The 144,179-nt window shown below is 34.9% G+C and overlaps 1 protein-coding gene across 4 annotated transcripts; it reads left to right on the plus strand.

The window, feature by feature from the left end:
- The first annotated feature begins 11,770 nt into the window (after positions 1-11,770).
- LOC149799227 (uncharacterized) lies at positions 11,771-83,667 on the plus strand. 4 transcript variants are annotated; one of them, XM_089958498.1, is made up of 10 exons: positions 11,771-12,026; positions 18,865-18,958; positions 25,130-25,381; positions 29,036-29,182; positions 40,929-41,127; positions 45,987-46,076; positions 50,838-51,248; positions 55,208-55,264; positions 70,273-70,739; positions 75,512-83,667. In XM_089958498.1, exons 1-10 carry the CDS (start codon positions 11,863-11,865, stop codon positions 75,566-75,568), a joined length of 1,938 nt encoding a protein of 645 aa, XP_089814624.1. In that variant the 5' UTR covers positions 11,771-11,862; the 3' UTR covers positions 75,569-83,667. The 4 variants fall into 4 exon arrangements, with proteins under 4 accessions (XP_089814624.1, XP_089814627.1, XP_089814625.1 ...); XM_089958501.1 differs by lacking the exon at positions 55,208-55,264 and having other exon boundaries at positions 50,838-51,119; XM_089958499.1 differs by lacking the exon at positions 55,208-55,264 and having other exon boundaries at positions 11,774-12,026.
- Positions 83,668-144,179: the final 60,512 nt, after the last annotated feature.

The raw sequence follows: 144,179 nt of genomic DNA on the forward strand, positions 1-144,179 counted from the left end.
AAAATGTTTTCAGTGGTTCTTCCTCGCTGTTATTCTCTTGTCGATTACTAGCTACACACCCTATCAACATCCGGGTCCAACTCCAAAAGTCCACTGTCTGCTCCCTTTGAAATCTTCGTTACTACACCACAGTAGCAACAGAATTTCGATATATATTATCCACCAAAGGATTTATTTTAACCTGTCTTAAACATATACAAAAAAAAAAAAAAAACATTTTTAAGAGAACATAACACACGTGCATATCACCACTCAAGGGAGAACATTGGCAATCAACACTGGAGTTCTCACACGGAGATGGAATGCATGCTTTTTTTTTTTTCTTCAAAATTTAATTTTGTCGGTAAGGGTAACTTGCAGGCAAATCATTTCTTTCATAATTTGTTGATGTATGCACGCAACAAAAAAATATCAAAGGAATTTTCTACGTGCACAAACTTCTTTCAGGAACATATTCATAACCTAGGTCTCAATTTCTCCACTCGAGCCCAGGCAAACTTTTGCACACACCCTCAATTTGTATGATCTTTTATTTTGTACGTTTACTTTCGGTAAATTTTCTCTCCGATAAAAAATCCTGTACTGCTTGTATCGATTAACTCTAAAAATGAAGTAAGCTTTAAGAGGTCTATAGTTACTAAATACAAAAATCCTCAAGAATCCATAGCGATGTTTTCAAAGCAAAAGCCCCAAGAAGCACTCGAGATGCAAATAACATTAAATATATCTTTTAAAGACTGACCCAAAATTGAAAAATGCTATTCTAATTAATGAATTTGAAAACTTTTCGCGTACAACTAATTGCTACATTTGTCACATAAAGATCAATCAAAAGCAATTTAAATGAAACCAGCTGTGTAAGCTGTATTTTTTAAAACCCTTATACATCTCAGTGTTACTAAACTTGCGGTCAATTCCCATTCCCAACCACCTACCACAGAAAAATATAAACGCTATTTTGAAAATAATTATAACTGGAAATTAGCACAGTAGTCACGAACACTAAATATTTAAGAAAACTCAAAAGTAACGGAGAAGGGTAAAAATATTTTTCAGGAGGATACATGGTTTTCATTGGGTCAAATGTGCTCCATGACATAACCGTCTGAACGTGTCATTGTAAATGCCTTTAATTGTGACATCTATACTTTGCATATTGTTTTGATACATGAAAACTAAATTTGCATTCCTTGACTTCTCTCGAATATGTATAAAGATATCATGGTTGAATAATTTCTGTTTCATGTACACTTTAAGGTGTACTTATCACGATGCTGGAAGTTTCAACACATCTAGATAAATGTCAGGTTATATAGCTCAACGTAATGAAAATATTCAAAGTATAAGATCTGAGGGCGTTTGTCTGTTTTGCTTATTCTTTTAATTGTACGCAAACGCTGAAGTTATGACATGCCTTCATCGGGAAAACAGACGTGATTCTATACTTTAAGAAACCTGAAATTAAAATGCATTTGGACCGTATTAAACACTGAAAGGTATTCATTTTAATCCACTCAGAATGTATGTCTGTTGATGACAAATAATAACGTCCATCAAACAGACAAAATAATAAACCGATATATATGTGTGTCTCTTGTCAAACCCTTTCATTTCAGGAGCTGGACGTTACCCACAAACTCCTAATAAGGCGTTGAATTTATTTTCACTTGCAGAGGCAACCGGTATGTAGGATTTTCTTTAAATGTCCTTATGCATACGACTCTATCTTACGAGTCACGGACGACGTTTTTGAAGATAAACGTTTCTCCGTCCGACGAGTCATGGACTACTCTGCTCTGCAGAATATCAATCGTTTCAAAACAGCATTGTTTTAGAGTTTTTAGCACCTGCTTGCTCAACATTTGTGATGATAAGTATCTTCATGTATCGCACGTTTCTCCTGAGAACTCTTCAGTGTATGGTGATAAAGAGAAATAAATGGTTTTCTCATAGTAGATAATAGTATTGATATACACTAGAGGAACTATCAGATCTGCTTTCTTTCATGGAATTTCAATGAAAGAACGACTGGCCTTTCAGAATATATCTCGAACACTAATCTGGCATTTTTTCTTGGAAATATCGATTATGATGGTGATTGTATCAATCCAAATATATAAGTTACCAAAGCTCTGTAGTAGGGATGAACATGTTGAATTCACAAATTTGTATGCAGCTAAATTGAAGATCGCGTCAATTTTAACTTGTCAGTATAGAATTATTCGTTAAAAACAGATATAGTTGGTGGAAACAAAGTTCGAATAAAAACAACAGATGGTGTCTAAGATTGTGAAGCAGCTGTTTTTGAATCAACCGTCGGGATGGCATAAGTTCACTCTTATGACTCTAGGTCTAAAAATAGTAACAACAAGTGAAGCCAACGATTCAAGCAAAATCGACAAGCTGTTTATTTCTCCACAATAGAAAGTGAAAATTCAAACCACACCTCCCTTTTTGGTGAATTAATTCCAAATAATCATAACTGTCCTATCCCAAGTCAAAAGAGTTTCGAATGAATTCAAACAGACTTGAATATTCTGATGTAACACAATGATGTAATTCATACTCTCTTCGAATGAGTTCAACATTATTCCAAAGTAGTGTATTGTATATAAGTTTATAAGTGAATGAGCACTTTAGTAATTTCAATGAATAATATCTGTTGTCAGCAACACAAATACAAAATCTGATCATGGATTCCCACAAACTCACATAGAACAGGAATAAATCACTTGTTTATCAAATCCCTATTTATACGCACTTTCTTTTCCACTAGATGTGAATCATTCCAGTGGAAAACTCCAGTAGATGGTTTGATTGATCTTGCGACAAAACAATTTGTTAAGCGTAAAGTACTGATTGGCTATTGTTATATAGTCATCAATGGTCAGTGTCGTAGATTCGCCAAAGGTGAACTTTGAAGAGAAGGAGAAAGGTCATTATCTAAAGCATTACATATCTGAAAGTCCAGTTGTTTACACATATGTCAATTGATTTTTAGGAACAAATTAAACGAGATAAAATATAATATCCTGACTTAAACGAATGGTTATCGAAACGATATAACTAGGAGGAAGAAAGAAAAATAATTCCCTTCAGAAGAAGTTATGCTGGTCACTTGGATGATCAGTGGCAAGCACGCGTTGTTGACGTGCAAATTGATGAAACATACATCCACGGATGCAAATACATGAATGTCTTGACAGTGGTATGTTTTTTTAAACAACATACGCGTGATGCATAGAGTAAAAACGAAATAGGTAAAATTCATACACGACTCATTCACAAACACCTTTGAGGAGGGAAAGCCATTAAATATACTGTCATAGCTATTGTATAATGTCTACCAAGGTACAGAAACATTATGGCTGATACATGTCAGAGCTGCTATATGATATGTACCGAATACAAGTATTTTATGACTGATTAATGCAGTAATGTTGAAGATAGTAAAAAGCAAGCAGTTGAACTAGAAAAAGATAATTTTAATCGTAGACATCCTTAAGTATGTTTGGGTACATTTCATTGCAGTTGTCCGTGTCGTTAAATAAACAGGCTTGGTATATTTTTTAATTTAAATTCTTTTTGAGTTACGCAGTTGTGATTCCCCTAATAACTTATATACTTCTTTTTTAACTTTGTTCGTCTTAAACGAATATTGTTTGCACCTTAAACCACAGAACTGTCTAAATGGAACACCATTCAGGTTATCTTTCAAACATTGTGTCGCTCGTAGTAACACAAATATGTGTTAGATAGTCTGTTGTATCATGTAACTTGACTTTGTCTTCATAATACTTTATGTATAGCCTATCGTGTACTGAAAAATGGCGTTAAACCCTACAACAACAACAACAACAACATAACACTTTAAGCATGTCTACTTCAACATCCATGCAAAATGAATCTGTATACGCAGTGGATCTGTATACACTCTGAATCTCCATACGCAGTGGATCTGTATACGCAGTGGATCTGTATATGTAGTGGATCTGTATACACTCTGAATCTGTATATGCAGTGGATCTGTATACGCAGTGGATCTGTATACACTCTGAATCTGTATACGCAGTGGAGCTGTATACACAGTGGATCTGTATACACTCTTAATCTGTATACGCAGTGGATCTGTATACACTTCGAATCTGTATACGCAGTGGATCTGTATACGCAGTGGATCTGTATACACTCTGAATCTGTATATGCAGTGGATCTGTATACACTCTTAATCTGGATACGCAGTGGATCTGTATGCGCAGTGGATCTGTATACGCAGTGGATCTGTATACACTCTGAATCTGTATGCGCAGTGGATCTGTATACGCAGTGGATCTGTATACACTCTGAATCTGTATACGCAGTGGATCTGTATACGCAGTGGATCTGTATACACGCTGAATCTGTATACGCAGTGGATCTGTATACACTCTGAATCTGTATACGCAGTGGATCTGTATACGCAGTGGATCTGTATACACTCTGGATCTGTATGCGCAGTGGATCTGTATACGCAGTGGACCTGTATACACTCTGAATTTGTATACGCAGTGAATCTGTATACACTCTGAATCTGTATACGCCGTGGAGATGTATACACTCTGAATCTGTATGCGCAGTGGATCTGTACACACTCTGAATCTGTATGCGCAGTGGATCTGTTTACACTCTGAATCTGTATACGCAGTGGATCTTTATACGCAGTTGATCTGTATACACTATGAATCTGTATGCGCAGTGGATCTGTATACGCAGTAGATCTGTATGCACCTTGAATCTGTATTAGTCATAAGCAGTCTCGCTCTACTACCGTGTTTTATTTCTTGTAATGGAATCTACGTATCAAACATTGCTTACCTCTAGCACAGTAAATATATCGCACATTTGTTTTTGAATGTAATGTTCTTGCCTTTTAACCTGGCAAATACGTAATCAACGTCTTGTCTAACTGAGCCAACGCTTAGTCAACGTCAGTAATAGTTCTCCGTAATAGTTCTCCGGGCATATGATAAAACGTTGTCACAGTTGAAAAAAATATTTGTATATGTATATGTTTAATGTTGTTGTTCTGTTTATATTACTGTATGCAGTGTTGTTCTGTTTATTTTACTGTATGCAGTGTTGTTCTGTTTATTTTACTGTATGCAGTGTTGTTCTGTTTTTTTTTCTGTATGCAGTGTTGTTCTGTTTATTTTACTGTATGCAGTGTTATTCTGTTTATTTTACTGTATGCAGTGTTGTTCTTTTTTACTGTATGCAGTGTTGTTCTGTTTATTTTACTGTATGCAATGTTGTTCTGTTTATTTTACTGTATGCAGTGTTGTTCTGTTTATATTACTGTATGCAGTGTTGTTCTGTTTATTTTACTGTATGCAGTGTTGTTCTGTTCATTTTACTGTATGCAGAGTTGTTCTGTTTATTTTACTGTATGCAGTGTTGTTCTGTTTATTTTACTGTATGCAGTGTTGTTCTGTTTATTTTACTGTATGCAGTGTTGTTCTGTTTATTTTATTGTATGCAGTGTTGTTCTGTTTATTTTACTGTATGCAGTGTTGTTCTGTTTATTTTACTGTATGCATTGTTGTTCATCAGTTTAAAAGAGGTACATTTTAAAATCATTTGTTGCCTTTTCCTTCTGATTGTTAGACAGTGCAATGTTTGATTATTGTTGATCAAGCAGAAAAACGATAAATATTTTAGTTTGGTTTAAAACAATATACGTAATGCTTCCAGTTCCGATAATGAATGATATATATCTCTTTGATTTTCAATGTACAAATTATTTTTGATAGAGTTGGTGGTGTTATCCAATTGTCATCAATCAGTTTATTTTCAAATGAGATACATTATTTTCATTGGGAATTTATTCTCTCGAGATAATTGCTAGTATTTCAAATGGTCACGGATGTGTGATGGAATCTCCAACTCCATTTCTAAAATGCAACCAATATCATAGTCACACTGTGTTTCCAACTGCCATTTTTCTGCCCATTCAGTTTGTTCGTCAATTAATGACCATCACTTTAACGTTTCTTACTCAGCTTTGACTCCTTCCTCGACTTATATATCACTCTCTTATTAACTGTGCTCATATATATATATATATATATATATATATATATATATATATATATATATATATATATATATATATATATATAAGTTTAGAATGAATTAAAATCTAACAGTAAAATTGACACTCACGATCCGAATGTTTTGGCAATTAAAGACACTTGGTAGTAGTTGGAAAAACAACTCCAGTTCTCTCGAAGTGTATTAATTATTTAGCTTGAGAAAATCAACCTGGTATGTTCCAGTGAGAAGGTAAAATAAATGATATACGGCTTTCGAAATAAAATTCTCTCCACCAGAATTATCTCCTGTTTAAAAATTAGCTTTTTCTTGAATAACGTTTGGCAGATGGAAAAGAATATACTGCATATGTCTGATATGTCAGGTAATTACAGGTAATTAAAGAAGGTTGTGATATAGTTTTTCACCAAACAAAACTCATCTGTTTATAAAGTTGGGGTGGTGGTGGCTCCTTTTTTGGTTTTTGTTAATTTTTTTTTTTTTTTTTTTTTTTTACAACTTTCAAAACATTAACCTTTCCGATGGTTTTGGAACCATATTACAGCCAAGTCTTTGTCGGTTCTATAGGGTCATTATAAGGTTTTCTTGGAAGTACACTTTCATGATTATCCATTCAAACTGAAGGCGATTTGATTGGTTTGGTATATTTTCTATGTTTCCCATGCATAAGCTAACATTCTAAATGTGTATATTGCATGAAAATGTTTCTCACAAACATTTTACTGATATGTTTTCCTTCGTTGTTTATTTTGAATCAATATTGTTTGTGCTTCTCATTTTCTGGAATAAAACTAAATTGTGTGCATATTTCCGTATACCTCTAGGTCTCCTTAATTAATCTTGACGATTATAATTATTATCATTATTATTATTATTATTATTATTATTATTATTATTATTATTATTATTATTATTATTATTATTAATTTTATCAACGGGGGCCCCGAGTGGCCGAGTGGTCTAAAGCGCTCTCCGTTACGGATCACTGCCATCTCACCTCTGTCTGCGGCGGTTCGAGTCTAGGATTCAGCCAATGTGGGTATGTGAGAAAGCTTGCCAGTAGCTTCTCGTGGGTCGGTGGTTCTTTCCGTGGTTTTCCCGGGTTCTTCCTCCACCATTAATACTGGCCGCCATGTATAACCTATCGTGTGCTGAAAAATGGCGTTAAGCCCCAAAACAACAACAACAACAACAACAACAATTTTATCAACGACCAGAATATTGACATCTTTTTCCTGACAGAAACATGACTAAAAAAAGCAGGCGATGAGCCCAAGCGTGCGGATCTAATACCCACTGGTTACTCCATCAAGTCGTTCCCTCCTAACTCTCGCAGAGGTGGAATTGCTGTCATCACAAAGAACCACATGAACAAACGTCTTAACCACACCACAACATTCAATTTCGACCACACATTGTTTGAACTAGCCCAAACCACACTCACACACAGAAGCAAAGGTCAGTCCATTTTTTCTGCCTATACCGCCCTCCTCCTAGTAGAAAAAAACAAGCTGACTGAATCTCTCGTTTTGGAGCAGTTTCCGAATCTTCTGGAGTGTGGAAATTGTGGCAACCTGATTATTCTTGGAGATTTCAACTTTCACTTTGGCTGTCCCGGAAACCCAAACACATCAAAACTCATAGATTCTATTAAAGTTTTCGACCTCAAATAGTCAGTTAACCAACCCACCCATAAACATGGTCACATTTTAGACTGGAGTCTTCTTAGACCTGATGATAACATTCTACGGTCCTCCCTGGTATCCCATCACCTTGCATCAGATCACCTCTGCATTAATTACCATCTTGACGTATCAGTCCCTAACCCTCCACCTTTATCTGCTACTTAGAGAAACCTCCGTATGATAAATAGAACCAAACTAATGCACGATTTCCAAGCAAACCTAACAACTTGCTTACCTCATTCAGCAGAACAACTCGATAACTGTCTGCGTTCATTGCTCGACAAACATGCCCCAGCTACCAAGTGCAGAGTATCAATTCAAAAGTGTTCTCCATAGTATAGCAGTGTTAGGGACCAGCTTCTCACTGCTAAAAGAGACCGCCGTAAAGCTGAGAGGCTTTGGCTTTCCACCAGACTCACTATTCATAAGCAAATATATGAAGTCGCTAAGAAGAATGTCACAAATGTAGTCCATGCAGCGAAATCAGCCCACTACACTACGATGATCATAGACAGTTCCAGCTGCAAAGAACTCTTCGACATTACTAACAAGCTAATGTCAAGGAACAAATCTACACCACTTCCAACTACCTTCTCTCCAGTCGACCTTCCGGACATGTTTGCAGATTTCTTCCGTGACAAAGTACAAACCATTAAAGATAAGCTTGACATCACAATTTCAACTGACTCGTCGTCACCATACAGTTGGGACACAGAATTTGAGCAGCAACCATTAGCGGCATCTGAACCTATCTCTATGCATTTCGTACGTACAGTCCTGATGAAGAGTGCACCAAAGTCATGTGAACTTGACCCAATTCCATCATCACTGCTGCTTGAGTGCTTAGATCCAGTATTGCCTTCACTAACTGATATTATTAATACCTCTCTCTCATCTGGGGAATTCCCATCATTTTTCAAAACTGCCATTATTAAGCCTCTGTTGAAGAAACCAACACTAGACCATAACGATTTAAAGAACTACCGCCCAGTTTCTAATCTCCCATTCATATAAAAATCTTAGAAAAGGTTGTTCTATCCCAGTTTGTATCTCATCTGAATTCAAACAGTCTTTTTAGCAATGTACAATCTGCATATCGCCCTTGCCACAGTACTGAAACTACTCTTCTATAACCAGGTAATGACATTCTCTCTGCTTTGGATAGCGGAAAGATTACAGTCCTCACCCTCCGTGATTTGTCTGCAGCATTTGACACAATAGATCATGATATATTACTTCACGTCTCCAGCATGTATTTGGCATTCATGATACAGCCTTACTGTGGTTCAAGTCCTACTTGGTCAACAGGACACAAACTGTATCTGCAAATGGAATACACTCCAGCCCAGTTGATCTATGTTGTGGTGTTCCACAGGTGTCTTCTTGGACCTGTTCTCTTCATTCTATACGCTCAGTCGCTCTCAAGTGTCATAGATCATCATCCAGTGTCTCACCAATTGTATGCTGATGACACCCAAATATACAAATCTAGCCACCCAACTGAAGTTGATGCTACCATACAAGGTGTAGAGAGGTACGTTTCTGATGTGAAATCATGCATGACATGTAACAAGCTGCAGATGAATGATGATAAAACTGAGGCCATTCTGATCACAACACAAAGACTATCTAATTCACATCCTTTACCTCACACAATGAATATCAGCAACACCAACATTAAATTCACACAATCAGTACGAAATCTAGGTGTTACTCTGGACAGTTCTCTCACATTACACCAACATGTCATGAATATCTTTCAGTTGATGCCGCTAAAACACTTGTATGTTCATTAGTACTTTCAAGACTTGACTGTTGTAACTCACCACTGTCTGGGCCATCTTAATATCTGCTCCAGAAACTTCAAAAAGTTCAAAGCACAGCTGCTCGGATCATTCTTAGAGTATCATGATCAGAGCACACCTCCCCGCTGCTCTGTACCCTACACTGGCTATCCATTCGATCCAGAATCAAACACAAAATTTGTTCTCTGTGCTACGTTTCACTGTCAGACTCTAATCCAACATACCTATCTGACCTCACCCATGTGTACACACCAGCATGATATTTTCGCCCCTCTTCTGACAATCGAATATTCATTATTTCCACTATGAAAACAAAGTCATATATACAGCGTTCTTTCGCATACCAGGGCCCAGCAACGCGGAATGAATTGCCCACTGAACTTAGACACAAAGACACAGTAATCCCATTCAAGAGTGCTCTCAAAACTCACTTATTTCGACTGCAAGAACAAACTTAAAGACCTAATAATGTTTCCTACCTTAAATATTCTCAGCATGTTTTTTTTAATGTTTTCTAATTTCATTGTGTGTTTTTTTTTATCATATCATTCTATGCTTTTTTATCTGATAGGTGTTGTCTGATGTTGTAAAGCGCTTAGAGCTTCTAAAGATTAGGCGCTATACAAAGTCCTCATTATTAATTTTATTCATTATTAAAATATTTTCTTAAATATATATATTTTTTTGCCACTGAACTATATTTACATCAACACTAGGAGGGCGAGCGTGAGATTACAAAATCACGGCGTGTCCAAAAATGATATAGAGGTGCCTAGTACCAAAGCACTCGCCAACTTATTCTGACAGTGTGCATTTATGGGTTTCCATGACTAGATTTTCTGGAAAATGTTAGTATTGAATATGACCTTAATTAAGATGATTCTTAATTTATGGGCACATGTCAATGTACACGCTTTAAATCTGGAACTCTATTATATATATATATATATATATATATATATATATATATATATATATATATATATATATATATATATATATATATATATATATATATCTTTGATCGAAATAAAAATGGAATCATTTTTATGTATATTGCCACTCTTCCGCCACTACACATTCACTGCCTCCTAGATGGACAAATACACGTACACCATCGACCTTATACCATTAAAATGTGAAGGTATTGCTTTGGACAATGTTGAAGGAGTGAACGGATACATACACTCACACAGACCTTGATAAATTAAATCGTGCGTTGAGAATACCACGAGCTATTTGTTATTTCAAGCGCGGTGAAGAACTAACGAAGGATATAAAGAATTAATAAAACAAGTTCCAGATAAGTTTTAAAACAAGTGGCAAAGGTTTATAGCTTTCATAATAAAAACGACTCGAGTAAATGATGGGCGAAAGTCAATCACTTAACAACGTTATTAATCAATTGATGAATTAATTAACAAAATATAAATAGATAAATATGTATTCTTGGAATAAATATGAAAAGCACGATTAATTTAGTATTTATTGTGAATATTAAAATATATGTCAAACATGGTTATGAGTATCTTGTCATCAAACAGAAATGCAGCCAAATATTTACTATCACACATGGCAATCGTCATAATAATGTATCTTTCATTTCTTCCCGGTAGGGAAGGTTGCTTTGCTCTGGTGTCTGGTAAGTTTTCAGTTCTAGCATGATCGTTTTTAAACCAAAAAAATTTCCTGTGGGTGGGGTGGGGTTGGGTGGAAGAAATGAAATTCTGCTCCTTCTATGAATGCCACCGACCAGTCCATGACAAGATGTTGTACATTTAGTTCAGAGGACTGTTTGGAGGTAGGCATTACTGTCATATTTTGCATGATAATTATGCTTTCTCTTTTTTCGATGATACTTTTTTGGTTGTCAATTGCATTCAAGATTTAGATGACATTACAGAGAATGCATCCGATTCCATATTAATTTTGTAACTCGCGTGATAGTCGGCAACATGATCGTTCGTTGGATGACTATTGGGGTATTTCCCCAATTATCCGGTACGGTAGACTGTTCCTCTAATGTATTATTAAATATGGAATGTAAATGCAAATTTATTTGAAAACCAGGCTAATAGTATTGCACATTGGCAACTTCGACGTCAATCCTTAGTCTGGTTCCATGAACACTCTCCAATCCGTTACTCTTCGTCGTCATAACGAAGAATAATGAAGTGGGAATGAGGTTAGGGAGCCAGGCTAGTCAATCCTATGCATACTTTTGTTTAGCAGAAATAGCCGAGAGCGTTCCGGTTGCGGTAAGGAAGTCGGCGGATTACAAAATGGCAGCGAATAAAAAAAAACAGGACGAAAAGCATCTTAAAATGCTACGGGATATGGTGGCACTGCCCAACAATAAAGAATGTTTCGATTGTCACCAGCGAGGACCCACATATGTTAATATGACAACAGGATCCTACGTTTGTACCGCATGTAGCGGATTGTTGTAAGTTTTACTTTGGATGCTGGGTGGGCTTGATGCGATGATCAGATCTGACAGGTGGTTTCTTATTGATTGAAATCACATCGTCTGAATAGCAGTTTTTGTACATTCCTGTCACTGACGTTAACAAAACCAAACCCACGAAATGGAAGGAATTGAATTCCCATAGTATTCTATCTCGTAGTGTTCGGAATGATGGGTGAATGTTCAAGTGCAAGTCACACTGATTATTCGGCGTTCCATTTAAAATTTATGTTACTGAATGTTGGAAAAAATCTTACATAATTATCTTTTCTGAAATAAATATATGTGTGTGTGTGTGTGTGTGTGTGTGTGTGTGCATGATATTGGCTGCAATGTTGACCTTAAATCCCGGCCCATTACAGAATTGGTCCATAGACAATTAAGAAATCATGAATCTCATGATTTTTTTGTAGTCATACAATGTAAGACATAGCACAGGCTGGTTTCGTTTTAGTGCTAAATGTCTTACTATCCAAATAACGGCCTTGTAGAGTGTTTCGATGTCGTGGACATCAGGAAAATCTCACATTTGGCAGCATATATTGCCACTCTTCCAATAATTTATGTGCAGTTAATATACTTGTTGTGTTGACTTTATCCTGGCGGAATGAAAATATTACACTAGCAAATGGACCCATTTTCATGTTTCTATTGACAATGACATACATTTGAATTTGTTGCAGTGTGATGGTAGTTGAGGTATGCCAAAATATGTTTAAGTAGGTTCATGAGTCGGATATGTTTCTTGAACAAAACGAAACGTTGCTTTACAGTTCCAATAGGCATAATATATTTTTATGTTTTGTTAAAGAATAATATTTCAACTTAACCAGACTTTGGCATTCCCAGCTTTCATCACTTTCCAGTCAACTGAAATGTAGGCCAACGAAACTTGAAAACAGGTGCATTTCTTTTGTGAGAATTTGAATTTATTAGAGAAAAGACACAGTTGTGTGAGATATTCCTGAGAATTTGACTTTCTTTATGATGTTAGTCGACATAAAAACACACTACACAGCGCTGTTAGTTAGGCAGTAAGACCCTGACGCCCAGAACATAAATATCAGCTTCAAGGTCTTACATATAGGTCTAGGAATTTTGGTGACCCTTACCTTTGATCTTATAACACTTGTTGTTATTGCTCCAGTGCTAGAAATCACTATAAACTGCCACACTACAGACTTTATAGTGATATGACAGAAAAATTATTAAAGCTATGTTAAAATTCCAAATCACACACACACGCACACTCATTACCCACAGCAAATATTGAAATAAGAAAAAACTAACAGACAATACATATTAAATATACATAACATTGTGTACTTTAACATTGATTTTGCTTTATTTATTTCTCAGGGTATATATATAAATCTTTCAAGGAATATAGATGTTTGAGGCTTGAAATGTAGCGAATAATTGCCATTTAATAGTGTTTATAATGAAGTTATGAAAATTACACCCATTACTGAAATGATTGGTACTGAATGTCTACCTAACCTGTATGACTTGTATATTAACTGGATACTAAAAATCATACACAGATGTCTGAACAAAAAGATATTGTAAGATTTTTAAAAAATTTAAATATTTCTTCACAACAGACACATTTTATATCCATATTACTATTATATAAATTGAAGACCAATTGGAAGAGCACCCAAAGGGCTGATTTGAGGAGTACAATTTCTTTATGGGCTGAGAATGTTAGTGAGCTGATTCATCAGTTGGCCAAGTAATCCCTGAATCTACTGCAATATGTCTAGTGTTATGTTCAGCCATCGTTATAATTTGTAGTAAGAGATTTAATCCTACATACAGCCCTGATTGATTGAATCCACAGAGATCTCGGAAATGCTTAATTATGTATATTTCCATAGTATAGCAGTGTTAGGGACCAGCTTCTCACTGCTAAAAGAGACCGCCGTAAAGCTGAGAGGCTCTGGCTTTGCACCAGACTCACTATTCATAAGCAAATCTATGAAGTCGCTAAGAAGAATGTCACAGATATAGTCCTTGCAGTGAAATTAGCCCACTACACTACTAAGATCATGGACAGTTCCAGCTGCAAAGAGCTCTTCGACATTACTAACAAGCTGATGTCAAGGAACAAATCAACACCACTTCCAACTATCTTCTCTCCAGTCGACCTTCCGGACATGTTTGCAGATTTCTTCCGTGACAAAGTACAAACCATTAGAGATAAGCTTGACACCACAATTTCAATTGACTCGTCGTCACCATACAGTTGGGATACAGAATTTGAGCGGCAACCGTTAGCAGAATCTGAACCTGTCTCAATGGATTTCGTACAAACAATCGTGATGAAGAGTGCACCAAAGTCATGTGAACTTGACCCAATTCCAACATCACTGCTGCTTGAGTGCTCAGATCCAGTATTGCCTTCATTAACTGATGTTTTTAATAGCTCTCTCTCTCATCTGGGGAATTAAAAACTGCCATTTTAAAGCCTCTGCTGAAGAAACCAACACTAGACCATAACGATTTAAAGAACTACCGCCCAGTTTTTAATTTCCCATTCATTTCAAAAATCTTAGAAAAGGTTGTTCTATCCCAGCTTGTATCTCATCTGAATTCAAACAGTCTTTTTAGCAATGTACAGTCTGCATATCGCCCTTGCCACAGTACTGAAACTACTCTTCTATAACCAGGTAATGACATTCTCTCTGCTTTGGATAGCGGAAAGATTACAGTCCTCACCCTTCTTGATTTGTCTGCAGCATTCGACACAATAGATCATGATATATTACTACATCATCTCCAGCATGTATTTGGCATTCACGATACAGCCTTACTGTGGTTCAAGTCCCACTTGGTCAACAAGACACAAATTGTATCTGCAAATGGAATACACTCCAGCCCGGTTGATCGATGTTGTGTTCCACAAGGGTCTGTTCTTAGACCTATTCTCTTCATTCTATACACTCAATCGCTCTCAAGTGTCATAGATCATCATCCAGTGTCTCACCAATTGTATGCTGATTACACCCAAATATACAAATCTAGCCACCCAACTGAAGTTGATGCTACCATCCAAGGTGTAGAGAGGTGCATTTCTGATGTGAAATCATGGATGACATGTAACAAGCTGCAGATGAATGATGATAAAACTGAGGCCATTCTGATCACAACACAAAGACTCTAATTCACATCCTTTACCTCAAACAATAAATATCAGCAACACCAACATTAAATTCACACAATCAGTACAAAACCTAGGTGTTACTCTGGACAGTACTCTCACATTGCACCAACATGTCATGAACATATGTGAGGCTGCATATCTTGAGCTGAGACGCATCAGCTCAATTCGCAAATATCTTTCAGTTGAAGCCACTAAAACACTTGTTGTGTTCATTAGTACTTTCAAGACTGGACTATTGTAACTCAATTCTGTCTGGTTCATCTCAATATCTACTCTAGATACTGCAAAAAGTTAAAAACACAGCTGCTTGGATCATACTTAGAGTACCACGATCAGAGCACACCTCCCCGCTGCTCTGTGTATCCTACACTGGCTATCCATTTGATCCAGAATCAAATACAAAATTTGTTCTCTGTGCTACATTTCACTGTCGGACTCTAGTCCAACATACCTATCTGACCTCACCTATGTGTACACACCAGCAAGATACTTAATGCTTCTCTTCTGACAATCATATGCTCATTATTTCCACTATGAAAACAAAGTCATATGGACAGCATTCTTTTGCATACCAGGGCCCAGTAACATGGAATGAATTGCCCACTGAACTTGGACACAAAGACACAGTGATCCCATTCAAGAGTGCTCTTAAAACTCACTTATTTCGACTGCAAGGACCAACTTAAAGACCTAATAATGTTTCCTACCAATTTTTTAGTGTTTTTCTGATTTCATGTTGTTTGTTTTTGTAATAATATTATTATGTTTCTTATCTTATAGTTGTTGTCTAATGTTGTAAAACGCTTAGAGCTTCAAAAGATTAGGTGCTATACAAAGTCCTCATTATTATTATTATTATTTGGACACCTATTTTTGATCTGGGATGCAGACAATCACTGAGGCGGGAGTCCTTCGTACGCATGTAATAGGTGTGCGGCATAATTCAAAGACTTGCCAGTCCTGCTTCAGCCACCTGCTTTGTCGGAAAATGTGTTGATCAATTAGCTGTGCTGATATTTACAATAACAGAATTCAGTGACTGAAAGACCTCTTGATATACATACATGTTGCCATTATAAGAGTACATCAGAAAGAAGATGATGCAATAGCTGGGCGGCCAGTTTAAAGGCTTTGACTGGCGGCTGGGTGGGAAAATGTACTGATATTTACAGTGATTGTATTCAGAGTCAGAAAGACCCAGAGATGTACATGTGGTCATCTATAAAAGTACATCAAATAAACAACTTTAGCTTTTGTTATTGTGTTCATTTCCGAATGTATCGAAATAAGTAGTGCACGAAAATCAAGACATGTTGAGACTTAGACAAAATGCCATTCGTAAATTTCAATAAGTATTTTGGGGTTAAACAGCAAACTTACGTAGATTTTAACGAGATTCACAAGAGTGCTAAGCTGCTAGAATTGATAGCTTGGATAGGACAGTAGCTAAGTGTAAGAAAGTGTGTGATGCCTAGCTTAGTGTTTGGAATAAATCCTTACTTGGATTGACAAAATTCAATATCACTCTGATGTATGAACAAGAGCTATTTAAGAGGTACATTGACTGACCCTACTTTTTTTTAAATGCCCTCGCCTTAGCCTGGTTAGTTCTAGTGTTTGTAGTGAAATGTATTCATCAAGACATCAGTAGCTAGGCCTACTTTTGATATAAACTGCGTTGACAAACAAACTCTTGCCCATTCACAAACATTATGTTTTGATAGCTGATTGACCATTAACCCTTTTTCAAGTAAGGTAGCAACTATCAATTTCCTCAATGATACCCTTTGATGATAAAACATACAAACATGTTTTTTAAGATCAGAATCGGTGATCTGGATATATATTAACTGCCTCTTGTACACTATTTCGTCATAAAATTAGTTGAAACTGTAAGTGAACCAGTAGGCCTAACAGGAAATAATGGCGGACTTCGTTAAATCTGGGATGTAGCAGTTTATTAGATTGTCTGTTTTTGTGCGTCATCGGGCAGATATTTTCAGAAAAATATACAAATCATTGAAAGCAAAGCCAAGATATTATTTTATTAAAGATTTAACTTTAAACTTCAAATTATGTAATTCAGAAACTTAGAGGACAATGCTATGTTGTGGAATTCGCGAGATGCGCTTTAAAGTCTTAGCTGTTTTCCGACTTGACATGTATTTGCAAAAATACGGGGGAAAAACTGCAAGTCAGATACTGTTTAACCATTGCCTAAAATTACTACAAGGACGTAGACAATTAAATAAACAATAAATTTGCAATCCTGTCAGTGGACTGTTGTAATGAAGCTATATTAAAGTGAGTGATTACATTACGGAAACCTCTCCATCTAAAAATATATGCATTCATGACTGTGTTGATTCTGTAGGAAAGAAGAGACTGCAACTTTTGATGGTGGGACTCCTTTTTTTTACCAAACTGGGAGTCTTGTACTCCTTGTTTTAAAATCCTAGCGAGATTTCTGATCTAGTGGCAGTGTTGATCACATGAAGACTTAGGAATGAAAATAATTCGAGAGAAAAATTTAGCATTCTACAATAACACTAATTTCTGATTTATACTTTTGTAACAGTATGAAACATTTTGATTAAATGTCACCCGGGTCAAATACAATTCTCAGAAAACTTTCTGCACATTTCTGTAAAGGTTATTTGCACAAGAAATTGTTATGGAGTTGAAGAATAAAAGTCCAATTTAAAGAGATTTCATTTGTTATGATGTACTAAGGTCTGGCCTGTGTGACTTCACTTTATACTTTTAAAATCACATTATAAAGAAGTCACCTTAAAATTGATACTTGCTTAGTAGACACATGTCAAATAAAAATCGATTTGTGAATAGAAATTTGCTTACCAAGAACTTTGCTATTTTCATTCTTTTGCAGCGAAATTAAAAATATATTTTTTTAATGTGGATTTTGCTTTCCTAGAAAAACACTTCCATAATGTGTTAGATATTATCTGATATGGTAAAAATTATATGGATTATTTTTATTTACCATTACCTGTCATAGTCAAATGCTTATCTTTCAATACTTTTCCATAAGGAGAAGGTTACCATATTCCATCATCCATGGCAATAAAGTAAATAAACAATAGAAACTGAAATGAGTCTTTTGTCTGCTATGGAAATTTCAGCATAACGATACAAGTGAACACGCAAAGTTCCATGGCCCCACAAACAAACTGTAGACTTGAAAAACCAACAAAAATGCAGCACTTTATGTTGGATGGACAAAAAACATATAACTAGGATACCTTTATATCTTTGTATAGATGGATGTTTTATGTTTACTGATGATGAAATTACAGTGAACAACTGAAATTAACAAAAATGTTAAAAATTTTGTCTTACGTTGCTAAGAATATAATGTAGCAAACTGTTTTGAACAAATTCAAATCCTAAGATGAATACTTGGATGTGCATGGATGACACTTGAGAGTAAAGGGACATAATATACCCTGGCAGAAATTTGCAATAGGTAGCAAATGTCGCAGGCTTTCAGTAGCTAACAAGAAAACTTCTTCCCAGGGACCTGGTATCAAGTTCAAAGAATCTTGTAAAATATGGACAGATTTCATTTCATTGTTCTTAAATATTATTTACATCCTAGATTTTGACCCACCATTTAATTCTGTCTTTCAGGCGTGGATTAAATCCACCACATAGAGTGAAGTCAATATCGATGGCCAGTTTTACACCAGAGGAGATGGAGTTTCTTAAGTGTCATGGAAATGAGGTATGCATGGATGTTAATCTTTACATGATCTTTGATGCTTTCAATTTATTAAGGGAAAGAACTCATGTTGAGCACAATTGAGGCATAGATATCACTTATTGCTGAGTCATTGTCAAACATTTCTTGTTTATTTATGGTGATTGGATTAGGAACCATGAAGAAAAGTGGTGCATTCTGTCAGTTATTTTTTCTTCTAAACAGTTTACTTGAAATTGACTAAACAGTGTTTTATACTTTATACTTGTCCATTTGGTAACCATGGTAGTATGCTTTGTTTCTTGTCAGTGTGGTAATAATGGTATTATTCTCACCTACACCCACCTAGCTTCTTGGAAGGGAATCAGAATATGCAGTTTCAAATATTTAAGATAGAATTTATGTTATTGATTTGGGTTACATTTTTTTTGTTGGTGGGTCCAGTTGGGGGGAGTGGGTGGCAATGGTCTGGGTTTGGGGTAGCTGGTAAAACGACAGTTACTACAGAATTAAAAGAATTCAAAAGGCATGATTGACCACTAGACAACTATGCTAAAACATCTGCTCTACAAAGAAAGTTTAATTGTCTGGTGATGAATTCCTTCATGTAGTTCTAAAGAAGATGCATAGTCCAAAGAAACATATTTGTTGCTTTTTAGCTTTGCTGTTATCACCAAATCGGATCAAACCAATCTCTTGCTGAAAATTTCAGTAGTAATTTGTTAATTGTGTTGTCATTTTCATAACTTTCGTTCTTATAAATAATTTGTATAGCTGTGAAGTACATCACGTGATACAGTCAATTTTGTTACAGAATGCTGAAGTTTATTTTCACTAGTTACTTTTTTTTTTAGAGCTTATCAGTTTCAAAGTAATGAGACTGAGTTTTCAGTGACCATTCAGTTAAATTCTTTCATTAATTTCTTCTTTGAAACTGGCGGTTCATTTTCAATTGTTATTTCACAAAATATTTAAGGTGTTCTCCAGGTATTTTGTTAAATAAACATTCTTCCACTTAATAAATAATCTTTCTCCTAATTCCATGCCCAATCACTTGAATTAATCTTTTCTTACTTCATCTTGGTTACATAATTAAATATAATAATTACCCGCTTCCTTAGCTGTTATATTTCATACCTGGCTTTTAAAAAAAATACTGCTAGAAATTATATTGTTATCAGTTGTCCATGAATCTTAAAAACCACGTGAAAAATTAAAGTTGTGTGGACTCAGTGGATATGTTCAGATCAATCTAAGACAAAAACTGTATCTATTTTTTCATCTTATGAAAATGGAGTTGTATTATGCAAACTGTTGCCAATTTGTTTTATAGTGTAACCTGTTTTATGTTATGCTGCATCTGTGGTAAAGCATAGTAAAAAAAGTTTTAATTATGTTTTGTCACTTGACATGAAGATATGCACAAAAAGGTGATTAAAGTGACTCTTTGAACTCGTGACACTTGCTCATTCATTTTATGTATTTTTCCAACTTCTTGCTGAAAAAAGGTAATTTAGCACAAATATTACAAGTCCAGAATGGACCATAAATTATTAGTTTAGGTTGCTTGGACACTTACTATCTCTTGCTTCACTCATCATAGTAATTCCTGTTCAAATTCAGTTTAATAATGGAGTTTTTTTAAAAGTTCTGAGAAGGAATGGGGCCATATTTCAATTCCAAACACCCAAGAAGTTAACTGGGAATTTTTCTTAAGATCTTAGACTTTAGTGAAGAGATATGGTGTAGTGAAAGAAATACATCATTATCTAAATTGAAAGACGTGATGAATTTTGGCATGGGAACATTATATAAATTGGAAATAAAAAAAGTACTGTGTAAATATACAGTTCACACATTATGTTTTATGGAATGCCCACATACTCTGGTGGACATGGAGAGAGGGTCAGAATATTAAGTGCCCAATGTGAGTAATCGAAGTCCTCTTCCCCAACTCCATCTTGTGGAAGTCTGTCCAAGATTTTATTGCAGTCATAATGGATTTTATGGCACTCCTTGCTGATTCTGTTGTGTTCATTCTGTGAGTCAATGCAATAAATAAACAGATGGGGACACCTATGGCATGTGTCAATTTCATACATTTACATGTACGAACTATTCATTGGTAACATTGCTTGGTGGTATTTATCAATGGATCAAAGCCAAACACAAACAGAAAAAATAAGAGGTTTTCAAGGATGGTCCTGGCTTTTAAAAAGTTGTCACAAAAAAAATCACCAACCTCAATATTTTGTTGCCTAGTTTCATAAAATGTGGCCAGAGCAAGTAGTGAATATTTTTCCAAGTCTAATGATGTAATAGGCAGTGAAAATTGAAAAAGATGGGATAGTTATTACTTAATTGACAACAAGCAATACAGCCATAATATTACAAAGAAAATCATTACATGACTGTTTTGCACTAATTCCATGGTCTTTGCATCCCGCATCACTGTTAGTGCATAGGTATGACTGTTGTCACCTGAAATAAATGCATCATCAAATGTAAAATATCTACTTTCCTGACATATGCAGTCTCTGTCTCTCTTTTTTAAATAGAAGTATCAGGTATTAAGCAAATCTGTATTATGTATATTATTTTCCAAATAATCGTTTTGTAAGGAAGTTTTGTTAATGACATTTTAATACTAAGACAATAATGTTAATATCGACAGATATGAGCAAGAACACTGGAACAATATCACATGTACATTTTAGATCTTTCCAAAGTTTTGTCAAAAAGAATAATATGGCATTGTATATTTAAAAAAGATACATGAGCTATGGTACGAAATGTTTTTTTCACTCTTAAGCTTGGAAATAATATTTTTTTTTATGAGAGAGTATAAGTTTATTTTTTAAAGATTGTGTGTTCTGCATTGACAGTAGTGCTCTGGCTGTTACTGTTCATGGCCTGAACAAAGTTATTTCAATGAAAAAAAATCACTTTCTGTCCAGACTTTTTTAACGGATCATCATGCATCACCAGGCACTGGCTGAGGAGTGACATACTTTGAATGCGGCCACTGTGCTTGTTAAGTTGTTATTGTAGCCTCCTGACTCGACAGAGCAGTGGTCAGTCACAACAGTCTGTCATATATCAGCTACTGTACAATGTCGTGTTTTGATGTTTTGTTTCTAAAAAATTAATTAAAAGAAGTGTATATGTTTCAGAATATACCCCATCCCCTCCATCTCTCTTTCTATTCCAACCTACCCACCTCACCTACTCCATAGTGTAGGGGTGCATAACCTTTTTCAGCCAAGCGTCAGATTGCATTTCGAAGATCACTCGAGGTCTGCAAACACTAATTTCTTCAATATAGATTTCTGTGTTGTTTTAATTTGCTCTGAGGGCTGGACATCACACATTCATCGGCTGCATCCAGCAGTAGGTGAAAGGAATTGAAGTCTTAAATGACATGAATTAGGGCAGTTCCTAGTAGCTGCATATCAACGTCACGCTTCATTGTTTCAAAATAAACACTGCTGAATGAAAATGTTTCTTGTTGTCACAGAATCAAACACTTTGAAACTGAGAAGATATTACTTTGTGATAGGTTTTAAATGTGCCAAATTTGTTTGTACAGTATTAAAGACTAGTCTCTGTCAGTAACTATTGATGTGATAAACAAAGTGATTTTTATGAAAAATGTTACTTGTGCATCTATCATCAAGCACCAGGAGCGACATTATTTGCTTTGAAATTAGCTGTCATACTTGTTAACAATGGCCACTCAATTTGATTTGTAATATGGACTGATAAACATGCAATTGCAGTGCTAAAAAAATCAGAGAGCCCGATGCCAGAGGCCCCTCTAATTTTAGATTGGGCCCATCCTGTATTCGAAGTGAAGGGCTTGTAGGAAAATAAAATTAATTTCCCTGAGGAAACTTTGCGTTTATGAAATGTGTAAATGTATTTTCAAGGTATTGACATACCTGCCATAACAGAGCACTGTCTAAATGAGATCACCTACGTGAAATTGAGATTTGATTTGAATCCGATTGTAGCATGGCATGTCGTGCTAAAGTTATGATTTAATATTCCCACACCCCCTGACACTGTTGTGTTTCAAGAAAAACACAGTTTTAAGTAATCATCAAACAAAAAGAGAAGAAAAAAAACCCAAAGAATAAACATTACTTTTAATATATGCCTCTTATATGTAGCATATATAAACAGTAAACAGTCCTGATTGGAGCTGATATAAAATTATTACTTGGGTATTTTAAATAGTGGCAATTGAAGATAACACAAGTGTTGTTAGTTTTCATTGCTACGCTGGCATGCTTTACAGAGTAAAACTACATCAACCAGGAGTTCAAAAATTTATTTATGTTGGGCTTTTCTGATAGCTAACCTAAATCGGCTTAAAAAATTAATTACACCTGAACTTCCAACAACAGAAATGATCATGTTTTGTATTCTGTATATGCAGTATAATCTGTCTTCAAAGAAGCGTTGATGCTGTTCACAAACTTGTCAAAAATATACATATGGCTGAAACATTCTCATTCATTGCAATGTTATGTGATTACTCTTATTTTTGTACACACGTCCAGCATCTCTTTGATTTACCTTTAATCGGTTATTCCACTTCCTGATCCTGCCTATGCACATTAGCACAGTGGGCTCATCCACTGCAGCCTTGTAACACATCTCACTAGGTATTGCTAGCCAATTAAGTAATATGTGAAATGGTGGTTTTATACCTGACCACTTGCCTTTAATTGCCGCTATTTAAACTGCCGAAGGGATAGTTTTCCATCAGCTCCAATCATGACTGTTTACCATTTATACAGGCTACATATAACAGGCATAGTTGGGATTCAAGTACAAAATCGTATTTTTAGCATGACGTCATCTTTCAATTTCATTTCACTTACTAGGACAGTGGTGATCTGATTGAGATTGCGCCCAGTTATGGCAGGTATGGCAACTTCAAAATACATTTACACATTTCATCAGCGTAATCAAAGTTTCCTCAAGCAAATTAGCATTTTTTCAACAAGCTCAATGGGCACCTCACTTAGAGGATGGACCCAATCTAAAATTAGAGGGGCCCCTAGTGTTGGGCTATCAGATTTTTTTAGCACTGTTTATAATATATATAATTTTTACATAAAAGTAAACAAATGTATTTTTTAAAAATCCTGAAATTTATTTGTGGATCTAACTGAGCCGGTTTAGCTCAGTACTTGAAGTTCTTAGTACATTATATATACTAATCATTATCATATTTATAACATTTTTTAAAAAAAAGCTACCTTCACTAATTTTAAAAGTAGTGCAATAGGAAACATGCATGTATGTTTGTGTGAGGTACACCTTACATCTAAACTTGTCAGAGGACCAAACCAGCAGTCCTTTTTGTAGATTTTAAACTGTTGGTTATAGAATGCAGCATCCCATTCTTTAAAGAGTTTGAATAAAATCAAGAGGATTATGATAAACGTAAAAGCATGTCTAGTTATTGAGAAAACATGTCATATGGACATATCCTTAAGTCACAAGTACTAAACAGGCTGGATTAACAAAAGTGTATACTGAATAGCGCTTTGTATATTTCATTGTTTGGGAATGATGCTAGCAATTAAACAAATGTGGCCATGATGTGAACCATGAAGTGGAAATCAATGACAACAATATCCATTGACAAAAAGAGTGAAAGGATTAAGGTCTACCTTGGGAACGTGTATTTTCCGTAAAACACGATGCATATTCTTATGTACTGTTTTGTATTTACCCACCCACCCATCCCTTCTACAATGATAACATGTACTTTTAAAAACATTTGTGATGTTATTGCATACTTAAAACAGTGTTTTCAAAAGTTCATGTTGAGATTCCTGAGCATAGCCATTTAGTCAATTTTACCTGACAGTGTCAAACCATATCTATCAAGATTTAGTTGTGCCTTCAGTGTTTGTGATTTACACATGGTGGCCTGACACCAAAATTTAGTTGTCCTGAGCTGCTGGGCAACAGGCTTTTTTCATCCTGCAATACATTTATCTGAAAAGTTGGGGAATTAATTATTATTGTGTTGACCATTGCACTTGCGATACATTTTATTTTGGGCATTAAATTTAGTGTAGACCTCAGCATTTAATAAAGTATTTGAATGTTTTGACTGCAAATACAAGTACAAGTATGGTAAAATATTCATTATTTTACGTTGTTTTTGTTTAGTTCTGTCGGAAAGTATGGCTAGGACTGTATGATGCAAAGGCAGGATTGGAACCAGATTCAAGAGAGGAGCAAAAAGTCAAGGATTTTATGCTTCAGAAATATGAGAAAAAGCGATACTATGTTGCTGCAACAGAAGTGATGAAAGAGGAGGCTCGACAGATAAATGAGGGAGCCCTCAACAAGCAGCCTGCAACAAAACCTCTTAAAGCCCTACTTGGTGAAAATGCTCCACGATTAGTGGTAGATAATCAGGTCAGTAGTTTCATTATTTTTTTTACCATTCATTATAGTGTTGCAGTTTCTGATACAACAGACGGTCATTATAAAACTGGATGAAACAAAGATCAACTTTTGCATCCTTTAGGGAAGTCAGAATAGAGATATATTGCATAACATGTATAAATAAATTAAAGAAAGTGAAATTCAGGTATTGGATACAGCCTTGCTGTTCCATTTGAACATGTACTTTATTATTCATTTTGTGAAAATTTTGACGTGTTCTTTTTTTCATTAAATAAATATTTTCAGTTTTTAAACACACTTATTAATAAGATATATGATTCTTTTTTTGTTTTCCAGTAATATGAAATTGGTCTTGTTATGTGTTGTTTAAGGATATATTTCAGCCATGGCTAATAACTTTCACCTCATCTTGAGTGCTTTTAATGGAACAATTAATAAGCAATGGTCCTTTATCAGTCATCTGTCTGTTACCTGTTTTATATTGCCATTTGTCTGATATAGTTGCTCAAGGTAACATTTCTGGAGGAAAGTCATGAAATTTGGCAGACAGTTTCATCCTGAGGTTCATGTTCCTATATGAAAATATTGTCCCATGGACACCATGGTGTCTATCTTAGCTCATTAACCCCTGGAGATTTTTGTCATTTTAGCCTGCAAGGCAAGTAGGAAGCACACTTTGGGGGCTACTTCTGAATACATCCAAGTAAATCAACTTGCAAGAGATTTTAGTTTAGCCTGCAGCCTAGTTGTGTTAGAAACATGTTTTCATTGGCTATTTGGCTTGCACATGTGCAGAAGGGTAAAATTTAGTTGTTTATTTTTGTTGTTGTTTTTTTTTTTTTTGCCTATTTGAACCCATCATTTTTGTGTCCTGGCTCCTTTTTACTATAAATCCCCATCTTATCCCACGTTTTGCAAAGGTTCTCCTGACTGTGTGCAGGTAAGGCTGGTCTGCCTTATATCTGACGCCAAAAAGTCTAAAATCTGGACACAAAATCGGATTCTGAGCATGAGCAAATTTTGTGTGTAGAAACCAAAGTCAGGTCTTAAAGAATATGTTTTTCCCTCTCTATTTTGTAATGCGACTGGAAAGTGCAGATTATTTGGTACCATTGTAGAGCTGCATCTGTTTTTTTCTGTGATACCACCCATTTTAGTGTATCTTAAATGACCATGATGCTACAGAGCTCGGAAGTAGGGTATTACCTCCGGATGCTTAAATGGGGCACCAGGGGTTAATGAGTTAATAGCTTGTTCTCATTATTCCTTCACACAAATGCTTTGACTTCCAACATGGAAGCCATAGTGGCCATCATGACAATTTTGATGTCACAGCTCCTCTGGTATAGATAGTCATATCAAATTGCGCTTTTTTCCCCGAAATGTAGATGGTATTAATCTGGCATCACAAAAAGGCTGCCACATTTGCCATCTTTAAAGTTTTGTTCTTACATCTTCAGAACAGATAGTTGTATCAACTGAAACTTATATTATAAGTAGTTCATCCTTGTTGAAATTGATGCTTGAATGACTGCCCCACATGGTTGTCACACTTGCCGTTGTGCAAATCTTGTTATAGCTACTTCTTCTGAATGGATGGTCATAATGACATGGGATTTTCAATAAAATCCTTCCAGTAAAATGTACTTGTTGCTGTATTAAGATAATACTGAGCATACCTTTTCAATCTTGAACATTTTCTTATGTGTGCTTTACATGAACAGATGGTTCTATTAACATTGAGTTCTCACCTCCGCTCTTCAGCAGTATGTAGCTGAATGATAATATTGCTGGTCTGACCACCAACATGGATGTCATGGCAGTCATCATGAAATTCTTGTTATGGATACTTCCCCTCAATGGATTGTTATATTTACATGGGTTTCTCCATCAATTATATTATCTGATCACATTAACATTACTTTCTGCTTTCTCCAAAATCCAGTCCTCCCATACCACCTTCTGATGCACACATGTGACACCAGGGGTTAATGAGGTAAACACTGTAACAATAATAAGTTCTGAGCGGTTGTATTGACATGAATGCTGTAACAAAAGCAGATTCTGAATGAAAATTATGCTGATCTAAATTCCAACATGGCATCCATAGTGGCCATCTGAAAAATCTTGTAACTACTTCTCTTGAAGGAATGGTGGCACTGACATGGGTTTTAACTTAAACACTTTTCGCAATATCTCTATGGTCCCAAATGATAATGATGCATATTTGACCACCAGTATGTCTTTGCTATTGTGGACAAATCTGAAAAACTGGATCTATCTATTCACCTTTGGGTCAAGTCAGAGTCACTGTTTGTATTTCATGGAGCTTATGGCCGTCGTGAGTGCTTTATATTTAGCTATTTTTCAATAAACAATTTGACAGTTCTGATATTGATTTCAAGGTCAGGTGTCTTGGCTATGGTTATCTATGTTATCTGTGATATCTTCTGATCATGATAACAAACAAGTGTGAATGTAGTTTTATCAATGCCAATCTATGGATATATAAGAAGAATTCATGTAACTGAAATGATGCCATTTCAATAACTTGGTAATGAAAATATATTATGGATTCAACCAAACTTAATATGTGGGTATGTCTTCTTGATAGTGTCTAAGATGAGTTCAGTGATCTTCTATTCATAATATCAGGGTCAAGGCCATATTCCATGGTACAGAATGTGTGTACTGTACATATCTTGCAAACATGTTATGAAAATATTTTTGTTACCAATTGTATTATATTAGTGTTTTTCAAGAATATCTTAGATGACTTCAATACTTACAAGTGAAAAACAAGAATAGTGGGAAAGAAATGGATTCCTGCAAATTCTTTTGTTCATTGAAGCAATGGTGATTTTGTAGTACTCTTCTTGAAAGCTTGATGCTTTTCATAATTTTGCAGTATTAGTGTCAAAGTAATATATACCTTCTTAAAAATTCAGTGAAGAATTTATTTCTCCAGAGTAATTTCCTATGCATCTTGCCAAGGTTCTAATATATTACCCATATCTACACCTTGGTCGATCATCAGATATTTTGTTGCATTGTCCCTGCAACAGCTGTTGGATTTCATGAGTTGTCTCCCTCAGTATGTAACATTAGCTAATCAATAGCATGTAACAGCAGTGCATTGCACATCGGCTGAAAATGGTGAGGCAATCGACTTGAAAAGGATTGTTTGTAAGTTTAACATCAAAAGTTTGACTACATATCTGAGAGAAGTCATTACAGGTGTATTTGAGAGAAAGGATGTATTTGTACAAACACAGATCAAATGTAGGAAATTGCCTATTTATGAGTCCATTCAAGTTGTGTGCTTCCCTTGTCTAGATCAGATTTGAACAACTTCATTTTGATTGTATGCAGTGGCTTGCAGCTGCATCCACTGAAATTCATGGACCCATCATGCTCAAATAGCCTATCTATCTAACAAGGTTGTAATGTTAACACATCAGAACCTTGGCTAGTGAAAATGCTTGCAGGGAGAATGTTGATCACTGTAAATATCATGAGAGAATGTTGGGTATTATCTAACCTAATAGTGATACTCAGTGTAATCCAGTTTATCTGTAATTTACTAGCTAAGATCTGGTGTTCTGTACTCATCATTTCTAGTATAAATGCATGCACTTTATGACACTGTTTATTTCCCAATAGGAGGATGAAGTGGCTTTTGGCCTAAGTGATAATTTCCAATCAATGACTGTATCAGGTAACAATCTGACTGAACCAGGTAACTCAGTCATTGACATACTGTCTGACATACCAGCCCTGACTGTTACTACTACTGCTGAAGAGTATCAGGTACCGATACAGATATTGTCAACATTACAGTTGACCCCCTTTCCCATCCCATCATTGTCACCAAACCAAAGCTTCCACAGTATCATAAACTTTATTATTAGCTTGCCTATCTTCACTGGCCTACCCAGTTCTACATTTTAATTGATGTTATTCAGAGCAACATTCCTATCAAAATCCATGCCTTCAAGAGATTGTTAAATTGCAAATTCTTACTTACTCATTGAAACCTCTTTATAAAGGACACTCAGGGAATACAAAAGTTTGTTTTCTAATTCAGCTATTTTTAAAAATATGGCAAATGAATATAAAAGTAAAATTACAGAAAGAGATTTATAAATTAAATGTCTGTTGTGTATGATCATGCGTCCTTTATTAGAGGTTCCCCTGCACTGAGACAGGCCTCACTGTATTATATTGATCTGAACTACATGGCTCCCTGCTTGAATCCCCCTCACAATAGAGGCTGCATAACTTGCACCTGCATCATTACTGGGCTACCTCACTATAGTGTTATTTAAGTGGGCCACATAAGTGAGGGTGCCATATACAGTACTCCTTTATTATAATGTTGTCAATGGGATTGCTATAAAAACTGCCTTATAATAAAGTACATGATGCATATACATGTAATTTCACTATTGATTTATGAAATGGGATCCATGATCATCTCTGTCTTATGGCAGTAGCTGTGTAAAAATGAAGGATTTATAGTGAGGGAATGATGTACTAAGATAAGTTTGGTTAAAAGTAAACTAAAATTGCATGTAGCCACTTTTCAGCTGCTACTTATGGACAGGAAGTAGTTTTTATTAGGTTACTGTTTTTCTTCTTTCAAATATACTATGCTTGGTTGACAGCTGTAAATCTTTGACTAAAATAAACAAGAGGTGCTAAGTAAATATTCCATTGCCTTACATGGATCACTGAAAGGAAATTCATTGGAAATAGTTTCATTACTTTGCCTGTTTTGGTTTTTGTTGGTTTTAATACACTTTTTATTTAAAAAAAAACTAAACATATTTATTCAGTTCTGATATTGATTTCAAGGTCAAGTGTCTTGACTAAGGTTATCTATGTTATCTGTGATATCTTCTGACCATGATAACAAAGAAGTGTGAATGTAGTTACATTGTAAGAAATTGATACAATGTGGACAACAATCTTCAATCCATCGATCAGTGGGGATCTGAATCTTATCCCAGTTGAACACATAAAAAAAAGACAGTTCCTGCTTAGAAACCCATGCTGTGCATTATCATATTTATGCAAATGATGCGTGTTGATATGTGAATTTTTCTGCTTTTCTCATAAACGAGAGATGGATAAGTTGAATATGTGTAAATTGGGAGTGTACTGTTATTTGTTATAGATTACCAATTCTTGAAGATTTCATGCTTGTTGCTAACCATAAATTTAAAGGCCCAACAAATTTTAATTTTAGTGTGGACTCAATAGGGCTTCATCAGATCCACAAATTTGATGTGGAACAGTAGGACTCTTTCACAAAGCCAGATTTTATGTGGAAACAATAGGGCTGCTTCACAAATCACAAATTTGATGTGGAATCAATCCAGAAATGTATGTACATGTATTTATACCCCAAAAAATGTATAAAAAAAATTCAAACCATAAACTTTATACCCTGAAAATAAATGAATTCACAGAAAGAAGCAAATTCTTGAAGCAATATTTCATATAACAGTTACTTTTGCATTCACACTGATCTTCCAGGTTCTTTTCCAGATAGCCTTGTCGGCTGCCATCAAATTTTGGAACATTCCAGACCCAGATTATTTACATATTTCAAGATACTAATAAAACAATTTGTGCACACCAAACTGCACCTGTGGACCTTATTGATTATCATCATTTTTATCCCATCCTGATAACAGCCTTCCCAAGTCAGATACTCCTAACAGTATGTCCTTTCAAGATTATTCAGTTATGAATACATTATGTAACTTTGTTTATCACATGATAAATTCTATTGTTCTGATTTGCTGACTTTATGGATCTATTTTACAATGGAATGATTTTCCCCTTGACAGTGGAATGTTTTAAACACTGCATACATAATTATGGAAATACCTTTTCCAGCAGGCAGTATTTCTACCTGTTAAGATTGTGTGATGTCACATGGTGTTATGTGATGTACTAAATCTATTAATGACTTCTCCCTTGGGAACTGTTCACCTACAATGTTCTTTTTGGTAGAGTGTAGTGATTAGTCTTGGCCACTATACTCCATCAACGATCACTGTAGGAGAACAGTTCCTTCAAGAGAAGTCAATAATAAACCACAGCAGAACTATTTGCTTGAAATAATAACGAAAATCATTGTCATTGGTATGCCAGGACATTATATAATGGGAGGTAAAGCCAAAATAAACACTGGCCTTCATTTTCTTCATGTGGTTTTTTAATTTATTGTAAACAATATATCTGGCAGTTTATACAACTTGGGCTGTCGTCGGCAGATTTTTGTCTTAAAATATCTGATGTCTTCTAGTGTAAGGTAAATTCAGGGTTGTATATATGATGTAAGGGACTATATTGTCTTATAAAGGAACTCGTGACAATACACTATGTAGCAAATTTCTGTTAGTTTTGAAAAGGAGAATTTCAGAGAGAGACTGGAATTTTGAAGGAAAATGTTAGTTAAAAATGGTTAATTACTAATGTTAGAAATGACTTGCATCTAGAATGAAAATGTTTGTCGTGCAGCCCATTTTTTTATGTTGGTACATTCGATAGATTTATTTATGTAGTATTGTCATGGCAGAATGTTTCAAATTTGTCGACTTCCACCCTGTGAGACAGAATAAGTATTGTAAGGTGAACTGCATGAAGAAAATGTGATGATGTACCCACCTGAGAAAATATTTGAATTTTTGAGGGGAATGTGGTTTATATATCAAATTTTGACCAAATGTTTTAAGGAATCTATGCGTGTTGCAATTATATTTTTTTTGCAATTTACAGAATCTTAACATCTTTACATTTTAATTTTGTTTTAGATGTATTTCATATTAATATACATGTATTTTCAATTTAGGTGTATTTCATATTAATATGCATGTATTTTTAATGATGTATCTTCCTAAATTGTTGTGCAGTCCAGTTTTACATTTTGCAAACTTTATCTTTGGTTGGCACTAGATAGCAACTTTTGTGTTGAGGTGATGTAAAACACTATTACTTCACAGCAAAATAAGACTGCAAGTTGAGAAATATTTCGGTATCCTAGGGATCTGTTCTTTTTTATGTTATGCATTGTAAATAATATATTACACAGATAAACCAGTATCATTTGCTGCTGGTTCTACTGTACATGTTCTCTTATTTAGTTATACAATATAAATATATTACACAGATAAACCAGTCTCATTTGCTGCTGGTTCTATTGTACATGTTACATGTTCTCTTATTTAGTTATAAAATATAAATATATTACACAGATAAACCAGTCGCATTTGCTACTGGTTCTACTGTACATGTTCTCTTATTTAGTTATACAATATAAATATACATGTATTACACAGATAAACCAGTCTCATTTGCTACTGGTTCTGCTGTACATGTTCTCTTATTTAGTTATAAAATATAAATATATTACATAGATAAACCAGTCGCATTTGCTACTGGTTCTACTGTACATGTTTTCTTATTAAGGCAGTGCCATGTTAAGCACATGTATTCCTTTGTATGATGGTGAATCATCCTAAAATTTTCAGAAGAGCATTATTGTTTCTGTGTTGAAATTTACTTACTTGTTCAAGTGTACTAAATACTTGATTGTTAGTCGAGTCAGTTTGCTTTATGATTACTGACCTTTTGTGATAGATATCTTGCCTGGGTGTTGAGATCCCACTCTAAGTTTCCCCACTAATTTTATCAATATTATAGCTAGTAAATTGTTGTCTTTAATATAGACAGCTTCATATTTTTATCAACAAACTCTCTTAATGTCAGCAGAATGTCTTTATTAGGGTGTGGGCAATAGTGTAAGCATATCATCCCATTTTAGTTAGCTTTTAGAGTACAACTTATATCATTATTAACATTGACATAATTCACAAGTTGACTTTAATGTTCTGACCATTTAATTTTCGGTGGACCTGTGATTTTCTTTGGAGCTGACATGTATTATTTTCCTTTATCTCAAAAAATGAATTTAAAAAAAATAATATGGATACAATATGGCATTATGTTGCTTTGAATCAGAACAAGAAAAGGGAATTGTAAAAATGATAGTATAATGGATATATTATGGCATTATTTTGCTTTGAATCAGAACAAGAAAAATGAATTATAAAAATAATAATATAATGGATATAATATGGCATTATTTTGCTTTGAAACAGAACAAGATTTTTTTCTAGCTATTTGAAGGTAGAAACTTTTTAAAAAAATGTGTCATGCCCCTGCCTCAGATGATTACATTCCTGGTTCCCATTATAGTTGCATTATACTGTGGCACATATGATGTTATGTTCAGAAAGACTATGGTATGCTTATAGTACATTTTTCTTGGTACATGTTTCAATCTCTAGTATATGCAGTGTATTTTAGGACTAATCAGTAGAACAAACAGCATACATCCTGATCTGCTGGTGTATTATGTGACATCAGTTTGAATCTGTGTTGTTTGCTGTTAGACCTGGTTTAGTAAGCAAGCATATATGGTAGCTCAGATTTATCTGGTAGACTGAATTGATACTGTTATCATGACCTTTAACCGCAATATCCATCCCACCTATATTACTAAACAATGCATTATTCTTGGCCTGATTTACCTTCTGCACTGTTGTACATATTTAAGTTATCATTCTAATCATTAAGTACATTCTGTACCATATAGGTGTGCTTGTCTTTCCTTGTATATTGATTGAAGAATGGATGGATGTATTAATTGTCTAATGTCATTGAATTAAAATAAAGGAAAATTATGAAATTTAAAAAGAAACAAAAGAAATCCTGTAAAATTAATATTATTCCATGTAATTTGATATCTGTTAACTGTGTGTAAATAGTATTTTAAGCAAATCTTCATCTGTTCATGCCTGTTTCCTTTACTATCAAACATCACAGAGCTGATACTGTTGAACATTATTTCTGCTGAAAGTCATTATTTTGTGCTTGAAGTGGTTATTTTGGTGCTTGGAGTAGTCATTTTGGTGCTTGAAGTAGACATTTTGGTGCTTAGTCATTTTGGTGCTTGAAGTAGTTATTTTGTGCTTGAAGTAGTCATTAGGTGTTTGGTGCTTGAAGTAGTTATTTTGTGCTTGAAGTAGTCATTTGGTGCTTGAAGTAGTTATTTGGTGCTTGAAGTAGTAGATTTTTCCTCGTCTTTCTTAAATGTCCAGTATCAAAACTGCAGTCTTGCATGCCTGTTTAAATTTAAAGGCAACTATATATACATTTCTCCAGAGAATTTTCATTCCCAGAGGCTTCATTGTTTAGGCTTTATTTTACAGTTACAGGTGGACATACTGGTGTTAACTACATTATTAAATTATGTGTGCTATATATATTACTGAGCCAAAAGTTACGGATAAGTAGTGTTCAGGTATGTGTATTTTTTGCAGGAGGATTTTGTACAAACATCATTTAGTACCATATGTCTTGGTATTAAACACTGGTATTCACGAAATTCAGTAAAATTTTAAATTCTTCATGCTTTATTTGTATGAATTATGCCAAGTTTGTAGTAATTTATCATTATAGAAGTTCCTATTGAACTTAAGGGGCTTGGCTTGCATTTCATGTATGGCACTTTTGTGTGAGATTTGCCTAAGTTGATATGTTGTAACCTTTAGCCACCTTTAGAAGTTGAAACTTGAATCATGGACTAATGAACAATATTCTTTAATTAGGAGCTAATGAACAATATCCCCAAATGAGTCCTATTTAGGTAGGGACTAATGAACAATATCCCTAGATGAGTCCTATTTAAGTAGGGACTAATGAACAATATCCCCAAATGAGTCCTATTTCGGCAGGGACTAGTGAACAATATCCCCAAATGAGTCCTATTTAGGCAGGGACTAATGAACAATATCCCTAGATGAGTCCTGTTTAAGCAGTGGCTAATGAACAATATCCTAGATGAGTCCTATTTAAGCAGTGACTAATGAACAGTATCCCTAGATGAGTCCTATTTAAGCAGTGACTAATGAACAGTATCCCCAGATGAGTCCTGTTTGAGAAGTGACTGATGAGAAATAACTTCAGACAAGACCTCTTTAATCAGTTACTAATGAACAATAACTTCAGCTGGTTCCTATTTAAGCAGGGACTTTGAACAGTAGCTCAGATACATCTTCTCAGATCAGGGACTAATAAACAATAATGTCAGATCAGTCCTCTTTAATCAGGGACTAATGAACAGTATCTCCAGATGAGTCCTATTAAATAGCTTCAGATGATTCCTATTTAAGCAAGGACTAATGAATCAGAACTCCTCTTTACCAGAATTTGCCAGCTTGGCAATTAGTTATTTTTTAATTTTGTTGAATCCAGTTTCTGAAGATACTTTTTGTATGATGACCATATTTCATACCAATTTGATTTGGAAATGGGACTTTTGTTTGGACGAGCAGGCAGTTATGATGGCCTTCCATTAGATATGATGCTGTTGTCAGGCAGTTATGGTGGCCTTCCATTAGATATGATGCTGTTGTCAGGCTGTTATGGTGGCCTTCCATTAGATATGATGCTGTTGTCAGGCAGTTATGGTGGCCTTCCATTAGATATGATGCTGTTGTCAGGCAGTTATGGTGGCCTTCCATTAGATCTGATGCTGTTGTCAGGCAGTTATGTTGCCTTCCATTAGATAAGATGCTGTTGTCAGGCAGTTATGGTGGCTCCATTAGATATGATGCTGTTGTCAGGCAGTTATGGTGGCCTTCCATTAGATATGATGCTGTTGTCAGGCAGTTATGGTGGCCTTGTATTAGATATGATGCTGTTGTCAGGATGTACAATATCTGTTGCAGTTGTTGTGACCACAATCTTCATGAATCATTTTGTTACATGTAATGTTCAGAAGTTTCAAATCCTCAAATATTTTATTGCCAATATATAAACATTATAGTCATATTTAGCTTGCAGTCAAGTCTTTTAAAGCGATCCTTAGATTTGACACTAATTACAAATGTAGATGTAGGCTTGGGGATGTTTTCTGGTGCTGTTTTTAAATTGTATGTCCCAAAGCATTATTTTAAGAATATCATAAAAAGTCTCAAAGAAATTTTTATGGAACATTTTTTTATTTCTCACTGCTTGTTTATCCATATTTGTCCATCCATTTCATGAAGTTTTGCATCTGTATCAGTTTAGTGGATACTACATTGTCACCAGTGGACCCTGATATTATCAAATCAATGACTTTATCCATGTGGTGGGAAATATTTAGAGATTTTTTAAAAGTCCACTACTAAGATGACTTTGTTGTGAATTCAGCTGGTTTTGATACCAAGCCTAATGACCAAGTTTTAGTCTCTGTGACCTAGATCTGACCTTGCTATCAGTATTTGTGCCAGTCACTGCATATTATCCATTGCTCACTCCCAGCTGCCATGTTTTCCCATGATTCATCTGTTACTGTATGTACTTACCTATAAATCGGGTCCAATTGCAAACATCATAGACCCTGATCTGCTGTTGCAGAGTGCACCAGCAGATCATGGTATATATATATATATATATATATTTGTTTTATTGATTTGCTCTAACAAACTATGACCCAGATCTGCCATCACATTATGCAACCACAGATATTGGTTTGTGCAGTTTGCGGCTGAATCGGACTGACTTGTACATGGGTATGCATGGTAGCTAATCTGTAGTCTTCTCAAATTATGCACACGAAAGTATATATAAAGCTGGTACCCTGTACATTGTATAGTTCTCAATCAGTCAGTGTTATAAGGAAGACATAAATCAAAAGACTGTTCATAAAATAATCCAGGTTTGTATTGTACTCTTTTAATGGCAGAATCTTCTTTTTGCCTTTTATATTTGAAGAGAAAAAAGTAGATATAATGATTAATACTATATAATTTAAGTAGATATAATGATTAATAATATTATTTTATGAGGCATCACTATTGAAATGAATTATTTTGAAAGGATAAAACTTGTATGCAGTAAAACCTTTCTATAAAGGACATACAAAGGATCACAAAAGGTTTGTGTCCTTTGGATAGAGGCATAATACATAAATGTATGTGTAATTTGTGAGTTAAGGTTTGTGTAAGTTTTCACCTTGAAACAATGTCCAATACAGTTAGGTGTCAGCCAAGGCAGGTTTTACTGTATGAAGATGACAGTGTTGTTTGATCTGATTGACTGGAATATTTCTGTACTGTGTTGATTATTATGAAGTATGAGGTTTGTCAGGCACACTTTATCTTAGAAAGATTTGATTACAGAGTTTTCTGAATAGTTTCTCATTGTCATTTCTTTTGATAACATTTGCTATATGTGCATTGTTTACAGGATTTACTTTAATAGTTTCTGAAACATTGTGCTGAAAATATCAAATTTTTTTATTAAACGTGAGACATAATTCTCTAAATGATGCATCATTTTCGCAAGTCCTGTTTTGATTACTTCTTTAAATTTTACCAGTTATTAGAAACTTGCCCACATTTTTTGAGGCAAGGTGCAAATTTTATGCCCTGAAGTTTCATATGTATGTATAATTGTTTACATTCTTACTAAACAGTGGTTATGATGTGTTCTGTATATACTTGCTTATGATTTGAATCTGACTGAAAACTGCTTGGACCCAGACCATATGTACATTAAGTAGATTTGGGTCTATGTTGTTTGTAGTTGGATGTGACTTGTACACCAGAATATATGGTATTTGGATTACATGCATACAGTAAATTCCATTATTGTCTTACTTGTAATTGTCACGTATGGAGAAAATTCCAGATAACAAATGTTCTTATTGTATTTGTGGACTAAATATATAACTTAAAATACACAGCAATTTTGCAATTTACTGGCATCCAGAATCACAAAGTTTAGTACTAAAATTAGCAATCAGTTAGCTTGTCTAGATTACCAAATGGATTACCTCCCTTCACATAGACTTTTGGTGTTTGTGTGATATATTCTAGAAAATGGCAAATAACCATTACTATAGCAGTGTATTGATGAAGTATTCATTTCAAGAATAAAAATGACATTTTTGTGGTCACTTAATGTGTTTTCAATAAACTGACATGGAGCAAGTGTTATTTCATTGAAAATAAATGCTTTGTATAAGTACTCTTCATTCTGATTTTCATTCCAGACTCATTTAAAACAGCTAAATCATCATTAATCAATCTAAAATTTGCACAAGGATTTACACAGATTGTTGGTAACAAAATTTTAGTTTCAGTTTTGCTTCGAGATGATATCTGAGAAAATGGAGAGAAAAAATAGACATGTAAAGAGAAAGATACTATTGAGAAACAAATAGTCTCCATTCATCAGCTAAAGGAATTAAAATTGAAAGCACATTTCAGTGGTTTTTTTTTTTCTTCTTCTCTTTTCCAGTTAAAATGAGAAGAAAAAATGATGCTAATATCAGGCAAACCATGTTGGCACTATACACAAACCTATATAATATCATTTTTTATAATCATGACATATGAAAAGGATTGCAATAAATATATTAGTGATGAAGGAAAGCAGGTTAGAAACCAAAAGTCTCTATGTTAAACAATCCTCAAAATAGTCAGAAAGATTGTTGACTAGATTTTTGGATAAAACATTTTCTCTGTTAGAACATATGAGTTTCATTTCTCCTGCCAAAGTCCTAATTACTGTATATTCCAAAGGCTTTATTATAACATTCCTTGGTTTCAGCATTTAACTGGTTATAAATTTCAGTTTTGCTTGGTCCATCAGAGACAATTTGCTTTTTTATAATGTTTGTATCACCTGATGTGCTGAATCCAGGTAAACAATAGCAGTCTATTTTAAACATAACAGGTGTAACAAAGGTGTGATAATCATACCTCATTCATACTTGCTGTTTATCAAACATGTAACATAGGTGCCAGGTAACTGAATTGTGATAATCACCTTGTTCATTATCACTAATTTAGTATCATGGGTTGCTTGTACAATGCCATGAAAGTATAAAAGAAAAGCTTTTGTTGTGTTCTTTTTTAAGCTGATAATTTAGAAACAGCTTTATGATATCATTCTCAACCTGTATGTTGAATAATTAAATACATGAATCTCTCACATCCTTCAAGGAGTCATCTTCAGGTTGAGTATTCATGTGCTATAATCCAGAGATACCATTCCAGCCTTGACAAAAAAGTTTGAACATGAAATAAATGTAGTGTCCACAATCAGTGTAATTTATCATGTTGGGCATAATGCTTCCACAGGTTGTGTTGCAAACTGTTTTTTTAAGGCAGGGTTTAGTGAGTAAATGGAATTGAGAGCAGTGACAATGATAATGTTTCCCTTGTTATGGCATGTGATATTTTATGTCTCTTTCGGTGTGGATGTAGATTTCTTGAATTATAACTCTGATAGTGTCAGGGTCATGTCTGCAATACCGACAGTTGTTGAAGATGTTTGAGAAATTAGTGATTGCCAGGAAGAGACTGATTTTGCTGCCACAGGACATGACAAAAATGACAATGACATAGTACCAGCCACAGTACCCAGAGCCAGGGTGGTTCTGCATAGCATAAAAGAAATTAGATGTACCTACACCTCAGAGTGATGCACTCAGGATTCTTAATGAACATTTGCATGTCAATGACAAATAGATGAACAAAAATTAGATCAGATTAGTGAAAAAATAGGCTACTGTTGCATACCTGCCAACTGTCCTGTTTTATCCAGGAATGTTTCAGATTTGTATGACCTCCAAAAAATTATATACAGAGAAATATATTGTTTACATTCCATGTTCAGTGAGTAATTTTCAATATTTTTTGGTGAAATTCTGGTTTTTGGTCAAAACCAGTAGTTAATTTGACTTGAAATGTGTATGGTTTGTTCTGTTCAGTTTATTATAGTGGATACATTTTTTAAAAAACAACATAATTTGGATAATGAACAAAAAAAGTTTAACTTTAAAGTCCGCTACAGAATAAGGAATACACTGAGGAATATCCATTCATTTGGTGCAGTTCAAAAGACAATGCTTATGCTGTCATTCTCCACCTCAAAACTGAAACCCTGTCCTGGATTCATTTTCAAATTTTTTTGGCTGGTACATGTACATGAATGTTAACACTTTCAGTTAATTGTAAAACTTGTGCAGCATCATCAAAATGGACCTAAAGAAAATCAACATTTTGAAAAGAATAAATGATGAATTTGGATACTGTATTTCTCAGTTAATACATTATAAAAATCCCAGTCTGCTTTGAAAATAATAACTTGTTTTTACTGTACTCGTTTAATGAAGCAAAGTTTCAATTCTACTGATTGGGTCCCAAAAATTGTGTTGTTGGAATCTTCCCAGGATGGTGGTGGTGATGATGATGATGTTGTCGTACCATGTGATCCAACTTGAAATGTTGATTCATATGTATTTTTATGTTTGTGTTAGTAAATGAGGTTTGTATGACATTTTTTTGGATTGACAAAAAAGAAAACTAGTCTTTGGTTGTTCCAACATTCATGCGATAACAATGTCATGAGATTCATACAATTTTCAAATGACTTAATTATGATGAGTTACTCTTTTACAAATCATTTTCAATTATTTCAGAAAAAGAATCTGCCACCCGTGAAGGCTCCTGTAACTCCCCAGAATTCCCAGTCCAGTCAGGTGATCACACCACAGTCCCCAGGCAACGTGAGTCAGTCGTCCAAGTCATCAGGGTCTACCACCATGGACCTTTTAGGCGACCTGGGTGGTGACCCCTTCGCAAGTTCAGCCTCAGCACACTCACATCCAGCAGGAGGAGGTAATTTCACAGAAAAGAGCACTTAAAATTATTTATTAAAAAAAAGAATATGGAAATATTAATTACATATTGGCGGAACAAATCAGCTGGTGGACAGAATGATTTGAAAAATTGGTATTATTTTAGAGTGATATAGTTAGTGAAATACGTTTTGGGACATACTGTTAATTCACTGCTTTTTTTGTGCATTGACTTGTTTTGTTCCTCAAATGCTTAATGTCCCTGATAAGTGTAGTCCTGTTGTTTTCACAGATAGGAGAAGGGGCCCTGTTGCTTCCAGAGATAGGGAATGGGGATAGGATCTATTGATTCCATAGATAGTAGAAAAGGCCCTGTTGATGCCAGAGATAGGTAAAGGAATCCTATTGATTCCATATACACCTCTCACTCGATAACTCGCGTACAACAGGGTCTACAAACAGACCACACTATAAGCGAGGGACTCCCAAAATTGAAAAAAATATCGCTTTGACAGCGAGAAAACCAGGGATGGGGGCATTAAGGAACTGGCATGTTTACTGACTGATTCCTCATTTTTCAATCATGTCGATAATAATTTTTAATAGCATGCTTTTTCTAATGAAGTTGTTCGTTATTCTGTTTAAAAAATATTTATTTTCAAAATTTCCAACATATGAAAGATCGGTCCAACTTGTTTCAACAACCATCACATGTACACGTAAAAAAAGTTGTGTATTACGTCACTGCTTTTTGTTTTCTTGATGTGTCTGGTTACCATACTGGTGTTTAATATTAACCTGCAAAATTGGGAGTCCCCAGAGCAGGGAACTAGACTAACTGTTGATACACCACCAAACAAGATTCCTTTTTTTCAAAAACACGTGACATTTATTTCTTGAGACAATTGTCTATGTTGAAACTCAATTTTTGCTTTGCTCAGTTAGTACAGTATTGATTTCATGAATTAATGAATTGTTGTTAATAATGAAACTTCTTATCATCCTTGAGGATATCTCTAAGTGCCAGTTCAAGAATTCTCTGAAACTCACTTGCCTACAATGGTCTGTATTTGTGAAATCAGACTCTTTGTTTTACGAAGTATTTGTTTCGCCTGGTTGCCTTATCATTGATCAGTTATGAAAGAGTCTGTTAATTTAAGGTAGTTTATGTTACATACACAGTAATGTTTCTAAGTGTTCGATTGATCAAATGAAGTGAGTTCACCCAACATATGACCAGGGCCTCTAGATTTTAAGTTTGTAGGAATTTCATCCCTTTTGATCTTTTTTCATTCCACTTTATTTGATTCAAAAGACATAATTAGCATGATAATACAAAGGAGGCCAGCTTTTAATTCAATGCAACAATACGATAAATACTTCCGGAAGTCAGTTATGAAAACACTGTCAGCACCCAATTAGGTTCTCAGAGAAAGACTCACAAGACATAGCTGTTATGGTAGATTGGCGCATTTTACGTTTAATTACAAGAGGACACATTGTATTTATGATGATTACACTTAAAAGGAACTAACAGATAGAACTAGAACACAAATTTCAGTTTATAAAAAAATTATTTAATTTGTGTTTATTTATTAAAGTACTGCCTCCACTTGGCGTGAGTGACATTTTCATTGATCAAAATTTCCTTAGATATCATTAATTGCGGTGTACTAGGAATGTCATTTGGAAAGAAAATGTAAAAATATGTATGACCTATTTTTAAATTTGATATTTCACAGTGTTGATTAAAATTTCCAGATCCTATCTACCGTTTTTGACGATAAAGCGAGCAATACATCAAAGTTTCCTTTACCAATTTTGATCACAATTTTCATCAAGTTCAACAAATATAGATCAGTTTTTAGGGTATTTTCTGGTTTAAAAAATGGGATCCATGCCTGCCCCGCATTATAAGCAGGTTCGCGAGTTATCAGTGCGCGAGTTATCGAGGGAGCGGTGTATATTGGAAAGGGGCCCTGTTGATGCCAGAGATAGGGAAAGGAATCTTTTTGATTCCAGAGATAGGGAAAGGAATCCTGTTGATTCCATAGATTGGGGCAGGGGTCCTGTTGATGCCAGAGAAAGGGAAAGGAATCCTATTGAATCCATAGATAGGGGAAGGGGCCTGTTCATTTCAGAGATGGGGAAAGTAATCTTAGGGTTCAGTAATAGTGTAACGGGCCCAGTTGATTCCAAAGATAGGAAAAGGAATCCTATTGATTCCATATATAGGGGAAGGGGCCCTGTTGATGCCAGAGATGGGGAAATGAATCCTATTGATTCCTTAGATAGGGAAATGAATCCTGTTGATTCCATATATAATGGAATATGCCCTGTTGATTCCAGAGATAGGGAAAGGAATCCTATTGATTCCATATGATAGGGGAAGGGACCTGTTGATGCCAGAAATGGGGAGAGAATCATTAATTGCATAGATAGGGGAAAGGAGTCAGTTGATTCCGGAGATAGGAAAAGGAGTCCTATTGATTCCAGAGATATGGGAAGGAAAATACTGCTGATTCCAGAGATTTGAGGAATTGTATTATTCCAGAAATAGAGAAAATAAGTCCTGTTGATTCCAAAAATGTGGAGGGAAGTCCTATTGATTCAAAGCTAGGGGAAGGATTCCTGTTGGTTCCAGAGATAGGGGAAGGAGTCCTATAGGTACAAAAGGAGAATCATTGTGTATTTGGTATTAAAATTCTTGTAGAAAACAATGAATATTTGAAATTTAATACCCTACAAAAATTGGTGTTGTTCTCTCCCCACATATAGTGAATTGACTAGCAGCAGGACAAGCTATATCTACTGGCAACTCCTTTTTGAATTGATTTAGCAAGAAAGTACAATTAAAACTTTAATAATGTTACTGAAATATCATGAATAATACAGGTCCCCCTCTGCCCCCACCCCAGCTATGACCAGGCATGAACATAATCATAACCAGCAGATGGCACTAACTCTGTTGAGAAAACCTATTGTATGGAGATATAAAAAGTAATAGCAAATATAGAGGAAAAGAATAATAAAATAATTACAGTTATAAGGCAAGTCAAATTTAAACATCTTAAGTGTGTTCTTTGTTTAAGTTTCACACCATCTCAGCAACACTGAAGAGTTATTTTGTGGAATAGGACCTGTTGTGGTTAGCTTTCTGAAAAGTAAGACCAAAAGACTGTTACAATGCAAAACAAGAAAATGTCAGACAGTTTTAAATTTCAGTAGAATAACTGACAACCCAACATATAAAGAATAACATTCATAATGAGGCAGTAACTCTTTGAACAATGATCATTTTGAAAAACAAAACTTGTGTAATTGAGGCTCTTGATTTTAGTTTCTTGATGTGAGAGCCCAGTGTTGATGACCTTTCCCATCTACAAATTTGGCCACTAATCTATATTTTAATGCTTCATTACTTGTGTGCTTTTCTGTTGACTTTTGAGTCTTCAGATATGAAATTGCTTGTAGCCTTTGAAGTTCAGGAACCATTCAACAAGGGACATGCCCTGTCACAGTTCCATATTTTTTCCATTACATCTAAGTTTTTGCCTACTTTCCAGACACACCTCTGCAACCCTTAACCTGTTTTTAAGCTGTTATAAATATATATACCAGTAAGTAATATATAAAAATGGATTATGATATTTCTTTTCATAATTATGGCTGTCTTCCTTATTTTTCAAAATGACAGAACTTATTTTAAAAGTGTTCAGATTTTCCATGTTAAGATGAGGTGGGTTTTTTCTATCCCCATGCTTTCTACAAAAGGATTGGGAATATGATTCCCTCCCTCCATCTGTTCATCTATTTGTCAGTCAATCTGTCTACCACATCTCCTCTAAACTACTTAGTGGAATTTGAATGAGACATTGGGTTTTGGGGCTTTTTTTTGTGTGCTTCTGATGTAATCATCAGCAAAAGGGGTGTCATCTTTGGCTCAGATTCCAGAGGACCTAGGTAGAAAGTAAGATGTCCAGCAATTATAAGGACATGTTCAGTGGAACATCATAAGATGCATAATATAACTGACAGATTTTGCAGGGTCATTGTCTGAATATAGGGTTGAATAATGGGTGTGGGATTTGGGGTTTAGTGCATGACTCTGGAAAGTGCTGTAAATAATGTTTGTGGGAATTTGTGATGCCAGTCATTACAGTTGCTCAAGCATTTTAGTGTACCTGGCCTTAAGGCCTAGTAAGCTTATGAAATGGTCCTGTGTCCATCAACACCTGCTTTGTACCCCTTTTGGGTCCGTATTTCTGATTCATTGTTGATCAAACTTGGAATATGAGCTTATATCATAAAAAATCATGGACAATTCAGTAATGATTATCATCCATGCATATTAACAAGGTGGTCTTATCTCTGATAGGCTGAGCTTGTTACCACTGTAGATGTGACACTTTTGAGACAATTTTTTGAAACTTAAAATATAGGCATATGTAACTAAGATCTCTCATGAGTTTGTTAATGCGCATGATCTATGCTTCATAATGTGTTGTTGCATGTGACTGAGTGAGCTTGTTACCCCGCTGAGGATTGTATTTTTGATCTAATCTTGATCAAACATCGTAAATAAACCTACATCAGCAGGACTTGTTGAGCTTCTTAGCACTTGATGAACTATTTCACACCTGATTTTCCTCCTCGGTAAATAATACTATTATCAAGATGTTGACTGGGTCTTATTATGAGTTGATATTGCATTTTGATCACACTTGTCCGATTGTAAGAACATGACCTATGCAGACAATCTCCCAAATTTCATATCCCGCTAAAATAGTATTTTTAAAGATAACGGCATGTTTAATATGCATCGTAATTTGCTCATGGTGTGAGAGGACGAATGTTAGAAGTTGTAATAACTAATATCTTTACTTTATTATTTTCTAGGTGGTTTTGCTGACTTTGGCAGTTTTGGAACTCAGTTCAGCAAGCAGTCAGCTGCTCCTGTATCAGCTGTTCCAGGCTTCACTTCATCCAGTATATATTTTTATATCTTTATTACATTTTTTGTCCTCTCCTGAATCAATTTTGTTATTTTTGTCTTCGCACATAATGAGGCATATATATCGCCTATTGGCACTACTGGTCATGGACAAGAACACCTTATGGAATGCCCTGTTATTGGTCGTATGTTGTCCATCCGTAAAGTGTGGTGTTTCTACTCCTCCTAAACTACTTGGATGATTAACATCAAACTTCACACACATATTCATCCCAAAGTCTAGCTGCTCTGAAATGAAAAGTGTATCGATCCGATATCCAGTACAGTTGCTATGGCAGCCATCTTGAAAACCTTGTTACTGTCACTACACCCAAACAGAGAGTCTTATTGACATGGAATTTTCACTGGAAGACTTCTTATGATGTCTAGAAATATCTATATGAAAATGGTGTTGATCTGTTGTCCGAAATGACTTTCCTGGTGGCCTTTTTAAAAGTCTTGTAATAGTAGGTAGATGGTAATATTGAAATAGGGTTCTAACCAGGACTTCTTATGAAGTCTAGTTGATCCTAAATACAAATTTTTACAGAACCGACATCAGAGATGGCTTCAGTGGCAGCCATTATGAAAATCTTGTTATCACTCCTCCTCTAACATGGAAGGTCATATCAGGGTTGGATTTTACTTCAGAAGACTTCCTACTATATCTAATTGGTTCTAAAGAAAAACAGTGCCAAACTGACCAAAAATATAGCCACCATCTTGAAAATCTTGTTATCACTATGCCAATTACATGGAAGGCCATATCTGATGTGGCTTTTCACAAGAAAATTAATTTTGTATTATGTCTAGTTGGTCCTAAATGAAAATGGTTCTTACTGACATCCATTATGGCCAGCTTAGTAGCCATCTTTAAAATCTTGTTTTCTAAATGGAATGTCATAGCAATATGGATATTTGCTGAAGACTTCTTATGAAGTCTGGTTGCCCCATAATGAAAATGGTGCCAATCTTACAGGCAATATAACCACAAGTTGGCCAGCTTGAAAGTCATTTTACTGCTCAGTAATATTAGAGATAATTATAGCACTCTGCAGTTATTTCGGATGTGATTTTGGTAAAACTTAAAATTATGCTTTTATGAAAAGATCTAAAACAAATTCAATAATGAGCAAGATCCAGACATAATAATGAGGTGATCTAGAATAGCTTGGCTAACTTTCTGATAATTATTTTAGATAATTTTGATTAAACTTGGAATGTTTGCTTATATCTTCAAGCTGTTTAACAATATTAACATTTTTATCATGATAACGTATGTTTGTATTAATAAAAGCCATGTTTTCTGGTCCTATTTTTTTAATTATACTTAAAGTATAGACTTTGTATTATCAAGATCTTGGATGGGTTCGATAATGAGCAAGATCCACAATATATTAAAGATGTTATCTTGGATCTGATTGGCTGAACTTCCTACCACTCTGGAAACCATATTTGTGATTCAGTTTTAGACTTAGGCATTTTGCTTATATCACCAAAATCTTGGACTGTGTCAGTAATGAGTGAAATCCATCCATATTTATGAGGTGTTCATGCTTGTGATTAACTGTGCTCATTACCAGTGTGGAGCAATGATTTGGATCCATTTTTGACCAGAATTGGAACATGGGCTTATGTCACGAAGATCTTGGGTAATTTAAAATGAGTTAGATTGACATATATTAATAATGTGATCTTGTGTGATGGGCAAACCTTCTTACCGTGCGTGAGGCCAGGTACTTTTATTGTTAGTATCATCAACCTTTGGATGACTTTGATTATAAGACACTTGGCATATTAAATTACACCTTTTTTCTTTAGAAATAGATTTTATCAGAATGTAATAATATAGGTAAAAATGACATAGAAAGTGTTCTTACAATACCACATAAACCTGATTAGTGAAATAGTCAACTATTATGTAAGCCAGGTAGATGATATCAGGTCCACTTAGGTCTCTTGTTAATGAATGTATACAAAACATATTTATTGGTCACATGTAAACATGGTCCTTAACACTCCTCAATTGAATTAATTTTTCTGAATGTACCATTAATTGACTTTATTTTATTTTTCACTGCTGACAAATGTGGGATAGTAAATATGATAGAATTTTTTTGTAACTTGATAATTAAATGCATGATAAACATCCCATGGAGTATGATGTATCCTTGAATCAACTTTATTTTGTCGCCCTAATTTTTAAAAAAATGCTTTAATGGTATTTGTTTCCTACAGCGCATCAGTTTTCTTTAAAATCATTATCAGAACAGTTCACTGCTTTCTATGGACCTATGGAAGAAGTTATTTATATGGTCTTTAAAGATGGGTTAATACTTAAAAAAAGATGCCCTACTTGTATGTTCAAGCTGGCAATTTTGGGGAGAAATTCCCTCCTCCACCTGGAGAAAAGCAGATTATTTTCTGAATCGAGGGAGTATTTAACAAAGGAAAAAAGGTAGAGCTTGAAGATATGATATATGACTTTGATGATTTTTCTGTGTAAATTTTGACAAACTGGTTTGAATTCCACAATTATAATCCTAGAAAGGGTTTTTGTCTTGCCTACTGGTTATGGATGAGATATGGGTATCACTTTGTCAAGGACTTTGCGATTGTCTCTGCACTTCAACCTTGGTGGATATTATGACATTCTCTCATGCATCTTCTTACTTATTACCACCAGATCTCGTAAACCTCCTGATAGAAATTTACAATATCTTATAGTTATTATGTCTGTAATTATGGTAACCATGTGTAGAAAAATTTGTTATCCTTTGCTCCCACCCACTATAATTATGGTAACCATGTGTAGGAAAGGTGTTATCCTTTGCTCCCACCCAGTACATCCCTTTTATTGGGTCAGAGGTATGTTGCCAATTTCTGGAGGGATGACAATTTTACTTTTAGTTGGCAGATTTCAGCAGTTTTCTTTGTGGCCATCAGGACTAACTATGTGATCACTAGAAATATTAGGACAAAATTTTAGGGACACTTTGGTTGTTGGGGAGGGGAGTATAAGGTTAGTAAGGCAAGAATAGTATACTGGTCTGTCGGCTGGACCTGTTTCTGTTTCCTTACTGTGCATAACTGGGATGTTGTTTACAGAACTTGCCTAAATTGTTTTCTAAATGAAAACCATTTAGAGCACGCATAACATATGTTAGGCTTACTTATGTTTGGTATATAAAATGAATATCACCAACTGTAGGATTGGAATTTTCCAGGTAGTTTGGTTATCAAACAAGTTATCATGTATTTGCCTTTCTCTATTCAAACCAATCCCATCATCACTGATTAACCTTTTGTTGTTCAAACCAGTCAAACTGAAAATTATCAACCACTATGAACTTTTACAGCTGGGTACTTAACGTGAACAATAAAAGATTTTGTGACTAATCATTACCTTTACAGGGTAATACATATTTTGTGCAAAATGACATCCAGTCTGGTTTATACTGAATCAGATCTCTTGGTCTGCATCATCTAAAAATGTCCGTGTACTTTAACACTGATGTTGTCACATATATTTCCTAAGATGGATATATAATGACTCTGCATGGACAAGCAAGCCATTTAAACTGAATATTCATTATCATTTAAAGGTATGGGTTATCAGATTCTTAATAATGACTCTTATAGCTCCACAAATTTGGTACAACATACCTTTGTAAACTGTATGACTTGTAGTGTACCCATTTAAAGGTATGGATTATAAAATCAAATTATTACAAATGACACATATTGCCCCCAAAAGGCTATAAATGATGATTGGATTTAACAGAAAAAGGCTAATCAATGATGACTGGTTTGAATAGCAAATCGCTAATCAGTGATGACTGGTTTGGTTTGAATAGCAAAAGGCTAATTAATGACTGGTTTGAACAGCAAACGGATAATCAGTGATGACTTGTTTGTACAGCAAAAGGCTAATCAATGATGACTGGTTTGAATTGCAAAAGGCTAATCAATGATGACTGGTTTGAATAGCAAAAGGCTAATCAGTGATGACTGGTTTGAATAGCATAAGGTTAATCAATGATGACTGGTTTGAATAGCAAAAGGCTAATCAGTGATGACTGATTTGAATAGCAAACGGCTAATCAATGATTGGTTTGGTTTGAATAGCAAAAGCTAATTAATGACTGGTTTGAACAGCAAACGGATAATCAATGATGACTTGTTTGAACTGCAAAAGGCCTGTGAATGATGATTAGTTTGGTTTGAATAGCAAAAGGCTAATTATTGATGACTGGTTTGAATAGCAAAAGGCTAATCAATGATGACTGGTTTGAACAGTAAAAGGCTAATTAATGATGACTGATTTGAATAGCAAAAAACTAATCAGTGATGACTGGTTTGAACATATAATTATTCTGTCTGAAAGCATCATTAGTAATGGTGTTCAATTTTGCTGTTTCTCCAAAACTGATGTACATCTATTAGAAAATTTGATACATGATTCAGTCTTAAGGAATGCTATTTACCAGTTCCAAAAATTTGTCATATGTAACCTTTTTTAATAATATATTATCATGTTTTATGTCTACCTCCATTTAGTGCTTTTGCTTGCAGTCAAGAAACCTGCATTATTTTTTTAGGGCAAAAATTGATATCCATAGAAAAAGTAGGTTACTATGACCTTTTTTTGCCCAAGTGAAATCATGTGATCTAAACCTAGATTTCAGAACTGTTACACATAATAAAAATGATAAATAAGATTCTGTTTTTGGTGGTGAACATACTTATTGTTACAGATCCCCTTCAGCCAATGGCACCAGGTTCCACTACATCAGTTTCTGCAAATGGACCATTTAGCAGTGCCAGCTCAACTTTCCCTTCATCTCACAGTGGAGATAAGTATGCAGCTCTCTCGAGTCTTGAGGATGTTTTTAGCAGTACCAGCAGCACTTCCCATTCTACCACAGGCAATTTAGACTGGAAGGGAACTGGCAGCAGTACAACTCCAGGCACTGCAATCAACTGGGGAGGAAGCAGTGGCCCTTCAGGGGGTAGCAGTATTAGTTGGAGCAGCCAAGGTAAAACTGCTAGTGAGGGGATGACAAGTGTTAATTGGAGCGGCTCGAGTAGTAGTGGAAGTACTGTTGGTGGTGGGAGTAGTGGCATTAATTGGAACAGCTCATCTGCTTCTGCTAACCCTACAACTGGTAGGTTTTACAAATATGCTTATTTATACCTCTTGCTTGCAGTCATCTTTATTACTATTGTTAGCTCAACTGTTCATAGACTACAAGCACTGATGGGGTGGTCTGTTGTACTTCATTTCTTCATTAGCACAGTTTTTTAGCTTCACCTAAACTCTTGCAAGATTGCCAGGAAATATTGCACACACATTTTATCTCAAGGTCTAGTTTGTTCCAATAGAGAATCAGTCCTGTTGAGGGACTGCTCCATGTGCTTACAGTCTGGGTTCTGTTCATCCATCCATTCATACATCGAAGCTTTCTCATTAAATTTGCCTCTCAACCATTATGGTGATTTAAATAAGCTTCACTCATTTCTGATATACAAATATGTAAATATGCAGTTCAGAAAGATTTTAACAGTACATTTTATATGACTTAAGTGTATTTTATAAAGCAATGCATAGGGTATGACCAATGTCTTTGCCTTAGGTATATCAAAACATAAATTTTGTCTTTGCTAAAAATAAAATTGAAGATTTTAATGGAATGAAGCAGATTTGGTAGGAGAGTTAACATCATGAAAACCTGCGTTATTTGATTTTCACCATTTTTCTCTACTGGTCATAGACCATAGGGGCATTTTGTCTGGCTTGGTTGCTTGTTTTTCTATTGTCTATCTGCTTGTTGGCACAAGTTTGTTATCACTACTCCTCCTTAACTACTTGGAGGATTGCCATACTCATGGACATATAATGGATATTATTCATTCAAAAGAAGTGATAGTACAATGGTTTTAATTTTATTGGAGCTGTTGGCTGGGATAGAAGTTCTCCCCATCTTGCCTATCGTGAGACTTACTATTGGTTATGGGGTGTAGGATAGGCCCATGGCACTCTCGGCTTGTCATTAGGTGTGACTATTGGAGTCAGATGGCTCAAGAACTAGCTTGTAACTAAAAATGCCTGGGTCAGGTCAGCCTGGGTTGTCTACCATGATGTTTCCTTGGGCAAGGCACTTTGCTTGAGCTGCTTTGGCACTACCTGTGTTGGTGTTAACATCAATCTATTTATTATGAGACTGACTTATGCATTTTTTCAATTGAATTATACATTATGTGAATATTTCATGCTATTGCCAAAATGGAGTGGATAGGTTGCACTCTCTTCAGTCCTTTATTCAGCTTATCAGTGACAGTATTTGATGATCATACAGTCTCATTCAGATCAGATCTCAGTTGTCCTGCGTGAAGATCTGGCAATGACTGCTTACGGGTCATGTTCTGGTGACCTTTGAATTAGCCAATGGAAATGCAGCTTTCACAAATCTGAAAGTCAATCAAATTGTTCTGCACACATTGATGCTCTTCACCCATACTACTTAGTATCCCAAATGTGAAGCAATAATACTTTATCTGATTGGCTGATAAAATTGGGGATCATAACTTGTATCACCAGAACATGACCCCTAAGCAGTCGCTGTCAGATCCTCACAGGACAGTGGAGATCTGATTTTAATCAGACTGGATGAGCCATTGAATTTATTTGTTGTTAAGTTTATGTATGGGTACCAATAATTGGATGGATCCAGGAACAAAAGAAATATTTAATACAACAGCTTTAGTCCATGTTAAGCAAAACCTAATATTGCCATTGAACAGAATCAGAAATATTTGTAATGCAGTTTTATTTCAGGTATTCAAAATAACAATAGCAATTTTGGCAACGTCTTTATATGTTTTAGAGGATAATAAGTTTTGGCAGGGTATATTTTTGCAATCTCCATCTGAGACCCCTAAGTTGCTAAGATGTCACCATAGCTAAATAACCCTTACATGGAATGCTATTTTCAGTAGATGTATTCATGAGAAATGGTTTCAGGTTGAACATTGTTAACCATCTCTAAACAAATCATATATAATTTAGGATGTTGTTAATTGAATCACCTGAAACTTCTATTACTTAATATCCATCAATACTTTCTTGACTTGAAATAAGCATTTGGCCTTTCAGAATTGAATTTGTCCATATGTGTTTTAGACTTTTTCTTTTAAAACTCTTTTATAAATTTGAGACTGTACAAATTAATGTTGATGATAAAAAATATAAAATATTCCAGATAATTACTGCCAACATCTCATAGGGCCTCATTTTGATGGAAAACTCAGTAACATTCCACAAATATGGGGACAAATTGTTAGATATTTTGTAATGAACAATATTTATCATAAGCATTGTTCTGTCAATTAATCATTACAAATATTTTCAACAAAGATGGTTGAAAAACATACCTGAACAAAGCTTGAAAATAATTCGTAATAGTTAATGGACCTATTGCAACTGCTTTTTATAACCTGCCATAATAGACAGAGCATATTGTGTTAAGGTGTTGTCCATCTCCCAATTAACTGTTTGGCGTCCACTCAGTAACATGAGTTGACCACCATCTACTGATACCAGATTTTCTGGATGGCTTGCACTTGAGCTAAAGAAGAACTCTATATATTATGGGCTCCATGATTCAAGGTCACTATGACTGACAGTTATAAAATGGTTCTGTACATTAACTCGAATTCTCCACCATCTGTATCAAATGTTTTGGATTACTTCAGAGGCAGATTAGGTGGTGGCTTCAGTATATCTGCTCTAAAATTGAGTGTGAAAGGACCAGAATGTTTTCCTGAGTAAGTTTTCTTTCTAGTTAGTTGAATGTATAACCTGGAAATGCTTAATGCACAGAAGCTTCCAGTGATTTTGCCTGCTTAGACTTTACCAGAGGTTCCATCCCACAGATTATCATGACAGCTTGTGTATGCGCCACTTAAATTATATTTCTAAATTTGCAACTGTGCTTGCACTTGAGATAATGAATAACCTTTTTAATTTTGAGGTCAAAGTTCATGGTCATCACAACTCAGAGAAGAAAAATGGTTTCTGAACAATAGGTGATTGTCTACTGTGCACAGTTACCAAACCTTGTTTATGGCTTGTGCTTGGGGGTAAAGAAGAAACCTGTTGATTGGAGAGAAGTAAAATGGTTTCCACAACAACAAAACAATTCCCACCATCAGCAGTTATCAGACTTTGTGGAACGTTTGCATTGGGATAGGGAAGAACCTTTTGGGGTCAGTAGGTCAAAATTCAAGATCACTATAACTGATAGAAATAAAATGGTTTCTGTAGAATAACATTAATTCAGTATCACATACTTGGACCAAACTTTGTGGATTGCTGCACTTTGGATAAGGAAGAAGCCTATCAGTTTTGGGATGAAAGGTAAAAGGCCAAGGTCTTTGTGACTGATAGAAACGAAATTATTTCTCTACACTAACATTAGTTCTACATCTCAGACCTGTACCAAACTTTGCGGATGACTTAATGGCTTTCATTATGACTTGTTAGTGCATGTAATTTATTTTTATAAAAAAACACATTTGTGTGATAATATATGCACAGTTTTGCCAGTTTAGTATGCGAGGATTTAATATATGTAACTGTGTATCCTGTGTCTAAGTGAAACACATTAAAAGACCAGAAATGATAAATTTTATCCAGGACATACAGAAAGTTTGAAAAATGGTGTGTGTGGAGTGGATGTACATTTGTGCATTAATAAAAGGCAAGGAAATATTTATTTGGTTCTGACAAAGATTTGCAGTAGCCAGGTTTCTTGTTGTAGAGAATTTTACTGTAGTAACTGTGTGTAGAGATACTTATAGGAACCATAAGTGAAACAAAATCTTCAGGCATGCACTGAAAACATTAAAAGTTAAACCTCTTTAGAAAAGTTTTTCTTCTGCATCTTTGGATCTTGCAGATGTGCATGTTTACAGTATTTATTACAGAATTATGATCTAGAGAGTTTTTCCTATTTATACCCCTTTCAACAAAGTGAAACATCTCTTGTTTCAATAGATTTGCAGTTGAATAATTATTTTTCTTTCTTGTGCTCCTTATTTACAATGTTTTTGTTCCTTCTGACAGATGCATTTTTTTCCAATAGACTGGGACCCCCAGGAAACCCTTTTCTGTCACAGACTGGTATAGTAATTGATTAATGTTTCAGCCATAACTAAGCACACACAACTGATCCAGTTGAACCTTTTCTGTACATGATCACTATTTTGTGATCTGTTTATAAAGCAAAGAATTGTAAATCTATATTACAATATAACAGAAAAAGTTATCAATCTTGATATGTCTGTCCACTTGTATGTTGGTTTATCCACTCTCTCAGCAAGTTCTTCTTCCAAAACTTGATCTGAACCATTCATGGTGCAAGTTTGATGGTAGATATGGTGTCTACGAATGTTTACATTACTTGCAATTTTCTCAAAATATGACCAAATCCAGGTTTATTATTATCAGCTGCAAAAAAAGTAATGCATCGATCATAGTAGTGCCTGAAAGATTATATGATGAATACAGCAGGTCTGTATGCAGGAGTCAGTCATTTCATACACCTTCTCTTCTGTGTGTACTGAACATTTGCTTTTGTGAAATGTTTCAGTTTTTGAAGATTATTATTATAATTACAATATACCAAACTGCTTTGAGAACACACCCTGTGAGAAAATCCCTGCAAAAGTAGAGTCTAGAACTGCACTTGCAATTTTTTATACATAAAAAGTGAATGCATTATGTTTCTTTGTGAGCCTTGTGACACTTTCATGTTAAAAAAATATTTATCTCTGGTTTGACACAGACACCAACAGAGTTAACCCCACATTGACACAGACACCAACAGAGTTGTCTATACATTGACATGGACTCCAACAGAGTTGTCCCCACTTTGACACAGACACCAACAAACGCTCTACACCTTGCTTACTTACCTGTATAAGAGAATTGACTGCTGAAAACATTTATTTAAATATGAACTACTTTTGTTTTAAAGATTGTATATTCATATTAAAGCAGAGAAAACTAAAGATAAAATGGAACAGTTGTGAGTGTTAGATGGCATTTTATAGCATGATGTTTTGTTGCCAGCCTGAACTGAGATGTTTGATTGTATTCCTCTCATCAGATGCAATGGAGCAAGTCAGATTAGATGATAACATCTGGCTAGCAGTCAGTGTAGCTTCTTCATGAACAAATTGCAGGTTATTCTTTTATATTCATACTGTATTCAGTTCTCTACTTGCACATGCCTTGATAAACAAATATCCTTTTTTAGGGTGGTCAAAACTTGCATGAAAATGTCTATTACAAGTAGTAGTGTCTCAATTCTAGCATCTCGTACATGGGGAAAAAGCTGCTAAATCCAGCCAAGAATGTCATGATTTTCGTAGAACTACTTATTTGCATGTCTTGTGTCTTGTTACCACTTAACTTTGTTGGTCGAATAAGTATTTCTAACAGATTTTGCAGTGTTTTATTCAGAGCAAATGGAATATGGATAAAGAATGCACCACCAAATAGGAGCCCACTACCTAAAGGGGGCTAACTCTTCAGAGATAATTATTCACAACTAGTGTTTTAAGGGTCACCAAATAAGTTATGAAAACAACCTTTCACACTATCATTTTTAGGTCACTAACATCATCAGCTATATTATCAGTTGAATACATCCCCTGCCACCTTTTGACATAAACTCTGCTTCCTCCTGAATCCAATGGCATCTGATTGACAAGTGGTCTAAAGTGCTTGCCAGCTTGGGTTCAAGTTTCAGTTTGGCTAACTTGGGTTTGTGAGAAAGCTTGCCAGTAACTTCCTGTGGATTGGTGGTTCTTCCCATAGTTTTCCCAGATTCTTCCACAAAATATACTAATTGTCATGTATGGCCTATCATGTGCTGAACCCACAAAACAAAACAAACCAGCCTCTTGAATCCAGCCTTTGAAGGAAAACAAAATAACATCTATAAACCATATAGACAAAGGGAAGAAACTCTTAACCCAGGACATTGTCTTACCTCATTGCAGTACAGTCAGCAGCATCCCATATAGCCTGTTGGTATCCAGGAAAATCAACATTATTTCAACCCATCCGTCTTGAAAGTCAGTGTGGTATTATGAATAAATATATTTGCATAGTTATGGTCAATATTTGTGGAAATTTTTCACAGTTTGTAAAATTTGTTTTTTTTCGACATTGTGCTATAACATGGTATCATTGGTGCCTGTTGTTTATTGTTGAGTAATGCATACTGCCTGCATTGTTGCTTTGGTGATGAGTACTGTTATTGTTCTATTTGAACACTGATGTTATTTTCCATTGTTTTTGTCATTTGAGTTAAATAGTGACAACAATCTTGTGAAATGCAAGAGATTTAAAGTTAAGAAGGATATGTGTGATAATGCAGTGTATGTACAGAGTGGTCATAGGGTGTATGGTCCACATTTCTGCACAGGAATTTAGAAAGTAGAAAGTCAAAAAGGAACAGGTCAAGTCAAGATTAATGGAAAATTACATTCTGTGCCTTTGTCCAAAAAATGTGAATAGCCAGTGTAGTGGGGAATGCCACAATGCCCACCACCCCCAGTCTGGCATATAATGCACTCTGTGACTGTTACATCTGTGCATCTTGAATTGGAAGAATTGAGCATTTTGGAGATACTAGCTGTGCACCTTTCCTGGACACTGCTCAAGTATCGAATATGGTGACTTGTGCAGGAGGTGACACAGTGCAGTTGCTGGCCTGTGGAAAATTCCTATCCATCACATATCTTCAGTAGTGTCTTGGACTTAACAAAAGAGTGTCCTCCCATTCTATGGCAGCTCAGCGGGTGTGAGTCTTCCTGTATGTCCAAGTATGGCCATTGAGACTGTAGGTCTGGGCACATAGGTTATTTGTCCAATAACAGTGGTTTGTGTTTTCTTTCTTTGATGCTGTATGCTATTACTGTGGCTGTTGATCAGCCCGTCCAGCTGCCCAGTCAGCCCTGTCACATTCCTAGGCGCCGCTTCAGCTGCTTGGATCCTTATTCACATAAATCTCCTGTGGTTAGATACTGTTTTGTACACAATGACAGTGGCTCTGCCAAATCAGTGCCTCTAAATGTTTCCCACAAAACCTCCTAGTTAGTGTGGAATATAGTGGCAGTTTCTGTTTAATCTGGCATTGCTAGCAATTTTTCTTCTTGCTGAAAAATCATACATTGATTAGGCGTAAGAGTCCATATTAATTATCAAGGCTATGCAGGTCATTCCTTATCAGCCAGGTAATTTGCCCCACTACTTTTATTTTTTACACCTGGCTACTTAAAAAAAACTGTCCTTGTTGTGGGCATTTCCTAAAACCCCTCACCTGCTTTGACAGGTCACCCTCCAACTTTAAATCCGAAGGCCCTAACCATTATTTATACAGCTTCTTTCTCTATTTGTCGTCACATAAGTTATATCATTCCTTGGCCCTGTGATCTGTGTCCATGGTGTGCCATTGCTTTTTGGAGTTAGAACTGAGGATGCATGGAAGCAAACAACAATAACAACCTCTCTATCTTACTTTGCTTCATTTTCCAGTTGTTAGACAGCATCCCAGACTCAACAGAGAGACAGCTATCAGCAAAAAAAACCAAACAAAAAACCCCACCAAACACCAGCCAATATCAGCAGTTTTGGTCTAATTTCTGGTAACAACAGGTCCCTCAGTTTCAGAGGAAGTTTAATAAAAAGGATAGGAAGCAAGTTCTCTGCTTTCTCAAGCCTCACAAGAACCATCATTGACTAAACCATCCAGTGGACGCCAGGGTCTTTCAAGGCTTAGACCATTTTCTGGAAAACAATATGGTGATCAGATGTTTTTCATTGATTATTCTAACCTTTTGTTAGACCCTTCAATGACAGACATTCCAGGCAATCAAGAGAAGGTTGATATTTTGCAGGAGAAGATATGTTCTTTACTCCACAAGATTCATAGTGGAGAGTTCACATACTGAGCCCCTCTGAAAAGCTCGGGCCAGTAATTGCATAGCTGCGTCAAGGTTTAAAATGGAAATGTAACTGATACATAATTTCATGTCTCTATCCATCCATATTCATGCAGGTTCCTTTGGCTCGACTTCTAGGAATAATATACTAATTTCTTGTGTGCTTCCATTTGAACTCAACATTGGTTCACACGGACCAATTTTGTCATCACTTAGTTCATGCTAACTGTCAGCAGTGACAGCAGCATATCTGGACAGCACCTTTCCAAAACACATGGTGAGTTTAACTGTGGTGAAGGACAGGAACAATTTTTTCCTTTCCATTTTCCTTTGGCTGGTAGAAAGTCTACTGAATTGGGAGAAGTCAGATCTCAACCCATCCATGCATTTTCTTTTACTCATTGCGGTTGCAAATTGGCCAACTTTTCACCTGCTTTTTGCAAATGTCCATACTTACCCAGTACTGGCCCTTTTCTAGTTGGCTCTATCATCAAGTTATCATCTCAACTGAAATAAGACTATAACAGCTTCAGTTCCATAACAAACACTGGTTTATGACAGGAATTCCTCTGGAAAAACCCCAACCAGATGTTATTGTCCACAACAAGCAATGGCTTATGACAGGTTTTCCTCAGGAAAAGCCCAACCAGACGTCGTCATCATCATCATTGTAAACATAATCATCATCATCATCATCATCATCATCATCCAGGGGCCCCGAGTGGCCGAGTGGTCTAAAGCGCTCTTCGTTACGGATCACTGCCATCTCACCTCTGTCTGCGGCGGTTCGAGTCTAAGATTCAGCCAATGTGGGCATGTGAGAAAGCCTGCCAGTAGCTTCTCGTGGGTCGGTGGTTCTTTCCGGGGTTTTCCGGGTTCTTCCTCCACCATTAATACTGGCCGCCATGTATAGCCTATCGTGCTGAAAAATGGCGTTAAACCCCACAACAACAACAAAAAAATCATCATCATCCCTTAACCCAAGAGGCCGTTTGGGCACCATAGTTGATTTTACAACTAATTCTCTCTATCTTTCCCAGTTCTCTACTGCTCTTTGGGAATCTCCAGATCCCATGCCTGCCCATTCCTTAATGTTGTCTTCCCACTTATTTTTCTTTCTGCCTCTTCTTTTGCACCCTTGCACGGTGCCTTGCAAGATTGTTTTTGCCAGTCCAGATAATCTTGAGACATGACCATACTACTTCAGTTTGTGCTTTTTTACAGTGGTCAAGAGGTCTATGTGGGATCCAATGGCATGTTGAATCCTGTTGTGGACTTCTGCATTGGTTACGTGGTCAATGTATGAGATGGCCAAGATCTTGCAGTAGCATCTCATTTCGAAGGTTTGAATCCTTTGTCAATCTGATGTGAGCGTCCATGTTTCACAAGTATACAGAACCAATGGATATGACAATTGAGTACATCAGCCTTATTTTGTAACCAAAAGCAATGTTGGTATCTTTCCATATTGGTCTCAACCTTGTTATTGCTGCTGTTGTCTGGGTAATCCTGCAAAGTTGTTCTGGTTTGGAGCCCTAATCTTTGTTCCCAAGTACTTGAAGCTTGTGACTCTTTCCAGCTTCTGTCCACTGACCACTTGTCATAGTCTGCAACAAACAATATCTTATGACAGGAATTCCTCTGGAAACCCCAACCAGATGTTATGGTCCACAACAAACAATGACTTATGATAGGAATTCCTCTGGAAAACGACAACTAGATGTTATAGTCTACATGAATGCATTCATACAGTTGGGGAAATCACAGGTTGTCCTACTTCACCACATTCAGTGACAAACCAGTCTTCTGTAGTAAAGGCATTCAATTTCTGGAAGAGTCTACACAAAAAATGGTTACTGGGTATTTCTCATATCAGACAACTCAGTGATTTACTACTCTTCCAAAAAGTAATGTGATTGAGGAATATATTCAGTGGAGAATGTAAAGTTTGTGTAAATTATGTTTTTCCAAGAATTTTATTCAATCTCATTACTGTTGACAGCTCCCATGCATCTCTGCAAATGAAAGTAATCTTGTTGTATCAGCTTAAACTTGTAAACATCCAGTTATTGGGTAGTCAACTAGCAGTAGTAAGGAAAAGTAATGAGGGTCTTCGATTTGTCTATATTGCATATAGACAGGGAAACAAATTTCTTCTTTCTGAAAAGACTGATTCAAGAGGTAGCACAAAAAAATTATTTTCTGTAATTGAGAGTTGAGTTATTTTGTGAGATTAAAGTTTTTTATGCTTGCTTAATGGTACAGTGAATTTTAGAGTTTTTTCAACCTTGCTCCTTTATGTACATACACATAATGGGACATTGTTTAAGGCATTATTGGTACACTGGATGTTACATCAGATAAAGTAGTTTTATGCAAGTTTTTATTTCTTCAAAAATTACTGTCCCTTCTCAGGTATTCTATATTTTAATTGAAAGGTTTAACAGCAAGTGTGTTTGTGTATAGGGTTTTGCAGCACATCAACACAATCCATTTGATAGAGTGCGAAGTAGTTTAGGTTTCCTCCCCCACCCAAGTATATGAAACAAAGACAAAAAATGCTTAAAATATAGTTTCTGTTTATGTTCTGATGTATACTGCACTCATTGAACCAACCAATACCTCCTTTGGAACATCATTATAGGAAACATCCCAGGGTAAAAAGATTACTTCCATTTATTGTCTCTTAAGACATGCAGAATGTAACACCATATTTATTTTATGTCCCTATCCCACATGTGGAATTTGAAAATAAATATAACACCATATTTATTTTATGTCCCTATCCCACATGTGGAATTTGAAAATAAATATAACACCATATTTATTTTATGTTGCTAGCCCACATGAGGGAATTGAAAATAAATGTAACACCATATTTATTTTATGTCCCTAACCCACATGTGAGATTTGAAAATAAACATAGTGTATGATAAGGAGGAGCTGGTCCTGATCTCCTTGGCATGAAGGGATGAAGAGGCATGTATTCCTCATGGAGGGATGAAGAGGGCATGCATTCCTCATGAAGGGATGAAGAGGGCATGCATTCCTCATGAAGGGATGAAGAGGGCATGCATTCCTCATGAAGGGATGAAGAGGGCATGCATTCCTCATGACCATCAGCCAATCACAGGTTAATACCTCTCAGTTGAAGTAGGTGTCCAATTATATATAAGTCAGATGGAGCAATTTATGTAATTTGCTTATGGCTGGTACAGTATTGACCATAGTAGGATTCAAATCCATGGCCATTTGCTATTTGATTTAACTTTGCAGACCCAAGCACATTACCATAATTTATGCCTCTTCCATTTTCTTGGATATGGATGCTGTTTCTTTTTCTCACTTTATCCCCCCATTCCCCATTCCACACACTGACAAGCACACAAACACTCAGTTCATGTGCGGAATTGAGATTTAACTGTATTTTAGCATAATATATTTAGTATAATATTTGCCCTCGAAAGAAAATCATTTGAATTGGATGCTGAACATGAAAGCTTGACAATATTTTATAATGCCCTATATGCTGAATGAGGTACACTTTCAGATACACTATCATTTTCACATGCATCACTTGGTATCCAGCCAGATTTGGACTGCAGTCTGCAATGCCCAGGATTATAATTCTCTGTCAATCTCGTACTAAAGTTTGACATCTGATAGTGATTTGATATTAACATAATTAACAATATAAACATTCATTTTAGGTAAGGCTGATATTGAGTCTGTTTATGCTTTTGTATTCTTGTGGTATGGTATGCTAAGAACCAAGAGTAAAATGTGGAACATAAGCACCATGATGAAATATTAGCTTGTAGAGTGTTTTGTTACCATCGTAATGATAGTTGGCACAGTAAACTCTTTCTTACCACATAATATACAGTATATATATTTTCATTTACTAAAGGATGTCCTCTAGTCTCTACTTTCTGCATTCTCACTAACTGAAAATAAGAATGTAAGAATGTAAACTGTACACGTAACAGTTACAGTATGCATGTATTTAGGATAGTGTGCATGCGTTCATAGGAACTATCTCAGATTGACAGTTGTTTCATAAGCCTAACACTGCTTGTATTTGAATGACAATATATAATTTCAGTCAGCCATTATACAGTGCCTCATTTATGGTCTTTGTTTTGCAAGCTTTACCTTATTTCAGCTGCAATCATGGTTTCTAATTAAGTTGATGTGAGACGTAATGGACAGTTTCTATTGTGTTTAAAGAAATATACTGGAAGGTCTCTGAAAACCATTTTGCAATCTCATAAAACTTTTCAACTTTCTGTAAATATTCTATTGAGCAGATTTAAGGTCAGTATTTCAGTGCTAAGTATGTTTCAGATTTGTATTCACATCTCTTTATGTGACTCCACTTTGTAGGGAGCATATTTTACTGTTATTGTCTTTATGAATCCATTTTTGTGTCAGCAGATCTGTCAGTTAGCTGATCACTTTCTGCATAATTTAAGTTCTACAGCACCTTCCTTCGTCAGACGTTACAGTTAAGTTCTTGATGAAATAAAGAAGTCTGTCAATATTTGGATCCAAAAGTCCGCAGTAAAGGTCACAGTGACAGAAAAAAGAAATATGATTTCTGCACAATAACATTATTTATGCTTTACAGATCTGGACCACACTTTGTACATGTCTTGCAATGGGGCTAAAGAAATAGTATAGTGATTTTGGAGTCAAAAGACTTAGGGTCAAAGTCATGGTGACAGAAATAAATAAACTGCTTTCCATGCAGTAGCAGTATCACAGACTGCAGTCAAACATTACAGGTGTCTTGCATCTTAGGTAAAAAAAAAGAAGCATATTGATTTGGTGTCAAAAGGTAAAAAAGTCAAGGTACAAAGCACATACATTTCACCAAAGTTTATGAATGACTTCATGTTCAGTAAGAAAGAAGTCTATTGAGTTTGGGGCTATAGGACAAAGGTCAAGGTTACAGTGACTGAAAGAAGAAAAATATTAGTTCAAGTACTTATACTCTGACTAAAGATTGTGGAGGGTTTTTATTTAAGGCTTGGTAGGGCCATTTGGGGTTTTGCAGATTAACTATCATTCTAGAGTAACTGCTTGATCAAAGTTTAGGGTAATATAGATTCTTGGGTCTAAAGGTCATTGATCACGATTATGGTAAGTTGATAGCCACACATGATGTTTGTTAAAGATCACATACCTTGTCCAAAGGTCCAAGTCGTTGAGACTTCATTGGTGACTATTCTGCAGAGTAAACCATACACACTATTACATGTGTTCAAGATTGTTAAAATTGGGGCAAATATATAATGTGCCATTCACAGTACTCTTCCTCTTATACTGTTCTGGGAGCCATGTATGTGATCTTTGTTTAGAAGGAATGTTCCAGGACTATACTGCATTGTTAGAAGCAGCACTAGTAGCCATGCATGTCTTTAATATATAATCAAAGGGATTTATATATCCCTTTGATTTTGGCTTTGCCCCTGCCTCCAAAAATATTTCTGTTGGTGCCCATGCTATGACTGTTATAGCTAGAGCAATGTAATTTTAGGTGGGGCGGGACCATATACTTGGATATGTTCCATGAACATACTGCATTATGAGATGCAGCAATATACTTAGAGTTTTATAAGGAGACCAATGTAGTTATAATGAAAGTCACCTGTTTTTTATATTTTTATACCAATAATCTACATGCAAAATTTGAGCCAAGGTTTAACTTAAAGTTGAGATGTTTTATAAAAGTGGATCCAGTTTGTAGCAGATATTAATGTATTTAGTAAACAAATATGAGATAAATGCTTAACTTAATAATTTCTAGATGAAAAATTATTTATCTTTGTATTAATATATGAAGTAAGGAAATGAAAAATGACTCACACTTTATACAGTATGTTATACATTTTCGTGGTATCAATTCATAATGAGTTGATAACACCTATTCAGGTTGGATTACCTTGGTTTTGTTATGCCAACGTACTGGTTCAGATAAAGAATTATTTACTAAATGGCAGCTTGGCTGTTTGTTTGATGGCAGGCAGACACACAGCTTTGTGGGCAGGTGACAACATTCCTTATTTAGGCTGTAGATTGGTTTGATGGCAGGTGGACACAATGGCTGAGTGTGCAGGTGTCAACATTTCTTACTGAGGCTTTTGGTTGGTTTGATGGTAGGCAAACACACAGCTTTGTGGGCAGGTGTCATTGTTCCTTATTTAGGCTCTAGCACTGCATTATATGATTTTAGCTAAATTTTATATGAAGGTGTATATTAACAAAATAAATTATTCCATCAATATTCGATACAGTTGTTGCTTCTTTTCCTTGTTGTTTTTTAGTTCACATTTCATATTGGATTTCAAGCAGATTTGATATAATTTTATATTTCCGAGTCATTGTGACAATAAAAAACTGGTTTCATTGGTGTTGCGAGCAAATTTACATGAAGAATTTGTTAAATATATTTTTGCCCATATTTTCAGGAGTTTGTGAGGATATGTGTGGCTACAAATATTTCTGCATTCACCTTTAATTGTATAATTTGAGAAATAACTTGCTACAGTGTGCAGACCTGTCATGCACAATGTTGTCATGCACTGTCATTTTGGTTGTACAATTGTTTGTGTGGTATTTTTTACAGCTGTTAATTGCATTATAAGATTTCTTTGTGATACAGTATTGGAACATTGTTTTTTGAAATGTCATTATATTTTCTTGTTAAACTTTCAGTATTTTCACATTTAAATTTCATTACATGTTTAAATCATGAACTATCACCATGTAGTCACACATTTTGATGGAAGAAATATTGTTTTTAGGTATGCCATTCTCTCACCTGCATTCGCAAATGAGAAGATTAATCAAATCCATAATGTGCACTGGTGAGATTTTCCTATCTCATATCTGTGTATATGATGGATTATTTTCTCTCATTTCTTACTTGGAAATAGTATTTAAAACAGAAAGTTGGCATGTTATCAATATGTTTAAAGCTTTCAAAGTGCAAAAGTATTTTCTGCAAGTTTTTGCTTAATTAGAGCATAAACAACTTTGGTTTTTAGGAAAGAATTTGTTGTAAACAACGACTAACGTATAAAGCTATAAATTTGTCTTCCCAGTAGCATAAAGACTAGAATCATTGATGATAATCATAATGTCATAAAGATACTAATGTCATCTACATTGTCATTGAATGCACTGATATAAGAGGTGTATCCTGCATGGCTTTTTCAGATGGGCAAATTACACCACTCATATCTAGAATATGAGAGATACTGGTATCACTTTTTTGGCAGCTTTGGCAACAACAGCAACTGAATGAAAGTTTAGCACTGGGAGGCCTGTAGGGCATGACTTTTAAAAAAAAAAACCTGATTCACTAAGTAGGGATTTATTTCAAAATAATAATGTTTGTAAGTACCATAACAACCAGATAATACATGCATTTTCTTCTGTTACCTTTTGCTGCTATGAACACGTAGTCTGCATCAACGTTCTGGTTCAAAGAATCACTCAATGAATCTGGTCTTAACATTTTCATTCAATTCCAAGACATTTGGATGACTGTCAACCAGATTAGTGAAGTTGAATTATATCTGATAGGCTGGAATTTTGAAGGAAGGTTCTTTTGGACCAGTGGAACCTACACATGACAGTTCTTAGTCATCAGATGGTGTGAATGTACTGTTGAATTTCTTGACTTGTTAACTGCTTGCCTCAGAAGCCTTAGCCCATGAGAAATAGATCTGAAACAGGAACCTAAAGGTTGATAGTACACATATGCCCATTAGTAAGGGTCATGTGTGGGTGAATTCGATTGTTCATTTGTATCTTCAGCACATTATAATTTGAAGGCACTCTATATATACATCATTCTTTCATTCAAAGAAGTGTTTTAAAAATGAAATCCACAAGCAAGGTCCACTTTTGCAATGTAAACCATTGTAAGATGTTAATATTGCTTATATTTGATCCATTCAATATGAAAATGTTTTACTTATCTCTTTCTGTAATTTAACTCATTCATGTCCCAGATTCTAAATACCTTATTTTGTGGTTAGGAAAAAGACAATTGATTTTGGGGTCAAAAGGTCAAAGGTCATGACCATTGTGACTGGTTGCAAAGAAATAGTTTTCAGCAAAAGACCACCTGATTAGTTCTACATCATGTACCTGAACTGAACTTTGCTGATGGCTTGCACTTGCAGAAAGGAAGAAACCTATTGATATTTTGGGTCAGTAAGTGTCAGATGTCAGTTTCACTGAAAGATGAAAATGGTTTCTGCACATAAATTTCCATTCTCAGCCATGTACCTTCACCAGTCTTGGTGCATGACTTAATTATTTAGGCCAAATTATCAAGCCTTGTACATTCAGAAACCTCTCAAAGAACAAATGACATCATCTTTTCAGATTCCTTTTCCATGTTGAAAGGCTGCAGAATCTTAAATTTGAAAATCCCTTATAATCCCAGATATTAGGGAAATGTGATGTTTTCATACAGTTTGGGAAACGTATTCTGTACTGTTGGTTGCATAGTCCCTTTGGCATGAAGGGTAATGAAAGGACAGATAAAGCATCCAAAGGTGCCTGGTGGTCACCAGTTTCCAAATGAAACTTTCCATTATACTGACTTCAGATATTGTACATGTATAAATCAACATATTCATGATAATTGGCAATATATGTAGAATGAAAACTCCACAGACAAACATAAGAATGTTAAACTAATTATAGGTGAGTAGTATCCTTCATACAGAACAAATTGGAAAGATATATTGTTCTGGTCATGTGACAGACACATATACCTGACTCGTGCATACCTTCTGAAGGATGATGCTTGACCCACGTGCATACCCTTCCAGTGTCCACCGATAGTGGGCACATTCCCGTTGGGTGTGTTGATTTCCACCCTGTAAGACAAAACTATTTTGAAACGAACTGCTTGAAGAAAGTGTACAAGATGTACCACCCAAGAAAATCTTGGAATTTTTAAGGGAGTGTAATTTTACAAAAGATTGTAATCATGTTTTAAGGGTTATATGTGTGTTACCTTTATCTGTTGTTTGATGTGGATTTTACTGAATTATTTGCATCTTTACATTTTATATTTTATTTGTTGCACTTAGTTATGCATTTATCTGGAAGACATTATCTTCCTCATTTTTGTACAGTTTAATTTGACATTTTGGAATATAACCTGACACTGCATACCCACTTTTGTGCCAAGGTGTCAGAAATCACTATATATATATATATATATATATATATATATATATATATATATATATATATATTGGATCAGAAAGAAGCATATTGAATATGGAGCCAAATGGTCATTGTTTAATGTTACAGTAACTGAAAGAAAAATAAAGATGTTTGCATGATAACTTTAATTCTCTATCACATATCTTGATAAAAGTTTATGGATGGCTTGCAAAAAGTAATGGAAGTGGCCTAATTAATTTTGGGGGTCCAAAGGTCAAGCTCATATTGTAGCTCTAAGAAAATGAGCTTTGCTGAATACATTTTTTTGTCTTGGGTCAAATCCTTGAATAACATTGTGAATGACTTATATTTTGTATACTGGTAGTAATGAAACCTTTAGCTTCTGGAGTCAGAAGGTCAGCGGTCAGTGTCATATAAGTTCATTAAGAAAATGATGGTTTCTGCAGATTAAATTTAGTTTAAGACTGCATCTCTTGACTAGATATTCATGTCATTGAGACTGATTGGTCAATAATCTCTATTCCCAAGTCAATATTACCCTACAATGGCAACATAAAGAACTATTAAACACAGGGTGAGTGTAGAATGTGCCATACACAGTATTCATCTCAAACTTCACGGAGTTTATGTGCACAGTGACATTGTATATATACACATAGATTTTGACTAGACTTTGTATTTGGCTATATTTTTTCAAGATAGATTTTGATTGTCAGCACTCTGACATTGATTGCAAGGATTGACTGGGGGATGGGGAGTTGAGGTATCTATGTTGGATATATTTCTATAAAACTCAATCTGTAGATACATCAGAAAAATACAATGAATGATGTCAGTTCAGTGTTGTTTTAAAAACAATTGCTTACCTATTGGTATATCTCAACTAGTTAAAGCTAAATCCTCAATTAAGATTTTGTACAGCACTTAGATTGTAAAATGCTAACTCAAACCTGTAACAAAATATGTGATTTCAGTACACTGCAGTTAAAAACAATAAAGGGATGAAAGAAACAGATTTCATGAATTCCTACAAATAAATTATTGCCAACAGAGCATCAGTCCCCTCAGGGGAATCTTGTTATTATAGTGTACATCAGATACACTCTTCAAGTCTCCATCTTTTGCAATCAGTTATTTGGTTATCTAAAGGCAAGAAAACAAGAGAAGACATACAAAGTAAATAATATATAGTTGCTTTCATAATAAAGTTTTGTTGGTTTTAACAGTACCTTTAACACATTTGACTGTATCATGCCAAGGACATGGGAGCTAAGTGCCTTTCCCAAAGATACTTCAAGGCAGCTGACCCAGGCTGGACTAGGGGATCAAACCCATGACCCAATGATAATGAGTCTGATACTCTACCAAAATGATGCAGCTCCCTTTTTCCTTAACTAAAAGATTAGGCTCTTGGACCAAGCTATATGAGCTTAGATATTAATTGAAATCCCTGCTTGAGTTGCTTTCTCAGTTCTGTTCTCATTGAATTCATTGTAATTTCATGGCATCCAAGGATATCTTTTTTTCTGAAATGTTGCTTTTTTCTTGTAATCACTAAAACATACTAGAATGACATTACCACCTTCACGTTTTCACATTCATTTATAAATATAGTTGTTATTTTCAATAAATTAATGTTGTGTGTCATTTATATATATATAAACATTTCTCATATTTTTTTCAAATGTTTCTGCAAAGTCACTATGCTTTAATTTTATAAACATATTTGATTATACTTATTCTCATAAATGTAGTTCTGCCACCTTTTGTAAATTATTGTAATGTATGAAATAGAACACATTTATTGTAACTGTTGTCTGTTTCTTTTGTTAGAGGGATAATGTCATTAGGCACTTTGATGGTTTGGGATCCCAACAGAAATGAAAAGAGAAAGAAATAGAGCATGTACTTTTTGGTCTTAAGATTTTCAATGCTCTGATCTCTTCTTTCCTTCAGTTGCTAACCCATTTGGCGGTGCTGGACCAACACAGACCTCTATGACTGGGATGGGAGTTGCAAATCCATTTGGCTCCACAGGTAGTCAGAATCTGTTTAGTACGACACATTCAGCTCCACAACAGTCTAGCGGATATGGTCATTTTGGTACACCCGGTACTGCAGGAGGTTTTGGGCAGTTTGGTACAGCTGGAACGGTACCAAACACAGCTGGTGGTGGTTTTGGACAATTTGGTACTTCAGGAGTCGGTATGGTACCCAGTACAGTTAGTGGTTTTGGACAGTATAACTCTCCTGCAAGTACTAGTGCAGGTTTTGGTGGACAGTTTGGTATTCAGAATGGAGGATTTGGCACTGGGGGCTCTGCCAGTCAAGGATTCCATGGATTTGGGGGCCAACAGGTGCCAGCTTATAGTGGTGGTGGATGGGGACAAATGCCAGCTAGCTCATCGGCAAATCCATTTATGGTAAGATAACTTATAACTCAAAATATTTTGCCAGATGGCAGAGCAATTTTAGCTTGTGAATTAATAATGTCTGTCCATATGGCATCAACACTCATGTTAGGGTTTGCATTTGGGTCATTTTTTCAGACACTTTTACATGATTTTTGTCAGACACTGTTACATGATTTTTAGAGACACTGTTGCATGCAGAGTTACACTGAGTTGTTATTTAAATGTTTCATTGGAAGTATTATATCCTTCAAATAAATTATCTCCTGGAGGGGTATAACAAACTGATCATTTGATCAGCCATAACAGCCATTCCACCGAGTTTAGTGATCGTCGAAACAAACGATAACCATTTTCTTTACAGTAAGATTGTCTGCTATGGTCAATACAAAGAGGACAGCACTCATTTTCCAATGAAAACTGAATACATCACAACCTGTTGTCATGGAAATAGTTAGTACCTCATCCATATCACATGAAGAGGAGACTGAGAAAAAGAGAAGAAAAGGAACTAAAATACCAAGACATGTGGTTGATTACCTACAACTAGTTAAGGAAAGAACTAAACGGGAGGGATTCTATTTGGTACTTGGAAAGAGCGGAGAAAAAGATAATCCGTTCACTAATGAAAAAGGTTGCAGAGGTTAACTTATGTTCTTCAAAGTCTTCAACAAATGTGATCCTTCAACAGAGTTATCCTATGGGCAACTTGATAAAGTTGGGGGAAAATATGTTCAAATATCACGAAGACCAGCTCCAGAATTTGTTTAAATTGGGTAAAATTTCACTGATTCTCCCATTACAGACAGAAGATTGTGACAAAGTATTTAGTTCACAAAACAGAATCCTCACTGCTTTCACATCAGAAACACAAACAGTGAATAAATTGACTGTTCAGATACAAGTGGGTCATATAGACCATTTCCTGTTTTCACAGGCTTTGAAAAAGCAGAGTGATAAGAAGCAGAAAATATATACATATATATATATATATATATATATATATATATATATATATATATATATATATATATATATATATATATATATACCAGTACAGCGAACTAACTTTGGTATGCAGATATATTTATTAAAAGAAGTGATCTAAAATCATTAAATTTGGTATGCATATACCTTATAATAATCAGCTCCCATTCAGCATTGCCACACCCCTGATTCCCCCACTCTAGAGGTAGAGATTGTGAACCTTCCCTGTCTTTAGAAAATTACTGACAGTGTCTCTGTAACTTTTATTAGAATTGACTAGGACTTACGGGGAGAACTTGAGCCACTGGACCACCTGTAACTAGGGGAATAATTCCCCCATTGTATCCAGATTGTCTGCAGAGTTGGAAAGAGATATAAAATTTGGCATGAAGTCAGGAATTGCATCACTTTCTCCTGTACCAGTCAACACATATATGTTGCTGAAAGGTTGGCATGTCTGTGACTGCAACATTTCTGCATTCATCTCCCTCAAATCTACTGCTGTCATAGTGGTGGCAGACATCATCCTTCTGATTGGTGGGATCATAGCTCTCAACTGGTTTTGTCCGTACTTGCTTGACATACATTGTAACAGCTGACCAGGTTTCCTCAGACCACAAATTGCACATGCTAGAAGGGCAAGAAATACATTTTGTATATGCCAGATAGAATTCATGCATATCTTCCCAACTTGGTATTTCATGCATTTTCTACATTTACAAGGCATATTTCTGAAATGGTAAAGAAATGGAAACAGTAGATAAATGAGGAAATTAGTGTGTTGATAATTTTTTAATAATTAACTAAATAACACCAGTTTCCATCAGCTAGAGCAGGGCTGTCAAACACACGGCCCATGGGCTGCATGCAGCCCACCAAGCCGTATCCTGTGGCCCACAAAATTGTTCGGTGTCACAAGATGTGATGAGAGATAACAAAGGTGATGTGGCCCATGGGCCATCAAAAATTCCCTCATGTGGCCCACAGGGTGATTTGTGTTTGAGACCCCTGAGCTAGAGAGTTCTTGTAACTCCTCAATTTACTTGATGTGGCAGCAGATCTGGTCATGCTTGGCCATCTTAATATGCACTTGTTACAAATGACTTTAATGGATAAGTGGCATTTCCAGTATCACAAGGTAAGATCATTTCCTCTGTTGCTTTAACAGACACAGTTGGCTTGTGACAGGAATTCCTATGGAGAAACCATTACTGGAAATGATGGCACATACAGACCTCATTTCGTAGGTTTGGGGAGACCATTTGCTGCTAGGCTTCAGTACGCACAGCAGCAAAATGGGGATTATGGAAACAGCCTCCTCACATCAACGTTCTAGAAAATAGCAATCATAAATGCCTTTCAGATTTGGAATGATTGATACTGGAGAAAGTTGATCCAGATTATGTCAGATGTCTTTCTTCCTCAAACACAGGCTACTATCTTGCCCAATCTGTGCTTGCTTGTTTGGTAGTTTGATTGTTGATGTTACCAACTTCAGATCAGTGTGCAACTCAGACACATTCCAGGCATCTTTCTTATGTTCTGTCCAGACAGGTCAAGCTATTCATACATCCCTTCATCCATCAGTTTTTCTTGGGATTTGTGGCAACATCTGATGATTGACCTATTTGTGACAAGGCAGAACCACAAGCAGTCCTTCTTTGTCTCACTGTTCCCGGAACCAGAAGCTAGGGCTGTAGAAGCAATGTCAATCAGTTTGATGGGGTTATGGTCATTTGCTTCTCTACCCCACCCCCATGGTCTTAGTACTGAAATTAATACAGAAAATATGGGGTCAGGATTGTAAGATAATTTTGATAGCCCCTCGTTGGTAGAACAAATCCTGGGTCAGTGATAAACTCAAGCTAGCGCTAGACCTACCAAGGAAGAGTGTGGTCAAACTGAATCTTTTGAAACAACCAAGTCCACAGGTGTTTTCCCCATGCCTGTAATGACTACTACTTCACCTTTAGCCCTTGTCAGGACAGCCTTGGAAGAGAACGAATTCAGACCTTTGATTATGGTGACAATCTCAAAGAAGGTCCTCCATTTTGAAGTCATAAGAGGGAAAGTGACATGTTTTGGTGTGGAGTCAGTACCATTGTGCCCTTGAGTGCCTGATTCCCTCAGTAAGCTTACTTTTTTGTCTGACTCATTGAGGAGAAAATGTTGGTATTAATTAACATCAAAGGCTACTGCTCCATGATATTTGACATTTTTAGGCACCATGGCAGAAGATATATCAGTCATGATAAAGGTCAATCTTACCTACTTGTCAATTTTGATTTGAAAAGACCAAACTATCTTGCCTTTTAACAAAATGGAATCTGTTCTGGGTCTTGACATGGCTTAGCTTGGTGAAGTTTTAGGTATTAGCTAGGACCTTGCTTATCATTCAACCTGTTTCCTGACAGCTTTAGGTATTAGCTAGGACCTTGCTGGAACTGTTATCATCCAACCTGTTTCCTGACAGCTTTAGTTTCAGCATGCAGTGTGAGAAAGCTAGATGCCCATTTAGTCAACTATCTATCTTCAGTTCACCACCCTGATAGCCTAAGTGGTTAGAACATCTGCCTCAGATGAGGGAGGTTGCAGGTTCAAACCCCAGCTGAGTCATACCAAAGACATAAACATGGTACTAGTAGCAGCCTCATTTGGCACTCAACATTAAGAAGTTACTGCTAGGACTGGTTGGCCTGGTATCAGAATAATGTGACAGGCTGTAAGAAGGCATCAGTAGTTATCTTAACCTGATAGAACAGTCACATATCACATGACCATACACTGTGATGCTTTAAGCAGGAGAACACGTTACCATTCAGGTGGGGAAACCAGTCTTTCTTCCCTAGAATAATACCCAAGGTATAGGTAGATGCTCAGCTTTTCCCCCACCTATTGCCTATTTTCCTAATGTTAATGCTATCAAGGAATGTATCCAAATTAGAAAGCAAATTTTCTAGTAAATTATGCCTCCTAGAATATTTGCCTGATTATGTTACTTGAAGGCCCTACCAACCGTCCGCTATGTGAGCATCCACGTTGTTAGTTCGCTCAGCTTCAAACTGGCAATGCCTAGTATTGGAAGGGGAGGTAATGTTTAAGAGTTACTGCCTTTTTTCTATAGGATATGTACAGAAGAAATGTTTTGGTCTTTTTATTAGCTGGCTTCGGGAGTTACCAGGTTTATATTCCTAATGTTAATGTGATCTAGTAAATTTTCTCATGTAAAATTTGCTTTCTGATTGGAAAGTGGATCCTGTTTTCAAAAGTGAGTCTTTGTTCATTGAAGTTTTAATTTTGTGATCCTGCCTCAGATTGGAAATGGGATCTTGTTATTTTCCAAGATTGATCATTGTTCATTTGGGTTTTAAATTTTTGGATATGACTCTGGTTGGGGTAGAGGGGAATGTTATTGCCTTAATGGGTTGATTCTTGTTCTTGTTTTTTGTTTGTGGTTGTGGTAATCATAGATTTAGTAAATATTGATACCCATTGAACATTAGTGAACTGACAAGATACCAGGATGTACAATATTGACCCAACTTGTTGTACTAAAGAGCAATGAACTTTGAGGATAAGCAGCTTTTTTCAGGATAAATACAAGGAGAGTATAGTCTGTTTAAACACAAGAAGAATATGAACATTTTTTGTGGCCTTTATCATTCGGCATTATTAATTTTAATTGGAACATGAGCAGAGAAGAAAGGTATGAAATCATGATTTCAGGCATGTATTGAGGGCTAAAATACTTATTTTTCAGTTTTGTTTTATATGACTTATATGTTTTCTCATTTCAGACAGCTGCTACACAGCAGCAACCAGCTCGAGGAAGTTCGACCAATCCATTCTTGTGATAGCCTAACTAATAGACAAGTTGAAGACTTCAGTTTGCTTTAAGTGTTTTAAATTGAAAGATTATTCATATCACCGGGAAATTCCTTGCTGGGATATAGACATATTTTTTTGATGGTTGAAGAACAAAATAGTCTGCCACTTTACATGTGTTACAGCCTGTCTTGTATTACAGCCTGTCTTGTGTTACACCCTCTCGGCAACAAAGTTGTTTGGTAAAGAAATAGCTTTACAAACTGCACTATTGACTTGAATAGAAATGTGTTGTATTAGGTTTTTTTCAACTGTGATGCCAGATTGGAAGAAATACATCCAGCAGTATCATCACCGTTGTTAAATTTTAAGTCTGAGTTTCCAAAAAGTCATCTAATAAACATGTCAAAATGTGTAACCTTATAACCTCCTAAAGACTTGGGAAATATGGTTTTATATGTACCTGCATACATTTGAAGTTATTTCCAAAAATCAGACTTTTTTTAAAATGTGAACATATTATACATTTTGTCAGTTGAAAAACACACCAATATTATATCATAAATATTATGTAAGATGGTTTTAATATGCTGAATGCAGCTACACTGACACCAGAAAAGTATTGAAATTAATGAGAACAGGAGTACTGCACATTGTACTCATCATGAGAATTGTCTTAATACAAATATTTGCTATTTATTTTTTGAAAGTGCATCATTTACCTTCAGGGCATTTTATCATAAAACATACAGGCAGTTGTATGGTTTCCGGTCTTCATTATACCTTTACATCCTGCTAAAGTTGACAGTTTCTGTACCCATTTATGAGACGATTACAGACAAATTTAATTATTGGGAATGAAATTATAAGTTCCTAAATGCACAAGGCATGAAACAGACACCAGTTCTTTGTTTATTTAATATTTTCCTAACACTAAAACTATTGAAATGTGAATGTTAAAGTTGTTTCATTGAAATATTTTGGTATTCGATGGCATGACCTGTTTGATTCATTGTTCTGATTTAGTTTTAGCAGAAGCTATGGTACACTTGTTACCTTTCAGAAAAGTATCTGTGCATAAAATAAACATATTTGAGCAGTGTAGTGACAGAGTTGACACTGAAATAAAGAACACAAGGATCAGAATTGGTTTTCAATTAAAACCTGATAATTTGTTGCTTGATTTTTGTCTTGAAATAGGTTTGCTTGAGAATGTTACTGTAGTAAGCCAGATGATAAACCCCAAGTCTTTTACTTACTGCCCAAGCTATTGGGAACAATTATTTATTTATTTATTTATTTGGGAATTATGATGGGCAAATAAAAAAAAGCCACAGATTTATCATTTTTCTATGCTTGGAATTTTGGAGCATCTCGCTGCTGTCATTTCTGGTACAGATTTGGAAATTAAAAATATTTCTAAACAAGCAAATTGAAAAAATTATCAGTTAAAAATATTTCTCATTGTTGGTATTTTAACAGGTTCCAGCCATATGCATGATGTAACTTTGTAGCTGAAGCATCATGCTTTATGAAATATGTCATAGTTATGTTTGTGTATAATTGTTGAGCTAATTTGATCTCCTCTCACTGGACTTGGAAGGTTAACAAGACAAATTTATCAAATTCTCTATTTGTTGAGTAAAGTATCCTGATTTAGTATGACTGAACATCTTGTTTAAACTCGCTAGACACACTGTATCCTGATTTAGTAGGACTAAACGTTTTGATTAAACTCACTAGACACACTGTATCCTGATTTAGTAGGACTAAAATGTTTTGATTAAACTCACTAGACACACTGTATCCTGATTTAGTAGGACTAAATGTTTTGATTAAACTCACTAGACACACTGTATCCTGATTTAGTAGGACCGAATGTTTTGATTAAACTTGTTAGACATACTGTATCCTGATTTTGTAGGACTGAACATCTTGATTAAACTCACTAGACACACTGGTTCATTTTCTGTGTATCACTAAATTATCCAGATTTGAGAAATTATTAAAAATCAGTATTGCCCACATCAATATCAGAGCCTGTATTTGACTTATTGAAACTTTGATAGTTTTAATTCTAATCATCCAAACTCAAGAAAGTGCTGAACATATCTGCAACCTCCATTTTGAAGAATCGGACCCAGCTACTTTAAATAGTAGATAGCAACTCTAACTTAAATAGCAACCACGTGATTTGACATAATTTTCATTTACCTCACTTCCTATAGTTTATTAAAGGGTTTTCCCTGAAGGTGGCACGACTAAAACCAACTCAGAATGGCTGTTTACTATATGCATAGAAGCACACTTCTATGCAGATAGTACACAGGTATCCATTTGCTCTTCCTTCGGAATGGGGTAATGGCATCCAGTATAACTTACATAATGTAAAGGATTAAATCATGCGTGTCAAAAGAATTTCCATGATACATGATAACATAAATAATACATTTGCTGATTAAATGAAGTTCTTACTGTCAAGTCAATTAAAACCTTTTAAAAAATTAAAGTGTTGACAGGTCAGACATTTTCTTTGAAATTTTCATTGTTTCTAGTTTTAGAGGTTATGTGTTAAAAAAATGTTAAACCAGAATGACTTATTTAATTGAGTTTTTTGAGTCATTAATTTTCTTAGTTACCAAAGTCAAGGTATTAACTGTATTTTAGACTATATTATTACTTTTACATATTCACAAATGCACAAATTTAATTTATAAAAAACTTCCACCCTTGCAATTTGTCCGGGAGTGGGTTTTCACTTGAACTTTCCAAGATTCATTAACAATCTCCAGAATCGTAAACAGAGTGACTATCATATAGGGTTGTAATCATTAACATCAGCCATGTCTGTCATATAGGGTTGTAATCATTAATATCAGCCGTGTCTATCGTATAGGGTTGTAATCATTACTTGAGATGAAATTACACTTACTCCAACTACTGCCAGTTCAGACTTGCACAATTGGCTCCATATTTTCAAATATCAATAGATTGCTATTTTGTTCTCCGGTAAATGGATAAGTATTGAAACATTCTATCAGCCACAGTCCATCATTAATAGCAGGCAGTACAGCCAACAGTTTTCTCCATGTTTTAAAGAACAAATATTTGCCTGAATTTTCAAATCTTTTTCTGTGTTTTGATTTTAAAAAATAGCTATAGTTTAAAGTCATTAGTTCTGATTAATGACTAGCTCTTGATTGACTACTAGGAAGGTGATTGTTATGACATAGGTATACACATTGCTTTAATTAGTTAACTTTATTTTACTGTTTCCTTCTGGTGTAAGTGAAAAGTGAAATGTCAGCTTTTGTAGATATCTGACAGAGCTAATTAGTAAATATATTGTAATATCGTACTGAACAATCTGCAGGAAGAGATGAAATGCCATAAGAGTCAAATTACCTTTATTTTATGTTATCTATTTCTTCCAACTTATAATTTGTGTGTTACTGTGGTACTTTCTGCTTAGTAATTTGTAGTTACATATGCTGTACAGTCTATACCAAATGAAAACCAAGAAAAGTGGAAATCATTTGTTCGTACAGGTTTGTGGACTTCTTTATTATACTTTTTATTATGAAATTACATCCTTCAGTATACATAAATTACATGTAAATCTGTCCTATTTTCTTACTATTGTGGGGAAAAGATAACTTTGCCTTGATATTAACATTTGTACCTGATCCAGAATAAAATGTATCTGGCGCCATTCTTAAATTTATGGAATAGTACAGCACTATTTACATTGGATACAAATTAAAGCAGAACGTGGAGTCGCCCTGTAGCTGAATTTTACAGTTGTCTCAAACTTAGCCAATCCATAGTCACATGACACATGATATGCATTGCTATTCCAATAGTGGGGCTTACAATTCATTTACTTACTGTACTGTTTTCCTGGGTTTTAGCCCAAATTTTCTCTGATTTTTCCCACTGAGGTGTTAGATATTTGAACAAAAATTTTCTTGATGTCAAAGATAACTATCCAGTTATAAAAAACAGGTTTGGAAAGGTTAGAGGATAGTTGGATTAGTCAAGGTTTACTGAGATACTTGGACAAAGTAAACATTGATGGGAGATTTATAATAGAAGTAATGATAATGGCCATTCCATGTTATATTTGGGATCCCTAAGTGATGGAATAAATAGAATAAACCCAATGTACCCAACTGCATGCTTTGGAAGGTCGGTAAAAAGGGATATCATAATAATTTGTATAAAAATTCTGTATAGGGTCTTGCAGAAATGCTAGGAATGAAATCAGTTATTCAGCAAGGAGAGAGAGGGTGATGCTTAGATTTAAGACTTAATCTAAAATAATTATCCATTAACCACCCCCACCTGCCAAACACACATAGGAGGTTAGCAGCTATTTGAATCAGTGTGAAGCGTCCTATTGGAATTCAAGCCATGTTGATGATATGGAGAATTTTCATCCATTATTTTCATGTTTCAGAATTGTTTCTTTATTTTTATTTTCATTTATTTGCATAAAGCACAGATGCAACCAAATGTTTGATCTTTCACATTCACTGCTTTTATGTTATTACTTAGACTGTTACTTACATATTCCATGCTTGGTTAACTTGTTCACTTAAGAAATTGTATAATTTGATAGTAAGTTACAGCTTACCTGCTTGATATAAGTATTGTATTAAATAAATCAACTTGTATACTATTTATTTGCTGTCATGTATATTACTAAGCTTATCAAACATCATACTAGTTGCAGCATATAGTAATTCATTCTATTTGTTTTATTTTCTCTTCAAGCGGTAAACATTACCTGACATACACATTCGATATTGGTGAAGTAGAATGCAGATCATAGGTATTTTCTAAACGAGAGAACATTTTATTGAGTAAAGTAGCCAATATATATAGAGCATAAGGATTTACTGTATGGGGAGATGGAGGCAACGATTGGTTTTCTTCGGTTTGAACCATACAGCCAGGTCAGATAGTATCTAACAATCATGCTTTGTTCCTTTTAATCCAAAATTATTCATATTACATTTATTTTAGGAATTCCTACTATTTGTTCTCTGCATATCTTATACCTGATGTCTTATTTTTCATGTATTTGTGAAGAATTCGTATTAATTTTTGGCCAAAACACACTTGACAGTATCATAGCTGTGATAGGTATGCTGAGTTCACTTGAATTTTGTAGGTTTATGGGTGTTTAATACTGAATCAGTATCAAGCTAAGACAGTTGACTTGGTGACATGTTCTTGTACCTGTTTAATTTTGGGGTCAAGACCAATGTCACAGAAGATTTGGTTTTGATTCAAGTATTTTAATTTGTTTATATTTCCTGAACCACTTGTTCATTTTTCTTTTCATACATATCTATCATTTTACAGCTAAAGACAATTCATTTTGTGACATACATACTCTCCCCTTTTGAACTTGGAGTAAAGGTTTCATGTTTACATCAGTGATTTGGTTTAGTCATTGACATGCAGGAATTGGCCTGGCACCCCGAGTGGCCAAGTAGTCTAAAGCGCTCACCATTACGGATCACTGCCATCTCACCTCTGCGTGGGTTCAAGCCTCTGGTTCTGCGATTGTGGGTACATGAGAAATCTTGCTGTTATCTTCTTGTGGGGCCTATCATGTGCTGAAAAATGGCGTTAAACCCTACAGCAACAACAACAACAACAACAACAAAATCTTCTTGTGGGTCATTGGTTCTTTCTGGGGTTTTCTGGGTTCTTCCTCCACCATGTATACTGGCTACCAGTTATAACCTATCTTGTGCTGAAGAATGGCATTAAACCGTACAACAGCAATAACAGGAATTGGCCTCCTCCTTGTTATCATGGAGTCACAGTACACTGTTGGATTTCTTTGTTGTGTTATACATTTGGATATTATATAATAGATACCTAAAAAAGAGACTTCCTTTGATGTGTGATTGCTTTAGTCAGCATGTAAAGTAATGTAGATTTTGATAATCATTGTCATTGTTGTTATTATTTGTGATTCCTGTACTTGCAGCCTATTTAATATACATTTAATATTACTACATTTCAGCTGAAACAATCATATTGCAGTGAATTACTTAGCTCCCCTTTGGGGGCAAATTTATTGTATTTGACCATAATTTTCAGAGACTAAGACATTACAAAGAAAGCAAGAAATAGGATTATTTTTTCTCTTGCCTTCTTTAAGTGAAAAATGAGTTTGAAGCCATCTGTAAAGGGCATACTAACTTAAAACAATTTTTTCATTGCCTGTTTGGAAGCCTTAGGAATTTGCTGTCAAATTCAATCACACTCATATAATATGATCTCTTTTTTTGTGATGTAAAGAAGGGCAACAAGGAACTAGATGAAATTTTAAAAAATCTGCAGAGAACTTACAGGACATAGTTCCCATGTTTTTGGTTGCATGAATGTTTATTTACAACCCAATGCTCATATAGGTAACATTTTTAGAAGCCACCTGAGTTGTTGGGTAGAATTTTGCATATGGATTGCTCTTTGTACAAAATTATATTAACCTGTAAAACAAAATATGACAATATGTCCATTTTGGAGGGCCTCATTTTATGAGTAAGTAGGTTAGTGATTTTAATGCGAAGTTTAGACAGTGAAGTACCTAGTATCAAGATAGGTTGATATGTGTGGCTTAATCTCATCTTAGTTTTTCAGAGCAGGCTACCACAAATCTGATGGTGGCTACTGGGCTACCACTAATTGAATTCATTTGAAAAATGGATTATTTAAATTCAGATAGCCCAGTGGGCTATTACTAGTTGAATTCCGGTGATGTAATAGGCTACTGTTTGGTGAATTAGGATAGTCCAGTGGGCTATTACTAGATAAATTCAGGAAGCCCAGCAAACTACATTTAGCTGAATTCAGGTAGCCCAGTGGGCTACTGCATAATAATGAAATGTCCCACATTGTTCAAATTATAACTGTACAAATAATTTACAAGGAAGAAGTTTATTTATGACTCCAACAAGACGTCTTTCAGATAACAAAACTTAAACAGACATTCAGATTGTGAAGACTTCACTGAGCTATTAAAAGGGCTTCCAATTGTATGGTGGCCCATTCAGATACCAATTTAATGTTGGACTTGGCAGAGAGAAGGATTATTGATTTATGAATTGATGCATTTTTGTTTCACCCACCATTAGATAATCTTCAATATTTTTGTGGCATGAGGTTGTTTTGATGAAAAAATTGTGGAAAATGTTTTTAAAATGCTAAATATGTTTTTGGAAAATTCATAGTTGTCACTAAAAAAGACCATAAGTTTATTTGTCAGGAAAATAGGTAAAGGTATTTGTAAGTCTTGAGTCCTAGGATTGTAAAATAGTTGAATTCAGAATATAGCAGGAAGATAAGACAAGTATTTCTATACCAGTGATTTTATTTGGGCCATTATTTTTTATCTAGTGTGTAACTCACTGGCCAGTTGTGAGTTATCAGAAAACTTATAGTTGGCTTTTTTCAACTTCCACAGTATGTGGAATTAGGGTGCTTTACATGCTTGGTTATAAAGTTGTACACTTATGTTCCAGTGTTATTTGTTGTATTTATTGTAGCAGCTACTGAAATGTAAGCCAGGATTTCGCTTTTTTTAAATCAATGATTCCACTTCGGTCATTTTTCACATGGTTTCAAGTTCTGATTCGTATGCTCATACCACTAAGGAACATACCTGGAAAAGTACAAGCATGATTTTAGCTGACAATGTTAAAATGTGTACCATCTGTACTTGCACACAAGTTGTATCCATCTGCAAAACTGCATAAACCCAGATCTTTTGCATAATGTGCCAGCAGATCTGGATCTATGCAGTTTGTTAGCAGTAATCAGTAGAATCCACAACATAGATCCTGATCTGCCTGGTGAATTATGTGATCAAGGTTTATGTTGTTTGCAGTTGGACATGACTTATCTTTAAGTATATATGGTATAATTATTACTGTAACAAGAGACGAATACTCATTGTACTGTATCCTTTCCTTGGAAATGTATAGTGTAATCTCAGATATCTGTATTTGTGTACATCTATTACAACTAATTCAGCCTATACTAATTTATGATGTACATTTAAATTCAGTGTTAAGCTATATTTGAATGAAATAAATGATTATAAATATTCTTGAGTTATGGAAGTATTTTTTAAAATTTGAACCTTGCATGCTTCAAGTAAGTTATGGAGGATCTTATGGACATTTCACATTATTTTTTGGAAAAAAGCCAAATAATTTATATCTTGGCAAGTTAATGATTGAAACTCTTCTATAATTTTCATAAATTTTATTTTATTTGGAATAGGAAAAAACGTAAGGTCGTAGGATGAAAAACGGTGATTTTATTTGACAGAACTTCAGAATAAAACTTTGAAATCATTTAAAAATACATTGAGAATCCTCTGCCATTATGTATTTGCCCTAAATCACTTAAAACTAAATTGAGAACTTTCTCTCATTATGCCTTTACCATAAATCACTTAAAAATACATTGATAACCCTCTGCCATTATGCCTTAACCCTAAATCACTTAAAAATACGTTGAGAAACCTCTGCCATTATGCTTTTACCGTAAATCACTTAAAAGTACATTGAGAATCCTCTGCCATTATGCCTTTACCCTAAATCACTTAAAAATACATTGATAATCCTCTGCCATTATGTCTTTGCTCTAAATCACTTAAAAATGCGTTGAGAATCCTCTGCCATTGTCTTTGCCATACATCAATTAAAATACATTGAGAATCCTATGTAATGATACCTTTGCCCTAAATAAAAAAGAGAATCCTATGTAATTATACTTTTGTGCTAAATGACTCTTCAGAACATAATATGTGCTGTCATGAGGTGTTGCAAACAGGAAAATTATGATGGAGATTGTACGAGATTTGCTTGTATCAAATGAAGAACGGATATGTTTTGTCGAGTGTGTGAAAATACTTGTGTATTGGATGGAATATACCCCTTATTCACCTGTAATAAGCAATTCATTTTTGGTTCTTGGTCATATGTGTTGACCTGCCATGAGTATAGCTGATTAAAGTAACAGAGTTCTTATGTTAATCTCTTTACTTTTTATATGCCGGTGAGTTTGGTCACATTCACACAGAAATATTAGTAACATGGTTCTCTTTCCCAGTTCAAGGTAAGAAAGCGTATTTTGGGGAAAATTGAAACCAATTAAGTTCTCAGAGGGATTCGTAGTTTGCTGTAGTGGTAAATTGACGTTTCCACTTGATTCAGCTAATGAACAACATGGAGGACATTTTTGGTCAAAGATATAACTAAAAAGAATGGACATTACATGGACAAAGCAAAATTTGAAATTCTTTTTTTTTTTTAATTATAAATTTTGTATCAACAATAAATATTTTGCAGTATTGAAAATTGTAAATGTCTGCACTGTCTTTGCATGTCTTTTTGCATCTCTGCCTGTCTTTTAGGAGTTTAGCATGACCAATGAATGGATGGTCATATCAACATGCTGTTTTGGCTAAAAGACGTTTACATGTTGTACAGAGATGTTCGTACATTAAAATGATGAGAATCTGAAGAAACAAAATGGCTCAGTATGTAGAGTGCCGGACTCGAACCGAAAGGGCACGGTTTCGAATCCTATCAGCGGACCAGCCTGGGTCAGCTCCTTTGATGTGTCCTTAGGCAAGGCACTTTAATCCTATTGCCTTGGCACTAAATAACCTACTTGTGTACTTGTGTCGTAAAGCAGCAAACAATCCTACAGCCATGAAATTTTCAACAGAAATCAAGCATGGTTAATAGGGCAAGCATCATGAAAATCTAGTCAGTAGTACTTGTCCAGAACGGAATGTATATCAACAGCGAATTTTTACTGTCCATTTTATCCCAAATGAAAATTACTGATATGCCGTACATTATGGACATCATAGTAGCCAGCTTGAAAATCTCTACATTGCTAATCCTAGATCAATGGTCATACCAAAAGTCTTCTTTTGTGATTGGTTGGATCCATATGAAAATGGCGCTGACATTCATTATGGCTGCTAACTTGAAAACTTCTGTCTGTTCCTCATTGGAAAGCTTATTATAACATCTAGTTCTAAATTAAAATGGTGCTGATTTGATTTTTAGTATGGCCGCCAGGGTGGCCATTTTGAAAATCTCTATATTGCTAATCCTAGATCAATGATCAAACCAAACGTCTTCTGTTATATTTGTTTGGGTCCATATTAAAATGGTGCTGACATCCATTATGGCTGCTAACTTGAAAATTGTTATGTCTGCTCCTCAGGGGAAAGCTTCTTATAATATCTAGTTTGTTCTAAATTAAAATGGTGCCGATTTTATTTTTAGTATGGCCACCACAGTGGCCATTTTGAAAATCCTCTTATTGGAAATCTAGAAAGATGGATGGTCATAATAACTTGGGGTTTTTCATTAAAGACATGGAATGCAACTGTTTAGCTGGTCTTACATGAAAATAGTGTTCAAATGGGACAATATGGCCACGTGGTGGCCATCTTGAAAATCCTATCACAACCCAGCATGAATATATTGTATGACTATATTTCAATAATGTAATGTTGGCCCAAAACATGATGCCGATCTTACATTCAATATGGCTGCCACAGTGAGTAATTTAAAGCTGTTGTATCTCAGAAATGCCGTCGATGGTTTCGCCACTACGCAGTTAAAATATTACATGGTCTTATCTTGAATTCCTGGAAATTCATTTCTCCAGTATAGCTTCTTTCGAGGGACTAATTTACCAATTACGTCCTGTAATACTTGGCAGTAGGGGTTCCAGACTGATTAAGCATAGCAAGTATGTTGTAAAATAGGTCTAACTAAGCCTTATTTCGTATTTTACGAGCAAGACGAGGAGTTACATTGTAATTGGCCTAAAAGTACGATTTGCATGTTTTGTTTTTTTTTTGATGCAAAAGTTCAAATTCAGATCAACAGTATTTGTGAATCCTAAATATTACCTTTTCTAATGAAGTTCGTTCCAAGGAACATGATATACCAGTTTTTACTTTTTTCTTGTCACTTGCTTTATATAGCATGTTTCGATGTTGGAATTCCATACTCCATGTTCGTATTTATTATTCGAGCTTATCAATGCCATTTTGAATTGGTTTGAATTGATCTCTAACATGCATCGTCATCTACAAAAAAGGCGAATTTCTTACTTAGCTTCTAATCATGATGTCATTAATTAACAGCGAGAAAAGTACTGTGCCCTGGCGTGCTCAATGTTCTAGGCAGCATAGAAAAGGCTGTACAACGCCTAGTTTTGCCTGCAATAATTTACTCCCTTACAGTTCATACGGAACAGTCAAATTCTCTTTCAAAGTCTAGTATAAACATATCGTCTTCATTACACAAAATCGTATCTAAATATTTAATCTAATCATCAGCAACACGTCATAAATGTGTTTCACAACCGTTAAGTTTTCCGAATGGTTGTTGCTTGTCAGAGACAGTATAAAATTGTCTAAATAGTTCATAATGTTAGAACAATACGCTCAAAGTATTTTACAGGCCACCCTGACGGGTGAAGCTAATGGTAATTACAGAATCTAAGCTATTTTTGGAGATAGATAACTTTTATTTCTTGTTTTATAGCATTTATTTCATTTAGCGCATTGTACACAAATTGTGTTCCCATGTAGATCCAACCATGCCATCGTATATGAAATCTCATTCATTACGTTGTCAAGCTTGTGTGTGGGAGGCGAGGCATAGTCACTTTTCCTATTGGAATGCTGTCGTCGTCATACATACATATACATAGCATGTTTATAGAACTCTAGGGATAAATCCTGATTATTTGAAAGAACGAGTTAGTCCACAATATACATGCATATATGTGATTGTTTTTACACTTTGGGGGTTTCTGTCCCCATTACTTTTGTTGAGGAAAAAAAAGAAGCTTAGATAAAAGTGAAAGCTTCTTGTGAAAATACATAGAGCCATACAGTTCTTAATTGGACTAAAACAGTTCAAGTAGTCTTCTTTCTTTCATAGAAAAATATATATTGTTGGCAATATAGTATTGTTGGACATTATGCAGGGTGTTTTGTCGTAATTCCCTTTACTGCGTCTTTGCCTTGATCTTCCCTTTCTATGATGATTCGCTTTGCAAAAAATTCCTAAATCTATGTGTTTTGCCTTCTTTTGATTTTTGGCATAACCAGTGTTGTTATATGTAGCTCCTAAACGCCAAGAAACAAAATGAAAGTAATCTATTTGGAATTAAACCAGTCTGGTACACGTTTCTTTTTTTAGGCCCAACTTGCGGGCTCATTGAAGTAGAATAGATCTGAAGCGAGACATAAAATTATCATTTTTTGATAAAATTCCCTCAAAAATCACGACACAAAATTTCCCTTTTTTATATATGGTATATCAGGGTCAGAGAGGTATTCCATCCAATGCGATTTAAAACATATTGATATTAGTAAAGAAATAAATCGAGATGCAAGAAAGAATCTAATCCAATAATAATAAGCTATGTTCTTTTCCATACCTTAAATTCATTAAGTATAACATTTACTTTTCTTCATGTTTACATACAATGATGTCAACATTTCCACTCTTATGCCGAGTCATACCAAAGACTTACAAAAATGGTACTAACATTTGCCTCGCTTGGCGCTCAGCATTAAGAGGTTAGTGTTAGGACTGGTCGGCCTGGTGTCAGGATAATGTGACTGGGTGGGACATCATGCTACATGTCTGCGGCACGATTCCCCAGTGCTAGACATCACTATAAACTGTTACACTGCAGACATTGTTGCGATATGACTGAAACAATGTTAAAGCTACATTAAAAATCCACCCAAATCCACTCTTATGGTAATATCAGCTGTTCTTTAATGTTGTTGTTTTGGTTTAACAATATTTTCCAGCGCATGACAGACTATACATGATGGTCAGAATAACTAATGGTGGAAGAATCTGGATAAATCTCGTTAAGAACTACCGGCCCACAGGAAGCTATTGGCAAGGTTTCCCACATACCCACATGAGCTGAGCCCGAGACGAGAATCCACGCGGACAGAAGTTAGCTGGCAGTGATATGTACATGCATTTGATCTGAATATACATTTTTCTTCAAGTGCACTGGTTGACAAAAGTAATGTTCACAAAAAGCACTAGGAGAAGAAGAAAAATGCATCTTGTATGACATCCAAGTGAACACACTATTCCATCAAACGTGCATACTTTGGAGTGCTTAAATGCTGTTCAAAACAGAAAATTGAAATGATTTTCTTCTCAACGGAACTTCTGTGAATCGAGATTGATGAAGAGCAATTGTGATACGTTCCCTTATCTATTTATGAATTAGTCTATTATCTCGGCTTTTTTCAGATAAAATGTGAAAAGGTCAGACATTTACTTTGTTTTGTCGACGTCAAGTGGCTCTTGCTTAATAATTTAATGGCACGGTTTACATTCAAAAGTAGAAGTCCATACAGTTCAAACAACGTGTAAAAACTAAATAAACAAATAAACGAACAAATTCAAGGATTTTCAGTAAATACAATCATTTCATCTCAATACGAATATAAATATAACTATTAAATTTCATTTATCTACCTGGAGCGGTTTATGCTTACTCTTGTCAACAATGGTTTATTTATTTAAATGTCCAGTTCCAAACAGTCTTAAAATATATAAATATAACTAATTAAAATAAAAGATGGTTGTAATAAGCTTGACATTGTATTCAGGTTATCTACCTACGCATGCGTACACAGTGCTAGCAAAAATGCACTTGTATACGTTGAATAGTGTTTGCCCACTGTTGCTAAAATCTTCTCGAGACAGACAGATCTACAGATGCACGGGCGGCGTTTGGACTGGACCAAATCAAAATGCCTTACTGAATGAGTGAAGTTCGGTTGAATTGTTATACACACAAGCAAATGCTTCAGTCAAACTTCATTGCTATTTAGTTAGTTTGATATTTTTAATCGGTGAAGAATATACATATTTTGTAAATAAATATTGTTTTTCTAAGGTTTACAAAATATTGGAATCGTTTCAGAACTTGTAGACCATTGTGGATATAAAAGCTAGGAATTTTAAATTAATGATTGTTTGCATGGATCTCAATTTAAAAATTGCAGACGTAACCCAGTAGTTTATCGAAATTTATTTCTTTACATTAACACATCAATAAATAAATAATAAAACATTTTAAACTTTTTTATATAGGTAAAATTATTAATTAGGTATGGTCATTAATTTAATGTAATCGTATGTTGGGAGAATTTATGAAGTATGAGTGTATGTGTGTCTGAGAGAGAGAGAGAGAAAGAGAGAGACCATTTTGAGACAGTCTCCGACCTAACGAAATGAATCTACACCACGTCGCACTACATGTATACAAGGTAATTTTAGTAATTTTATTTCAACGATTGACGATCCTATAAATAGGGAGGCGCCGTAGCGGACAAAAGCTGTTCCAATCAGACCGTTGTCATTGAAATTTTAATGTCAGATGTCAATAATTCCAATTTGACGTGTTGTATCAAAATTGCTTGCCCTGAAAGTTGCATTTTCTACGTCGAGATTTTAGATTGTATCCATTAAATTAAACAGTAGTGATTGAAAGCTTTATTTTCATTGTCGAGGTTGTACATTATCGTTTGAAAAACACGGCATTAGCTGAAATTTCTGTCATATGTCGTGAATTTCTAATTCGCGTGTTGAATTAAACTGTTTGTGTTGAAAGTTCCATTTCATATCTCGAGTTTTTAGATTGTATCTGTTGAATTCTGTTGGTGGTTGGACCTTTTATTGTGCTAGTCAGAATTGCTATATTTATATAGTGAAATCTTATGTTTGTGTTAAAAGTTACACTACATAATGAAATACTCCCTTTAACAATTCAGAACAATATCGAGCATTAAGATGCGTCATTTGTGTATTTCGTTGTGAGGCGCCATCACCTTTTATCATTTACAGTTTGAAAGTTACCGTTCACTGGTCGAGAATTAAGATGAATTTTCTCGCTAGTGGTCGCTCTTGTAAAACGGCGCGTCTTATATTTAAACAAGGAGACTGTTCGTCGTGGCTCGTTTTCATATGATGCGCGCTAATACTAGTAGCCTACATCTCTGATTAAAGGATCATTTTGACAAGCAGTAGTAACGTGCTGCGGGACTTAATTCTATATATTTTTAATGACATTAAAATTGTTGCATAACATGGCAAGTGGGATAAGTTTGAACCCTAATTTGAGTGACATGCTAGCGAATCTAGCCGACAGGAATGGGCTGGATTAAGCTTAGACATAGATGGGGACAGAAGGGCGCCAAGCATCAACAACATATTTGATCGGTCGTTTTCAAGATCTAGAACGGCAGCACCCACCTCAGTTGTGGACAAACTGAGGAGTCTCTTTACGTAAAGGATACACGCACGTGTTGCAACGGAACTTTTGAAGTGTACGCAATTTTTGTTTGAAAATTTGTGTTCGGATAGAATCCAGATATTTGTCTATGATAATAGCGCGCTGAAATATTTTAAAAAAAAAAAAAAAAAAACTTGTTTTGTATTCTTTTAAGTGACACACTCCCCTGCCATATTTCTCCCTGCCAAGCCATATTGATTCTGTAAACTCAGTCATCTAAATGTAATTAGCTAAAATCAGATGCCTACCGGTTATTTTCCCTGTTTATAACCCAGTATAGCCAAAACAATTGCTATAGATGCTTCCCGATTACGACGAAAAACCTGGCGGTTTCTCCTATATGCAACCATCAAACTTGACAATACTGAGCAAGCCGAAACTGAAGCAAAATCAACTTGGAAATTGGTAATATAGATACTGAGAGCCTGATTTTTGTTCTGTTTATGTATGTCTGATTTGTAACAGTATCGTCATATTCAATAAATTTATTTCAAGTTTCAAACACCATATAAACTCAACGGTAAATCTGTCAGATACCATAAATGTAGCTGCTGATAACTTGATTCAGAAACTATTTATACAGACGATTGACTGCTCAACCCTAACGTTAAATCAAGGACAGTAACTCTAAATTAATTCAGTTAACGGTTGCGTTTATTTCATGAGTATTCGCAGAGAAAATACAATCACTAGGAGATTACAAATAAATGTGGAAAATTTATTTTAACTTGCATGCCTTGATGCACGCACTTTTTGTTGATTTTGATATGATAATCCCAGTTTTACCCCATGAAGAGAGTTGATAGTTCAGAAGTGACAATGTTACGTCTTACATAAATTATATTTCATCTAGTTTCCTTCAGTTCTAAATTCACAAAGTATACAAAAGAATATTCAGCTATTGATTTTCTGTCAGAATATTTGTAAAAGAGTATTAAAGTTTGAATGTTGAGTTATTTGTTTCAGTTCAGATGAGCATAGTCAAATTACAATGAAAAAATCCTGAACAGTTGCATATATTGTTTGTGTATAAACTTTAATGCAGCTGAAATTCTTCATCAATCTTGATAAAAAATTGTGATGAAAACATGCAAATCTGAGTTTTATACACACTGGCATGTGTCTTAGTTGTTTCCATATTTATAGTAGTTTTTCCATAAATTTGTTTTTGAATAAAGCATTTAGATTTACAGTGTCTTTTTCTACTTGCCATTGTGTTAAAGACTGCAATTTTGGGCCCATGGACATTGCAAAATGGTTAATTGAGGGTTAATAAAATTAACTCTTTTTCTGTACAAGCGGTAATTAGATGTTGTCTTTTCAGATACTTAATGTTGGGTTATTTTCAATGTCCACTTGCATATTTTGTATTTGGAATATAAAACCAATATATCAGTACATACGAAATCATTCAAGTAGATTCATGTATTTTAAGGAAACTAATATCGACAAATAGATTGAAGTGATTAGATAGACCTAACCATTTTGATCTAGATCACTAAAGAAGTATGGCGTAGCCATGTCCTTCGCCAAGTAAGTTAGATTAAGTTTATTCATGAACTTTTAGACACACACACACACACACACAGTTACTGTATTCCCATAAGGCAGGCAGTGGCAGAATTTAAAGTATGAAACTCTGGATTTGTAAAATAATAATGTAAAACATTTTAATATAAAAAATACACTTGTTTAAAGCTTTATATTATTTAAGTGTGTAAAGGTCTTTAATGGATCTGGTTTTAAGGCTTTATGTTTGGTTAGCGGAGGTGATACTGTAACTCTGACATTGCGTGGAGGCGGCAAAATCATAAATCCGTCATTGCACACACACACACACACACACACGCGCGCGCGCGCGCGCGCGCTATCTTCTTTAATCAGTAACGATACCTATATTTAATTCAATATAAGGTCCTACTTGGTCAACAGGACACAACTTGTGTCTGCAAATGGAATACACTCAGCCGCTCTCAAGTGTCATTGATCATCATCTAGTGTCTCACCAGTTGTACGCTGATGACACCCAAATATACAAATATAGCCACCCAACTGAAGTTGATGCTATCATCCAAGGTGTAGAGAGGTGCATTTCTGATGTGAAATCATGGACGACATGTAACAAGCTGCAGATGAATGATGATAAAACTAAGGTCATTCTGATTAGAACACAAAGACTTTCTCATTCACATCCTTTACATCAAACAATAAATATCAGCAACACCAACATTAAATTCACACAGTCAGTACGAAATCTAGGTGTTACTCTGGACAGCACACTCACATTGCACCAACATGTCATGAACATATGCAAGGCTGCATATCTTGAGCTGAGACGCTTCAGCTCAATTCACAAATATCTTTCAGTTGATGCCACTAAAACACTTGTGTGTTCATTAGTACATTCAAGACTGGGCTATTGTAACTCAATTTTGCCTGGTTCATCTTAATATCTACTCCAAAAGTTCAAAAAGTTCAAAGAACAGCTGCTCGGATCATACTTAGAGTATCATGATCAGAGCACACCTCCCCGCTGCTCTGTACCCTACACTGGCTATCCATTCGATCTAGAATCAAACACAAAATTTGTTCTCTGTGCTACATTTCACTGTCGGACTCTAGTCCAACATACCTATCTGACCTCACCCATGTGTACGCACCAGCAAGATACTTAACGCTCCTCTTCTGACAATCGTATACTCATTATTCACACTATGAAAACAAAGTCATATGGACAGCGTTCTTTTGCATACCAGGGCCCAGCAACGTGGAATGAATTGCCCACTGAACTTAGACACAAAGACACAGTGGTCACATTCAAGTGTGCTCTCAAAACTCACTTATTTCAACTGCAAGAACAAACTTAAAGACCTAATAATGTTTCCTACCTTAAATATTCTCAGCATGTTTTTTTTTTCTTCTTCTAACTTCATGGTGTTCTTGTTTGTAGTCATAGCATTATATATGTTTTTATCTTACAGGTATTGTCTAATGTTGTAAAGTGCTTAGAGCTTCTAAAGATCATGCGCTATACAAAGTCCTCATTATTATTATTATTATTATTATTATTATAGGTCAGTACATTATGTGCCCGATATTTTTTATCATTTTTTTGTTGTTGTTGGGGGGCATTATATTTTTACTGTTGTTCTTGTCGTTGTCATTTTCGTCATCGTCCTTTGTAAGTACCATGCAGGTGCCTTATTATATTATACTAATTTATTATCTACCAACAAAGCTGACGAGATATCTTATCAGTATTTCACCACCATGATAACTTTACAGGCAACGCAACGCAATAGCTTCTAATAAGTCACCTCTATTATATGATGTCATAACGAAGGAATCTTGAATGGGAACCAGTCATTAAACATTTACGATAGACAGTATTTAAAATTCTTTCGCGTTAAAGCGAACATTGATTTATTCGAATTAAACATTATGCTTCTCTTTTTATTCCAGTGAAATGGTAAAACATAATTGTTGTCCATGTCTTTATTTGGTGTAAAGAATATAATATATAGGTTACTGCCATTGTAATGAAAGCATTCCTGTGGACTCATTGATTTGGCGGGCTATTGCAAAAAACCACGTCCAGAAGAAATACTTTTCAGTCCAATATGAGTAACCTTTACATTGTATTGGCATTATGTAATACAATTGTGTATACTTCTGCGAATTCACTGCGAGATTGTCTATTTGCCTTTACTGAAGAATTATATTTGTTTTGGCGTAGTGCAAACGAATCAGTTCAGTTTAGTGGTTTACGTATGTCATTAGTAAGGATTTGTTTCTTCTTACATGGGAAGGAACGCGTTATAATCCGATACATCTATAGAGAGCAAATGCGAACATTTTTCACCCATCCTCCCACCCCTTTTATTTGTAGGACAGCTTGTCATCCTTAAAATTTGAAATGCAAACATTTGTTCTAAATTAACATGGCTGTTTGAGCTGGTTCGTGGCGCCAATAGTCTTCAACAGCACATGCTATATAACTTTAAATGTGGAATAACGAAATACGGGTAGCACGCTTCAGACATTGGGGCAATTCCAAATACAATCAAACTTCATACATTCGTTTTTTTCAGTGGAACCTTGAAAGCTTGCAATACTTCTCTTTTTCATTCTGACTCAAAGTTGCCGATTAAGAAAAAGGTTTAATAAAAATATTTATTTAAAAATTAAAAGCATCTTAAGAAGGTTTAGGTTATCAAAAGTTATTTGCATATTAAACTGCACTCATCTCTATGTGTCTCTTATTGACGATTTCAGGACAACCGGCTCCCCCCCCCCCGAAAAAAAACCCCAACAACAATGTCCACAACGTCAAAACTATAGCTGTCTGAAGAAAGAAAAAAAGACACCCTAATATCGGTTTTACACGTTAGTGCATCATGTTGAGTGTTTATTTACACATGGATAATTGTTGACTCTGTGATTGCTTAGGTTAACAAAGGATATATAGAGGTCCCGATACTAATTCAGTTCACATAGTAAACATAAGCAAACACCATCATATTAAAAATTCAAGAACTTTAAATTTCTGAGTGTTCATGATCCAACCCATATTTAATCGTATAGCTGAAACCTGGATGACAGCTTCTGTGTAGAGAAAAGAATATGAGCCACTGCATTTTCATGACCTACATGTGTTTGAAACGTGTGCTTTCAATTCCGCGCCAAAGAGTCAGGTGCTAATTTCGGTAATGAGTGTTCCAAACTCAAGACTGCTAAAGGACTGAAATTCCATCAATAAAACAATGTCTCTGTCTTTTTAGTCACAACTATGATAAGCTCTCATAAGAATTTTTAAAAAAAAATAAAAACATGACTTACAATATCAACCAATCCTTGCCAGACAAACCCGTATGTACTCTATTTTCATCCATTTCCAGAATGGTTACCAATTTTCCATACAATTAGTATCGTGTGCCTTATAAATTACATATCAGATAATCAAACGAAACAAAAGTCCGTTACCATAATAATTATTCGAGGTGATTATATTTTATTTAGAAGCAAATTCTGCTGTCTTTTGGTTGTCCGCATTTTTTAAATACGCAAGCCCCTGCAACACATGTGACAAATACAGAGACATATATACCGGGATCATTGATCTGTTAGTTTCTTGATATAAATACTCCTATTTTTTATAATTAATTTCAATATACTGGCGAAATAATATAACTGACTGATGGTCTCTGTACAGACAGTCAAGTCCGCTATTTCCAAAGACTGGCCTACAGACGTCCGTTAATATCACAATGGTTTAGCTCACCGTTACCCAAACTAACAAAGGCGATCATGATTCACCATCGCTGTCTGTGACTCACAAGACCCGATCTTCATTTTTATTCAATGATCCTTGAATAAGCATTTGATACTCCATATTTTGCGCCGTCTAGAAATTTGAAATTTAGAGCCCGTGATAACAGATTGTCTAGGAGATAAGAAATCGACTGTGTATTTTATTAAAAGCTAGCGCAGGCTTAAAAAAAAAAAAAAAAAAAAAAAGAAAAAATATGCTTAGATCGACTTTTTGAATCTCATTTTCTGTAATTATTACGATTTACAGGTACAGGACATCACATGATTAAAATAAAAATTAAACTGGTTTTCGTTGTTATCTTAATTATTAATTTTCAGAACATTCACCCACCCCGCACCTAAAGCTGGCTGATTCGGACTATGGATGATTTGGCCCAAGTTACGGACTGATTCGGCCTAAATGCAAAGCTGATTCGGACAATGTGAAATATAAAAAAAGATAGAAAATTAAAGGGAAGACAAATACATGATTTATTTAAGTAGTTATTACTGTTGTTGAAAACATAGTAAGAGAATGTATGAGATTGATTTTAGCTCTTAATTCGCATAATATAGTTTTTAGCAAGTTTCTGTCGCATTTAGATATTTTGTAATGTTATGTATTTTTTTATTTAATTTATACTTGATTTAATTTAATTGTTTGTCTGTTAATTTTCATTTCCTAATTCCCTAACATGTCATAGTAATGTAATTCTGTTTACTGGAATTTGACATTTTTCAGAAATTAGTTTGACCGCACTGTATTTTCGTAAATACCTAAAGATAGAACTTTGTATCTTTATGCTAACCTAGTTTCTGACCTTGATCCAATATAGTAACAGTCGGAGTAAACAACTTCTTTCCTGTAATTAATTCTGAATGGATGATTTAAAGAGTGAAATCGAGACTGTACTGGAGTACGTGATGTAAAGCGTCTAGAAAGTGATCACGTGACCCTAATCAGGGCATATGTTTTACGCAGTTGTCAAGTTTAATATTGATGTTTTTAGAAATAATCTTAGTAGAGCTTTTAAACAGTTAAACGTCAATGTCCATGTTTTTGTTGTGATCAGTTGGAGTTACATTTTAATTTTTCTTCAAAGTATTTGGATTCTAAGAAATTAATTCTTTTCCCTGGGGAATATTTAACTTTTCATACAGAATTCTTGGACAAAGACATTTATTGAAGTTTAAATCGGATTTCAATCACCGGAATATCCGTGGTACAGTAAAGAACAGTATATGCATCAGTACTAAATTGGCTATAGTACACGTCATCGCCATCCATTTTTGATTTCTCGTCGGGATTCGAACTCAAACTCATTAGACCATTATATTCCAAGGACTAATAATTTTTAATTCTTGGATTATTCTCGGATTATTTTTGGATTTGATTCTTAAAATTGTAAATTCTTTTGTTTCCATTTTTACCATGCTTTTGTAGGGAAAGTTAAATTTTTCAAAGCTTGTTGTCTTCACTCTTTTTCTGTTACTGTTAGTGAGAGCATAAACATGTAACAGCAGCCAGAGTAATTTTCCAATGTTTACAATAAAGAAAATATAAAGTTATTATTTGATTCAAAATCCGACAAAAGTTTGAAAATTTTCGTACATAGGCCATCATGGCAGACTTTCAACACTTTCAAACAGTACTGTGTATCCATTTACCAATAGCTTTTATTGATTTCTCGTGCAAATCGTGGTTTAGTCTGATTGTAATTACCCCAAATATGTTCTGTAGAGAGTTATTGATAAATAACAGAATAGTAGTTTGCTTTAATGTTTTCTTTGAATTTTTCTCTTTAGAGTTAAGTATCGAACCAATGTAGCAACTTATATTCATTTTAACAATTGAAACATGTGAAAATAGTTTATTGAAAACACATCCATTAGTTATTTACTTCTGCATATATGGTATATGGTAACATAGAGATTGGGGGCTCGTCTGGGATAAATGAAAATTGGCTAAAATATTTCAGAAAATATTCCCCCAGTTTTTGAAATCTTTAGTGAGATCGAGAAGCGTTTTCTAAAATGGCATCAAAAGTGGAAATCTTTCTTTCAAATCCTACCCAGGAACAATTAGATTGTTTTAAAACAGATGATTTGATTCAACGTGCCAGAAAATACGATCTTTCTGAAGTAATGGCTTCCTTAACGAAACAGGAACTAAGAAATATTTTGGTTCAGTATTTGGTAGAAAATAATGTTTGGATAAGAGTCCTTTGGTTTCAGTCAGTACGTCTGTATCAGACTCTGACGTAAGAATGAAGGGATTATAATTAAAATTCAAGATGGAATTGGAGTTGAGGAAGCTGGAGCTTCAGAAAGATAAAGAAGAAAAAAAAATGAAAATGCAGTTGCAATTTGAAAAAGAAAAAGAACAAATAAAATTGAAGAAAGAGAAAGAACAGATGAAATTAGAGAAATAAAAAAAACAAGAACAAATGTTTTTACAAAAGAAACACAGATGCAGCTACAATATGAAAAAGAGGAGAGAGAGAGAGAGAAGGGATAGAGACAGGAAAGAGAGAAATTCACAAAATGTATTTGCAAGGAAAGAAAGAGAGAAAGAAAGACAAATGGAATTACAAAAATAACATATGTAAATCCAGTTACAAGAAAAACAAATAGATAAGGAGAGAGAGAAGGAAGAAAGATAATATCGATGTAAAATGAACGAAATGGAACTGACAAGTGAAAAGCATATTCATACTTCAAATTCAAATTTGAGTTTTGATCTTGCAAAGAAATTATGTTAGTGTCCCATTTCAGAGAAAGAGAAGTAGACAAATATTTTATTTGTTTTGAAAAAGTTGGTGAAAATTTGAAATTGCTAAGGGAGAATTAGACTGATTTATTACAATGTGTACTCACTGGTATAGCTAGTGATATTTATAATTCACTGTCATTTCAAGAAAGTGGTGACTATGATATGGTTAAAGAATGCATCCTAAGGGGTTGTGAGTTATTCCGTGAAGCTTATCGGCAAAAATTCAGAAACTATAGAAAAGAAACTAGACAAACTCATGTCGAATTTGCTAGAGAAAAGAGCAATTATTTGATAGGTGGTGCTTAGCCAAGAAAGTTGAACGAGATTATGAAAGTCTCAAACAACCTGTATTACTTGAAGATTTCAAGAACTGTGTCCATAGTGACATTAAGTCTTATCTTGATGAGCATCAGATTGAAATCTTGGAAAATTCTGCTGCTGATGAGTATTCGTTAACTCATAAAGTTCCTTTTGTAAATAAGACTTCAAGACAACAGTCTTAATGTCAGAAAAGTATTTCAGCCTAATACAAGCCCATCTAACACTCAAACTGGCACAACTTCTAAAAATCAAACTTCGGAGAAGCTTGATTCAAGATGCTTGTCTTTTCCTACGTGTAGATATTGCAAAAAAGGACAGATTTTCTGATTGCTAAAATTGAAAAAATATGCATCATAATCAAGACAAACCTATTCCAAATGCTCTTATTTCTAAGAGGTCAAGGTCACGGTCAGGTATTGAAAGCAATGCATTTGTTGGATCTAACAAACCCCAGTCTGATTTGATTATGGAGAAATATGAACCATTCATATCGGAGGGTTCTATATCACTCTTGGGTGATTTGGCCAATCCTATTCCTATTAAAACTTTAAGGGACACACGAGTTTTTCAGAGTCCTTTATTGCCGGGTACTTTTCCATTTTCTGAGAAGTCTTCTTCTAATAAAAGTGTTCTTATTCAGGGAGTAGAGTGCGGCTTTTTTATGTTCATCTCCATTGTGTAAATTTGTCATCAGACTTAGTTTCAGGACTCGTGACAGTCGGAATGGTCTCTGTTTTACCCGTTGATGACACTCATTTATCACTAGCCAACGACCTAGCTGCAGACAAGGTTGTGATTAATCAAACTGTAACTATCAAGCCTTGCTTGGATCAGAATGTCGATCCAATTGAAAAATGATTCCCTGATTTCTTCCCAGTATGTGCAGTTACCAGAGCTATGGCAAAGAAAGCTCTTGAGAATGATGTTGATAAGGAAAATATTCCTTTAGCTGACACGTGTATTTGTCAGGCTTTTGATGAGGTCACTTTTAGTCCTTGTTTGGATCAATCAGAAGGTTTTGATCACAGTGATCCACTTTTAACGACTCATTCTCTTTATTCTAATCAGGGTGACAAACTACAATCACTTGTCGTCGAACAGGAAAAATATCCTATTTGTTTCAAAGGGCCATTAGTGAAACTGAAGCTACTGAAATTCCTGTCTGTTATTTCATGAAATGGAATTCTTATGAGATAGTAGAGACCTCCCGAGGTACATTCTGAGGACGAATGGTCAGTAAACCACCAAATTGTAGTACCAAAACCTTACAGACAGGAAATACTTAATCTAGCCCATGAAACTCCATTGGCAGGTCATTTAAGGATCAATGAAACTTATCAGAAGATCTTAACTCTATTATATTGGCCAAAACTCAAGAATGATGTTGGTAAATACTGTAGATGTTGTCATACCTGTCAAATGGTAGGAAAACCAAATAAGAAAATTCAGAAGGCCCATCCGCAACCTATTGCTGCCTTTGAAGAAACAAGTAGTAGAATTATGGTAGATTGTGTTGGTTCCTTACCTAAGACCGAGTCAGGTAAACAATACATGTTGACCATTTTATGTGCGTTAAAAGGTTTCCAGAGGCAATTCCTTTAAGGAATATAAAATCTAAAATAATAGTAAAAGCTGTGATAAAGTCTTTTACTCAATTTAGCCTTTCTAGCTCTATCCAATTGGGTCAAGGGTCAAATTTTAGGTCTGGAACTTTCCAGCGGATTGTGCTTGAATATTGCATTCAGCAGCTTAAGTCAGAAGTGCATTTATGGTTCGACAGAACTAAAATGGAGAGAACGTTCGAGTTTTGCAATAATGGAGTTCTGTCTTCTTGCGCATTCTTCAAATCTTTCTTCAGTTTAGATAATACGGCCCTTACAAAGTTAAGAAGAAAATGAATGAGTTAAATTATATTATTACTGCTCCTGGGATCTAAATAGATAATAGGAGTACCAGTATATTGAAAGAGATAGCCAAGTTTAACATGCAATTCATTTAGTTGTACCTGTTCCACTCAGTCAAGATTCAAGTGAAGTAATATCATCTTATTCTACTGACACTGGAGTGACATAGTTTCGGAATTCAGATATTATGATAGATCTGGACCAGAAACTTTCACATTTGCAAGAGCAAGAAAGAAATGAACTTAAACAGTTATTATTTGAATATTAGCTTTTATTTCCTGATGTTCCTACAAGGACAAACACAATTTCCCATGACGCTGAAATTGTAAATTCCAAACCTATCCAACACCACCTGTACAGGATGAACCTTCTGAAACAGGAATGCTTGAAAAAGGAAATTCAGTATAGGCTTTAGAATGATTTTATAGAGCCCAGTAAAAGTGATTGGAGTTCACCATACATACTTGTTCCAAAACCAGATAAAATATTCCATATGTGTACTGATTGTAGGAAGGCGAATATGATGACAAAAGCAGATTCATTCCCATTACCAAGAATCGATGACTGTACTGATAAGATTGGGAATGCCAAGTATGTCACAAAATTTGACCTTCTGAAAGGATTTTGTCAGATTCCACTACGGAAAGAGCAAACGAAATTTCGGCATTCGTGACTTAATATGGACTTTATCAATATAAAATAATACCGTTTGGGATGAAAGGGTCGCCAAGTACATTTCAACGTCTCAAGAATAGGATTACCTCTGGTCTAGACAAATATGATGCTTACATCGATGATGTCATCATCTGCAACGACATTTAGAGCGATTCGGAAATTCCTTGACAGACTCACAGATGCATGTTTGACAATTTATTTATTTAAAAGTGAGTTCTGCCGTGCTAGTGTTACATTTCTGAGACATCTCGGACAAGTTAAACCTATAGATGCTAAGGTCGAGGCTATCTCTGAATTTTCAGTGCCTGTTAATAAAAAGAAACTGATGCGACTTTTGGATATGGCCAGATACTATCGAAAATTTTGTTCTAATTTTTCTAGCATTGCTGAACCCATGACAAATTTATTGAGTACGAAAAACAAGTTCCTTAGGACTGAAAAATGTCAGGAGGCTTTTGACAAATTGAAAACCATACTTAAAAGCGCGCTAGTTTTTACAGCTCCAAATTACAGCCAATCTTATAAACTGTATGTTGATACAAGTGATGTTGGGGTTGGAGAAGTTTTGATTCAAAAAGATGAAAGAGGTATTGATCATCCAGTGTGCTATTTTTCCAAGAAACTAAATTAGCACCAAAGGAATTATTCAACTATCGAGAAGAAATGTTTGGCTTTGATATTGGCATTATAACATTTTGAGGTTTACCTTAGTTCAGCTCTTTCCTCGATTGTTGTATTTAGTACCCTCCCCCCATTATTGCCATTGGCAAGATGAAAATAAAAATCAAAGACTACTAAGGTACAGTTTGTTGTTACAGGAATATAATCTTGACATCAGGCACATCAAGGAAAAAGATAATTTAATAGCAGATGCACTTTTCCGTGTATAGAAATGTATTATTTCATATACACTATTTATAATTCATAAAAGTACTTATCTTTTCTAATTAATATACCATATTAATCTTTCTTTTTCGATGGAGAAGGTGTAACGCACATCTGATTTAATATATGTTCATTTTAATATAATTGTTTGTCAGTTTTAAATATTTTTAAATTTGTCTTATATGCTATTATAATGTAAATTTATTCACTGGAGATGATATCTTTTCAGAAAATTGGTTGACCTGAATCATTATTTTCATCAACACCAGGTGTTGGCCTGGAAGCTGACATTAATTCAAAATTAGTAAACAAAGTTCTATTTTATTTTTAAAATGATTGGTTGTCGTCAAGGTCATGATGGGACAACGTAGATTAAAAAGCAAGCACTTTTAAAAAAAAATTAGTCTGGGAATAAAATCATTAGTCTAATCAAGGCGATAGTCTGTGTACGAGATATAAACATGATCACGTGACCCCCTCTGATTTCACAACTTGGGGAAGTTCAAAATTGCGTCTTATGATGCAATATAACCATTGTTTGAGAAAGAGATCTATCAGTTTTGGGTTTTTCACACTGATGTCAAGTTAATTTGCTGTAGCCAGATTTTGAGTTTATTATGTTCTGATCATTTGGATTTCAAAAGGATTATTTCTTTATTCTCTAGAAATATTTTGAGGAGTGCTCACACAGAAATTTTGGAAAGATATTGTTTACAAATTTAATTTGGATTTCCAACACCGGAGTGCCATTAATTGTATTGCTACAAGGAACTGTAATAAGCACAGTATTGACAAAAGCATACGTGATCGTCATCAATCTTGGCTTTTCCATTAATATTCGAACTTGAAATTATTAGAACATTTATTAGTAGGACTTTTGCAATTTAATTCGTGGATTATTCTTAGATTATTTTTTGGATTAGATTCTTGAAACCGTAAGTTCTTCTCTTTTTTTCATTTGAACAGAATTTTTCAGGAAAATACATTATTTGTTAAATTTTAAAAAGCTTGTTGTCCCTCTCTGTCTGTGTTATTGTTTATTCGAGCCTAAACGCATTACAATTTAAGGAGCCTAAGAACATTTTATCAATGAGTCTAAAGTCCCTTTATGCTGGAGTCTAAGGTCCTTTAATAATATAGTCTAACGCCCTTTTATCGTGGAATCTAAGGCCCTTTATCTTGGAGTCTAAAGTCTTTTATTATGTTTTCAGGCCCTTTTATCACTGAGTCTAAGGTTGGATCATGTAATCAAAATTTGTTTTATCGTGGATTCTAAGGTCCTTTTATAATGTAGTCTGAGACCTTTTGTCATAGAGTCTAAGGTCCATTTATCATTGAGTCTAAGGCCATTTTGTCATGGAGACAAAGGTAATATTTTTAATGGAGTCAAAGCCCTTTTGTCACGGTATCAAATGTCCTTTTATCATGAAGTCAAAGGTTTTTTATAATGGAGTCGAAGCCCTTTTGTAATGGAGTCAAAGGTCCTTTTATCATGGAGTCAAGGTCCTTTTATCATGAAGTTTATGGCTCTCATCAAAGTTATTTCAATTATTATTGGCTAAGATTTTGAAGAATATTGATACATCTTTGGCAAGAAGTCAGTTGACACTATGATATTGTTTAGACATCCGTGCTTTATTCAGCTGTAAATCCCAAAATTCACCTGAATTTGTTGGTTTATCTATTTTAAAGTAAACTTTTGCAATTGAATGAGTTAAAATCCAAATCCCCCCCCCCCCCCACTATCATTCTGCCCCAAGAGTTTTCCAGTGCAAGATTTCACTTGCAGAGTCTACACAGGCCCTTCTGCATAGTTTTCACACATAGTGCTTGATTTGGATTTGGTCAGCAGCATCGACAGTTTTTTCAGATGTTGGCTACCTCCTTTCAGTGCATATATTTCCATAAGCCCTTGATATATTTTTATCATTATGAAAATCAGATAATTCATTCTACGACATATTTGCTTGTTTCTTTAAATAGGGTCAAAGTTACTGTCATGGACAATTTCAGTATGACTTTGGTTACAAAATTTAGTTGATTCAATTGCCGATACTTCTTGATGGATTTTTCTTTACATTTTTGATCAGTCTGAATCAAAGAAACTTGATTTGGGGATTATGATGGTTGCTGTTTTGATTTGGGGTGATAGTCATAGCAAATGTATGCTACTGTTTTGGTTCAATGTTTTTATTTCACTTATAGTTCTTCTTTCTGTCTCTCTCTGTCTCTCTCTCGTGGTTCACTGTCCTCGATGCACCATTTGTTGCAGCCCCATTAATGAAAAATTAAGACACTGGTTAATCACAACGCACAGTCAACACTGTTTCTATGCACCAGAAACAATAAAATGGTTGAAGCGTGATCCACGGAATAGGTACAGATCAATGCCTCTGCTTTATTCTGTACAGTCAGAATTGCTGATGCTGGTAATAGTGTTACGAATCTAAGGTCTTAACACTAAATAACAGAAACAAACCAAGAAATTTTTGTTTAAACTTAACAAATGAATTGATTCTATAAGTTATAAAATGAAAATTTTATTAGGAACGTGCATTATTAGGAATATAGTCTGAAATAATAATAAACGTTCTATCGCGAGTCTGAAAAAATATGTTGTCTTCCGAATAAATTTCAAGTCTTGAATGTGCGTATGTACCAATAGCATTTATGTGCTGAATTGCCATCAGTCTTGACGTAACATAACGGCATTGTCCAGAATGTCTTTCAATGAATTCAGAATAATCATTCACAATAATCTCAGAATATTGTTTAAGTCCGCACTGTTTCATTCCAATAAATAATTTAGTCATATGGTTCACCTAAAATAAATAAAAGCACAACATTCAATTCTTCTGCACATTATACCATAAACAATTTGGTGACGTTTCTCTTGTCATAAATTCATATTTAGATGTATGGACACAATGATAAATACATTTTTTTTTTCGTTCATGAATCACTTGTAATGGTTTGCTATATAATCTTTCTTGATGCTGGTTCTGATCACAGATAAAAAATAAAACCCATGCCATGTAATCCTCACGCAATCCTCGTTTATTAAAAACCTTTTGTCGTTAAATGTAGAAATAAATACGCTGAAACAAACATTAGAATTAGTGATGTTTTATAAAGCCTTGAAACGTATGTGTTTATTTGTGCTTCGAGGTTATAGCGGCGATTATCTGCTGTGCAGTAAATAACATCGCCTGAAATCTAAAGTTCACGTGCTACTTTCTCAGTAGCAAATTAGCTAAATGTAAATACTTTGTTGTCAACTATAATATTAATAATGCAAAAAAGTAAATCATTTTACTATGTTCTAGGTGCATCTCAAAATGTTTTGAACTCTGTTTTAATCCGCCATCGCCATTATTAAACTGAATCTCTGTCTGTACCTAACGAGCACAAAATCAATATCATTCGTAGGAAACAGATCAAATGTAATGCGAGATTCATCACCTTTATATGTATGACTTGCCTCAACAATAGAACATATTTATGAAAAGACAGACATGGTGTTACACTCGAGAAACCACATCACATCATTGTAACAATATATTTTGTAACATAAATATGCTCAGCATTAGAAATGTGCGTACTGCTGTCAAATACATAAAAATATGTCAGATGGCAGAAAAGAATTTTCGACCTTAAATATCTCCTTACCAACAACATTTTTTTTCATCTCCCGAATCTGGAAGAGAATGTAAACGTTCATGTTTTAGAAGAAATTCAATATCATGAATCTAATAACGTCGATAGTATGTCATTTATTACTTATTTGCAGACGATAACGCATTAGGATATCAGATTGATCGTCTTTGCTCGAACTTCTACACCTCGCGGTAATATTGCTGGTTATATTAAAAGCACAAAACGAAAGGATTTTTCCTCATATTGGCTACATATTTAGGATGAGTTGAGTTTTGTTGAGTTTTGTCAATGATGTAATTCCGATGGTGAATTTGTTCTACTAGTTTATCAAAATCTAACAGTATAATTTCGGTCGCAAAACAATCTTAACACATGGCTGGTATTTCTATATTGTAAATTACTGTATAACACAATAATTATAGTTGAACTGCTCTGCTGAATCATTCTTAATCAGGCTTGTTTCTTCTTTTGCTGACCGCATCTTATATTTCGTTCACTGTGTATGTAATGATGTAATGCAATTCTGATTCTAAATTAAAATTTTCTTTGTCTTAGTGTATGTGTATAGTAGTTATCTACGCATCATTTATCGCCATTAAACAACTTGTATGTACCATTTATTAGACAATTGCCAGATACAATTGGTCAAAATATATGGAGACTATTCAATAAAAATATGCTTTAAGTCCAACTAACAGTTCTTTCATGACACATTACATTTTGTATTTTACGAAATGTTATAAATACAACTTATTTTGTGTATTACATGTATTTTATATGATATTACAAAGAACTAATATTATGTGTAGCAGTAATGACAAAATTAATATCCTTGTCAAGGGAATTGAGCGATACAGTGACAGTAACGCTTAAACGTTTGTCACGTGTTTCTTTATAAATATTTTCACCACAATAAGATGGACGTAATTGAACAATGATAGGCAAAACTAAGATTACATGAAGAAAGCAACACGTTAAACAGTTTACAATGTCGGATCACCTTTAATAAACAGTCTTCTAAGTACCTTTTACAAACTGTCTTCTGTATTAAATTCCTTTGATTAACATTAGTGAGGTGCGATGAAAAACACAATAGTTCAACACAAATACAAAGTTTTCATTGTTCAAAGCATATTCTAAATTGTGTAATTCTTTTATATACATATAAAGGTCTTCATTGTTTTATGTCAAAAGAATTAACTGGTTGTAGATTTACAAAGGTGGATCAACTATCTCTTGTAACCGGCAGTATTATGTCTTGATTGCCTTTTTGTACCGTTTGAGGCTACTTCAACATATTAAATTTTAAACCAGATGCGAGCTTTGCCTGTTGATCACTTTTAATTTTGTTCACAGGGTGTTCACTTTTAATTTTGTTCACAATGTGTTAGCACAAATTTGACGATAGTGATACAGTCATGTGGGGTTAAATCTAGTCCTGTTGGAAGTGCTCCCAAACTTTTTAAGAAAGACAATTGCATACTACTTCTTGCAGAGGGACGTACTTATTTTAAGCAAGTCTAAACACTGGGAGATAGTTTGTTTTATATCAATGATCAGTACTCTGCATGAGGATTTGTTTTATTGTTTTAACTCAACTTGTTTCTTTTTTGTAACTCCGCTGCCGCAGCAAGACCGCAAATAGTATCTTAAACCAAACTTGCGCGTTTATATTTTACAAAGTGATTCGATTGGCGATCTCTTTTTGCGGCTATTATTTCGCTTCGGTTATTGTTCTCACGTCGTTAAGACTAAGAGTCTGTAATAGTTTTTCAAATAATAGTATAATCGCGTATTAAATTGCACCGCAGGCAGATCTTGCCAAGTCTCAACATCATGTTCAGACGCAATATGCATGCGAACTTCTAGACAAATATCTATTTTTGCTGGCACATATATCATACAGTTGTAAAATAAATCTCTGCATCGGAAACAATTAAAACCCTGATGATTATGAGTTCTAGTGGATTTGGTACCCTTATCGTACAAAAATACACAGATTACACTAGCACGTTTTGCATCTAACGATAGTCTCTGCCCAATATATGTAACCCAAAGAAGGGCATCCTAGTTGAATTAAAGTTGAGATCGTTCTTGTCTCAGCTGAATCAATGCTGGTGTAAACTATTTATTTCTGGGCGTCACCGGGGTGTATACATCGGAGAATGCCAACACACAATTGTAGACGCAAGTTTCACATCGGCTGCTGCAATAAACGTTTGGACGTTTGCCTCGGCAATGATTCCACGTTGACTTCGGGTTGGTTGTGATATGTCAATGTGGTTCCGGTGGTTGATTTATGTTTGGCCCTTACCAAGATTGTATTTTATTGTAACGCCCTTTTGACATAGATATGCATGAACAAGTAGAACAAACTCACCATCGATGTTCACATCCTTTTGTTAGGTCAGCGAACTCCCCGGCGGTAGATTCTGCAACATAATCACTGCAGTCAGATTCCGTTACTTATATACAACGGAAAAGCTATGATCTGTAACGCAAACGCAAAGATGTTTAAGTACCTCTCAGGAAAGATGACTACTTCGATATTGCGTATGTAATTGTTTTTTGAGCATTATTATATTTGTTAGCATATGCTACTAGTGACCTAGTGGTTGTTATTTATTAACATTGCTGTTATACTCCAGATGCTACTATAATAACCCGATACGATACAAAATACGATCAAGACTTGCGCACTTTTAAAAATATGTAAGTTATATGTGTATCAAAGCCTTCCCCGACAGGAGCGAACATAATAAAGCCATTTGTTTTAACTTCAGCATTTTACTCTCCTTCACTGGTCAGTAGGCTTCTTAGTGTGCTCTATGGAGTTACTACGCTAGGTGATGCTATTACGTTAGTAATGTGTAATTTTTGGTATACGAATTATTATCTTGTAGCATTAGCATCATCAACATACCCCTTGATGTAAGCCAGTTGTCTCTGACTAAACCGTGGCCAATGAGCTCAACCAGTGTCCGTACCACGAAGTAGCTTTTCAAGTTGATAATAAAATATTATATGTCTACCTTTGACAATGACAATATGACCATATATGGGGCTATCTAAGTCTGTACATGTAAATTTAAAGAAAATGGTTTTCCATAAGAGTCAAAATACAAACTATTCTGAGGTGTTGCATCATATACGACCCAGTGTATGCCAGGACCGAATGCGTAATCCAGATTGATGATGCCAGTTTCACGTGTTTGATCGATTTTTCAATCGTAAGTAAATCAAGACTCGTCAACAGGCGGATCAAAAGCGCGACTTTCTACGATCCGGTAATCGAAAGTATCAGCTCGCATATTTTTGACGACTCGTGTCCAGTAATAGAAGGCTTCTTACTTTTTTGACGACCTCCAACTGCCGTTGCAAAGTCATTCCGACAGCCACCAACGCTGCAGCGTTTTGGAAACTCACTATCGGCTGCAGCCGACATTGCTGTAATCGTTACAAGGAATGGAAACATTCCATCGGTCATCTGCATTTTCCCCCGTCTATTACTGAGGCGTAATTGGTTTTGGCCACATTAAGCCGATACATATATATTGGGGTCACAACACAGAGACATTTCCCCTCTATTTTGCTGATGAAAGTTTTAATGTCCCAACAAAATTGTTTTAGATTGCTTGTTTTTTTTTTTGCAAATTGATTTTCAGGGAGAACGAAACTTACTTCGTGTTAGTACATTAATACAATATGTAACACGTTCGTTTACGAATGTTCGACAGGTGCATCGATCACTCTTACTCGGCTCCGTCTAACATTAGAGTCTTGTGGAAAATATCACAAAATAACATCGAAAGCCATCAACCAGCGTCACCTACATGTGCATGTAAACACATATTGACAACAGTTTGGCTGAAGAGCGTCAGGTATTATATTGATATGTAATAAATCGTGTACAGTGTCATGAAGTCGATTTTGGAAATCTGCAATTCAGATCAACTTTGTGAAGCAGTCATTCAACAGCTCCTTACATCATCGCGCGACTGAGCGTCTCTGTTCTATGAGAAGATTGTTCAGCATCTTCATTAATGGCTATGGGTGCGATGTTGCCCACACGAACTGATCACACTAGTATTTCAAATTGATCCGCAAGGTCATTAGTGTCACACAGCAGTCCATAAAGGCCGGTTTCTTTCTTTTCCTGTTTATCCATCCATCTCTACTGTTCTTCTTTTTCCTTTGTGAGTCTATATTTGCATTTTTTCAACTTTTGAAGCTAACTCCACGATCAGTGGTGTAATGCGTTCACGCTTGGAGTGTTTCATTGGTACAGGTTTGTTTAGATGGTATCTTTTTGTGGAGTCGCAGTTTTGGTGCGTTGTTGTTTTTTCCTGGTAGAAACTTTTCGTTTATTAGCCTAGCCACTCTGTATGTTCCTCCGTTGTGCTAAATTCGGGTTCAAGTTGGTGTTGTTGTTTGCCAGCTCCTAAATTGATTTTTCTTTCCTGACATTGACGTTGTTGTCTTTTCTTCTTTTGCACTGAACGGTCTAGGTTTTTGTTGACTTTGTTCTGCCGCAGGGTCACTTTGTAATTCAAGCTGTGGCTGCATCAATGGCGGTCCAAACCTTCTCATTAAAGCTCTCAATAACGCTTCACTTTCTTTGCCCTATTCATGCCAATAAGCACTTAGCATTTGATCCAAAAACGCCCACTCAGTTCCGTTACCATGTTACTTTCCATTAAACTCCCTATATACCATTTTAGACCATATATTATTCATTTATTTATGAAATGCATTTGATAGTAGTTTATAATGTGGTTTCTCCATTCGGCAGGTCTGCAAGGGCAACTACTACATGATTTGTAAGGATATCATTACACATTGCTTGTTTAACGAATTGAGGAGGTATATTTAACTTCGACTTATGATCGGGTGGCATGTCTGCTATTCTGGCAAGTACCTCTTTTACATCCACATCATGTTCACCATGAGTTTCTTCAACGTTTCCTTTGGTAAACGCGTAATGGCATAGCAGATTTTATTGTGTCGCTTTTATATCCTTGGTAAGTTTCGCTATTTTACGAAGTGGACCAGGGCCTTCTCCTTTTCATGTGAATGATGCTACTTGTTCTAAAGTTGCTCTACTTGCCTTTTAATATCCTCTGTACGTTCAGCATTTCTTCTGTGGGTTTTATCAGCGGTGCAAATGTTTGCTCAAACCCAGTTGTGAGATCTTCTCGTGCCGTCTGTCGCTACTGTAACATATCGTTGACTTCCTTGATGTCTTCTATTATATGTTGAAGCAATTCTAGTCATTACTGAGTTGCATCGCTTTTCATGCTCTTCTATGGTACCACTGCCAGGCGCTGTTTATATGAAAGTGCTGTCTATTGTTAAATTGACGTATCCGCCGGAGACATGTATGTGTCAGACCAGCACGATCTTTGTGTGGTCCACCAGCCAAACCAGTGGTAAGAAGACTATAACGATCCCATAAAATCCGCATATTACCTGTCAAGAAAATCATCTCTAGTGTGGTCGAAGGCACACCAAGTCCCATGAATATTTCCAAAATCATGCAGGTCAGATGCCACGATTATCTTCAAGATGTCAAGGAAGTCACGGATAAGTTTTGACACACGGAGCTATCGTTGAGTTAAATAGTTGACGTCAGTGTTTTTGTGCTTGTTTCGTGAAAATATTTGATTTCAAAATCACATCATCGTACACCACAAGATTTTTGGAGACACTGCGTCATTGCATAAAGAATCACTCATTGTTTTCGTACCTTCGACAGGCTTCGAAGGATTACTACTACCAAGGATTCAAACTCCGAAAGATATAGTTACTTTCTCAGTGTGAAATTATGAATGAATATGGACGCAATTCAAACTCCTAAGGGTGGTTTACTGATGTGTCATGGTGAGTTTGGCTGGTAACGTTCATAGTAAAATATCACAGCTGAGGTTGACAAATCCAATGTATGTTAAATGGACTATGTTGGACTTGTCGAACTTTTCATGTATCACAGCCATCGAAACACGTTTTATGTATTTCATCACATACATTGTGTATCAATTTAAAAAAAAAAACAAACAAACAAAAAAACAAAAAAAAAAAACAAACACATCAGTAATTCTGTAATGCCAGTTAAAAAGGTTGTTGGGAAAATCACATACAACTGATCTGGTGAACCGGTCCAAGCATATGTAGGATTATACCCTCAAATGGTAGGATCCATCACTGGAATATGAAGTTTTAGTTCGAGAACATTAAAATGGCAATAGCCGTTCTGGTATATTAAATAAAATGGTTTCGTACATGATAAGTATGTTGGATGTCTTCGTGCGCATCTTGAATTTGCACACACAGCAAATCTGATATTGTCTAGGAAACATCACATGGATGTTTATCGATGAGTCACGGTGAGTTTGTCTCAGCTCGATACAAAGCGATGGTTACTCGCCGATGAAGTTACCACATATGCGTTTGTTCCTCATGCTTTTGGAAATCAACTTACGATTGATGTATATTGTTAATTGCAAAGTGAGTATAAACATGATAAAGCAGATTTTGTTGCCTGTTCTGTTTTGGATAAAGAGTTTGTAGTTCGCATCGCACAAATGCGCTGCAATGAGGCTTTATTCCACCCGATGATGGCCCCACATGGCAACGTGTTGCTTGTTTTTTGGGATCAATTGGTTTCGAGATTTGTATTAAAAAAGAACAATGGACCATACAGAGTCAGTAGCAGGACGTTGAGCACAATCTAACACTCCAAGTGTTACGTTACTTTTTATATGCTCGCAACATCGGTTGTGGCAAATTTGTAAGTGAGTAGTTCTTTTGTTGTTTACGATTAATAACACGTTCGTGTAGAATACATATAAGAGTTATATTGTTTGGCCAAGGTTGCTCGGGAATCTCTATGAGTGACCTTGCCGCAATTGTATGCTTCTCCACAGCTGATTCGACTTTCCAATATCCTCTACGACTGTAGTATGTTTTGAAAATATCTGGAAATTTTATCCATGTTAGTTTTTATCATTATGTTTTACTTCTATTGGCCATCCTGAACAATATTTCTTTCCATACCTCCTTCGATTACCCAGCTTCTAATATTGGTAACTATGCAGAGCTTCAGCAATGGCGTTTAAGTCTTGACTGAGATCCAAGTCGGCGCTTGGCGTGCACATTTATCTTTTGATGATTAGGAAAATGCAGCATCGAAACGATTTACTAGTACTTTGTAGGCAGGTTGTTAGAATGAAGTTCTAAACTAAGTGTCTTCCACATTGTCCTTCCTAGATCAGAATAATACAACAGTCCTGATTATAATTGTAAGGTGGCTAACATAGAATCGTTTTGATGTGATCAGCCGTGTTATGATATTCTCAAGGAATTTCAAAACGCGTAGAGCAACAAGGCTGACAAGTTGAAGAGCAGCGACTATACGATTGAATTCTTTCTACAATTCATCAAGCATCTTCTAATAAAGATTTGGCTGCATGTACAAAGAATATTGTAGAGTACGACAATGTGATCCTTGAAAAACAAGTCCATCCCACACAAACAGTATACGAGATCGAAATAAAAACAGTCCTGATTAGCTGGACTGAAGCACACGTGCCTAATGTAATTTGCGACGAATGTAGAATGTTAATAATATTTTGAGGCATTGACTCGCATCGAGTCTTAAATATTCAATGGACTTGGTGTACTCCTGGCTTTATATTTGATGTCTTTCTGATCCGTGTTTGAGAATCACTTGGGACCCATACAGTGTTCTCACTTAGGGCTTGACAAGTGGCCAAAAATAAAAATATCGTATGGCTTTGGAACAACCAGTTTATCAATTGCGCTAATTGCATCCAGTGTAAAAACAAGAGAAAACCGCAACCAATGTCTTCGCCGAGTATACTGAGTGATGAGACAAAGCTTCATCGAAATGACTAAAATTTATTTGCAGTTATAAAAATTTTCGCGAAGATATTAAAGACTTGTTTGTACTGCGACAGGCGCAGCGTGAAGTCCTCACAAGTGGTTTAGAGCCAATATTTGAAGCACTGGAGAGAAAAAAACACTCGCCATAGTATGCAAAGCAGAAAAAAGCTGCAAAACACACCACCGCAATAATTGGCACAGAAAAAAAAACAGAATCAAGTTACGTTGTTAAGTCTGTATGACCCATTAAACCATTGCAGAGTCTTGTATAATGAGCCGCTAACGTGGACATTCTAAAGGTTGTATTCAGATTAAAAGGTGTTGCAAATGATATTGCCATGATTAGTGAAGTTGGAGTAATCAAATAAGCTGGTTTGTTTACGATTATCAATAGTTATATTGATGCAGCTGAGTAAAACGTAAAGCAACATATGGATGCAAAGATCGCATCACGGATAATAACTTAATGATGTGTATTTACAAGTATATTAAAGAGCGGAAATAATGAAGAAAAGTGTTTTAACGGTGATTGTCAAAGTTATGTTCAGTTCTTTCTGAGATGGCTTTGATTCATCTAAACCTGACATCGTAATGGTGTTTGAATCTGGATCGTATTTATTCATTGTTGCCTGTTTTAGTGGCTAACTCGGTGCTATGACAATAGTAATTATAATACTCAAGAACTGTCAATATTGATAGTATCAGTATGTAAGTCTCCAGAGATGGAATTTAGTTTCAATTTATCGGGACCGGTACTTATCTGTCTTTAGAATTTGTCTCAAAAATTAGATTTTGTTACTGTGTACACGTTATGGATTCCGACCCTGGGGGTTGAGTTAGACCAATTGACAGCGGATGCTAATATTGATGGTGGTTGTGTTCCACTGGTTGACGATATATTAGTTTCAATTGGTTTTACGATACCCTAGAATGCATTCAAAAACATCTTGTTAAGAGCCAAATACGATTCAACAGTTGGAGCCACCCTGATGTACCACTGCCAATTCAAGATCAATTCAGAATCATCGAAGGTGCGAAAACACTGAGTGATTCTTTCTGCAATGATGCAGTGACGACGCAAATCGAATTCACTGGTAAACACACTCAGGATATATTTTTCAAAAATATGTTATTAGTCCATGCGAGACAACAATTATCTCGACTCTGTGTGCATGGACACACTTGTTAGGGTAATAGATTTTGGGTGACTACGAGAACGATCGTTTCGGAATCCAATATATGGCGTAACCATTATTGTTCTACATGAGCGCAGTTTGTTGGAAATTACAATAATCCCCTTGCATATATGTTCTACGATTGCATGAGAGTTGTACCAGTAGAAAGGAAAGTTGTTAGACGTGCTTCCACGTATTGCACCGGGACGTCATGAGAAGGATAAGGTCTACCTATCGTATAATATTCTATCCAATTGCATTAATAATACAATAATTACAGTGCGCATTCAGTTTTACGGAAGGAAAACCAAATTCGAAGCCAGGCAACAATTGCAAGATGAAATCGCCAATTGAAACGTGTTTACTATGAAATTCGAACGCGCTTTTTGCTGATATATGCTATTTGCAGGCTTGGCTTGGCAGGTACTGATGATCTTAATGTGACAGAAATCAAGGCAACAAAACCAAATGATAACCTGTCGGAATGATAAATAAGCGCTGTATCGATAGATAGCAAATAAATCTCGATACGATGGTGTTAATGACTACGTATCTATTAAAAACTGTGTGCAGAAGAACAAATTGATAAACTTTACTCAGTGGCTATAGAGGATACAATAATTAGCATGGCCGATTTTGATACCACTTTCTGTATCTATATTGTATGACTCTAGCCACTTCTTTTGATTAATTCATTTTCGGAGATGAATAATCCTCGGGCTAGCTAGGGTATCTGTGTTTACTGCGGTTAATATTATGACTAGTCTGCCCGCTGTCATTATAATGTGAATGGGTGATGCTACATGTCTGCAGCATGATTTCCTAGTGTCAAACATCATTATAAACTACCACACTATAGACATCGTCGCGATATGACTAAAATTGTTAAAGCTATCTTATTAGTATTGCTATTTTTACGCTATTTGAACTCTTGAAAAAAAAGGAATCGGTGAATACAGAACAAGACTGACAAGGTTTGATAATGGTTTTTTGTTGTCTAGTTTATTTATTCATATGTATTTGTTAGTGAAAGAACACTTGTCTTTTATTAATTACTTTAGGAAGGATTGTGACTTGATGAATTTACATATGTACAATTTTTTATGATTTTAGGATAAGTAATTAACAGTAAAAAGCAAAAACAAAACAGTTTTGTAAACGTCATTGAATAATTTATTTCCCTTTAGTACAAAATGCACATTTAAAAAGAGCTTACAGGATATTGTGTTGTAAGTAAACAAGGCTCATTAGATCATTCTAAAAGGTTATTTTTGATTAGGTAATTTTAAAGCAAAATGCATATTGTGACCTGAGGTCAAAAAGAGAACTATACAATCTTGTGTTTGTGAAGATTTTGTCATTCGTGCTTTCACATCTAGCACCTTCAAGTTGTATTTTGTTGTGACCAGTTTGGGCTGAATTTTATTTTCTTCAAATTGTTCAAATGAAGTGATTATTGTCTCTGGAAATACAAAAGTTCGCTAATAAAATACTTAGATTTAAACATTCACCGGAATTAACACTAATTTGGATCTATATACCGGCAACAAGGCGTCATCAATTACTCATAAATCAAATTAACAAGGATCTTTTCATATACCTTTATATTTTCAGATAATATAATACAATCGGTATACATATTTTTAACAGTGAAGTCTTGTTTGAGATTATTTTGAAAGGAATTTTTAAACTTCAAAATTGAATATCTTCTTCTCGAAGTCGACAGCAAATGTCGTGCTCTTTCTCAAGTAAAATTGTATAGGCATATCATAAAACACAGACCTGACCAGAAACCTATCCATATTATATATTTACATTATTGGACAATGTATTCGTCATGTTAAGTTTAATAAGATACTATTAATTTTGTTGTGGTACTATATTTTACTAAGCTGACAACCACTTGAGAATTTTGTAACGTTTAAGATTCATCCTGCTGGTTAGGTAGAATTTATGGTGATTATTTATTGAGATAATGAGCACTATGCCTAGGGAATTATTGTGGCTTCTTAAGAAAATAATCAACCAAATCCTAAATCAGGTTATCTGGAGATCATTCAAAGACGCTGCCATAGATACCCCGAGGTCCGGCTTTATAATAAGAGCATCAGATAAAACAAAATAGAACCAGTACGGGTTTTATGGAATCTTGTTGTCCGTTAACATTCCATAACATGCGTTAATCCACGACCAGACATTAATCAGCATTTTAATCTAATCTGAAAGTATATCACCACCATGAAAGATACTTTAAATCCAAGTCATTACTTCATGGTATAGAACGGTTTCTAATTTCGAAAACTACATTAATAGATGCCGCTCATGTCAATATGATGATTACGTGCAACTGCCCAGTACAAATTAGCTTATAAGGTCAGCTGTTAACTACAGTTTTATAAATTAAAGTTGTGACACATTTAAAACAACGCTTTCACTGTTTCATTCGCCTTCATTGACAGTAACGTTAATGTTTTTCACTACTTCTTCACATTAATGTAAATTATATTGAGTCAATAATGCATATTTAGCAAACATATTAGGCATTCATTGTTTATGATATTTTTATGGTGATATATGATACATATAGAACTAGTACATGCACAGGTGTAAAATATTTGTTGCGCATATTAACATTAAAACGAAAATAATGTTCCAGCATAGAAGAGTATGAATCAGATTACAGACAATTACTGACAAAATAGTATTAACTATATTTGTGAGGCAATGCTGTTTTGGTTCAGATCATGAGGTAAATTATTGAACTCAATAAAACCCACAGAGATGCCACCAACCACTCTCACAAATGGAAATATATCTGATCTAGATGTGAATCTAATGCAGAAGTTATTTGTATTTATGATATGTTAAAATTCAATTCAACGGGAAAAACTTTAATGACCTGATCCTTATAATGCCAGGTCTGTCCAGTTGTCAAAGAATTTTGCATGTTTTCCCCACTAACCTTATTGCTTGGTTTAGAACAACTAGTGTGTATAATTCGTTTTATGTGAATGTGTAGTTTGGACACATGTTTTTTGCATAATAACTTTACGTTTTTTCAATCTATACATCTTGCGTATATAAAAAGTAATTTACTGAGGTTTTGATAGAAGATATTTTAATTTTGATCGTAGCTATCGCAGAACAAACTTAAATCGTTCATTTCTTTGCTAGAAAAATTTATGACCACTTTACGTGACTAATATTCTTTTCATACTGTATTTTCAAAACTATAAATTCCGAAACACTCCATGAGATGTTATTTTAAAATCATTTTAATACTTATTCTACCAAATCGAGTAATAAACGTGTTTGCTCTCACTTTTTGCGCCTATGGATACAAATTACTTTATTCATGACTTAAAATGAAACTCTGGTCGGGGTTACACGTTTTGGCCTTTGCTGTTCACACTTCAACCAGAGAAACCATTCATACTGAACGTATAATAAGCCCTTGCGAGCGATTAGTATGCGATTAGCAAAGTACGTACCACAATGTCTACCCGTCGTTTTAGAAAATTATGATAGTACAAATTTCATTGAGTTGTAATGAATATTGCGATAGCTTATTTCCATCGTCCAATTCCCAAATCTGTCCAAAGCTTTTAATCGTAATATAAATTCATGTTTTGATAGTATACAAGATTTTGGATGCATGACTAAATATCGTTTAGCATAAATAGTTGTCGTGTCTAATACTTGCGTAGGTGTTATAAGGGAGACGGCGATAGTTATTTCCATCCTCTAATCCCCAAATCATAGTCGTTTTAACTTCTCTGACCTTCTAGCAGCTAAATATCTGTCGAAATTTCTTTAAATATTCGGTTCTAACGCAGACATATTATAGAGCAATTGCCTCTTTAACATGCAAGGCATGACATTCCCGACCTACACGTTTGGTGAAGATTGCAATCTTCATATTATTTAACCATTATTTGCTAGCACGATATGTGAGCATACAAAAAAGAGGAACATATCTGTCTTTACAGCCTTGCAATATCATTTGCACCAGTGATTCTTGAAATGTGATAGGCTTGTTTTAATATCTCTTTTGCAGAATATAAAATCTGTGCAGGTTTATGAAATATAAAGAATGCGGATCAAACACATTTTCTTCTTCACACAGTCCCAATAAGAATGTAGTTGCGAATGATAATTACGCGTGTCGGACAGCTAGTGACAGTATATTCATCAATGCATAACCCTCAGGGGAGTGAAAAAGCATACTCAACTGTATATAAAAATAACTGATGTTCTAGCATATATATATATATATATATATATATATATATATATATATATATATATATATATATATATATATATATATAGATATTTATATAGATATATATATATACACACACAGACAGAGACAGAGAGAGAGAAAGATAGAGAGAGAGAAGTGGTTTATATTATTAAAGAATTATATTATGAAATTTTAAGTTTCTCTGCAAACTGTTCCCTCGAGATCTCTAAAGTCGTGTCGGCGAATTATCGCATTATACTCCGTGGATGAATGTTGGGTAACTGTAAATAATAAGAGTAATCTGGATCAGTCCTACTTAACTGCATGGTTAATCCATACAGTAGTGACTGGGATTAACGATAACTTTATCCGTAGGGATACACATTCAGACAAGCATAACATACTGTTTAGAGTCTGGTCGTGGATACCCGCAAGATCTTGAATGTTGACGTACAACAAGATGCCATAAAAACTGTAATTGTTTGATTAAATTTTATTTGAGGCTCCTATTATTAACCAGGCATTCAGAGAACCTATACCAATGTGCTCGAACGATTTCCAGAGAAAACAATTGAGGACTGTTTTTTATTATTCTCTGTTACATTAATCCACATGGATCTTTCTCCTTATCTCAAGAGGTAATCCACCCTGAATTATTCCTCACCTTCAGGATCAATCTTAAATGTTAAAAACGTATCGAATGTTTGTCAGCTCAGTAAAAATGCTAATCTTTTGTTGATCTTCGGGGTGATGTGACCTCTGATTTCATATTGCAGTTTGCAAGAGAACTCATGCCAAATTTTAGTTATGCCGACTTGTTTCAGTACCCGATAATGTCAACTGCATAAGAAAAAATATCGCTTTACTTAATCGTTCAGAACTATGTCAAAATTTATTCGTGCCCTTTTTAAATTGACTATACCAATAACGACGACCAATAGAATAAACATCAATTATGTATACATTTCTGGTAATGTCTGCATTTTATTATATACCTATACAAATGTACCTGAGAAAGAGCCCAACTTTTTCTGTCCTATTATTGCAGTAGAAGTTCGAGTTTGAAATTTACATATTCCTTACAAAGTAATCCAACAATGGATTCATAATTAAGCGTTTGTATACGGAGATTGTTATATTATCTGAAAATGTATAGGTATATAAAAATATCCTTGCTAATTCGATTTATGATCACGCCTTGTTGCTAGTATATAGATCCGGATAATTTGCTTTTGACTTTATAAATTTAAATTTTCGAATTACAGAGACATTTCAATCACAAAACAAATTTAAATAAACAGGTAACCCATAATTGTTTATGTGAATGATTCGTCTTTGTTTATTACATAAATACCAGTGCAATCATCCACACATGTGCAAGGTCACAAACATATACACACAAATGCGTAGACAAGAATACAAAGAGACAATAATTTATTAATCATCTGCTATTGACGCCGGTAATATAGAGGGTCCATTATAGTTCTTGTATTAATAATGTAACTGCATGCTATAATTGCATGAAGGTATTCCGGAAACTGCCAGATTGCTCACGTAGTACCATACTGATGACGCTATTTTGTATAATTTGAAACGATTGGTTTCTTAGTCGCCCGAGGACTGGAGGACTGTTACCCGAACAAGTGCGTCTATGCTATTAATAGCTCATATCTTCTTTGTCTCACAGGGGTCAATGTTAGTGTAGCATATTTGTTTGGGGATGTATCCGGGAGTGTTCAGCTTTCATTTCCAAGAATTCGTTGTATAAAAATCACTGACTCTTTTCACACCTGGTGGTTCAGTAAGAGACCAATTATTTTTACTTGCACGTTCGATGATTCTAAAGTGATCTCGAATTAACAGTGATGCATCAGGGTAACTCCAACAGTTGAGTTCGATGTGGCTTTTAACAAGACTTTATATCACGTCAAAAGAGGTTCTGTTAGTACTGTTTTAAAGCTAAAGACCAGCGAAAAGTTGAACACAACTACCATCATCAATGTTAATATCTGATGTCAATCGTTGTAACTTCATCCAATGGTTAGAGTCCGCCTCGTATATGCAGTGATACGCATATTGTTAATAATAAATAACAAAAGCTTTTATGCACCCGTTTCTATAAGTTCAAACTAAATTTCATCTCCGGCGACCAACAACAATGATATTGTATAAATAAACAATTCACTACTGTCATATCACCCAATTAGCCACTAAAACATGCTATTTGAATCATTTCTCAAGCTCCATTATGGTGTGAGGTTTATGGGAATCAGCCATCCCCGACCTAACAGAAAATAACCAAGACATTTATCGTTACAGCTCTTTTCTTCGTTTTATTAGCTTGTTAGCATACTTATTAATACACCACATGCACTTATTATGTGTTGGGTACAACTCTGCAATCTTTGCATTCATTTGCTGCATTTACGACAGCCTTATGCATCAGAATAACTGCTGATAAACGTAAACACACCAGCGTATTTGATTCGTCCAACATCGCAAATAACGGTAAGAGTATTTGCATCGTCAACGGCGCAAGCAAATCCGTTTTTAAACGATATGTTAATTGTCAAAAAGCAAAAGCCGACCATGATCAACTTTAACAACATCCCGTCTGGTAAATTCAGTTTAATGGTCTTTGGCAGGTACCTGCCTGTTGAGCGTCCGTAAATATCGAAAGGCATATTGTATAATATTGCACTTACTTCAACATCATATAAATCAGTGCTTTTGGGTACGGGCATGATGAATCTTTGCTTCCCGTTTGTGCACGCAACGCTTGAACTACATGTCTGCATATTGCTCGGTACCGGTTTCCTATGTGTCTGTAATGATCGCTAGAGAACCGTTTGCTCTGAGCTCATACCGAATACAAACACCATAGAAATGTTTGACTCACTTTTTCATTGCTAATAAATCCAATTTGGTAAATGTGCGCTTGAGATGTTTCCCTTCCAGGAATGACGAGGCAACAACATAATATCACTTCACCTCTGGTGCCTTTGGTCTCGACGCCAGGATAATTGAAAACATTTATCATTTAGTTTATATGCGTATGTGATCTTGGGAGGCTCTACCGAGTGGACTTCATCTACCAACAACCACCTTTTGTCCATGACGTCCCGTATGCAGTTCGGACAGCCCATTACGCGGCCGATTTAGTAACCGTTGTAACCGCTGTTGCTAATAAGGCTGGAAGCTAAGCTACAAAAGGACATATACCATCAGTCTTTTGAATTTGTTCCACCTTTGAGTTGTATAATTGCAATGTCACAGATGGATTGTAATTTCATCTTTATCAACATCAGGGGCAATATAATAAATCCCAAATCTGCATTATTAGCATGGCCTTTACAGAACAACTCGTTTGTGTGATGGCCCCAAAAATAGCCCTACTAATGTCTCTGCAAAATGAAAATATGTGTGAGACAAAAATCGTGCCTGAAAACTGCCCATTCTCGATAACCTCATTTCAGCATGTTCAAAACTGATGTTTCCTTTCATGTTTGCACCAAATATATTCAACTCATCTTCGGATTTCGTTGGCGTGATTTTAGACATGGAAATATTTATATAACACTGTTTTTCTTGCACAGCTTCAAGGAACAAAACACTTAAAAAACTTATGTTTCAGATCGGGGCACCGAGTGGCCGAGTGGTCTAAAGCGCTTTCCGTTACGGATCACTCCATCTCACCTTTTTCTGCGTGGGTTCGAGTTTCAGATTCGGCCAATGTGGGTATGTGAGAAAGCTTGACAGTAGCTTCTTGAGGGTCAGTGGTTCTTTACGAGGTATTCCCGTGTTCTTCCTCCACATTAATACTGGCCGCCATGTATAGCCTATCGTGTGCTGCAAAATGGCGTGAAACCCCACAACAACAACAACAGCAATGTTTCAGATCCATTTCGTAAAGTCATTATCATGATGGTTTTCGTAATTGGATTCAAATATTTAATGTGCAATCATCAAATATCCGTATTGTGACGAAAGGGCACTTAATCATAAATGTTTTAAACTCAAGCAGGAAAGTAACACATATAGAGGATCTAAAACAACTGGGTAACGATTTATGAAACGATTTGATTAACGATCAGTAATTCTGCACTTTAGTCAATCCAAAATGAAGTGAAGATATGATAAAACCTCGAAGGAAAGGAGCTTTCAGACTTATGATAGAGACCTGGCTCTCATTCCCATCCCATAAAATCCTCTTCAGGCCAGGTATTATCATCCCTGTACAGTCGACAGGGAAAAATGATTTAAATTACATCATAAATACTCCTGGCAGGCGTAAACAAAAACAACTCTGTCACATTAACATGCTACAAGAGTTGATTGAAAGAGGTAGCCAGGTTAAACATACAATTAAATTAGTTGTACCTGTCCCACTCAGTGAAGATTTATGTGAAGGAATAGCATCGGATTCTACTGATATTGGAGTGACAAATCTTAGGAATTCGGACGTTATGAAAGATCTTGACCATAAACTTTAACATTTGCAAGCGCAAGAAAGAAATGAACTTAAACATTTTTTATTTTAATACGTGCACTTATTTACAGATGTTCCTACAAGAACAAACAAAATTTGCCATGACGTTGAAATTCTAAATTCAAACCCTGTGAAACAACACCCATACAGGATGCTGGAGAATGATTTTATAGAGCCTTGTAAAAGTGAATGTAGTTCACCATGCATACTTGTTCCAAAACCAGATAAAACGTTCTGTATGTGTACTGATTATAGGAAGATGAATAGTGAGACAAAAACAGATTCATTCCAATTACCAAGAATAGTTGACTGTATTGATACGATCGGGAAAGCCAGGTATGTCACCAAATTTGACCTTCTGAAAGGAATATGGCAAATTTCACTTAAGAATGGAGCAATGTAAATTTCCGCATTCGTGACTCCAGATGGACTTTACCAATATAAAGCAATGCCGTTTGGGATGAAACGGTCGCCAAGTACATTTCAACGTCTCAAGAATAGGATTACCTCTAGTTTAGATAATTGTGATGCTTATATCGATGATGTCGTCATCTACAACGACTCCTGGAAAGAACATTTAGCAACAATTTGGAAATTATTTTACAGACTCACTGATGAATGTTTCACAATTAATTTATCTAGAAATGAGTTAGGCCGTCCTAGTGTAACTTTTCTAGGAACATATTGTGGAACATTGACAAGTTAAACCTATAGATGCTAAGGTCAAGGCTATCTCTAAATTTCCCGTGCATCTTAATACAGGCAACTGATACGATTTTTGGGTATGGCCTGGTACTATCGAAATTTATTTTTTCAAACGTTTCTATAACTGCTGAACCCCTTAAAAATTCACTGAGGACGAAAAACAAATTCCTTTGGACTGAAACATGTCAGGATGCATTTGACAAGTTGAAAGCCAGATTTAAAAGCGCGCCAGTTCATACAACTCCAAATTTCATCCAATCTGTTAAATTGTCTGCTGATGCAAGTGATGTTGTTGTTGAAGCAGCTGTGATTCAAGAAGAGGAAAATGGTATTGTTCATCCAGTGTGCTATTTGTCTAAGAAATTAAATAAGCACCAAAGAAATTATTCAACAATCGAGAAGGAATTTTTGGCTTTCATGTTGGCATTATAACATTGTGAAGTTAACTCAGCTACTTCTTCAATTATTGCGTTTAAGGACCAGAACCCCTTTACATTTCATCAGCAAGATTAAAAATCAAAATCAAAGACTGCTAAGGTAGAGTTTATTGTTACAAGAATATATTCTTGACATCATGCACATCAAGGGAAAAGATAATGTAATAGCAGAAGCACTTTCCTGTGTATATCAATGTATTATTCATGTTCACTGTGTGCAATGTATGAGTTCATTTTATCCTCATTTATAATTAGTATGAGGTTTAAAGAAAGCTTTAATCATATACATTTTTCTTTTTCTTTTAGGGGGTGAAGTGTTTCGAATATTTGATTTCATTTATATTTACTTAACTTGTGGTTGATTTGATTTGATTGTTTGGGAGTTTTGAAATCCTATTATTTTCTTGACATGTCACTGTAATTAAATTTTTTTTTACTAGTAATTTTTGGATACTTTCCAGAACATTCAGTTTGACCGGAAATTTTCCTGAGATACCCAATGATAGAAACACTTGTTTCTATTTTTGACTTAGTTCCTGGCCTTGATTGAGGGTCAAGGGAATTTGATATTTTCCAGAAATTAATTTGACCGGACTGTTTTTTCGTAAACACCTAATAATAGATTTTTGTATATTTATGCTAATCTAGTTCCTGACCTTGATTCGAAATTAGCAACAGTCGGAGTAAACAACTTCTTTTTTTAAATTGATTCTTAATGTGTAATTTAAACAGATAAATCGAAGCTGTACTGGAGTAAGTGCTTTCAAGCTTCTAGAAAGTGATCACGTGACCCCAATCCGCGCATCTGTTTTACGCAGTGGTCAGGACTGATATCGATGTTTTGAGAAATAATCTCAGTAGGGCTTTAAAACATTTAGACGTCAAGGTGTCTGTTTTTGTTTTGACCATTTTGAGCTACATTATAATTTTCTTCAAATTATTTAGATTCTACGAGAATAAAACTTTTCCCTGGAACATATTTAAGTGCTCATACAGAATTCTTGAACAAAGACATTTATTGAAATTTTAATCGGAATTCAATCACCGGAATATTATTTTTACAGCAAAGACCTGTATATACATCAGCACTAAACTGGCTATAGCATACGTCATCGCCATCCATATTGGATTTCTCGTCGGGACTCGAACTCAAATTCATTAGAACATTATATTCCAAGGACAAATAATTTGTAATTCTTTGATTATTCTTGGAATATTATTGTGGATTTCATTCTTAAAACTAAGTATTTTTTTCCATTTTTACCTTGCTTTTCTAGGGAAAGCTAAATTTTACAAAGCTTGTTTTCTTCACTCTTTTGCTGTTACTGTTAGTGAGAGCATAAACACGGAACAATAGCCAGGGTATTTTTCCATTGTTTACAATAAAGAAAATATAACGTTATTATTTGATTCAAAATCTGACAAAAGTTTGAAATTTTTCGCAAATCAGGCCGGCAAGGTAGACTTTCAACACTCAGACAGTAATGTATATACATTTAACAATAACGTTTATTGATTTATCGGGTAAATCGTGGTTTGTTCCGATTATACTTACCCCAAAATATTTTTTGTAGAGAATTATTGATAAATAGCAGAATAGTACAGCGTACGATACAGTTAGCTTCGAATTTATGTCCTTAGAGTTAAGTAGCGAACCACTGTACCAACTTATATTTGTTTAAACCGTTGAAACATATAAAACTATTTGATTTAAAACACATACTAAATCCATTAGTCACTGATAACTGCATATATATATATATATATATATATATATATATATATATGTGTGTGTGTGTGTGTCTGTGTGTGTGTGTGTGTGTGTGCGTGTGTGTGTGTGTGTGTGTGTCTGTGTAGTCTAAGTCTCTTTTATCAAAGCGTATAAAGTCCCTTTATGCCAAAGTCTAAGGAATTTTATCATGCAATCTAAGTCCCTTTATGTTACAGGTTAAGGTCGGGCCCTTTTATCACTGAGTCTAAGGTTGGATCATGTAATCAAAGTTTGTTTTATCGTGGAGTCTAGGGTCGTTTTATAATGGAGTCTAAGTTTAAGTCCTTTCGTCATGGAGTCAACGGTCCTTTCATCATGGAGGCAATGGTCTTTTATTAATGGAGTCAACTGTCCCTTTATAATGGAGTCTAAGACCTTTTTGTCATAGAGTCAAAGGTCATTTTATCATGAAGTCCGTGACTCTCATCGAACTATTTCAATTATTATTGGCTATGTTTTTGAAGAATTTTTATACATCTTTGGCGAGAGGGCAGTTCACAACTGAAGTGTTCCGAATAAATTTCAAGTCTTGAATGTGATGATATACCAATAGCCTTGAATGTGCTGAGTTGCCATCAGTCTTGACGTAACATAACGGTATTGTCCAGAATGTCTTTCAATGAATTCACAATGATCTCAAAATATTGTTTAGAATCATATGAGCACTGTGTAATTCCAATAAATAATTTAGAAAAATGGTTCATCTCAAATTAAATATAATCACAACATTAAATTCATCTGCAGATTGAAAATAAAATAAGAATAGAAATATTGTTACTTGTTCGCTTCCCTTCTTATATACATTGCCACGCCTCTGCTGCGACTGTCTGAATTCATCTCCACATGAATGATATCGATCTACAACCCATATGAATTGTGTCGCAAAACTCTACCATCCAATTAGAAATTACCAGACACTTGTAAACGGGTTCTTTGTTATGGCTGGGTTTAAAATTAGTAAACAACCTATTTAGAGCTATATCTAGAATTAGACTCTACATTATTTGGGGAAAAAATAGACATAGGTGATCCACAAATATGAAAGTATTAAAGAAAAACAGTCCTTCGTGATTGTGGAATAATTTCTCTGGTGCTTGTTCTGATGTTTTAGAGAAACAGCATGTTGGATGATCCAAACCATTTTGTCTTCTTGATTTAATACTCCATCCAACCCCACAATCACTTGAATCAACATTTATAATGATTGACTGCAATCTGGATGTGAAAGAATTGGTACACTCTTAATTATGGCCTTTAATTTTATTTTACTAAAGCATCTCGAAAGTTGTCAGGTCAATGAAACTTGGTTTTCTTACTCGACAAACTGGACAGAGATTCAACAATTACGCAAATATTTTAGCAATTTTCCGATAACATCCAGCTATACCCAAACATGGCTTCATTGCTTGTTACTGATAGGCACTGTGAATTCAGAGGTAGCATTGCCCTTCATTTCTACAGGTTTAATTTGACCGTGTCTCAAAATATGTGCTAAAATAGTAACACAAGCATGGTAAAAATCACTTTTACCAAAATAACTGTTATATTTGCATTAATGAGTCGACCACAGAATTTCCTAAAGATCTCCAGAAGATCTTTCAATGTACCGCTGTATATGATGATATCGTGGATATCCGCATCACCGTTATATATGCCAAATATTACCATGTTCATTAAACGCTAGAATGTTGAGGAGAATATTTTCATACCAAATGGCATCAGTTTATGTCGATAAAGTACATCTGTAGTTGCAAATGCTGACATTTCATTTGCTCTTTACGTGAGCAGAATTTTTCAGAATCCTTTAAACATGCCGAACCTATTGACATGTTTTATATTTCGAATTTTATTAATGCATTTGTCAATTCTTGGCATTGGCAATGAATCTGTGTTCGTCACACCGTACACCTGTCTATAGTCTGCAGAAGGTGCCTCCATTATAAAAGGGCCTTAGACTCCATGAAAATAAGGCTTTAGACTCCATGATAAAGAACGTTAGATTCCATGAGAAAAGGGCATCGGACACGATGATAAAAGGGCCTTAGACTCCATGAAAATAAGGCTTTAGACTCCATGATAAAGAACGTTAGATTCCATGAGAAAAGGGCATCAGCCACAATTATAAAAGGGCCTGAGTCCACGACAAAAGGGCTTTAGTGTCCATGATAAAGGATTTTAAACTCCATGATCAAAGGACCTTAGACTCCATCATAAAAGGGAACGTTTTATCTAGTTTCTCCAGGAAATATTGAATTTCTTCTTTTTCCAAACATTCTTGCTTGAGAGGATTCATTATGTAATGATGCTCTAACGAAGGCCTTTAATTGACAACGCCTGCGTTATGGTTTATTTTATTTGTTCTTGTTTGAACATCAGTTAATACTTGCTCATTTTCACATAAAATTGTTTTGTTTTGTCTTTATTGTAGCTATAAACGTGAACGTTTCTGATCCAGATTATTAAATATTTCTGCAATTCGAAGATTGTTGGCATCAATGTCAGTAGAGTCAGATCGCATAACATCTTTTAAATCCTCATTGAGTGGGACAGGTATAGCTAACTTAACTGAATGATAAATAGCGCTAATCTGACTCAATATACTTCTTTGACATAATTATATGGTAACGCTGTTCCTGTTTCCTACTCTTAGGACGGTTAATGATGTAATTTTAGTGACTTACTTTCTTTCAATTGTATAACTACCATACTACTTATTCTGAAGAGGTTTTTGAGGTATGGGTAAGAGAGCCAGAACTTGATCACCTTAATTTCATTCTTGATTGAGTTGAGCGAAGATTATTTCTTAGTATTTCACAGTCCTTTGACAGATTATATTTGAAACTAGAGACATGATCAATATAATTATTTTCCGAATCCTCGGCTGAAAGAACTTTCTCCTCTATTACCTGCAATGGTATACGATCAGTTTGTACAAAACCTAGTTCAAAGGAACTAAAACCTAATGATTCTTTCATTGATTCTCTCACAGCAAACAAAAGCAAATGAGCACCTTTTACCAGTTTTATCAAAGCAATATGACCAAATCATATTCCTTAAGGTTTGATGAAACCTTTCCAAAACTCCATACATTTCAGGATGAATTGCAGAGGATTTAAACCGTTGGATGCCTAGTTGAAGCATATCTAGTGGGAAAATTCCAGAAATACAATTTGACCGTAGATCAATCTGGACTGATTTGGGAAGATTACAAATTGTAACCTAAACTTTATGAAAGCTTTTACCATGGTTTTTGTTTTAATATTTCTTGAGGGAATAGTCTCTGGAAATCTCGTGGACGCGCACATTATGGTAAGGATGTATAGATTCTCTGCTTTTGTCACAAGGTAAGAGACCGACACAGTTTTCAATTATTGTGCTAAATGGCTTGTTAAATACATGAATAGGTTCCATATGAGCCTTAGTTTTACCTACCATTTGACATGTGCGAGAAGATCTACTGTATTTAGAAACATCACTTTTAGTTTTGGTCAGAACAAATTATTCAAGATCTTGTAATAGGCCTTACTGACTCCTCTAAGTTAAAAAAATGAAAATTTAAGGGGAACTTACAGTACTCTGAAGTAACCCAAAATAATCAAAAGAGCTCATTCACAAGTCCAAAAAGCTACTCCTGAATGAATTCCAGGTCTTGAATATTCTGGTGTACATATAGCCTTGAATGTTCTAATGTGCCAACAGTCTTGGTGTATCACAATGGCTTTGTGAATTTGAATAAGTTCAAAATGATACAGAAATAGTGCCATAGTCCAAACAGTTACATAAGCACTTTGTAATTCCAATAAAAAATTTAAATATTTATCTCAAATTAAATCTAATTACAACATTAAATACAGAAGCAGACTGGAAAGAAAATAATAACAATAAAAGGAATGGGGATCAGAATAATTATTCACTTGTATCCTTATGTACATCCCCACGAATCTACATCGCAATTCATCCACACGTGATTTATATAGAGAGACAACCCACTTGATGTATATCGCAATACACAATCATCCAATCAGAAAAGTACTCCAAACATCTAAACAGACTCATTTTCAAGGCTGAGTTTTAAATTTGTAAAGAACCTATTTAATCCTCTATATCAAAATAGAATCTACATTGTTGGATAGAATTAGCCATGTACCATTATGTTAGCAAGTGATTATTATAATCCGCAAATACGAACAAAAGTTAAAAAGACAGATATAGCTACACTGAATGTGTAAAAGATTCAACTTTTCACCTTTACTTTATACAAAATATAATTAATTTTTTATAGCTGTAAATTCAGCAATTCCATCTAACGTTTTATTTTGGGGAAATTAGTTTGATACCATTGACACATTTCGATAGTCGACACGAGGGAGGACATGGTTAATCTAGCTATGGATTTTGGTTAGTTTGGTGCTGCATCATAAGCACATTCATACACTGGACATATCCACACCGACAAAAAAATTATTTTGTACAAAGAAGACTACATTGAATAATTGCCATTTCTACCTCTTCTTCAAAATTTTTAGTATGAGGACATTGTTACACTACGGTAATATTATATCAGTGTCTTTCATTGAATCGGACAAAATTTTTGTATTATGCCCAGTAAAGATCATTGTAATAAGGCACTGGAATCTCATCAGCATTCAATAACAGATTTTATAATTGTTGACGTTCTGTTTGAATATCTTTCCAATCTTATGTATCCAGCAGAATTTAAGCCCTCAATGGATCATTATGTTGCTTTGTTTATTTCCATCTAATTTTGTTCAAGATAGTTTCCAAATTGACTGTTTTTGATCAGTGCCTAAGGACTGAGGAAATATATCGATTCATTTGCTGTAGATAAAATACGTTATGATCCTAAAGTAGATGCGAATGACTTATAAACAGGAATTCATACAAAATACTTGTCTTCATTGATACGTACATGCTGTCATACAGATTTTACATGCATACAGCCGTACATACATTCAGACCACATATCATCACGTTTATATAAAATCCTTTGGATAATACAGGCGAACAAATAGAGTCAAATATTGCCATACAATGATTATTGGTTGTTTAAAAGGAATTTAGTTACAATATTATAGTGGATGCTCCTAAAAAGTAAAGATGATCCATGTTCTCCATTGCAACACAATTTTGTACCATCATTCTATGATGAGGGTAATTAGTTGTGTGATTTAATTGACTCTTTATATTAATTCTTTATCATGCTAGCCTTTACAAAACAGTTTATAAGTATTATCTCTCGAGATTCCCTAATACATTCTCTAAACAGTCATTTTAGTGACAGAACAAATTGTTGAAACTCAGATTTTCATTTTCCAATAACACTGTATTTTTCTGCAAATATGTCACTAATAAAAATCAGAACAGAAATATTGAAAACTAAAAGAAGAAACAATAGATGTAACTATGCTGTTGACTAGTTGAAACCTTCAGTGTATCATTCTTTTGCTTCATTTCACCATCTTCAGTAAACCTTTTGATGCACAGAAGAAGACATTAGATAATGTGAGAAGAAACCCTAGGTATATGGGAATAGATTCAGCAAATACATCTGAGGGTCAAAGTCAGCCTCGTAAAAAAGTAAACAGATATGTCGACCGTGTTAAAAAAATGAATTAAGAAGACATGGATACTACGGAAAACCTTGTATGCTCTTACCCTGGATCTAACCAACCTCTAAAATTCCAGAAAATGAACCAAGATCAGGAGGGCGAAAGAGATGTATTTGCCATATGCTTGGATACTTGTGATGATCCAGATAGGATGAGGAAATGTAGCCATTTGTTTTGTAAAGACTGCATTGATACTAAATTACAATACAAACCTGTGTGTCCAGTATGTATCACAATTTATGGGGTCATAAGGGGAAATCAACCAAGGGGCCATATGACTCAAATGATAGATCATCATGAACTTGAAGGATATGAATGATATGGAATAATTGATATAATGTACCATATGTCAGGTGGAATTCAAGGTGTAAGTTATTCTTTTCTTTCTTCTTTTTAATAAAAGAAATAGTGTTAAAGAAGTTAGTACATCTATTAATGTTGTACATTAAGATAATAATGAATAACAAAACTAATATGTAGTCCTAAAATATTGTGCTTGCAAAGTCGTGAAGAGATAAAATAAACAAAACCTTTATACTCTGAATCAAATTATTTTGATTTAAAATCGTGAGATCATATTAGTATGGTCCAACCATTGTCCTACTTTAATGACTATCAAGACTGATTTGCTTCCCAAATTTGAATCTTGCCCCAATGAACTCTTAAACTTGAAATACAGCATCAATTGGTCAGACCTTACTTCTTACGAAAAACTGAATTATACTCAGACTTCTGCATTCTTATTAAACAAGATTGAGATCCCACATTGTGTTGCGATCTGTAACGACCACAGTTGCACTAAATAGGTGCATATCAAACATATGAATGGATTATACACTGATATAGTAAAAGCTTTGTCGAACTCCGGTAATAGCTTGACTAAAAATCCAAACGTGGTCACCGGGTTATACCAGGCTGGAATGACTGTGTCAAAGAATTACACGACTTCGCACGAAATACTTACCTTATGTGGCGTGAAAACAGTAAACCTCGTCACGGCCATCTCAGTAACCAAATGTGCCAAACAAGAGCACAATTTAAATATGCTCTTAGATTATGTATGAAGGAGTAAGTAAAACATAGAGCAGACTCGCTAGCACAAAAATCGGAAAATGTCGACCAACGTGAATTCTGGAAGCAAGTTAAACAAAACACTACGATAACTTCCATTAAACTACCAATTTACATTGATGGGAACCATGGTTAGAATAAAATATATGCAATATGTGGAAAAATCATTTTGAAGACTTATTCAATAGTGTTGAATACACCTTCTGCTCGTATTGAGGTAATCACATTATCTGAGATCCAAAGTGCAATAACAAGGCAAAAAGGTGGTAAATGTCCAGGATCAGATTTTTTTTATATGTGGAATATTTTAAGTTTTCAGATACTAGATTTCGTGTGCTTTTGATGATTTTATTTAATTGTATGTTAGTGGATAACTTTGTGCCAGATGATTTCAAAAAGTTACCATTATATCTCTGCTAAAAAGCAAAATAGGTAACCTAGCGGACACAAATAACCATATACATATAGCTCTTACGACTATTACTTCAAAAATATTTGAATGCATCATCCTGCAAAGATGTGAAGTCACATTCTCCGATAATCAGTTTGGTTCTAGAAAGCAGCATTCAGCATATTTATGCATATATGCTTTTAAGGACACTGTCAGCTATTATGTAGAACATGACAGCCCAGTGTTTGCATGTTGTTTAGACGCTAGCAAGACATTTGATAGGGTCAATCACTGGACATTCTTTAAAAAGTTGATTGACATTCAAATATCTGTCTATAAAGTTCATACTTTAGTTAAATGGTATGGGAAACAGTTGTACTGTGTGCCATGGGAAAGTGTAATGTCCAGTGATTTCCATGTAACCAATGGGGTGAGGCAGGGGGGTATTCTATCACCTTTGTTATTTAATATATATATATATATATATATATATATATATATATATATATATATATATATATATATATATATATATATATATATATATATATATATATATATATAAATTATTAAAGATATGTGAACAAATACGCATTTGAGAGTGATATAATCGACAATACAAAAAGATAAGTATGCATGGTCTTTCAGCCAGCTTCTTTCAAATTAACATCTCCTCTCCCTGTACATCTTAAAGGCCATGCTCTTAGCTATGTCAACAGTTATACGTATTTGGGTCATATTTTGAAATCCAATCGGTCTGATAATGAAGATATGATGAGACATTACCGATTTTTGTGTACTCGAATAAACATGCTTCTACGTAAATTCAAGAATTGTTCACTGAATATCAAACTTAGATTATTCAAATCTTATTGCTGCACCATGTATTGTGCTCCTCTGTGGACACACTTTAGTGAATGCATGAAAAGAATACTAGTTATTGGTTATAATAATGATAATAATAATAATAATAATGATAATAATAATAATAATAATAATAATAGTCTTCGTTTTCTATTAGGTCTTCCTAGGTGGAACAGTGCCTCCAACATGTTTGTAAATTATAATGTATTCAGGTTCGATGAAAGAATGAGAAAGTATGTATTCTCAATGATGACAAGAATATCTAATAGTAAGAACTGTATTTTGAAATCTCTTTGGAACTATGACATTCACTTAAATTCTCATATTATTAGTAGATGGAACAAATTACTATTTCATTGTGTCATTTAATTTCATTCTTAATGCATGTCGCGTTAATAGTTGCAGATGTATCTGTATACTTGCAGATATCATATATATGTTCTTTTATGTTTACAATGTTTTAATTCATATCTATATTCTATTTTACAGGTATGGACTTTGTAGTCTGAAATAAAGTGTTCTTATCTTATCTTATTAGCACACAAGTAGATGTGATCCCGGTAATTTAAAATATGCTCTCTGTTTTTAAATGATTCATTCAAGATCTCTTTTTGTTGGCTGGCACAATATAACTAACTATAATTCATCATATTGTACTATTCCGATGTCACTGAATTTATATGAATGATATTTTTGTTACCTCTCATGCAATACAGCTAGCTACAGCTGATGGACATATATTCGTTTTTACTTTCTTAGAACTTTATCTTTATATATATATATATATATATATATATATATATATATATATATATATATATATATATATATATATACAATGTTTTAAAAAAAAATTTTTATTATAGGTCAACTATAATACATTTTTTGACAATATTATTGCAAGATCAGTTGTTAAATTCTGAATTTGTTTTATTAGTCTCATTTGTAGCTTTGAGTTATTTGTTATATTGTGATGAGACTTTGTATATCCTCAGCAATCATAAAATATATACCAATTGTTTTTGCTTGTGCCAATTGGATAATTGCTCAAACTTTGGTCATACGAAATCAAATTCATTTATTATTGGCTAGACAAAGTCAGTAAATAACTGGGCCGATATGTGAATGTATTGGTTGATAGATTGACACCACGCCACATAATATTGTTTAGTTGGCAATGTACAAACTACCACTAATTTGTTTCAAGAGATCAACCCAAACAAGGACATTGTTATTCTTGATTGATCAGAAATGCATATCTTCCCACTGACGCAAATTAATAAAACGTATTTAACTTGCTTCATCTGGCCTTTGATCGACTGTTGATCTTTACCATTGGTCTGGCTGTAACTTTAGGAAAGGATGACATGGTGTCTGGGAATGATGTTTATCACAAAACCAACATATTTGTGCGGACTCCATAGGCATCCTATTTTATTTTCTAAATAATCTTCCAACAGGTACTTTTTGTAACAGTTCCATTAATTGGAGCCAAAAATTGTTAACAATCACAATTCCAATTTAACAGTTATAAATAATCTCAATATAATATCCCTAGTCAAACAGCATATTAGTGACAAATAAAAGTACAATCAAATTCTTGTAATATATTTGTTCATGCAATAGTTCAGTTGAGGACATACCGAATGTCATAATACTTTTGTACATGCAGAATCTCTCATAATTGGAAATAACATTTTCATTAATGCCTAAAACATCTATTTTCTTGTTCTTGAACTTTGTTTTGGGCTTGTATCGTTACAGATGCGCTTAAACAAAAGAGATTTGTGCATGATACATAATGCAGGAGATATTATCTATTTGATAATCTTTGAATCCAAAATTTCAAGACTCCGGTTCATATCATTGATGGCTGTTCTCTGGAACATTGGGGGTGGTCAAATATATTGTACCCCCAGTATCGTTGTGAATGTCCATGATGTCATTCATACTTTATATCAATGAAAAGCAAAACATAATGCAAAATTATTTTCTTTTTTTCCCTTTTTGGTTAATTTGTTTTATAAATTTGTTGAACACAACTAGCAACAGTTTTCACAAGAAAATTACTAACTTGCACGAAATGGTAGTATTGTTCAAATATTTGATGCCACATACTAGACACATATGTAGTGGGCACACCTTTGCAAACATAATGGAACCAGTGAATCTTTTGCCTTAAGCCTGACTTTGATAACAGACGGGAGAAAAATGAAAAATGAAACTGTGGAAGCGTTGTACTTTGCAGTAGTGAACAATTTGCTAAGCCAATGTTTATTATATGTCTTTATGACTATCATCCCTCTGAAATATATCCGTTTTACCTATTGTGTGTGTGCTTATCATAATTTAAATACTCATATAATTATTAAAATGCATATGCTAAATTGAATATAGATATGAGGCTAAAAATTAAAATGTTATGATACGTTATATACGATATAGGTTGTGCACACTGTGTTCATTAGGTTCAGATATCCAAATCTAACATTCCTTGACAGAATCTTGGAGGAGCTTGCTGCCACAGGTGTGACAGATTAATTAGAAACCCATGACTCAGGGATCGGCTGGGCTTATGCAAGAATTGTACAGTAATTTCCAGTATAAGTTTGAAATACATTTTGACAGATTTCAGCTATTTGTTTTTCTTTTTATATGTAAACAATATTTAAACACCTGATATGCATGTACAACAGCTTCAATGTTAAAGTGGATCCAGGAAAGTCTCATAAATTTAGCACTTTAATTGAACAGATTTTTTGAATCCGAAAGGAAATTAAAGTTAGATTAAAGTTTTGTCAAGCTCATATTAGTGGGAAGTGAAAAATAGGAACCATGATTCAGATAACAGAGGATAGTCAACAGCTTTGATTAAAGGTGTTTTCATTGATTCTCATCATACTTGGCGTGAAGCATTATGAAGCTTATCAATTCTTTCTGTGACATATGATTGCTTGTTCATTTGATCATAATGTAATATAATTAGTTGATGTAAATGATGCTTGAATCTCAGATGTCATAGAAAATAATAATAGACATCTTTCCATATACACAATGTGTTGAGACCTAATACGAAGAGTAGAGTGAAATCGATACATTGAGCTATGGTTAAATAACCTACAGATGTTGCTGATGATAAAAAAATTATACATTTTGCCATTTTTGGGCAAGTCTATACTTTCAGTTACTTTAGCAGACTTCACAATAATGTTATGCTGCATTTTAACTATTATAGGTATTGGAAACTGGGCTAAACTGTTTGCCACAGTATATCATGATCAGTCATCATATACTTTCATAGTTATATATTATTCATGGAAAATATTAAATTGTACCTCAATAGACAGAACGACAATGTAGAAAAAGGGGTCCTGAATGTCGTTTGTACGTCAGTCATCGACGACGACTTGGGAGAATCAGAAGACGAGGTTTCCCTTGAGTGTCCCTTGGGTGTTGTAAGGTAAGGAGTAGATCAAGTCGATGTGAGTGCAGAGTTGACCAAAGACCAGCGTCAACAAATTAATGCGCTTTTGGTTAAATACTCGGATGTATTCACCGACAGACCAGGTTGTACAACCCTGGTAGACCTACAAATTAAACTGAATACATCTGACCCCATTAGAATCAAAGGTTATCCGGTACCATACAACGCAGGAGAAGCTGTGGACGAAGAGGTGAGTAAAATGTTCGATCTGGGGTTGGTTGAACCCTCCAACTCACAATATTCTTCTCCCATAGTGCTAGTGAGAAAAAAAGATGGGATGAAATGATTCTGTATCGACTTTCGACAGTTAAATAAAATCACTGTGTTCGATGCGGAACCGATGCCGGATATGGAGGGTGAATGTGTTTTTCCAGGTAAGCGACTGTATTAGCATGTACCTAGCCACATAGATTACTTGTGACGAGGTAACATGACTAACATGATATGCACGAGTATTCTACCCCGACTTGTACTCACTCTCCTATGGATTTACGTAAGACCAATTTCTAAAACCACACAGGTCGTTTTTGGATCACGTCAAGGAGTGTACGCTCTCCATTGTTCTCCAGCCATGGGGGTAAGTGTTAAAATTTATATTTTCATTTGAGATGCGAAGCTTATTCGGTTTGTAATGTCTTATCACGTAATAATGTATTTATTCCAACGCAGATTTAAAGTATTATCATATATCTAGAGATTATACAGAAACTATTATTATGGCCTATTTGGTTTTATTGTAGCTGATTCTGACTGTGTTCGTAGCTGATTGTGTTCGTAGCTGATTGTGTTCGTAGCTGACTGTGTTTGTAGCTGACTGTGTTCGTAGCTGACTGTGTTTGAAGCTGATTCTGAATGTTATTGTAGCTGACTGCTATTGTAGCTGATTGTGACTGTCGCTGTGATTGTGTCTGTGAAGTGTGATTGTCAATGTGACTTTGAATATGACTAGAGCGGTCTGAAGCTGTCCGAAGCCGTCTAAAGTTGCTTAGAGCTATCTGGAGTTTCTAGAATATTTAATGCTGCGTGCTGTCGATACGTATGTATGTATGTACGTATGTCTGTGCCAGGGACGTAGACGTAGCAAATTGAAAAAGGTGCTGTATGCTGTCTGTACGCGTAACGTATGACTGTACTCGTGGTGGATTCATAAAGGGTGCAACCGGTCGATGAGAGTGTTTGCCAACCCAAGGAATCGTGCGACTGTACAAGGGGTCTAGAAGCATACGTTTGGATCAATTGTTGTTCCATTGCATTTGCTATATCCATAAGATTATTTTGAATCTCCGTTATGTTCATAAGATTATTTTGAATCTTAGTTGTGTTCTTAAGACTATTTTGAATCTTAATAGAATTCATATTCGAGATTATATGAATCTCTTATTGTGTAAAATACTGTTTGAAGCGTATGTGCAGTCCATGAGGTTTCATGGATCTGTACGTCATTTTGATTTAATATTTTAGGTTTATTTTCGATGTGTGAATGTTGTGTAGAGTGATTTGAGTAACTCATCATTATCATCATCAATCCTATAACCCAAGTGGTAGTTCGGGTATCAAGTTTAATGTGACCATAAACTTGTTACAAGACAGACTCTTTTACTGACACGCCTTACACATAATGATCTCTTTAATTGTTTAAGGAGCCAATTAATTGATGCATGCATGTCTCAAACATATTTTTTACATAGTTATTTGGGTTAGTGTACATTAAAATGAGTCATTTGATTTTCCATTCAAGTGATAATTCTGTTTACTTAGTTGTTTTACATACTATTTAGTTCATCTGGCTGTAAGCCCAAGCGAGCTTATGGTTGAGCCTACACTTGACACCAATCATCTGTCTGTCCACATTGCTAATTTCGACTTCATTTAAAAAACTGCTGGGCTAGTTTCAGTCAAGCTTGGTGTCTAGCAAAGGAAAGAACCTTAAGAGGTCTAATTTGAGGATATTTTGACACTTGCCATCTAATAACGACTTGTGGAAAGAAACAATTATATCCTGTCGGTGGCCACATGATGATGGAAGATGTGGTTACCTACGCCTTGTTGATTAAATTACTAGATAATTTCTTATATCAGATTTAATAAACATTTACATACACATTTTGACGTGTTTGTTAAATAAGTAAAAATTATTAAGATAACACCCACATGATAAAGTCAACCCAGGGTGATAAAGTTAAAAGATCAAAGAATTTGGAAAATTGGATAAAAGAGAGATATTAAAGTATTTTATTTGCTTGCTTGAAGCTTAATCTTTCTTGAGGTATAACTACCAATATCTCTGTTCTTTTTTGTTTCTAGGCAAGAACTTTTTTTGTTTCCAGGCAAGAACTCTCATGTTTTCCACTAATTACTACTGCCAAACTGTAAGCAGTCTCCAGTTTTGGGACATAATTTGTAAAATCCTTTTTGGGCTTGAATGATCAAAGGTCAAGGTCTTGTCTACTGACATTGTCTCCCCCGAAAATCTTGACTTTTGTACCAAATAATTGGCTTGCATCTGAGACAATAAAGATTATTGATTTTAGGATCAAAAGATGAAGGTCAATGGCTCTACTAGTAACAATTTGTTTCCATGTGATATTTGATGTAGTTTTTGTTGTTATTGTAAGGTTTAACACTATCTTTCAGCACAATATGGGCTATACATGGCAGCCAATATAATTGGTGGGGAAAGAACCCTTGAAAACCCCGGAAAGAACCACCGACCCGAGAAAAGCTACTGGCACCCTTTCTCACGTACCAATGTTAGCCGACCCTGAAACAAAAACCCACACAGGCAGAGGTGAGATGGCATTGATCCGGAATAGTGATCACTCGGCCACTCCTGGCCTCTTCTTCAATTTAGCATAACCTCCTTTGATTACATATTTCAAAAACGATGGAAGGCTTTTAATTGTCTGAGTTAGAATGTTTGGGTCACTTGGAGTGAACAAAAGTCACTATCATGTGCCTTCACAAAACTTTGAGGAGGGCTTTCATCTGAGATATGGGAGGCACCTGTTGAGCTTGGTACTTAAAGGTCAAACACCAGAGGGACTCCAACAATGAAATGGCAGGAACAATGCTATAGCAAGAAAAGTTTAAAGGTAGGAACTGTGCTGTAAGAACAATGTAATGATAATAACAATGAAATTGTAGGACAGAGCTATAGTAAGAAAAGGGCTATGATAGGAACAATGCTGAAGTCAGAACAGAGCTATACTAAGAATAGTGCAATGGTAGGAACAGTGATGTAGTAAGGGTAGTAAAATGGCAGGAATATTGATGTAGAAATAACAGTGCAATGGTACGAGCAATGATATACTTAGCACTGTGCGATGATAATAACAATGAAATTGTTGGATCAGTGCTATGGAAAAAGAACAGTGAAATTGCAGGAACAATGGAGATGTAATAATGGTGCTATGATAGGAACAGTGCTGTAGGAAAAAAATGCAATGGTACGAACAGTGTTATAGTAAAAAAAAGTGCAATGGTAGTAACAGTGAAGTAGGAAGAACAGTTGACTGGCTGGAATAGTGATGCATTAAGTACAGTACTGTGTTAATTATAACGCAATTGTAGGACTAGTGCTATAGTAAGAAGAGTGCAATGACACGAACAGTGCTAGCCCGACTGTACATTTTCTGAGGTTTCCTACGAAACCTCTGACAAATGTTCCTAGGAAAAACCTCACAGTATTGGTTGCTGATTTTCCCAGGTAATTGTCCAAGGACACATTTTTTTTAAACCAATGTCCAAGGTTTTATTGTCAAACGTCCAAGGTTTTTTGTAACCAATACTCCGAGGTTTCCTATGAATTCTCGGACATGTTAAAGGTTTTCAGACATTCTGAGAAATCCTCGGACACATTGTACATGGATTCCTAGGACACATCGTCCTTGGACATAATATCGTGCGAGGTATCCTCGGACACCTCCCTGGCATAAAACAATCGACCAACAATAATGAAGCAAATATTAAAGAATATAAGAATTCATTTTATTTTTAATGTGTACAAATACAATTTTAAAAGGTCCAAATATCACGAATGCCTATAATGATTCCTTAAGTGACAAATTGTTCATTTAATTTTGAAAATCCTTCCATCTATATACTGGTTTAATGATGGTTTTAGCACTTCACTGATTTTCTTGTTAATCATAGCCTCTTTGATATTCTGCCATTTCTTTTGGATCAGTTCTGTAAAAATAATCTTTGGTTGAAAATAAAAAATGGGATGAATTAATAAAACAAACATTACACATATAAAATAACTGTTATTGGCAGCCTTCAATTTAAAAATCATGTTTGAATTCCTTTAATTCTGAAAACATTATATTAAGCCTGAAATTGCTATGTTTCTATAACTGAATGTTGTTTGTATTTGGGACCATCATTCTAAACTTTTTATAACAAATACAGTCAAGATTATATTCTGTTCCTGGCTCAATGCCTGACAAGTTCAAAATAATTTATCATTATTTCACTGTATACTCCAACGCTGTATTATCGCGGGCTCTATATTATCGCGGCAGATGTGATTTTCTGATTACTTTTGGATACACACAGTCTATCAGTTGTTGATAGAGATAAAGTTGTAACTAGTAGGGACATGTATATTTTTTGTGCAATTTCCTCTTAAATGTTAACATTTTTTGTAAGTTTATAATGAAAAAGAATAAACACCACTATTTTGTAAAGTGCATGCAATTAGGTTGATCATACAAAACTCCAATCGAACTTGCTATACCTGCATTGGCTTTGAGTACGAAATATATTCAGTGTATCGTCTGATGTTTGATGATTATAAGTCATACACTGATAGTGACACACATGTCCGTACAGTTACGCTTGAAATTTCATTCCACGCTAGCCAGTATGAACCAATATATATATATATATATATATATATATATATATATATATATATATATATATATATATATATATATATATATATATATTCTCTGCCCATGTTGCACGTAAAATGCAGACAAGGTGATCTATATTTTTCATTTTTAGTTTCTGTTCTTATCGTGCATTTAAACTTAACAGATATAAATGTATTCAATTGAGTCATTGCATCCTTTTTTCGTGGAAATATTCAGTCAGTGCAAGCATGGACATTGCATCTTATCACTAAGTTGAAATTTATGTTTATTATAATATGTGCGGGCCACCATACGCAAGTTAGGCACATACCGCGATAATATAGTGTTGTTCCCCCGCGGTAATCTGGGTCAGTAGCCAAATGTGGCTTAATTTACATTACATGATTGGACTGACCAAGACTTTTTTTAAAAATATGAATCGATTCAGATAAATTCAGAGAAACTTTACAATTTTTTTCAATACAACAATAACATATCGGTTTTAATATGCACCAATAACAACATTAAGTACCGTTAATACAGCGTTGCAGGCTATCGTAATCAACCTTAAAGATACAACACAATGATTGTTGCTTAGAAAGTTTTTACCAAGTTTAAAATTGCTGCATCTTTATCTTAACTTGGACTTTCTTTAGGCATTACTGTCTTAGTCTGTTTTGGTA

This window comes from Sinohyriopsis cumingii, chromosome 5 (assembly GCF_028554795.1).
Source record: "Sinohyriopsis cumingii isolate HCF-2022 chromosome 5, ASM2855479v2, whole genome shotgun sequence".
In the NCBI taxonomy this organism is placed as follows: Eukaryota; Metazoa; Mollusca; class Bivalvia; order Unionida; family Unionidae; genus Sinohyriopsis; species Sinohyriopsis cumingii.

What these genes read in the sequence shown, in the direction of transcription:
- LOC149799227 (XM_089958498.1), top strand. Translation starts at nt 11,863, where the DNA reads ATGGCAGCGAATAAAAAAAAACAGGACGAAAAGCATCTTAAAATGCTA. An exon ending in GATTAGTGGTAGATAATCAG is followed by an intron (nt 25,382 to 29,035) that starts GTCAGTAGTTTC and finishes ATTTCCCAATAG; the next exon opens with GAGGATGAAGTGGCTTTTGG. An exon ending in TTCTGCTAACCCTACAACTG is followed by an intron (nt 51,249 to 55,207) that starts GTAGGTTTTACA and finishes TCCTTCTGACAG; the next exon opens with ATGCATTTTTTTCCAATAGA.